General features: G+C 47.0%; 12 protein-coding genes and 1 long non-coding RNA gene across 16 annotated transcripts; 7 read left to right on the forward strand and 6 right to left on the reverse strand.

Moving 5' to 3' along the window:
* Positions 1-5,360: 5,360 nt before the first annotated feature.
* On the forward strand, positions 5,361-9,033 carry LOC120660801 (probable GTP diphosphokinase RSH3, chloroplastic). Its single transcript, XM_039939439.1, has 6 exons — positions 5,361-6,473; positions 6,580-6,765; positions 7,250-7,710; positions 7,814-7,972; positions 8,051-8,402; positions 8,497-9,033. Exons 1-6 carry the CDS (start codon positions 5,796-5,798, stop codon positions 8,791-8,793), a joined length of 2,133 nt encoding a protein of 710 aa, XP_039795373.1. The 5' UTR covers positions 5,361-5,795; the 3' UTR covers positions 8,794-9,033.
* Positions 9,034-15,403: 6,370 nt separating this feature from the next.
* LOC120658861 lies at positions 15,404-15,875 on the forward strand. Its single transcript, XR_005668870.1, has 2 exons — positions 15,404-15,467; positions 15,540-15,875. It is a non-coding gene; the product is annotated as an uncharacterized LOC120658861 (long non-coding RNA).
* Positions 15,876-18,078: 2,203 nt separating this feature from the next.
* Positions 18,079-20,018, forward strand: LOC120660802 (protein transport protein SEC13 homolog B-like). Its single transcript, XM_039939440.1, has 2 exons — positions 18,079-18,257; positions 18,802-20,018. The coding sequence occupies exons 1-2, from the start codon at positions 18,135-18,137 to the stop codon at positions 19,789-19,791; spliced, it is 1,113 nt and encodes a 370-aa protein (XP_039795374.1). The 5' UTR covers positions 18,079-18,134; the 3' UTR covers positions 19,792-20,018.
* A 606-nt stretch (positions 20,019-20,624) lies between these two features.
* LOC120660803 lies at positions 20,625-26,097 on the forward strand. Its single transcript, XM_039939441.1, has 8 exons — positions 20,625-20,960; positions 21,922-21,973; positions 22,059-22,107; positions 22,408-22,503; positions 25,082-25,135; positions 25,216-25,281; positions 25,557-25,635; positions 25,742-26,097. Exons 1-8 carry the CDS (start codon positions 20,718-20,720, stop codon positions 25,817-25,819), a joined length of 717 nt encoding a protein of 238 aa, XP_039795375.1. The 5' UTR covers positions 20,625-20,717; the 3' UTR covers positions 25,820-26,097.
* Positions 26,098-28,128: 2,031 nt separating this feature from the next.
* Positions 28,129-34,514, forward strand: LOC120660804 (O-fucosyltransferase 35-like). Of its 3 annotated transcripts, none has more exons than XM_039939443.1 (9): positions 28,129-28,861; positions 31,065-31,202; positions 31,301-31,370; positions 31,458-31,528; positions 31,615-31,703; positions 31,801-31,933; positions 32,010-32,242; positions 33,135-33,611; positions 33,822-34,514. In XM_039939443.1, exons 1-9 carry the CDS (start codon positions 28,355-28,357, stop codon positions 34,021-34,023), a joined length of 1,920 nt encoding a protein of 639 aa, XP_039795377.1. In that variant the 5' UTR covers positions 28,129-28,354; the 3' UTR covers positions 34,024-34,514. The 3 variants fall into 3 exon arrangements, with proteins under 3 accessions (XP_039795377.1, XP_039795376.1, XP_039795378.1); XM_039939444.1 differs by having other exon boundaries at positions 28,156-28,861; positions 31,065-31,205; positions 31,304-31,370; positions 33,822-34,107; XM_039939442.1 differs by having other exon boundaries at positions 28,145-28,861; positions 31,301-31,528.
* A 10,604-nt stretch (positions 34,515-45,118) lies between these two features.
* On the reverse strand, positions 45,119-46,104 carry LOC120662690 (F-box/FBD/LRR-repeat protein At1g13570-like). The gene is made up of 2 exons (XM_039941785.1): positions 45,301-46,104; positions 45,119-45,145 (listed from the first exon to the last, which is right to left on the reverse strand). Exons 1-2 carry the CDS (start codon positions 46,102-46,104, stop codon positions 45,119-45,121), a joined length of 831 nt encoding a protein of 276 aa, XP_039797719.1.
* A 1,158-nt stretch (positions 46,105-47,262) lies between these two features.
* On the reverse strand, positions 47,263-55,104 carry LOC120660806 (F-box/FBD/LRR-repeat protein At1g13570-like). The gene is made up of 4 exons (XM_039939445.1): positions 54,147-55,104; positions 48,817-48,969; positions 48,431-48,710; positions 47,263-47,685 (listed from the first exon to the last, which is right to left on the reverse strand). Exons 1-4 carry the CDS (start codon positions 54,984-54,986, stop codon positions 47,666-47,668), a joined length of 1,293 nt encoding a protein of 430 aa, XP_039795379.1. The 5' UTR covers positions 54,987-55,104; the 3' UTR covers positions 47,263-47,665.
* A 422-nt stretch (positions 55,105-55,526) lies between these two features.
* Positions 55,527-57,393, reverse strand: LOC120660807 (mediator of RNA polymerase II transcription subunit 20a-like). Of its 2 annotated transcripts, XM_039939446.1 has the most exons (4): positions 57,260-57,393; positions 56,819-57,167; positions 56,429-56,518; positions 55,527-55,985 (listed from the first exon to the last, which is right to left on the reverse strand). In XM_039939446.1, the coding sequence occupies exons 1-4, from the start codon at positions 57,274-57,276 to the stop codon at positions 55,761-55,763; spliced, it is 681 nt and encodes a 226-aa protein (XP_039795380.1). In that variant the 5' UTR covers positions 57,277-57,393; the 3' UTR covers positions 55,527-55,760. The 2 variants fall into 2 exon arrangements, with proteins under 2 accessions (XP_039795380.1, XP_039795381.1); XM_039939447.1 differs by lacking the exon at positions 56,819-57,167 and having other exon boundaries at positions 57,260-57,379.
* Positions 57,394-60,529: 3,136 nt separating this feature from the next.
* On the reverse strand, positions 60,530-64,428 carry LOC120662691. The gene is made up of 4 exons (XM_039941786.1): positions 63,012-64,428; positions 62,683-62,939; positions 62,133-62,603; positions 60,530-60,538 (listed from the first exon to the last, which is right to left on the reverse strand). The coding sequence occupies exons 1-4, from the start codon at positions 63,691-63,693 to the stop codon at positions 60,530-60,532; spliced, it is 1,419 nt and encodes a 472-aa protein (XP_039797720.1). The 5' UTR covers positions 63,694-64,428.
* A 24,941-nt stretch (positions 64,429-89,369) lies between these two features.
* On the forward strand, positions 89,370-92,963 carry LOC120660809 (thermospermine synthase ACAULIS5-like). The gene is made up of 10 exons (XM_039939450.1): positions 89,370-89,711; positions 89,833-89,899; positions 90,074-90,168; positions 90,761-90,863; positions 91,014-91,102; positions 91,792-91,948; positions 92,028-92,103; positions 92,214-92,272; positions 92,406-92,542; positions 92,651-92,963. Exons 1-10 carry the CDS (start codon positions 89,503-89,505, stop codon positions 92,727-92,729), a joined length of 1,071 nt encoding a protein of 356 aa, XP_039795384.1. The 5' UTR covers positions 89,370-89,502; the 3' UTR covers positions 92,730-92,963.
* LOC120660808 (serine/threonine/tyrosine-protein kinase HT1-like) lies at positions 92,929-94,940 on the reverse strand. Its single transcript, XM_039939449.1, has 5 exons — positions 94,634-94,940; positions 94,209-94,529; positions 93,635-94,154; positions 93,383-93,525; positions 92,929-93,195 (listed from the first exon to the last, which is right to left on the reverse strand). Exons 1-5 carry the CDS (start codon positions 94,745-94,747, stop codon positions 92,986-92,988), a joined length of 1,308 nt encoding a protein of 435 aa, XP_039795383.1. The 5' UTR covers positions 94,748-94,940; the 3' UTR covers positions 92,929-92,985.
* Positions 94,941-96,689: 1,749 nt separating this feature from the next.
* LOC120660810 (protein BIG GRAIN 1-like) lies at positions 96,690-98,323 on the forward strand. The gene has a single exon (XM_039939451.1). It carries the CDS (start codon positions 97,001-97,003, stop codon positions 98,024-98,026), a length of 1,026 nt encoding a protein of 341 aa, XP_039795385.1. The 5' UTR covers positions 96,690-97,000; the 3' UTR covers positions 98,027-98,323.
* Positions 98,324-105,484: 7,161 nt separating this feature from the next.
* Positions 105,485-112,525, reverse strand: LOC120660811 (phospholipid:diacylglycerol acyltransferase 1-like). The gene is made up of 6 exons (XM_039939452.1): positions 111,803-112,525; positions 109,428-109,650; positions 109,033-109,316; positions 107,297-107,624; positions 106,405-106,667; positions 105,485-106,301 (listed from the first exon to the last, which is right to left on the reverse strand). Exons 1-6 carry the CDS (start codon positions 112,261-112,263, stop codon positions 105,818-105,820), a joined length of 2,043 nt encoding a protein of 680 aa, XP_039795386.1. The 5' UTR covers positions 112,264-112,525; the 3' UTR covers positions 105,485-105,817.
* Positions 112,526-139,732: the final 27,207 nt, after the last annotated feature.

Consider the following 139,732-nt stretch of genomic DNA (forward strand, 5'->3'; position numbering starts at 1 on the left):
TTAGATTAGCTTGTCGAAGTCCCAACCTCTACCTTCGATATCCAACAACTCTGAAACCCAACGTAGTCTGCATCGAACTTGCTTGGTGGTCACTCGGAGCGACAGTTCCCGCGGGATCCATGGATCCCGCCAAATACGGATTTGGGATCCATTGCCCACTCGCCAAATAATTCCTTGCTTCAGGAGCTCGAGACCATGTATGACAGCTTGCCATGTCGCTGAAGCATTGGAACAAAAGGCTGTGTCCACTAAACTTCCCCTTGGATAGTATTTCGCTTTCAGTAATCTGGCACAGAGGCTCTCTGGGTATTGGATTAGTCGCCAGGCTTGTCTTGCCAGCATAGCTTGGTTGAACAAGCGAAGATCCCTGAATCCCATTCCTCCACAACATTTCTTCATTAACATCTCGTCCCATGCGATCCATGCTGTCTTTCTTTTGCCGTTCTCGACCCCCCACCAGAACTCACGGATGATGCTGGTGAGATCGTCGCACAACCCAAGAGGGAGTTTGAAGATGCTCATAACGTAAGTCGGCAAAGCTTGGGCGACAGCCTTAATAAGGACCTCTTTTGCAGCAATCGACATGTGCTTCTCACTGTAATCCTTTAGGCGCTTGCTTAGTCATTCCTTAATATATTGGAACCGGGGGCCCTTCATCCTACTGAGAGGTATTGGTAGCCCCAAGTACCTAGCCTCGAACACTGTCTTTTCTACCTGCAGGATGAGCTTAACTTGGTCCTGCATATCAGTCTGGCATTTATCAGTGAACAAGATCGAACATTTAGATGGGTTTATCTATTGACCAGTGCATCTGCCATAGATTTCCAGCACATCCTTTACTTCGGTAGCCTGCTCAGCTGTGGCCTTAAAGAACAACAATGTATCATCTGCAAAGAGGAGATGTGATATGCCCGGTGCATTCCTGCAAATCTTGGGTTCTTCCAGAGCACCTGAGTTTGTTTTCCTCTTGATCAAAGCTGACAATCCATCAGCAACAAAAAGGAATAGATATGGCGACAGAGGATCACCTTGTCGTAGACCACGAGTAGGAGTGAAGGGTGCCGACATGACACCATTGAAACGTACAGCATAGCGAACCGAAGTGATGCAGGTCATAATTCGATCCACCCTTGAACTCTGAAAGCCCAGTTTCAACAACACATTGTTCAAGAAACACCACTCTACTCTGTCATACACCTTAGATAAATCCAGTTTGTACGCACAAAAACTACTCCTTTCATCTGTATTAGAATTGATAGCATGTAAGCATTCAAAAGCAATAAGGGCATTATCTGTAATCATACGCCCGGGAATAAAAACACTCTGACTTGGGGATATCAGATCCTGCAGGAGGGGTCGTAATCGATTAACAATGCACTTGGAAACCACTTTGTAAATAACATTACAGAGGCTGATTGGTCTGAAATCCTTTGGTGTTTCAGGATGAGGCACCTTTGGGATCAGCACAATGCAAGTATCATTTACTCCCGGGGGGCATAACCCCTTATCAGAAAAATTCTTTAACTTCCCGGATAACATCTTCTTTCAGCAAATCCCAGTTTCGCTGGAAAAAAACGGCCTGGTAAGCCATCAGGTCCGGGAGCTTTTAATGGCCCGATCTGGAAGAGAGCATTACCAATCTCCTCATCACTATATTCTTTGCAAAGGTCGGAGTTAGTTTGAGCTGTCACAACAGGTTCAATTAAATCAACAATTTCTTGCGGATCTGTGTGGTCATCTCTCATGAATAAATGTTCAAAATAGCTTGTGACCATTCCCTGCATTTCTTTTTGGTCTGTAGACTAGCTTCCATCCTCCCTCTTTAGCTTTTTAATATGGTTCTTCCTAGCACGCCATAGAGCTTTGCGATGAAAATACTTTGTGTTCCTATCACCCTCTTTAAGCCATGCAATTCTAGACCTCTGCAGCCACATCATCTCTTCTCTATATAAGACTTCATCTAGGTCCCTTTTAGTGTGCAGGATAGCTTCTCGGTTGGATAAAGGATCATTGCACTCTAGCTCTTCCAGTTTATTTCTTAGCTGCTCAAGCTGTCGAGTTACATGACCAAATTTTTCTCTGCTCCACACTTTCAGATCTTTGGTGACAGTTTTCAAAGCTATTGACAGAGATCCCAGATCACTCCCGGGATTTCGCTTCTGCCAGGCTGTTTCGACAACAATATTCAAATCTTCTTCTCTTTCCCACATAATCTTGTACCAAAAAATAGAACCCCTGAATCTTTGTTCTACCGGCTGTGCAACAAGGAGCAGGGCCTTATGGTCTGAGCGTGATGATGTAAGGTGCTGCACAGCTGCATCCGGGAAGAGCGCAGACCAATCAGTGTTAGCGACTCCACGGTCCAGCCGGACACGTACATTTCTATTGCCACCTTGGTTATTGTTGTACGTCCAAGGTAAACCCGAGGACCCTAAATCATGCAAGTCACAGTGGCTTATGATCTCTCGAAAATCCATCATCTGTCTCTCGGCCCGTGGAGTTTCAGAGAAATGTTCATACTGCCACATTGCTTCATTGAAATCACCTAAAACCATCCACAGACCAGACCAAGCTCCACACAAAGAACGTAGGAGCTCCCACATATTTCTCCTATTTTCCACACGAGGCTCCCCATACACAAAAATTGCTCTCCAGGGTGCATCCTCAGGATTATCACGCACCAATACATCAATGTAGCGCTCTCCTTGAGAAAGCAAGGAGACAGAAATAGATTCATCCCAAAACAGAACAATACCTCCACTTAGACCATCACTATCTACTGCTAGAGAATGCTTTAGACCGATTTTCCATCGTAGATTCTTACTTCGACTCACACTCATTCTCGTTTCAGAGAGGAAAACGAGTTTGGGGTGATGTAACTTAACATAGTTACACAATTCCTGAACTGTCCGGGAGTTCCCCAACCCCCGGCAGTTCCATGCCAACACATTCATTGCGCCTGACGGGGCTCCTCATGAGCTCCCGTCAGGGGTGTTGCGAGCGAAGGGGATCGTCTGCTGCATTTTGCAGGGGATTCTCTGTCCTTCACCATCGCCTTGCCGTCTGTGTCCTCTGCAAAATCATTTTCATTAGCCTGCATGCCCTCTGAGATTAGTTCAGAGTTCTCTAGCTCCTGGATATACACTGCAATATGTGCAAATTTCTTGTTGCTCTTCGGCTTTTTAACATCCTTTGCTACTCCGTGAAGTCCCAACGGAAACCTCTTGTCTCCGGCTGAACTGGCCTTTGTTACTTTGGCTGCAGCTAAACTTTTCAACATAGTTGGGTTGTCTGTTGCATTCAGCTCCGGCATAACGCACAGTGAAGTGCCGCTCGAATCCATGTAGGAATCCAGGTCTGACACCTTCCTTGCAGCAGGCCTAGGTGGCTGAGCATTCAAAACATAGATCCTCGTATCCTCAACCACGTTTGGCAAACAGCACATCAGATAGACACTCTCATAGTCAAAATGGCGGCTTTCTTTTATTTTGATAGACACTTTCACCATAAAAGAGATGGGAGCGTGATCAGGTGGATAAAACACAAGCTGCGACAAACACATCCATGCAGAGGCCCATAGAGAAGGGGCAGCTGCTTCTGTAGCCAGCCTGGATCCTGTCCTCATCTTCCACGCATCCTGTAGGACTGACAAGACGAGCTCCTTTTTCAGCCAGGAGGCAATGTGTCGAACACCTTGCCTGCAGGTTTAGGTGGTGAAATGGTTGCTGCTGTAAGAACAATGGAATTTGCACTCCTCTTTCTTCTCCTTTTATAGGCTCAAAAAGTATCTTGTAACTAGTCTCTTGAATTCTCAAATAACTGCATGTAAATGACTGCCAATTCTTTCCTGGCGGCACCCTAGGTGCGAGTTCATCACTCCCTTCATAGCCAGGCTTAATCCCATCAAAAGTGAGGAGCAATTGTTGAGTTACAGGGCCCGGATCAGGAGGTACCTTGAAAACATTATGTAGAATGCTTGATGATTTACTCCTCAGGCATCCTAATCGCTTCTTTAAGAGCTGTAGGCGTGAGAGCATGTTCTCTGCTTTTTCCATGGCTGAAACCATTCTGTCATGGAAAGGATCATGGCTCTGGGGACGGGGTTTGCTACTACTGATTTCTGGTTTCGGTTGCTGTGGATTTCGGGTTCCTGGGGTTAGATTTTGTCGATTGCTAGAGAGGATTCTTGAATCGCCTCTGAGGGGACACGGGAGATGAACAGACACAGGCATCTGAACGGTCCTTTGCACGTCCTCCTTGAAGCACGCCCAATTGACAGTGTTCGTCGACAGCCCTACTTTGTAATTGCACCGGTGGTAATCTTCAGGAAAAAAATGCATCAGTGGTAAGATTTTCTATTTTCGCTCCATCGAATTTATTTAATACTATTGCACGTGGTAACATTTTTTTTTGCTAGCCCAGATAAAAATCGTGTCAAGTTGTACTCCCTTTATCCTAGAATTTATGATGTTTTTCGGATAAATTAACGAAGATCGAAGAAAACCTGTGTGTCCTCATTAATCTGGTCTAAACCAGATGAAATCTATGGGATAATCTAGCCCGGCGAGTTTTAGTGGAGTCTCATGAGAATTCTATGATCATTTAATTTTATTGATGTGGCAGGATATTTACGAGAGATGGAGAGCTTCGTGTGATGTGAGAGAAATTTCATCCCATAAAACTCATCTGTCTCGGTTATCTAATTTTTTATTTAAGTAACCGTGAAACCATGCATTCCGACTGGCTTTAGAAAGCAAGAGCTGCCACCAGCACGGAAGAGGAGATTACTGAACTTATCTACAGAAGAGAGTTCTTATTTATAAATAAATTTTGAATGCCATAATCTCTTGTCTTGTATTCTAAAACGGAGGAACTTTTTGATCTATGATTGTTGATTGGCGATACTACCACCACTGTAGGATTTGGCACCATTTGTGAGTGCATACTGACTAGTACGGAGTATTACTAGTGAGCAAAGGTGAGGCCGTGCCTGCATCAAATCTCTCCCAGCTCAATCAGTTTTCTTGAACTCGAACTCACTTGCTCTTGTGAATAAGTTACCGGGCACGCTTTATATATTGAGTTTATAATAAGTTTATTGAGCTAAATTCGTATTGTAATGTCAAATTTAGCGAGCTTGAGTTTATACTGTTCTGTTCTAAAATTTAAACTCTCTAAAAGTTGAGGAAAAACAACAACTAGAATCTTGATCACTCAGGCCGAGCGGAACCAGCAAAATAAAGCGAGTAAACGCCGAAATTGAGGCAACACGATAGAAGATTCCACAGGGAGGGGTAGTTACGGCATTTCAAATACAGCCGCCTTCCAATAATTAGCGAGGAAGGGGCCCCGGATTCTTCCCCTTCACGCACACGCAGACGACGCAGCAGCAGAAGCGACGCAACGCAAACCCAATTTATTAATACGCGAGGAGAAGAGATTTCCCCATTCCTTGCCTTTCTCCTCGCTCTTCCCGCGAGCGCCTGCCCCCAAATTCACCCGCTTGATCGCGCCGAGCTCATTTGCCGGCGTCGAATCCGTATTCTGCAACTTAGATTTGCCCCAATCTCAGCCGATTTCCACCTTCGAATAGTTCAGGTTTTCTTTTTGTTCGATTTATTGTTGTAGCAGCAAGTAGAACACCAAATTCGTCGACTTCATCTCGCCGAGATCAAAATCAGTCTGGTTCCAGCTCGGAATCGCCACTCCGAACCGTTGGACAATTGTGGGAGCTACAAGGAGTTGTGAATTCGCGGGCTTCGAGCTCGTCGGAGGCAAACCGGATTCCGGCGGCCATGTCGCTGTCCGCGATTTCCCTGTACACCAGTCCACCGGGTGCGGTCTACTCTTCCGAGTTCGACCCGAGCTCCCGTGGTTCGTCGCCGTGCACCACCGCTGCGCCCCCACCGCCGGCTGCATCCCACCGCTTGCCTGCCGGCGGCGGTGGCCTCTCTTGCCTCTTCTCGTCGCCCGCCGCGGCTGCTGCGCCGCCCCGCACTCCGGCTCACGACGAGCTCGGTGTGCTGTGGCACGACAGATCCGACGACCTGAGCGTCGGCGGCGGGGGCGGCTGCTCCTACTCCAACTCCCGCTCGTCCTCACCGCTCAAGTGGCGGGACCTTCACCACCACCACAGCCCCGTGTCGGTGTTCCAGGGGCCATCCTCCTCGTCGCCGTCCCGGAGCCCACCGGCTTCTTGGCTCGCTGGCCGCGACCGCGACCGTCTCTTCGCTGGCTTCGTGCGCAACGCGCTCGGCTCCTGCGTTGACTACGCGCCGGCCACTAGCCCTCGGCCGGAGGTCGGGGCCGGCGAGCTCGCGTTCGAGCTCGATGAGAACCTCGCGGAGGCGAGCCCAGCCTGCGAGCCGTACGCCCGAGAGCTGCTCGCCAGTGCCCAGGATCGCCACCGCATCTTCCTCGAGGAGCTCGTCGTTAAGGCCTTCTTGGAGGCGGAGAAGGCTCACCGAGGCCAGGTCAAATCGAAAATTCCAACCTCTAGCTGGAAATTGTCCGTTCGTGAATAATTTTGTGCGTTAGTTACTGAATCTTGTTGCTTTTGTTCTGTACTTCTGTCATTAGACGCGGGCGAGTGGTGATCCATACTTGCAACATTGTGTGGAGACAGCCGTGCTACTGGCCAAGATTGGCGCAAACGCAACGGTTGTATCAGCTGGGCTTCTGCACGACACAATTGATGATTCATTCATTGACTATGATCACATCTTCCACATGTTTGGCGCTGGGGTTGCCGATCTCGTGGAAGGGGTATGTGTCCCTTCTTCCTTGGATCTTCAATCTTGATCATTTGTTTTAGTGGTATTTCTGTGTAATCAAATTGTTGGCTGAATCAATTACAGTTATTTGATCTCAATTATGATGAACTACTCCCTATATGCAAGTCAATGATCATGTGCCAGAGTTCATTTAACTCTATTATCTTATAAGCACATAATGAAAAATTATCCATTTGGATCAACCCAATGTGTGACTTTTTGGTGATATGACGTAAATTATTTAGCTAACTACTATAGCAAATTGTTTAGTTCCTTTCTTAGTTCTTTATTTCTTTCCACAATCACAACTTTCCATATATTTTGTCAGTTTTTGCTGAGTTGCCTGCATTCTTTTGTTGACATGTTTATTTGAGATGTTCACTTTTATCTGGCGCTAAGCATTAGTATGATTTTAAAGTTGCTGTTCCATTCTCTTGCTAGCTCCATTGTCCTAATGGTTTTTGTGATCTGTTCAGGTTTCCAAGTTGAGCCATTTGAGCAAACTTGCTCGGGATAACAACACAGCAAGCAGAACTGTTGAGGCAGACCGCTTGCATACAATGCTTCTTGCAATGGCAGATGCACGAGCTGTCCTAATAAAGCTTGCAGATCGCTTGCATAACATGGAGACCTTAGAAGCTTTGCCATTGACCAAACAACAAAGATTTGCCAAAGAGACCAAGGAGATTTTTGTGCCTTTGGCTAATCGATTAGGGATTGCTAGCTGGAAGGACCAGCTGGAAAATCTTTGTTTCAAGTATTTGAATCCAGAAGATCACAAGGAGTTGTCATCCAAACTTACAGAGTCCTTCAATGAAGAACTAATTACATCTGCTGTGGATAAACTAGATAAAGGTCTGAGTGATGCTGGTGTATCATATCACAATCTTTCTGGGAGGCACAAGAGCCTATGCAGTATTCATTCAAAGATGCAAAAGTATGTCAAAAGCATAATTTTTTCCATTACATATAATTTTAACTGATTGATAATGAAACATTTTTCCTGCACATTTGCTAACTGAATTTGGTTAAATCATCAGGAAGAACTTGACAATGGAGGAGATACATGATATTCATGGCCTGCGCCTCGTGGTTGACAAGGAAGAAGATTGCTATCGAGCACTTACTGTTGTTCATAAATTGTGGCCTCAAGTTCCTGGGAGATTCAAGGACTACATATCACGTCCAAAATTAAATGGGTATGCAAAGACAAAAGTTCAGTGTCTTCATTTGATTTTGCTTGAAAGAGCACCACACTGATTTTTTGCTTGCTATAGGTATCGATCACTGCACACCGTTGTCATGAGTGATGGCATTCACCCATTCGAAGTCCAAATTCGCACAAAGGAGATGCATCTGCAGGCTGAGTATGGATTCGCCGCGCATTGGAGGTACAAGGAAGGTACCTGCAGGCATTCCTTTGTGCTGCAAATGGTGGAATGGGCAAGATGGGTTCTTACATGGCAATGTGAAGCGATGAACAAGGAACGGACTATGTCACTTGACAGTAGTGATACCGTGAGGCCACCTTGCCCGTTTCCATTGCATTCGGAGGACTGCCCTTACTCTTATACCCGCCAATGCAACCATGACGGCCCGATATTTGTCATCCTGCTGGAGCACGACAAGGTCAGCCTAGTCTCTGGTTTATTTCGTACATGCTTCATCACAAATGTTTATGTTTGGACAAGTAATCTGACGAACTTTGCGCCTGCAAATTCAGATGTCTGTCCAAGAATTCCCGGCGAACTCAATGGTGATGGATCTTATGGACCGCGTTGGCACCAACAGCCCAAGGTGGAGCCCCTACAGCATTCCCATGAAGGAAGACCTGCGGCCGAGGGTGAACCATGAGCCCATAAGTGACCTGAGCCGGAAGCTCAGCATGGGGGACGTGGTGGAGCTGACTCCGGCCCTGCCTCACAAGTCCCTCAGCGGGTACCGGGAAGAGATTCAGCGCATGTACGACCGCGGCGGCTTCGCCCTCGCGACCCGGGGTGGGGGCTCGAGATGCTGCTGACAGTAGCAATGCAATGTTAACCTGTTGCTGCATCACCAATTCACCATTGCACCATTCAAATTCGTTGTAAATATGCAATAGACTAGTAGTAGGTCCTGCAGACCGGGTGGGTTCCGAAATTTGTGGCTGGCCTGCGGTGGATTTGCACCCTGCCTGGAACCCCCGGAGTCTGCAGTGTGTAAAAAATGTAATGGTAGAACGCTGTGTAAAAGCTGTTCAAGTTGGTTTCAGCTTCTCCCAGGATCTGTGTAGGGAATGGCGTGGGTTCAGCTGTCCTTGTTGGGTGTTCGTTTCAGCTCCTCCCGAGATCTGTGGAGGGAATGCCGTGGCTTCGGCTGCCCTTGTTGGGTGATCAAGATCCCTGTGATGTGACGCGAGCCCAATGGGCGGGCGGCTTGTGTGAGTGAGGGAAGCCGTGACGTCAGGTATCTTCGGTTCGTGGTGTCTCTCCACGCACGGCGCGTCCAGGCGCGCGCTGTGTGGTCGTGTGGACCAGAATCCCGCGGTGTCTGCTTCCGGTGAGGTGAGTTTCTGAAGAATCTTCCGGCGCGGGAGGAACCGAGGAAGGCCCGGTGCGAGTGCGACTTGGGATCTCCTCATCTCCCTTGTGATGGTTCTGGCCTGAATCTCAAGTCCGCCGGGGGTTTTGTCTCCGTCCGCCACAAGCAGGCAGTTGGTGGCGGCACCCGGCGTTGAATGGAACGGGCGACGGTTTTGGGTGGCGCCGTCGCTCACGGCTCTGCCGAATCCTACCAGCAACGGTGGACTAGTGGCAGCTCGTTCTGGAAGCAGTATAAGGATGCCTAGTGACAGTTTAAGTTCGTTTAGTATTAGTGGTGCTAATCTACTCTCTGTCCTTCACTATCTGCACATCAAGCAGTTCATTAATCAGCGGTCAGGTCAGATCAGATCTCCACTCGGATTCTGCAGAAACCATACGATTCGATCTCGCTTCTCGCGGAACCTGTACGGCTACTCGTCGGCGCCTAACGTCAGCGGACAAGAACGGTAGCGGTCGTCGCCCCCCTGGCCGGCTACTTGCCACCGCAGTTGAGGCGTAAACGTCTCACCTCCACGCCCGGCCACGTCTCCTACTCTCCTCCGATTCTCCAAGTGGAGACGGGCGGGGACGGAGCCAACTGGCGAGTGGCGACCGCCGAGGCCGGGGCGCAGGCCGCGGCCACGGCGGGATCGCGAGCCACTTGCGCTTTGCGGATTCCGCGCGCGATCGCGGCGGCCACGCTCGTCGTGTGGGGCGGGGGGAGGGGGGCCTCGTCGCGAGCCGGCCGAGGAAATCCGCGGGAAAGCCGCGCGCGCGCTCGGGTGCGTGCATGTGCCGTGTGCTGATGTGCCCCGTGCTAGTACTCCTACAGAACGCACGCGGCAAGGCAGGGCGTTGCCGGCCGGTTGGACGAGACGACGACCCCTGCCCGCCTGGCCGCCTAGCGCCAAGCTGCTTGCCGTCTCCATCGGCTCTTGCGTTTGGCAGGTGTATGTGTGCACGGCCCGGCCGCCCGGCTAGAGAGTCTGTACCCCTTTTTGCAAAGATGTGGAATCGTCGAAAGTCTACGGAAGGAAGTTTAGGTCAGCGGAGGCTGGGGGAACGACAGCCACTATACGACAGTACCATCGTATACTTCTTCTTCTTTTGGCGAAACCATCGTACACTGATTTTGTTCTGGAAGCGTGCAGGAGAGGACGCTGGCTGCGCCTGCACCAGCGGCCAGCCACTCTTGAACACAAAACTGTACTCTAGTGCCCCCAAGGTAAGAAAAGGAATTCCGCTGCTGCTTGTATGAAGACTTTTGGGCTAGCAGGAAGTGCAGCGGCGAAAATTAGTTTTTTTTTCCAACGGGCGTGTGACCCCGAGCTGGGCCGTCGCATAAGGCTCGCCCCACAAGTATTCCATATTTTGGGCTTAAAACTGGCCCAATAAACCGGTCCACTTGTGTGATTTAAGCTGGAAAAAAATTGTCTCGCCTTATGTGATGATTTGACTACCAGTTACACGTATGACTTTTAATATTTGCCTGTGAACCTGCTATCAATTGCTTAAGTAAAGTTTATGGCTTTAGGGGGAGGGTTTTTTGAAACTAAAATTGTGTTTAGTACACATAAACATGCATATATAGATTAAAATTAAAAGAAGATGTTGCAACAATTGCCTCGCTATGATACTAAAATAAATTGAGCCTTAACCATTTACCGAAAAATATCAATAGTATATCTTCAAGGAGACATTATGCAATGTACAAGGTAGTATTATTCCGTGTCTTTGTGCTGACGATGTATAGTTTTGTGTAAGTCACAACGCCTTGTCATGCACGTAAAGATGCAGCTCACGGCCACACCGGATCATATTATCGTGCATCAGCCATATATGTCGTGCACTTCTGTTAGAATGTTGAACCATGTGTATTAGAATGTAGACCTAACTTTTGTAAATGGTGGCACTTGATAGATGCTAGGTTAACCGACCTTTTGTTTTGTCATCTCAACAGTCAACATTTGGGATCTACGATGTCAGCATTTAGATATTACTATTTCAACATTTTGAACATTACATGTTAAACATATGTTGTAATTGTTGAATTATCCTCCATAAAGTGTTGAGTTAAGCATTTACATGTTAAACATATGTTGTAATTTATGAAATAATGAACTATTGAAAGTATTAAAAAGAATATGTTCAAAAAAAAGATGGAATAAAAAGAAAGAAATTAAGCTAGGTTGGCCTTTATCGCAGGGGGCCAAATTTGGCCTTTTGTGACTTGAAATACAACTTTCTTTCAAACTATAAATGTGTTTTCGATTCTGTTCTAACCATTGTGTTGTTGAGAATAAATATAAAAAATAAGATCCAACATTTTTACATTTTACTTATTTTTATTTATACGAAAAATCAATATTCATATTTCATATTGTACTATTTCAATATTTTAAGTATAAATGGTCAACATTTTCGATATAAAGCTTTAACATTACCTAAAATGCTTAACCAATTCATCCAAAATGTTACATTAATTTTTTATAGATGCTCAATCTTGTATTTTAGAATGTTAATTATACTAATGTAATATTTTAAATATGCTGGGCAGGTTTGGCTGGGCTGGAGCTGCCGCAGGCCAGCCAGCCAACCAACCGTCGGTGCTAACTGAGGCGGTTTTTTTATTTTTTTATTTTTTATTTCCATTTTTTACAAAAATATATTTTCGATATGGAAATTTATAGAAATATACCCCGGCCGCCCCGCTGCCGGGCGGCCGGGACCTGGCCGCCCGGCTGCCGGGCGGCAGGGGCTTATCTGCAAAAAAAAGAGGAAAAAAAATTGCGGACAGGTCCCTGGGAACCAGCCGCCCGGCAGCCGGGCGGCAGCCGGGCAGCCGGCCTCCCAGGCCGCTCGGTTGGGGGACGGCCGGCCCCCCACCCCTATATAAGGGTGTTGGCTGCCCCTCCCCCCTCATTTGCCTTGCTAAAAATCCAGAAAAAAGAAAAGAAAGGAAGGGTGGGAGAGGAGGGGTGAGGGAGAGGCAAAGCGGCGAAGCCCTGTCGGATTTTCAAGCCGGCGACTTTAGGTAACTAAAATTTTCCACATTTTATAGATAGATTATGTTGTAATTATTTTTTTGAAATAGTAGATTACCAATCAGTTCAATTATTATTAAGAGTGATTAGTGGTACATTTAGGTGCATTTACTTATAGTGATTAGCGTTGATATAGTACATTAAGTGTTAGATTTAGTATTAGAAAATACTAGAAAATTGTTAATGAAGTATTAGAAAATGCAAGATAATATTAGAAAATTGTAGAAAATGTTAAAAAATTGTAGAAAATTGTAGAAAATGTTAGAAAATTATAGAAAATTGTAGAGAATGTTAGAAAATTATAAAAATTATAGAAACTATTTTGTTGAAATAGTAGATTATCAATCATTTTAATTATTATTAGGACTGATTAGTGGTACATTTAGGTGTAGTTAATTGTAGTGATTAGCGTTGATATAGTACATTAGCAATTTAATTAATTAATCTTAAAAATTGCAAGATAATATTAGAAAATTTCTAAAATGTTACAAAATATTAGAAATTATTATTAATCGTTAGAAAATCTTATAAATCTTATAAATTATTTAGGAAATATAAGGAGATATTAGAAATATTTAGATGTGTGTGATTGTATTGTATTGTTTTGATCTTACGTGGTAGGTATGGCCGGGGTTACTCCTGCGTTGCTGGACCCAACAATAGACTCGGGTCACCGGTCCTTCCTTGCGAAGGTTCAGCACCAAGAACTAAACGTGCTGCGTCCACGTCCACTTGCAGAGTTGGTTGCTGTAGATCCACGTTGGGTGCCCAGGTGATATGTCGTATATTTTCTGTTTTTATCCGTTATACATTTCATTATATAATGTATTAACATTTGAGCACTGAATGATGCAGGCTGAGCAAGACAGGTCTTCTCACAGTGGCTCGTCTTGCTGAGAGTGCTTTGGTGAAGCTAGATAGGTCTCTACTTTCAGCTCTCGTTGACAGATGGAGATCTGAGACACACACGTTCCACCTCCCTTGTGGGGAGATGGCACCGACCCTGCAGGACGTTGCGATGCTGCTTGGTCTTCCTATCACCGGAGACGCTGTCGGGCCCCGCGTGGTACCTTCTACGTGGCTGGAGGATCTTGAGGAATGTTTTGCAAGTGTTGCCACCACGATTGATCCTGAAAATTTCAATGAGCACCCATAGTCGAAAGGCCCTTCCAAGTCATGGCTCCTACAGTTTCAGGTACAATTGATCCTACGATGTGTTGATGTATTTTATGGCTTTGAAATAACTCATGTGTTTCTTATTCTCAATGTTCGTACTTCATTGCAGCCGGATCTGTTGGCAGCCCATGCTGATGACTACAGCGTGACTAGATCACTCGAGGCATACCTACTGTGGTTATTTGGGTACATCCTATTCAATAACTCACACGGGCACTGTGTGGATAGGGTGCTTTTGCCATACGCACAGGAGATCACCGATGCAGATGAGGATGCCATACCCTTATATAGTTAGGGTTCAGCAGCTCTTGCATGCACATATGGTGGACTCTGCAAGGCATCACGTTAGAATGATAGGAATGCTGTCCTAACGGGGTGCCCAATTCTGCTACATCTTTGGTCTTACGAGAGGATTGCAATCGGTCGTCCCATGATTGACCAGTCACCGTACACGATGGATATGTACGGTGACATGGAGGACGACAGACCCACCATGGGGACTCTCTGGTACTCTCGACAGGTATGGACCCGATAAAAATTTATATTCTATACGTACTATGGTCATACATTGTTCCATCAATACCTTTCTTATGGACACATAATTTTTATTTTTGCAGAAAACATGGGCACATGTATAGACCCGGCGGTCTTATCTTGAGTTTGTTGCCGAATTTGATCGATTGACCCCAGAAGACATTGTGTGGGAGCCATACAGTCCTTCGGCTATAGCCGCACGTGCACCGCTGGGGATATCTTCGGTGTGCACACAGGACCAGGTCCTATGGATGACTACTGCAGCTTTGGTGTACGACGTTGCAGTTGAGGCCCACTGCCCGGATAGAGTCATGAGGCAGTTCGGTCGACGCAAGTCTTTCCCTGTGTCTTCAGCGTTGGATCGTGTTTAGCGCCACGATCATAGGTAACAAAAATGTATGAGCACCCATGTACTGATAACGTGAAACTAATTTCTATTTAACGTGCAGTTTATCAAGGGCTGGGCATCCTTTCTCGACAATGTGGGTCACTAGATTACAACCATGGGTGGCTGCGTGGGATGATGCAGACGAGCAGTTGGCTGAGGATACCGGTCCACACACTGAGCCTTCGTTTCGGGCGTACCTGACCTGGTACGAACCGAAGACTCGTTCCCGTTTGACGTATGTTGACATGCATCCACAGCCGCATGTTGCGACTTCGCAGGATCGCTATGCACGACACAGGGATGAGGCATTAGCTGGGGCAGTGAGTAAATGTTGACGGCATTTTCGATCTTTTAATATTTGTATACTAAGTTTTTTTGGTTGCAGTTCGAGGCATGCAGGCTGCTTGAATTAGATTGCTCACTGAATGTAAAGAGGATTCATGGCGGGTCTACGATGAGCGTGCCGGCACAACTCGAGGCCTGGACCACTCAACGTGATAGAGCCCGAGGTATGCTTCAGGCTTTTGGTACGCGGACGGAGTACGAGGATTCCTATGGATCGTCGCAAGCGTCGACGTCGGTTCCTTGTGGTCCCGCATGGCAGCAGCCTTCCTTATACCACCGACAGGCAGAAGGTATGGTGTGATATTTACCGATCCGTATGTTTATATACATTATTTAAATACGACTCCACACAGGGTACGGGTACCCCGGTTCTCAGCCCTATGGAGGGCCAGGTGCCTCGCAAGGGACTCCATTTCATGGAACCCAGTTTACCTCTATGCCACATGCTGGAGGGATTTTAGGTAAATATGTGGTGCATAATTTTATTTGCTTATGTTTTATGGTCGAAGGCTCATACGTTATTATTTATACTCAGGATCACAACAGTTCACCGGAGCGGGGCCGTCTTCGTATCACCCTATGCCGTCACCAGGAGGATATGAAGGAGCTTCTTCCTATCCACTACCACCACCTCCTCCAACACAGGGTACGTACAATAATTTGTACGGAATTGCATTCAGCTTTTGAATGTTACTTAAATTTTTTTTTTGATCTGTAGGGTGGTCTGAAGACAACGCCGCGGCCTCCTTGGACGAGTTTACACGGTTGTTTGCTACGCCTGCCCAGGACGATGATCCCAGCTTGCATACACCTCTGGCTCAGTTACGCCGTCCTGCCAGAAACGTGGGGCCATCGGAACGTCATAGCTACCCTATAGATCACGTACACGCACAACGTAAGAGAGGTCGGAATGGTAGGGGTCGTTAGTTGTTTCCACTTGTTTCTCCGGCGGCATTATGGACTGTTTCGACTGTTCGGATTATGATTGTTTATGATTGTGGTAGTTTACTTATCATTTGTTTTTATAGATATTATTGATGTGAACTTGTTATGTTTTTATGGGTTCCATAATGCTCGTGAAATAAGGGAATCTCTTGCGAATTTTTTCCGTGATTTAATGAAGGACAAGTTAGTTGCGGGAGGAGTTAGCGGCCGAGATCCCGCCGACGATGATGACGACTACCGCATACAGAGTAAACTTCGTGACACGCTCGTATAGCTCAAAATAGGGACCATAGTGTATCTATCAGCGAGTACGAGATCATAGATTGCCACTGCTCAGCACGGTAATCACGGGTTTCGCATATGTCGCATTGTTTGCCCAGACAAACGTGACAAAAGACGACAGCCCAATAGTAGTGCCCTTTCACCATTTCAAAAAGATGTGACAACACGACAACCACACCAGCTCACATTCAAAGTAGTCTCTCGGGCGAGGATGACGGAACTGTCATTCTACAGCGAAGGTCTGTGGCGTGTAGTGGGGAAGACGGCATCTAGGCACGATCGACCGAGCGGCAGCGATGCAGTGTTGTGAGTCTGCATGTACTTAGATGCTCTGCATGCACAGAGATGCATCGAGTAGTCAGTTCGATAATTGAATCTAGTCTTTTCAGTGTTCGGTCAGCTAGCCTCTTCACTGTGTTATCATGTAGGCTTTTCAGGTCCATTTACACTCCACACTCCGGGTATCAGATCTTTGTGCGCCTATAAATACTCCAAAGTTTGTGAACTCCCAGCAGCACTCAAACACCAAAGCTCATTGTATACCCAATGTCTGGAGGTGGGTCTAGCGGGAAGAACTACTACGGTTTTGGGAAAGGAAAAGGGGGGAGAAAGGGAGACCCCATAATATGGGAGGGGCCTCTTGGACTTGATTCCTTTCCGGAACCAGTGTTTGAGTTTCCGCCACAGCACAAGAGTGATTTTACCAATGAAACTCCTCTACGACAATATGATAACCGTAGAGAACCGTGACCAAAATGCAGACATGGTGAGGACTGCTTAGTGCAGATGTGCACCGACGGGATGGATGGCGGTCGGCGTTTCTTCAAATGCCCACACGCATGAGTAATACTCGGTTGTTTTATTTCTTTATCTTCGTTGAGATACCTTACATGAAATTTATTTTGCAGTCTTCAGATGCTCCAGAAAAACTGTGGTTTTACCAGATGGGTCGATCCTGCACCAATTGATTCAGTTCAGGAGTTCATCGAGTACCTCCAGATAAAGATCTTTGATCTGGAATGCAAGGTAAACCATTACGAGGAGTTGAGCGAGGGTAACAAAGACGACGAAGATGATGATACCAGCAATGCTGCCGCTTCACAGGATGAACCATGCACTATTCGTTACTGCAACTGCCCTTGTCACAAGAAGAAGGGCCCTGCCCCTCCGGCACCACCGCCTGCACCACCTGCAATGGGTGGATACTGCTGAGAAGGCTCAACGCAGTTTGCTACGTGGGGGTACGGCTACTAGGACTACCTATTGCTAGTCACATGCTGCATCGTTGTGTTTGTTGTGTTTTTCTAAATTACCTAAGGCATGTTAGCTTAGTTCAGAATCTGTTTACCGTAGTTGCAACGGGTTCTGCCATGCCACTGCATGTCTGATGTGTGTTTCATTAACGTTGTATTATGATGTAATTCCTATGGTTTATATTGTGTAATGTAGTTTTTAGTTCTCCATTCTTACCGTTATATTTGATGTGTGGTTCACAGTATTCTAGTCTCCTGAAAATATCCGAAAATATTAAAGGCAAGTTCGAAGATTCACTAGATTGCTTGTGCGTGCGTGGCACCTCGGCGCCGTGATCTGTGACGCCAAGATGTGTTATCTCGGCGCCACATATTACAGCGCTCACCCCAGGGTCTATTTCTGCAAAAAGTTAGAAAAAGAGCACATATGTGAAATTATTTCGCGAAAAGGGCTAAATTGCAAAAAAATTGCCGGCCGCCCTCCAGCCGGCGACCGGTTCCCAGGGACCTGTCTGCAATTTTTTTCCTCTTTTTTTTTTGCAGATAAGCCCCTGCCGCCCGGCTGCCGGGCGGCCAGGTCCCGGCCATCCGGCAGCGGGGCGGCCGGGTTATGTTTCTGTAAATTTTCATATCGAAAATATATTTTTGTAAAAAACAGAAATAAAAAATAAAAAAATAAAAAAACCGCGCTAACTGAGAGAGTGACGAACGGCTGGCTGGGTTAAGCCCAGCCAGAATCACCCATCCGAACAGGGCAAAGGTCAGCACGCCTGTTGCCTCCAGCTGCCTTTGTGGGCTTCTCGTGGGCCTCCCGACGCGCGGCGCAGCGACGCATGCAAGTCCGCCCTCTCTCTTCTCCCCCCTCTTCCCTCTTGCTCGCTCGCTCGCTCGCTCGGCCGCCTTCTTTCCAAGCCGCGACGACAGGGGAGTGGCGCCGCCCTTCGCCGGCCGACGAGGTATGTCCGCCCTTTCCTTTCCCTTCCTTTCCTGCTGTGCGAAATCGAACACCCAAACCCCCAACGTGTGCTATTTTTATTCGGATCTGACCATGGATTTTACCTACTAACCTCGAATTTTTTTTTGCAAAAATTATTGGGTGTACATGTGTACACCCATTTCCTATACTGGGTTCGCCCCTGCCATACGAGATCTGGTTTTGTTTCCCGGGAATTTCTAGACTCGATAGAGACCTACCAGATGCGGATGTTCAGATCTGATATTCAGCACCATCCGATTTTGCCACTTGTTTAATGGTCTATAGCGTGATCTGAAAAGCTCCCTCATTTACGGTTTGAGCAAACTAGCGTTGTTATCCCGCACCATTGTTGGAGCTAAATAGTTTTTATTATCGGTGTTATGGTATTAGGATACTATTTTGTCATTTTTTTCAGTTCTTGTTTAGTGATGGAATCCAGTCATATTTGTTCTCTACTCCTTTCTATTTTTTAAGAAAGCATGGATGGAAAAGTTTACAATGTGTTTGTGGTTTGCTTCAATCAGGCAAGAGCCTGCAGTCGACACAATCCAGAACACGGAGATTTGGGCGTTGCTAGGTTTCGGCCCATTTGCAGGATGCCTCCCCACAAGATTGAAACTGGGCACCAGGATGTGGTGCATGATGTCGCAATGGATTACTATGGTAAGCGCATCGCAACAGCGTCCTCGGACAACACCATAAAGATCGTCGGCGTCAGTGGCACCTCGCACCAGCAGCTGGCCACCCTGAGCGGGCACCAGGGGCCGGTCTGGCAGGTTGCTTGGGCTCACCCCAAGTTTGGCTCATTGCTGGCCTCCTGTGGCTATGACGGCCGTGTGATCATATGGAAGGAAGGGGCCAAACCTGATGAATGGATTCAGGCACATACTTTCACTGAGCACAAGTCTTCTGTCAACTCCATTGCGTGGGCACCTCATGAGCTTGGGCTCTGCTTGGCTTGTGGCTCGTCTGACGGGAACATTTCAGTATTTACAGCTCGTGCTGATGGAGTTTGGGACACCACACGCATTGATCAGGCGCATCCAATTGGCGTAACTTCAGTTTCTTGGGCTCCAGCGATGGCTCCTGGTGCTCTGATCACCGCTGGAGCTTCTGGTCAGTTTGAGTATGTTCAGAAACTTGCATCTGGTGGCTGCGATAACACAGTCAAAGTCTGGAAGCTGCAAAATGGAAATTGGAGGATGGATTGTTTCCCTGCCCTGCAGATGCACAAGGACTGGGTGAGGGATGTGGCCTGGGCTCCAAACCTTGGCCTACCAAAGTCTACCATTGCCAGCGCGTCTCAGGATGGAACTGTTGTGATATGGACCGAGGCGAAGGAAGGTGAGCAATGGGTAGGCAGGATTTTGCATGACTTCAAAACCCCTGTGTGGAGGCTGTCCTGGTCCCTTACCGGGAATATTTTGGCTGCTTCTGATGGCAATAACAATGTGACCTTGTGGAAGGAAGCTGTTGATGGTGAATGGCAGCAAGTGACGACTGTTGAGCCATAGGTGTTTGGAGCTCAGTGTTGCCAGTAATATTTTTTTTGTTAACTCCAGTAATATTGAGATTTGTTATCTAATTTTGCTGTATGATGGTTTCCAAGATTTGGGCATCACTAACATCAGTGCACTCTTTCCTCTCTTCGCAATTGCTGTGCTGCTATTGTGTCTAGTAATCTGTACCTTGGATGGCGAGCACATTTCTGATATGAATGATATGTCCAGCAATTGTTAAATCTTATGTGACTCCATTCTTAGATTCCTAATAGGTTCTAATAGGTTGTAACTATTGTCTGAAGTTACTAAAAGATCGAATGAAACTTATCATACCAAATTTTCAAAGCGGGCGAGGAATTGAAATTGGGGCACAGTACATGATGACTCATCTTTATGTACCAAATTTGTGAATCAGTCTTGATTTAGAATCTATATGAATTAACCTGAAATTGGTTTTGATATATTCATACTTTCATAGTTACATCAAGTCATGTAGCGTTATGCTGTGTCGTTTCCAGCCCCCCTTTCTGGCGTTACACTAGCCTGTATGTGTGGATGGATGATTTGTATGCTTGCAATGGCAGCACATACCAATTGTTCTGTTTACAGTTTTACCCATTTGTGTGGGATTCTCAGTTTCTCACTGCGAAGTTCTTCTAATTCTACTGTCTCTCGAATTACCAAATCATCTGAAGAAACTCATTGACCTGCCGTAAAATCTCTCGATTGCCGAAATTATCAAGCTAAAATACACCGTGATATGGAGGAAACTGGGAACGAGATGCCAACACCGAATTGGTTTGAGGAGATTCCGAAGTCCAGACAATTTTCCAGTTTCCACTATCCCCCTATCTATCCATGGGCTTGGGCGGGGCGCGCCACCTGACAGGACACTAGTAACCTTCTTCTCTAAACCGCGGAGAGACCCGGCGCACAACATGTCATCGCCGTCGCCTCCGTCGTCGGCGCACTTCGCCACTGGGCTCCGGCCAGCACCGGCCGGCGCGCGCTCCTACCCCATTGGCTCGGCCGCCTACTTTTCAGCTGTCTCCCTGCGGGGTCTCCTCTTGCACCCCAGCGCCTCTAGGGTTCCCTCTGTCTCCTTCCGGCAATGGCCGTCGCCCCTCGCTGGAAGGTCGCGACTGCCGAGCGCTGCGCGGAGCTCCGGCGACCCTGGAGAGGTAATTTCCTCTTAACTTACTCGATTTTGATCAGTGGTGATGTACGAATTTTGGTTTCGGCTCGTTGGTTCGGGACAGTGCTCGTTAGTTCTTAACTGAATTTCCAATAAACTGAAGATATACGTGCTTTCCCGTTGGTATCTGTATTTAGAACAAAGTTGATTGCATGTGGAGGATTCATCTAGGCTCTAAATTTTATTGTGTCGATATGGTCGATCCATCAATGTGAAAATGTGAATTCATGTTGGACAATATGATTTCTCTAGCTTGTGAAGTCAGGAGTCAATTGCTAATTCTTGTGAGTCGAGACAGCATGTGCAATGTAGACTGGTAATAATATGAAGTGTTAAATTTCCCTTTACAAAAGAGATTTAGCAGTTTGCTCTGTTATTTCAGTTGTGCTCATATGATGTGAAAATGTGGGGACACTAACTGGGTTTTTTGCTACTATAAATGTTGTAGCTAATGATTAGTGTGGCATATTGTTAACAAAGACAAAGAGGTTTGAGTGGTTTTCCAGTCACCATATAATAATAATTTGGAAATGCATGTAGCAAGGTTAAAATATGATTTTTTACAGTGTGATGGGTGTAGAGTCACTTATTGTGCTTCTTGGATTACCAAGGTTACTTCAACTCTTCAAGTTACATTCTGTGTAACGAAAAGCATCTTGCAACCTTCAGATATGCCATTGCTCTAAACATATGCAGCACTTCTGCAATGCGGTTTTATCTTTTGTTCTATATACATTTATGGTGTTCTTGGTAAACAGAAAAGCCCTGAGATGCATGCTAATGTTTGTGTTAATCCTGCATACTAGTTTAAGTAAACTGTGAACCACTTCCACCAGTAAAACCTCGACGAGGGACTTTTCATAAGAAACTTTGATGATAAGATATTTTAGTTTGAGTACATTGGGTGATGTTATTTAGAAAATAATTGGCTTGCATTTCATTGTTAGATCAATGTGGATGATGTTGAAGGAACTGGGGAGCCACTAGGAAGTTCCACTGGTATGATATTTGTGACACGTACGAACTTAGCTTTATCAATTCATTTCTTCATAGGCCTGATTTGATCTATTTTTTCCCTGTACAGGTTCAGGAAAGAATGGGAAGGAGTCAACCAAAAGTTTCTCATCTAAAGAGTATTCACAGCTAACTGTAAATCCAAAAACCAGTGATGACAAAACTATTATTGTTTACGTTATCTAGGCCTCATGATAATTTATGTCATTTAGAATCTGGAAGAGTGGAAATAATAATAGTTGATTATGTAAGAAATTTTTATGGATCCATCTTGTTGAAGGCTGATCAATATGAAACTTCAAAAGACACCCTCATGAACAGTAAAACCTGTCCAGGCAGTGACATAGTATTTGATTCACTCTTTCAGTCTTATATTTCAAGTGGCATTATTGATCGTTTATTTCTGCCTGTGTTGCCAGGTTGCTAGAAAAACTGAAGAGATATGGCGCTGCTGGTGTTCTGTCATATGGGTTACTTAACACTGTCTACTATGTCACTGCATTTTTATTAGTTTGGTAAGGCATACATGGATATGTGACATCTTACTGCTACTATATGTGGACGTTTATTTTCACTGGGTACAATATTTTTACTACTTGAAACTAGCTAAATGCTTTGCTAGTGAGTAATGACGGGAATTGTTGATGTATTCCTCCAACCCTAGATGGGTGGGTATATATAGAACTTATACATGGGCCTCTAGATGGGCCACTATACACATGGCCTCAATATACTCCAACACCCCCCCACAGTCTGAACTACCGGCGCAGCGGTGTTCAAGACTGGACAACAAGAAAGCTAACACCCCCCCACAGTCTGAACAACCGACGCAGCGGTGTTCAAGACTGGACAACATGAGAGAACAAGTAGAGCACAAAAGGGCTAAGACCCCCCCCCCCCCCCCCCCCGCAACCACAACTAGCCACCGGCTACGTTGAGGCTGGATCGAAACTCCGAGAAGGTCGACGAGGGCAGCCCCTTCGTGAAGATGTCAGCAAACTGGGAGGTAGTCGGGACATGGAGTACCCGAACATCGCCGATGGCGACTCTGTCGCGCACGAAGTGTAGGTCGATCTCCACATGCTTCGTCCGCTGATGCTGGACAGGGTTGGTGGAGAGATACACGGCGCTGACGTTGTCGCAGTAGACGAGCGTGCTCTTGGCGAGCGGGCTGTGGAGCTCCGCCAAGAGCTGTCGCAGCCAGGACGCCTCTGCCACGCCGTTAGCGACAGCCCGGTACTCCGCCTCGGCACTGGAGCGGGAGACAACCGGCTGCCGCTTGGACGACCAGGAGATCAGGTTGCCGCCCAGGAAGACGGCGTAGCCAGAGGTGGAACGACGAGTGTCCGGGCAGCCAGCCCAGTCAGCGTCGGTGTAGACCACCAGCTCAGCAGTGGACGAGTGGTGAAGTACCAGGCCGAGGTCCACAGTGCCACGGACGTACCGGAGGAGACGCTTCAGCGCAGCAAGGTGTGACTCCCGGGGATCATGCATGTGGAGACAGATCTGCTGAAACAGCGTAGGTGAGGTCCGGCCTGGTGAAGGTGAGGTACTGCAAAGCGCCGGCCAGACTCCGGTAGGCTGTAGGGTCAGCCACCGGATCGCCCAGATCAGCAGACAGCTTCGCCTGAGTGTCGACTGGAGTGGAGCAGGGCTTGCAATCAGTCATCCCAGCCCGCTCCAGAATATCGAGGGCGTACTGCCGCTGGTGCAGAAGAAGACCAGACGGGCGAGGCTCAACAGTGACGCCAAGAAGTGGTGGAGCTGACCAAGATCCTTCATAGCGAACTCCTGCTGCAAAGAGGAAATGACACTCTGAAGCAACTGCTGACTGGAAGCTGTGAGCACAATGTCATCGACATATAGCAGCAGATATGCCGTCTCATCCCCACGGCGGTAGATGAAGAGAGACGTGTCAGACTTGGCCTCGGTGAATCCCAGTGTCATCAAGAACGTGGCGAACCGAGAGTACCAAGCCCGAGGAGCCTGCTTCAGTCCATAGAGAGACTTGTTGAGCCGGCAGACCATATCCGGACGACTCGAGTCCACAAATCCCGCTGGCTGAGAGCAGTAAACAGTCTCTGACAAGGTGCCGTGAAGAAATGCATTCTTCACGTCCAGCTGGTGCACAGGCCAAGTGCGCGAGAGCGCAAGTGAGAGGACTGTGCGCACCGTAGCGGGCTTCACGACCGGGCTGAAAGTCTCATCATAGTCCACACCAGGCCGCTGAGTGAACCCCCGGAGAACCCAGCGAGCCTTGTAGCGCTCCAGTGTGCCGTCAGCCCGACGCTTATGCGTCCAGATCCACTTGCCAGTCACCACATTGCAACCAGACGGACGCGGCACGAGATCCCACGTCTGGTTGGCAAGAAGAGCCGCATACTCCTCTTCCATCGCGCGACGCCAGTGAGGATCCGCCAAGGCGTCGCGGACAGAGGAGGGTACCGGAGAGACCCGCGGCTCTCCCTCGGTGGCGGAGAGAGTCGCGGCCTGGGACGCCATCCGCCGAGTCACCATGGGATGGATATGTCGAGGATCCCGATGGATGACCGGCGGGTGGTACACTTCCGGCTCGGCTCGAGAGGAAGCCGGAGCTGGCGGCGGCGGCGACGGCTCTGGTGTCGGCGTCGCAGGAGCCTCCGGAGCAGGAGGCGGCGCCGGTGTCGACGCTGAACGACGCCGGTACACCTGCATCGGCTCAGCGTACCGCTGTGGCGCCGGGTTCGGCGCCGAACGACGCCGGTACACCTGCACCGGCTGAGCGTACCGCTCAGGTGTAGTGGAAGGCACCGGGGCCGCGCGTGGCGCAGCGGGAGACACCGGGTCCGTGCGCGGCACGACCGGAGGTCCGGGGGCCGTGCGTGGCGCGACCGCGGGCACCGGGAGAGCATAATGACGGGAATTGTTGATGTATTCCTCCAACCCTAGATGGGTGGGTATATATAGAACTTATACATGGGCCTCTAGATGGGCCACTATACACATGGGCTCAATATACTCCAACAGTGAGAACAGTCTACAGAACTCAATGAAACAGTTGCAACTGCATTAGCATTGGGCAGAAAATTAATATCAGAATGATTTGCGTTTCAGGTTTTATTTTGCTCCTGCTCCTGGTAGGATGGGTTATGGAGCAGCAGTGGAGAGGTAATGATTGCAAATTATCTTTTCCTTTTTATTCTGCTTTCCCTGTTCCTACTGTAATGTCTTTTGACCTACGGAAGCAGATTTGTTAAACTAATGGCAATGGTGTGGGCTGGCAGTCAAGTTACAAAGATTCTTCGTGCTGGAGGGTGAGTCAAATACCCAACTTACAAACTTACATCGTTGGTTTAAAATTTGTTTCTCGTATCGGTTTATTAAGTCTATACGGAAACGGAGTTTCTTTTGCTGGTACCTTGAGGAGCATCTTGAAGCATATCTGTTTAAAATTTGTTTCTCGTATCGGTTTAGTAAGTCTATATGGAAACAGAGTTTCTTTTGCTGGTACCTTGAGGAGCATCTTGAAGCATATCTATTCACATTTGAAAGAATTTAGATTACATGTCCTTTTTGTTGTGTGTGCCAGGGCTCTTGCACTGGCTCCTTTTGTTGACAGAGGGTTGAGATGGTTCACAGTCAAGTTCAATTTCAAGTCAGAAGGGAGGGTAAAATACTAGAGCTTTGCTTGATTTTCCTAGTGGGTACCCGTTCATATTTCGTGCAATCTTCTAACGTGTGACGTGTCTTTGCATTACTCTCGCTGCAACGCAGGCTTTTGCGACAGTCGTAGGGTTCTGTTTTGCAATTGCTGCTGCACTGTTCTTTGGATTAACAGTACTTTGGGCATAGCGCACCTGCTTTTCTGACAAGTAATGAGGAACCATGAAGAGATGCTGTCCAGTAGAACCTGATTCAAATCAGTGCCGCGGTGGTCACACTACTAATAACCTTACATTGTCAGCTATGGTTGCTCACATCTTGTACGATTACCTGTTTTTGTGACTCGTCAGTGACCGCAAACACCTTGATCATACTAAGTGCATATTCATGTAAGGTCACTCCACAATTTGGAGGAAACGGAACAAGTCAAACAGCAATTTGATAAGCTGGCATCAGGTTTCGCACAATTGCTGTAAGCCTGAAATCTGGCGTTCTACACGCATGGCTATGACCCATGGGTAATGCGAGGCGCTGTCCTCGCGCGCGTATCGTTCAGAGCCCCGTAGAAGGCGTGGAGCTCCTCGAACTGCTTCAATGCCGCGGCACGGAGCGGAGAAGAAGTTGACAGGCAGCAGCAACAGCACCGCGGAGACTCCCGAGTACAGCGTGCGTCGTTACCAAAATCGGATTTGCAGGCAGTGCGAGGTCATTCAGAATCCGTAGTGTCCAATGTGTGTTTCAGTTGAGATTTGATGCTGCTCATGTCATGCGCGGAGAATGCCCCGGACAGCCCAGTGTCCGTTGGGCCGATTCCGATCCTTACCTGGTCTACCGCCGCTGCTGATGCCAACTAGTTCACCAGCCCTGGATGACTGGGCACGTTCCGGTCGGGTGTTAAAATAGTTCTTGCCGGAACCGGTTTGCTATTTGCAAATAGCGAACTACTTTAGGATTTCAGACCTGGGCAATTTTCCTAGAGCGAGCTTTGCTGCCAAGAACAGATGGATGGCGGTTTGGTGGCGCTGATCAGGGCGTTGTGGAGAGTGGAGAAAAGGTCGTGCAGGTTGGGAACATGCTCCACAGATCCTACATGGCTTGCAGGTTTGATACACGCGGACAGCGACGGATTTGTTTTTAGCGTTATTGAGGAGAACGGGTTAGATCAAAAGTAGTCGGTGCCATCGGAAATCAGATGTGATGGATTTGCGCGTTGTTGGCATGGTCGATACGAAGAGGACCTAAAAAAAGAGACATGGCGCTGCAATCTGCAACCATGATAAAACGCCCGTTGTCCCACCAACCATGATCCGCTACGTACGAGCATCTTCCTCCCGGTCCCGGTGCGAAGAGCCTTGAACCCGTTCTCCTCAATAACGCTAAAGACAGCGTGCGAGCATCTTCCTCCCGGTCCCGGTTGCCAAGCACAGTGAGGGTTGCAGTTCCAGACCGGCGACCCCCGAGACAGCGCGCCGCCCGCCCCCCGTCTCCTTCAGGACGGCGGCCCTGATGCGCGGCGCAGCTAAACCCGTGCTGGAGGATTGGTGGTGGGAGGGCCGCAGGCCAACCGCGTGCGGCGTGCCGCTTGAGCCGGGCGGGCGCCCGCCGCCAACGCTGACTTTGCCCAGCGCGCGCACACCTCTCTCTCCCCCGTGGAGCCCAGTCGGCAGTCGACCACACACTTCTCTCTCCAGCCTACCACTACCAGTATTCCTTTCCTTCCGGTACATTCCATTGGGGCGAACGGCGACTTGATTAGAATATAAAATATCTTTTCTAATACGCGCTCAAGGATGTTTGCGATTTTTTTAAGAAAAATATCCCGTAGATCAATCATTGACCTCCATAACCGGCAGCGCCGGATTCTCGATCGATCACAGTTCGATCGATCTCGTCCAGAAGAGCTAGATCCACGTGACCCCCACCCTGCATCCATCATTCCATCCCGGGTTCACAGGCACGGCCAGCACAAACAGCGGCAGCCCGCGCGTTCGTCTCGTGCAGCCGTTGCAACCCAGGGTTCCGTTGGTTGATTCACGCGGCGACGCCAGCCGAACCACCTTTCACAGACGCTCGGACAAACGGTTGGTGACGGCTCCTGCCTTTCGCTGACATAGTGACAAGGGGAAAAAAGGAGCAAAAAATCAGCTGAGGCTGCCTTTAGATCGCGAAATTTTTTGGGTTATGACACTGTAGCATGTTTCGTTTTTATTTGATAATTAATGTCCAATCATAGATTAATTAACGTCGTTAGATTCATCTCGTGGTAATCAGTCAGACTGTGTAGTTAGTTATTTTTTTAACTACATTTAATACTTCATGCATGTGTTGAAAAATTCGATGTGACGGAAAAATTTGGAACTTTTTGGGAACTAAACGCGGCCTGAGCCTGGCTGCGCGATCTCAGTACGCATCGCGCGGCAGGAAAGGGAAATCTGCATCTGCGTTCGTACGAGCGCGCGCCGACGCGTCCAAATGGCAGGACCGTAATTACCGCGACCGTTTCCGAGGCGAGCGTCTCCCTCCCCGTCCCGGTCTCCCACTACGCGCCCGCCTTCCCGTCGCCACACTCGCTAGCGGTTCGCTCCTCCTCACTTCCCCACCGAGCTCCATTAATGGCGCCTCCCCTAATCACGCTATAATAGCCCAGGCGCGGGAGACCACGTGAGAGCCGGGGAGGAAAAAAGCTAGCGCCGCGTCCTGGAGGCTGGGCCGGCGCTTCCCCGCATGGGGTACCAGCCCATGCCCGGCGGCGCCGCCGGTGCCGGGACCTCGGGCGGCGGCGGGGGCGCGGACCACCTGCACAGCCACCACCACCACCACCAGCGCCTGCACAGCCCCCGCGTGGCCGCCGGGGGCTCCTCGATGACGCGCCGGGCAAACTCGTTCAAGCGCGGCGGCGGCGGCGAGATCGAGCTCCAGATCGGCTCCCCGCGCTCTCCGAGGTGCGACGGCCTCGGGAGCCCGCCCGGGGACGCCGCCGAGCCGTCCGCCGCCGGCCTCCACCACCACCAGAACAGCAACCTCCGGTTCCGGCTCTTCAAGCGCCCGGGCTCCGGCGCCGGCGCGGTCGACGCCGGCCTCGGCCTCGGGCTGGGGATCCGGGAGAGGAGGAAGCTCGGGAACGTGCTGTTCCTCGCCTTCTGCGGCGTGTGCTTGCTCCTTGGCGTCGGCAAGATCTGGGCGGGCGGGTGGTTCGCGCTCCCTGCCGACGACAAGCACGCGGATTTGCAGGTATGGGAACCGGAAAATTTTCCTGCGCATTCAGCTGCTATCTGCCGAATTTTCTTCATCAACTGCTCGTTGTGTTTCGTTCAGAGAAGAGCGCCTCCTTCCTTGTGTCCGGGGAGAGTTCCAAATTTTTAGTTAAACATCCTTATCCGAACTTGAAACTTGAATAAATGATGCTCCCAGCCTACGAGTTACTAGTTCAGTTACTTGCAAGCTCTGGGGTCTCTTAGCGGAAAGCATCACTATTTCTGAATTCATTTTACAGTTGCCACTTTGCACACAATTTATGATCTTGGCATTCCCAATTGTAACATTGCATTTGGCGAGCCTAGTAATTTCCAACTATAATTTCACGAGATGGGATTTGGAGAAATATGATGGGACCTGCACTCGTAGTTTTGATACTAGAAATCAGTGTGATGAGCCTCCTGAGAGATACAAGACACTGCCACACTGGTCCATCAAACTTCTCAGATAGGTATGGCCGTATGGGTGAGTAAACGTTTGCACTTTGGGACGGTTTCACTGTTATTCACTGGCATGGCTATTTACAGTTGGTTGCTGTGGGTTGTTTGTGCACCTTTGTTTTCTTCTCTCAAGACACCCCTAATGTCTCATGTACACATTTTTTTCCTTGGCCATTGTCTTTACATGCCCTAGGTACGCATATGATAATACAAAATATGTGAACTGATTGTTTAGGCTTATAAAGTGAGAATTCCTTACTGAATACTGCCCATAGCAAGATGCAACCATCTTATTCCTTCTCATCATTAACTGGAGCAGTGCCCTTATCTCGCTATTTAATCAATTGATCTAATCTAACCGTCTATTTCTAAGGGTACTTTTATTATTAGCTTGTCAATTTCTCATGAGTGCCCATGTTGAGGATAATTACATATATCTAGTTAACAATCCATCCCCGTGCTGAGCAGTCTCCTATGCCATCAATCCCACCCTTCTCATGAGTCCGCCTTTCTCTCCCGCCATGCAAACCATAAATGTCGCAAAACCCTATTCCATTGTGCCATTGCACGGGCTCAGTCCTGCCGTAACCCATGTGATGTCATGGCCAATGGGTCACGGTCGTTTTGGATGTTCCGCTTTTGTTGATCTTGGACCCACAGCTTCTTGTTCAGTCATTGACCGTGCACGCCTGCACAGTGCACAATAGAGCAACATTGCCTCTATCCACTTCAAGAGGAAGACAGACTCTGTCACCGTTTTGGCTTCTTATTAGCTACCTAGACTATTCAGCTGATTGATGGGCCCATGCACTAGGATTCCATTCAAGTTCAATTCTACTTGTTACATAGATCATCATGTTTGGCTCACCTGAACCAAAACAATGTTTATCTGAAAACAGTGTTTGATTGAGCCTACTTGCAAGGTGGTCTCATGCCCCTGCCTCGATCCAGTGCGCCGCCATCTGCCAGCATTAGGAGGAAGAGGAACTCCAGCATGAAGAGGAATAATGGAACCAAAGAGGCTCCATGGAAATAGGAAGACAATGAGCGTGTGAATAGAAATGAGTGGAAAGAACCAAGTGGATTAGAAAGCGGAAAAAGCTGAATTTGACCTTTTAGGTCCACAGGTTTACTAGTATGTCATGTTATTTTTTGACTCCCATGATACTCAGAAGGGGAAGAGTATCATATAATCAATCCAAACCATCAGAAGAGAGGGATTGGATAGCCCGTATCAATTTGACGGCACTGTAAATGTCCTCAGTTTGATTTGATTAATTACCAATTTCAGAAATTTTCCTGTAAGGTTCTGTAGTGTTACCTTAACTCTAGCTAAATCATAAGTTAAGATTGTTCGGGCATGGCTATAGTTTCTTTTCAATCATGTTATATTGTTATGTATGCTCTGAGCTTATCACCATTGTGTGAACATTTCATGAAGTCTTCTGTAGCCTGACATTACTAGGGGTGTTAATTGGTGACCCTTAGGTGCACCTCCAATTATCTTTAGTTCAAAGTTTTGTACTACTTTTTCAAAATGAGATCTCAATTTGAAAAAGTAGTGCAAAATTTTGAACTAAAGAGGGTTGGAGGTGCACCTAAGGATTACCAATTAACACCCCTAGGCATTACTACAGTTAATCCGAAATTATTGTATGATCTGGATAGTACATTTAGAATTAGGAAATATAATGTTCAGTATTATAATGTAAAATGTCTGCATTTGTACATGTTTCTAGGATCTCTCTATCTCCTTCTCCAGTGATGAAGGGCATCAAGTTGATTATCACTCAGGATACATGGGTGCAAAAGAAAGTGACAGGACTTTGATGACAGTTGAATCTAACATTGGTGGAAGAGGAGACAGCATCGCTGAGGCTAGTAGTATATCTCTGCCTAAGTGCCTAGACATGTCCTTTAATTGGCAATGATTTGTGGAAAGTAACTATCTTTTTTTTTTGGGTGCTTCATGCAGGACTTTGATGTCTGGTCTCAGCCAAGCAGTGTAAATTTTAGACAATGCATTGTTTCAAACTCTCATAAAAGTAAGTTTGTTTGTGTGGCAGTAATATGTCTAACCTTTCTTCTGGCGTCTGTCAACATGATTTGGTCTCTTGTTCTTAATTTTGTAGAGCAAGATTCTCATACAAATGGTTACATTCTCATAAATGCAAATGGAGGTTTGAATCAAATGAGATTTGGGGTGCGATTACTATCCTATATATCAGTTTTAGGTTACTATCCGTATTTGATGGCTGATATCTGATGACATTGTCCTGTGCGTTGCAGATATGCGATATGGTTGCTGTTGCTAAGATCCTGAAGGCAACACTGGTTTTACCTTCGCTTGATCATACATCCTACTGGGCAGATGATAGGTTGGGATCTTCAACCACAAGCTTCTTATCTCTAATCAACTCTAGACTTGTTAATCAATGCTATCATTGTACTCATTCGCATTTCTTCATTCACTAGTGAATTTAAGGACCTTTTCAACTGGAGGTATTTCATCGAGTCACTGAAAGAAGACATTGATATTGTTGAGACGCTGCCCCCTGAATATAGTAACATTGAACCTTTGGCTAAAGCTCCGATATCTTGGTCAAAGGTTGAAACTAGATATCTGCTTATAGTTTATATTGATATATGATGAAAGCACTGACTCAGTGATGTATTCTGGGCAGGTGAATTATTACAGAGATGAAATACTCCCTCTTTTGAAGAAACACAAAGTCATTTACTTTACACATACAGATTCTCGCCTGGCTAACAATGGTCTTCCTAGTTATATTCAGAAATTAAGATGCCGAGTTAACTATGTATCTTTGAAGTATTCTCATACAATTGAAGATCTTGGTACTACCTTGGTTTCAAGGATGCGTCAAGATGGAAGCCCATATCTTGCACTCCATCTAAGGCAAGATACTTGATCTCAGGATGCTTTTGTGTTGAACTTATTAACTGTTGTTTTCTGTGCCTAATTAGTGCTTTCAGTTGTTTTTCTTAATTACAACTATTTTCCTTGTACTGTTGTTTTGACATCTGCAACAATAGGTGGATTGAAATCTTTGTTTGTCTATCCCCAAAATATTCAATGGTAAAGCTTGGAATTATTATGTTGTCTCTTTAAAGAAATATAATCGAGCTTGGAAAACTGCAACTACTGTGGGTCACTCTGTAATGTTTTTATAGATAAAGTGTTATTGCATATGAGTATATGATGGGTGATCTTAAACTGGCATGCTGCTTGACAGGCTTTTTCATGGAACCATCTTATCGAGCAAAGCTTTCGATTGCGTCAATCATTAATCAGTATAAAAATTTGAAGTGAAATTTTAGCCATAAGTTCTTGGAACCGCAGAAGGAACCATTCTGCAAAATTATGGTGCCAGATTTCCAAAGCCTTTTAAGCTATTCAATCGAAGCAGAAATTTCACTTGAAGTCCTTTTATAATCATACTAAATGCAGCTTATTACTGAACTCTCTAGCTGCACCTTCTAGCACAATGATGTTAAATCATGTATTAACATACTGTATAGGGGTGTCAATTGGTGACCCTTAGGTGCACCTCCAACCCTCTTTAGTTCAAAATTTTGTACTACTTCTCCAAAATGAGATCTCATTTTGAAAAATGAAAAATTAGTACAAAATTTTGAACTAAAGAGGATTAGAGGGGCACTTAAGGATCATCAATTGACACCCCTAATACTGTAGTACTTATGCACAAAAGATGCACTGCTATTTATTAAATGATACATTTCAGGCTTTGCTCAGTTGGTTAACGTGTGTCAATTTTGATGTTTTGTAGGTATGAGAAAGACATGCTAGCTTTTACTGGTTGCAGCCATAGCTTGACACCATTAGAAGACAAGGAATTGCGTAAGATGCGTTATGAGGTAAGTCACTGGAAAGAGAAAGAAATCAATGCTACTGAGCGAAGAAGCCTTGGTGGCTGTCCTTTGACTCCAAGTGAAACTTCACTTTTACTCAAAGGATTGGGTTTCTCACAAAGCACTAGAATTTACTTGGTTGCTGGTGAAGCTTTTGGCAATGGAAGCATGAAGGCTCTGGTGGATGATTTTCCCAATATTTATTCTCATTCTACATTGGCGACAGAAAAGGAACTTGCACCCTTTAAAAACCATCAGAATATGCTTGCTGGTCTTGACTACATTGTGGCTCTCCAGAGTGATGCCTTTATTTACACTTACGATGGAAATATGGCAAAAGCTGTACAGGGCCATCGACGTTTTGAGAACTTCAGAAAGACTATTAACCCAGACAGGTAACACATATTCCTTAGTGTAGCATGCTACAGTGATTTTTTTTTTGCACCAAATGAGCCTATAGCCTAGTGATATGTGTTGCAAACCACAGCTCTCCTGCGTGGTTCGAGAAAAATATTGTCGCAAACAAGTGGTCGTAAAATTCCTCAAATGTGCTTTATTCTGAGTTCCACCTTTTTTTCCTGAATATCTTATTATCTGCCCGGCAGGATGAGTTTTGTGAACCTGGTAGATGAATTTGATGAAGGAAGAGTGCCCTGGGATATGTTCAGCTCAGAAGTGAAAAGATTACACAAAGATAGAATAGGTGTTCCATATTTTAGGGAGCCTGGAGAATTCCCAAAGCTAGAAGAGTCTTTCTTTGCAAACCCCTTGCCTGGCTGTATATGTGAGAAACATAGTGAAGAATGAAACGATTCTTTCCGGGCATCTCTTAAGCCAGAAGATATCGACCTCTGCCTCTTGCCAGATATTATGGGCACCGTTGTTGAGTCATGATCTGCGAATCCATTCTAAACAACAGTTGAGATACAGTGCACTGGGATGTCTTTTTCAGCTTCAGCCCTTACTGGAGTTCAAAGCATTAAGGACAGTGATGTTTTGCAGATTGCAGGTCCGTCAATCATTTTCACACGACTATAGTATGTGAGTGGTTATGCCTATCACATTTGCTGCAAGCGGTACATAAATGGTACATATAGCTGAGATTATCCTTGTGGCTTTCTTGTAATTTTCCACTTCTGCTTTATTTGATTATTTGGGGGAACTGCGCAGCCAGATTTGCAGATATAATGTTATATACAGATCCAATGGAGTCATTCAGAAATGTAGCTACAAATTTTGATTGTGTCTACAGCCATACTTTCTATGCTCAGGAAAGCAATCTGACTTACCGTGCAAACTGTATCTGCTTCCATATCCAACTCCCCGTGCTCCCATTTTGAATTTGCAATATGCATTGTTAAACTTTTTTACTTGATACATAAATATTGTGGTTCGGTTTTGATATCCTGTATATAGTAACCTGCATCTTTTTCATCTAAAAGAATTAATAAAGAATTATGTCATCGTTACAGTTTGGGTTTGCTGCAATTTTATCCAATAATGATGTTTTAGTATGATATCTGCCCTACCTAGACCCAGTGGAAACTTCACTGATACCACAAAAGTCTGGTAACCACGTCTGCCTCGCCTCCATCATCCCCGTCTTCATTCTAATCTTCATTGCCTCTAGCCTCTAGGGTTCAAAATGGATAGGTATCTTAAGTTTTTTTCTTTATCCAAAATTTTTACAGCAGTTTATGAAAACTAAATAAATCCAACAAACCCATTCATGACCTTGTCACCCAATCTCCATACCAAATAAACCTATGTCCAAATTTTCTACTTCCTATTCATCGGAAAACCAATTCCATGTAAAAAATTGCCCTATCATTTTTTACTCCACAAAATTCATAAAAAAAAGTAAAATCCCGTAAACCATGTTTAGCCTTACCCATTCTACTCCGAGCCCGAATAAATTCATATTCATCCAAACTTTAGGTTTTTCCATCCGAGTCTTCCATTTCAAACCTCGAACATCCTTCTTTTTCTAGAAACACTATCATATCCAAACCTCGCTAGCTTCCACCTATCCTTCTAATAGGGCATTCTTTGTTAAATATGTTCACTTGCATGCTCATTAGTTTATTTTAATGTTGCGAGGAAGTTGATGGGAAGTCAAAAGCTTGGATCTTGACTGTTGCGAAGCTCCCTTATTAGAAGTGAAGCAAAGCAAACAACAAGGCAGGTCCTAGTTCCCCTTGATCCATTGATAGAGAGAGTTACAAGTTTTGGCAAGTAATTATTTGACACGTATTATTGCATTATATTTCCAACGTATTTTAAAAATTTAGAGGTGAATCTGTAAATTGGGTCCCCTCTACGGTGCAGAGGTGCCGCCCCCCTGTCTTTCACACGTCCACTTCGTCGTTGTTACCACTCCAGATCGCGTACACACCCTGGGTAGTGACAACACCAAATTGCCGCGCGGGGGGGTGGGGGGGAGGCCGGGATGGATTCCCACCAAATATATTCTAGGGAGCTTCTAGCTGCTCAGAAAAATCATGGGTTCACCAGTTTTACAAAGCGAGAAATGTACCAAAAGGTAGTGAAGATTACATACTTCCACACATACCTTCTACTATGCTCGTGGCAGATTTGGAAACCTCGCAATGAGGTGATCTTCAGAGGAGCAGAGCCGCCTCTCCTCGACTCCTGCTGGCGTGCAAGAAGTATGACTTTGGCGCTGCCGACTGCCGCGCCCAGATCAAAGAATAGTAGAAGCCTGGTGCCACAATGCCAGTTCATTAAACTACTCAGTAGCCTGGACAAGTTTTTGCTGCTTATTCTATTGGATAGAAGCAACTAACTATGATCAGCTGATGGCTTTTTGATATCAATCTAATCACCACAACTAGCCCTAGAAAAAAAGACTTAGGATGAAGTGCAACATACAACACAAAGCACAATTTAGAGGTGATATGATCACATGAATAAATAATGCTGGAAACTAGTAATAAGGTACATGTAGTTTGCCATGTAAAGGTTATACCTGGTGACAAGCTAGATGATGCCTTAGAGCTCCCAAGGATCAACATCATAGGGACATCAACCAGCAGGATATGAACCCTTAGTTGCGGTTCTTGATCTGCAATCTTGGTGTGCCGAGTATCATCCTAGCTTCAGGATTCCTCAAGAGTCCCTAGATGTGTTTGTCTTTGACTGATGGCCAAAAGTTGCAGGGCATGCATGTCTTGTACTTAAGCTGCAGGGCATGCATGTCTTGTAGAAACCCTAGGTCAGTGTGCCTGACGGCGTGCGACATGACGACGTGTGGTGGGGATTAGTGCTGCGTTGTCCCTTTTGGCTTCGTGGTGCAAACCCTCCTTGTTCTGGAATCTTCCCTACAAATTTACTATATTCTTGTGGTTTGCTTGGGTGGGAAAATGAGGCCATCAGGAAGCCGACGTCGTGATGGTTCATTGGGTGCCTTGACTGCCTTCCCTGTTTTGGCCTGGTGACTCCATTATTCTGGGTGAGGATCTTGTCCAGAACCCCTTGAATTTCTGGCTCCAAGATTGTCTGACTGTATTTTTTACCTGATTTGCAACATGTTTTGAGAAAAGCACAAGTTGTCGAAATCTCTAGTTCATAGACAATAATAAATAAATATGCATTCAGCTAAGCGTAGAAGGTTAAAATAACGAGCATCAACACATCCCCATGATTTGTTTTACTTGGTCATCCCTAGAAATATAAAGTGATAAGACAAAGCTACTCCTGGTGTAAACAACTCAAGAAACAAAAAAGCAAGCTAATAAATATATAACTAGACCAAATCATCTCAATAGTAAAAATTAAGTAAATTAAAGGGTAGCCCAATTCATTGCCTGGTCCTATTGTCTCAAGCCTTGAGGCGCGCCAAGATTTTCAGGCTAGCACTTTATAATTGTTTTTATTTTTACAAAAGAAAAATGAAACCATAAGAACCTATCTTAGGATTAAGGTCTGGCAAAAAGCACTTCTCACAGGCACAATCTCAAATATTTGAGATTGCTAAAGTTTTGTTAAAAAGGATAAAGGCTATATCTAGAGCTTGAGAAGATACTATAGTGAATCATTCTAAGTGAGAAGATGTTGTGGCTTAAAATCTAGTTCCTCATGGAATTATTAAGGACTATGAAAGAGGCCTAGAAAAAGAGATATGATGTTTGGGGGAAAACACAAGGGGAGAAAAATTAGAGAAAAATAGAAAAAGTGGACATGTGCAAACGAAAGAACAATTCTTTGTTACCAGATTGCATATGGTAGGAGATACTACTAATAATATATGCTATTCTTGATTCTTTTCCGCCTTTAACTGATGAGTAGCTATTACTTCTCTCCTCCCCAAGCTTGAGCCTATGAACTTCTTCTATGCTCCTATTTCTGAATAAAGTTCTCCAATAGGTGTCTTGCTGTCTTCTAGCTCCACATGGCGCTGAAGTTGTTAGTTCCTCTCCTTCGGAGTTTGAGTTGTTGCCTGAATTCAGGATGATAAATATCTGTAGAACGGGTTGTGGACAAAGGCAGACATGTAATATACAACTTTTTAATTTGGGAGGACACAAGCAAACTTTTGCACGTACTCGACATGATATACAACAATGCACGGGTAGAAAAGACTAGAAACTATAGATGAGACAAGGAATGGCCAAATATTCACGAATTTCTTAGTTTAAGAAAGCAAATAAGGGGTTTAAAAAGATTTAATATTTTTCAGAAAAGAAAATAAAAGGAACTATCCTGAATTTCCTAGTTTATCTTAGCTCAAAAGCATCGGTTGAATTATAAAGTCAATCCATGTTAATTAGCAAGCACCTTCCACATCTATCAAATCAAGATCCATCCAAGAAGATAAAATTATTGTGAGTTGAGTTTGCTGGGTCAAGACTATAGATTTAACTTAACTCAAATAAAGCAAGCATAAAAACATAACATTTATAGCAATCCTAAAGGAAGCCAGCATAAAAATCATACCATTAATAGAAATCCTTAAGGATGACAACTAACTCGACCTAATCATGTGAAAATAAAAGATAGATATAGATCAAACCCATATTCCTGGACTCACACACTACAAGGTAACAAATAAACAAAAAGAAGAATTAAAGAGAGAAATTTCCTAGGAATACTATGGCATGGCGCTATTCCTATGTCTAGTGTCGTGCGGTGCTAGGCCATCTCTTCCTCAACTGTTGTGGAGGAGGAGGGGGCAGAGAGGGCACTAGCTAGCGAATTGGTGCTACAGATAAAGCCATCTCACCCTCAAATGCCAAGTGTTACTCCTATAGCTTCTCCAAATCTTGTCCCACCTGGGCAAGTGCGCACAAATGTTGCCGAGGTGCTTGATGTCTGACTGACAGAGGTAGTGGACACTGTTGAAATCGAGTGGTGCCCGGTATGCTAACCCTTGGGTGAATGGTAGAGGTCCGGCCAGTAGTTGGTGCCGCGACACCATCGTTGTATGGGCCTCGTGACATGACTTCAGAGCTTCTTATTGTGAAGATCCACCGTCTCACAAGTCCCGATTATCGTTAGAGCTAGGGATGTGGCCAAACATGGTGCTCAATTATTCTCGAAATCCTCATGCACTCTCTCAAGAGCAGCTCCTCAAGCTAGTTCTCTTTTCCTTCCACAAAGAACCCAAGGCCCTCTCATGGAAGCTGGAGCTAGTTCCCGTCAAGGTAGAAGCTCATTGCCCAATAATGAGCTCTAGGTTGGGCTCGAAGAGCAACAAGGTCTTATGTGCCTTCATATGGTAGAACCAAGCAGCCACCATGGTGAATGTCAAGTTCACCCTTGTTAGCACAACAGGTGCAGCAGAGCTAGCGCAACCCACTAAATCAGCACTCAGAAGTTCGAGGAGTCGATGCATGATACGTCGGTAAATAACCTTGATGATGGGGTGGATGATGATCCGATGCCTGAGCATGCCATTGGGGAAGATCCTTGCCAAAAGTAGTGAAGCTCCTAAGTGTTCACAGGAGGGTTGTCATTGCGGGATGCAATGCCGAGGTAGCCCATGATTTGGGTGAAGGTGAGACAAAAGTTGGCTTCGCTGATGTGGAAGGCGACACCGACCATGTGCCCTTACTCACCATCCACCAATGAGAATGATGTTGCTACCCCCATGATAATCTCATTGGTATAGGTCATGAACAAGTTGGTAAAGTCTCTACAAGTGCTTGGCCGAAGTCGGCAAGGAAGACAACACAATGTAGGAATATGCATTCGACATTGTAGTTGTGAACAAGCGGTCACCGATGATGCGTTAACGTTTCTCCTCAACCAAGCTGTTGTAGAAGCCACGATAGGATGAAAATTGGAAGGCATTCAGCTATGTATCAAAGGTTTTCTACAAGGACAATAATGTCTTTTCAAGTAGCACTTAACGTAAAAATAGATAGTAGTGTCATAGAAGGTATAAAAGTTAGACTTAGTACCAAATAAGGAAGAATTTGTTCAGGTCCACAGAGGGAATGAATTCTCTTATGCAAAATCGAGAATAAAACAGCGAATATGTAGCATTGCTTAGGAAACCATCCAAGAAAGAGTAAATATAGAGCATTTACTACCCCTCAGCCATCATAGTTGCTTTCCCCAACCTATCTAGTCAACTAACCCTGTGCTATCCATTGCCTTGTAGCCACTAGGAACCCATATCTATATCAAGGTTTCAAAACAAAGAAGAATATTATAAATCAGACTTTTCCCCATTTATTATATAATGGTGAAGGACCACCCAGGCCACCTCCAAGGCTTCCTCGACCGAATCCAGTGTGCCACGAGCAAGTGGACCTGGACCAGATCCACCCCTACCACCATCCCACAAGATGCACTAGGTTTGAGGAGATGAGAGAACAAGGGAGGGCCAGTTCGGATGAGAGGAGTCTTTGTTCGTGCCGATTGAATTGAGGCCAAGGGCATCGTTTTTCCATCCATGACTAGTGTGACATGGACCTAAAAGTTCTCATGGATCGAATTGACGAGCGTGGCATGAAACATAGACATAATGTCATATAGGGAAGGAAATTTTTTCGAGTTTGGAAGGAGCCATGTTATCTTCAGTCTCGAATAAGGTATTTTCTCCATAATTAAACCCGAAATTAAAAAGAAAACTCTTATTGACCATGCACTCATAGTTGACTTGTGCGTCAATTTCTTCAAGTTGCATGTTCACTACCCGCTCATGGGGGTTTCATCTTGACCTACCCCGACTTGCTCAAGATTAAGAGGCATTGTTCCTTGTTGTTGTTGTTGTTGCATGTCCATTATCCTCCAGAAGTAGCATGTCAAAAGAAAATTTGATAACACCTTCCTAGTGATGCTAATTATACTATCCTTACCCAATCAATTAGTTCATTTATACCTGCAGGACGAGTAAATCGTTATACAAAAATAGACCATACAAAAATCATATGAAACAAAATTTGAGAATCGCTGCAGAAGCCTAGATTGGAGCACTAAGGAAACCATAATCCATAATAGTTATATGGCCCTACTCTTCGTTTCTTATGGGGGAAAAAGATTGTAGATCACTACCAAGAAAAGACAATTTAGAGTTACACAGTAGTATTTGTTGGGAATGCAACTCAGATCAATTGCTATGCCCAAAGGGGCATGTATAGAGATGTACAAAGTGCAGAAGTTTGTGTATCTACATCTAATGCCCTATCGACTCATGGTGGATCTACAACACGTGATCTTGTGTAGGAAGCATCAAATCCAACGTGCTTGTGAGTTATTGCTTCACGACATCTCGAGAAATATTGATCGCATTAGTGCAGTTAGAGTAGATGGGTTGATGCAGTAAACTGGCACACAAAATATAATCTTCAAATTACCACTTGGAGCTAGTTGTGGTTGGAGAAGAAACTGACACTATCATTGGTAGGCTAAGGCGAAGATTGCTAGGGTTTAGACAGTCAGGATATACGCTATCTATCGTGTTTTGTACACCGGCTAGTACAATATGCTGCGCTTCTCCGTAGCTTGATGGCCAACACTTCAAGGTAAGGGTTTATACTAGTTCAGGTAATTGTTGTACATCTAGTGCAGGTGTGCACTCTTCTTCTTATGTTTGAGTGCTGGGTGCTTGCAAGCGTGCAAATATGGGTGTGTGCATATGAGCGTCGAGACAAAAGAAACCCTAGCTCTACTTTTTTTATAGTTATGTGCACTGGGCTACAATGAGAGAAAGGGGCGTCTCACCCCCTGATTGACAACCCAGGCGAGAAGGACGGCAACTCTACATGTGTCCTAGCAAGAGTCTCCAAAGTCATTGTGTTACGTCAAGCGATGCTGGGTCTCGCTAGTTCGATCAGCCGCGGTGTTCCGCGTCGCTTCAGTCCTATTCACCATCCCCTTGGCAAGACATGGTGTGGGCGTGGTTGCTATACGGCCGCCATAGTCAACTAGGGCTCGCCCCGTGGCTCCACTGGCCGGGTCAACGCTTCACCCTAGGGTCGAGGGTTGGATCGCCTCTCCTAGAGCCACAAAAGTGTGTGTTGGGTACGGCTAACTCGGCGGGCCTCCGTCACCGAGGGCCATGAGTTACGCCCTGTCCTGTTGCTCTAATGGGGCGAGGGTAGACGGCTTGGGTGCCGGTCTGCGGCGTTATGATGGCCTAGCCGATAAGGAGTGCGCGTGTCGGACCCTCGGTCCGTAAATGGTGTCCCAATCTTGGTTGCCAGACTAGGCGCATGAGCATGTGTGCGTGTCACATCATCCTAGGCGTATTTGTTGCCTTCTTCTGGTCCGTCCTCGTATGCCTGTGTGGGCCTAGCAATCGGGTCGCCATCTACCGCACGGGCCCCAGTTGCAAATACCGTTCATTCCTTGGGCTCGTTGTCCTATGCCAGCCATTCTATGTTTGCCTGGCCCGGGAAGGCCTTTTTTTGGGTACCTATGGTATGTGAACCTGTCACCGACCGCTAAGTCTGGCCCACATTCCTTGCATGATGAAACCTTTCCTCAGCCCACATCTCAAGTGTTGCAACCTTAGGTATGAGTGGCATGTAAGCAAATGTGCCCTAATTGTCCCAAACTCTTCTGGTAACTTTGATGCTAGTCACAACACTTGCAACAACCATAATAGTAGAACTCTATAGCCAAGCTGTCCAAGTGGTGCCAGGCCATGGACTGTGGAAGTCCAACGTAGATGCAACTAAGCCACCTCTATGACAGCATGGTAAATGACCTCGTTATGAATCTCATAACTACACTAGAGGTGAGCCCACATGGTCAGATCAGATGTGTAGTGGCAAGATGATAAAGAGACATTGAGATATGAATCTTAATGCCCACAAGCAGGATCTACTCAGCAAAAGCCTCCTTCACATAGCTAGGTCTCGTAGACAAGGACATCGGACTAGTGGACCTCCATCTGAGCCTCAAACACTTGAAGTAGCGCGGTCCTGGCATCATAGACTACCTTGGGCCATGACGCTGGACCGTGAGAGGGCATAGACTTTGTGGATGACTCATGCATGGAGACAGTGGTGAGTCTACGACGTGATGCAAGCATGACATGGAGGTGCACATTCAAAGAGGTTTGTCATGATGCAGTACCGCAGGGATGGGCTGGTGGCTAGGCTGTCGTGTGACTATAGGGTCTAGGCATGGCTGCATGGGAGTGGCACAGAGTCATGACACAACACAGAGGGCACATAGTCAGCAAAGACCCTAACCTCGTACGAATCCATGTTGAGAGGTCCGTAGGGTGCATATTGAGCGAAGGTAAGGGAGGGAAAAGGAGAGAATAGAGTTGCTTGGAGGCTTGGCGGTGGCTAAGCCAACAACAACGAAGGCTGGAGACCTTGGTGGATTAGTGGAAACCCAAAAGCTCTAGTAACATGTTAGGAGGGTTGCCTGGATCTTTTGCTCTGCACAAAAGGAACATATATCTAGATTTACAAGTGCACAAAGCACCCTGGAGTAGCTACTAAACACATAGAGTTATATACGTATAATAATAGTAATAATATGAAAACTGCAATACAAAGGATGAACATTATCTCAAGAACTAGTAAGAAACACAAAAACATAATATGATCTAACATTGCAACTTAATAGCAGATAGGAAGATAGACCAATGTGACTCTTTAAAACATGATCATTAATTCTTCTTTTTTAAAAAGTAAGTTTTCCTTGTTCCTAAAGTGCCAAGGCTATGACCAGTTGAGCACCAGTATTAGTAAAAACAACACATGTAAAATGATTTTGATATATATTGCACAAAGCATTAATTTGTTTTCCACTATTTCCCATCTTTTTCCCTATTTATATAGACACATCATCTCAAATTGCCCTCCTACTTGGTTGTATTGTACATTGCCAAATAAACTAACCAATCCAAGAAAGCTGGAGTTCTTTCAAACTAGCGTGTGGCAGCTAGTCATGATGATGACCAACTAGCAAGACGACTAATTGCAGTACCAACCTAGCTCAGATACAATTATCATCAGTCATGGCTCTGCCGACCATCCATTCTATCAACATTGTTTCACCAAATCAGGCAATGGTGCAGCAGCTCTGATACATACTGGACTCTTCATTCCATTTGGTTGGACATTTAGGACCAAGGGACTAATTAATCGCTGCCTCGCCGTTGGATCATAGTGTGGTCTTGGCCGCCCATTTTTCTTTGCCAAAACAGCGATGTAAAATCACTTTTGGAGGGGGGGGGGGGGTAGGAAAATAGACGGGAATTGTGGAAAATAAAAAAAGGCATGTGTAAAAAAAAGACAATTCTGTGTGGTGTACTGTTATTTTGGATTCTAAGTGGCACTATTTGAAATCATTTAACTGAAGCATTTTTGAAGTGGAACAGATAATATGTAGCCCAGCTAGCATATAACATAAGGTATACAGTGGAGCTTTTAGAAGGCCCAGCATATCATGGACTTATGCATATCCTTAAAGAACAAATTCTAGAGGTACGAAGCATAGGAAATTCGAGCATTTGCTAATTGAAGTAAAGATAATTACCTTTAAAAAAGACTTGGGCAGAAGGTGAAGCTCTTCTATATGTATATAACTTGCTTTGCACATTCTCTTCAGACATTGAGCATTCATCACCAAGACTAATAGTCATTTTGCGAAGAGCTGCTGCTTTAGATAAAACCAATTCTATAAAGCACATCTCATTTGATAAACAGGAAATGTCATTAATCTTCACAACCTGAAGGCTGGCACACATCCCATCGGTCCATTGTGTATTCTGAAATTCTGCATTTGCTTCAGTTTCCTGCTCTTGATTATTGATAATCTTGAAAAAAGAAAACCCCAGAAAGTCAATCAAAGGAGACAAAAAGACTACCTCCAAACAAGAAGAAAATATGATCATTTTTATGTCAGCATTCATACCGCGATTTCGAGATCTTCAAGGTTAGGAGCATTCCTTAGCAAGCAAAACGTTGATAAAATGGCATACATTTCAAAGTGGGTAGAGAGAAACAAACTCCTTAAATTGGCAAAGGTGCATGGAAGTGTTTCCAATAAAATATCCCCGAAGTACTGAAAAAGAAAAATATTGACAGCATTGAAACTTGATGCAGATGTCACCTACTTCAAAAATCCTATTTTCTTTGATATTGGAACTTGCCCAGACCATGCTACAATTACATAAATATATAACTTTAGGCATCTGTACCCAAGTTTCTGAACAAATAACCATACTTCCACGATCAGAAGAGCAGGTTAAAATGAGAGAAATATTGCAGTGCCATCAATCATAAAGAAAGTATTTTGAGGCTAAAAGAAACTGCACAACATTCGATTTCCAACTGGATGCATTGCTTAAGACATGAATATCAATTGCTTTAGGCAACATATGAAACAACTACAATTAATTGAAGGAAAAAAAAGGAAAGTCGCGGCATATACTATTAGTTATCGTTAAAGAAGAAAGATCATTAAATTTTCATCCCAACTCCACATGATGCAGCACCTAAACAGCAAAACGACTTATGAGACAACCGCAGTAGCCAGATTTACAAATTTTACTCCATTCTGCTTAATATAATGCATTTCCATCATTTTTCTACCATGATTGATCAAACTTAAGTTAACAAACTAGGAAGATAAGATATAAATGAAATGTACCGGTTGGTAGAACGTTGAGAGAGTGAGCCTCCTAGCATGAGCAACGCCGGCAACGAATGCTCCAAAATCATCCCCGTTCACATAGGTATCAAAATCAATGGTGGCGTTGTCGAGACGCGGCAGCTCCCCAAATTCCCAGGCGTAGTAATCACACACCAAAACGATTGTTAGGCTACGGAGATTGGGTGCCGCAATCATACACGGCTCGTCGCTAGGGTTGCACACTTCGCATAGCTCGAGGACAGCAAGCAAGGGCGACCGGCTGATGATAGCCTCCAATGCCTCCTTCACCGAGAACTGGACGTCGACGAGTTTGAGCTCCTGGAGCACGGGGAAGCCGGCGAATCCCACAGGCGTGGGGCAGACGTAGCCGCCGTGCAGCTTCAGGGTCACGAGCTGGCTAAAAGAGTAGATGGAGGAGTTGATGGTCAAGCCGCAGTGGAGTCGGAGGTCCATGGACCGGACGCCCCGACGGGACAAAGCAATCAGCCAGTCGTCGATGCGGCACGAGGAGGATGAGTGCGCGTCGATGCGGATCGAGAAGTCCCGGATGCTGCCGGCGTAACGGATGAGGACGCTGTCGACAGTCGTCGGAAGCGTGCTGAGGCGGCCGTCGAGGAGGGAGAGGGACAGCGTGGGGAGCGACTCCCAGCGGCGCCGCCAGGCACGGGAGAGCGCGGAGGTGCGGACAGCGTCGCAGAAGCCGACCCGGCTTAGGATGCCTTCGATCAGGTGCTCCGGGAGGGAGGTCAGCCGATCCGGCGCCGGCGCGGCCCGGCGGCGCCGCCGGCGCGGGGGCTCCATTCGCCCCAACCCCAACTCTCGCCCCTCTCTCTTTCCCTCTTTCAGTGGCTAGGATTTTGCCTAGAGAACCTGAAACGGCAGTCCACTCTCTAGGGTTTTTAGGGCAGTGTCAGATCAGGTGACGGCTCTGCTTACGTAATCGTTTGTCGGGCGCCTTCTGTTACACGCCTGTCTTCTCTCTTCAAATGCAAGGGCGCTAAGCCCAGACCACTCCCTGTTCAGGTACACTGCTAAGCCGGTTTATAACCAGTCAGCAATGTTCTTCTCTCACATCAAATCATCACTAGCTATCCGCCACTAATCAGCAATAATTTTGGGGCCGATTGGTTTGCGGATGGCCACAGCTTGGCTCGCATGCCGTGTACAGACCTGTTGTGGCCAGGCTCGCCAGATGCCAGAGCTGTTTTATTGGTTCATGTACGCATGCGTACAGGCCCAATTCAGATGCTGTTTGGTTGCCTGCACCTCAAGCGCAAAAGCAATTTTTTGTGGCCGCATGTTCTCCCATGCGAAAAAACTTGACCTGCGGGGGATAAGACCGCCCCCACGGCATTGTTTGAGAGGTAGAATGACCTTTTCACAGGAGGCCAAGAAAACCCCCGAACCCCTGTCCACCCGTACACGGGGCCCGTCGCCTTGTGAGTTAAGCCGGGCTCCACAGTGTTTTGGACATGAGGCATGCGAGGGGTTTTTTTTAACCAGAGGCAGAAATTCGCCCCTTCCGGGGATCGAACTCACGACCTCCGAAGTGCCGCTGCCGATTTTCTTTTATCTCTGGAGCGTGGCCGGGAGGATCCTTTTGCATGAGCGCAGCCTGGCCGAGTAGGTGGACCGAGAAACCAAACACGTGGAGCGTGCATCCCACGGGCCCAGTTGAGCTGCATGCAGCAAATCAATCAGGCCTTTTCTTTCGCAACAAATCAACACAAACTACCAGCCATAGCTAGCCGAACAGAATGAATATTTCCTTAACAATGATGATTGCAAAGTGTACTACTCTGTCAGTTCCAAATTAAAATTTGTTTTGACTTTTCTAAATTTATAACTTGTACTACGCACCTGCATTGCATCTGAATGTACACTGTATTCTGAATACATAGTAAAAAAATATATATTTAGAAAAATTAAAACAACCTACAATTTAAAATAGAAGGAATGTACTGTACTAACTATTTCAGGATTAAGAAATGGTAATGTGCTCGCATACAGACTACCCCACACGCGGCTGGCAAAAACATTCTGGCGCTCAACTAAACAACAGGATAACCATACCTCGCCTACTTAGGCCAAGTCTGTAAGATTATATTACTGCTTCCAATGCAGAAAACTGTCTGCAATCTCACACAAAACATGTGTAAATCCGTAGCAAACTACTGATAGAGCGTCAACTCCTTTCTGAAATAGAAGACAAAAACTACTACTTGGATAAGCCATCTTTTGTCTTTCCTATCCGAAATTCTGGCCTCAAAACACCCATTTAAACAAAATATAGGACCACCGGCACCTCATTCAAGTGAACCAATTTCACACATAGTATGCTCAGAAGATGCTCCCTATATATCTAATAGCTTCCTGCCGCACCTGCATGAGGAAAGCAAACTGTTCAATCGTACAATTCATCACAGCAACATGAAGCAGACGAAATGAAGTGTACTACAGAGCACCACTGCGTTTCTGCATACTGATTATCATCTAGCAGCAGCTGTTAAGAAACTCAGCAAAAGCATATGCATAGTTCTGACTGCTTAGCAATTATCGGATGATTCTGTTGTGTACCAAACACTGAATGTGATTTCCATTTCTACGAGCTCCCGAGATGAATTGTTTCATCAACCTAAAATGGAAAGATAAATATATAGAACTAAAGTACGCAAAATGTTCCTTTCTCCTCCCAGTATTGTTCCTATTCCTGATAGCAGCAATGGCTGCTTGAATACATAGCAAAAAGTAATAGAGGAAAAAGTAATAATCAAAAGCTCAATCTCTCTAGGGCAAACGAACAACAAAACAGCAGTAATCACTTCGGCAGGAATACATTAATCTTCAATAGAAGCAATGGCTGCTTGAATACATAGCAGGTGCCATTCTTCATGGAGGCACAGAAAACTTCAGTACAGTGTGACAGCTGAAGTTCTATATTTCTCACTTACATCAACAGGTCAAACATTCAGATGTAACTAATCACTCTTGCTGGTATTATAGACAAAATTATATAATGTCAAAATACACCACAAACTTTCAGAAAACGGAATATGGTATGCATAGAAATGTATTAGGATCAAACAGAACACAATTGATACCTGAAATCGAGTTTATAATTTCTTACCTTGAAACAGAATCTGAGCTTGAGCTGAGGCTCTTCCGCATGTTACTAACTCATTCAGTGGATCCACATGAGATAGTGAGCAATCATCGTCATGACTAATGGATAATTTGTGAAGAAGCTTAGCTTTAGAGAGAATAAGCTTCATAAAATACATTTCATTTGGAAGCCAATTGATACCGGTCATCTCCAGAATCTGAAGATTGGCACACATGCCATCAGTCCACTGTGCATTTAGTAACTCCCCATTTGCCTCTATTTTCTGCTCTTTGCCATCATAAATCTGCACAGATGAATGTAGAAAACAGAAATAAGATAAAAGCAGCAAGATGACCTTCAAAGTCCAAAAATGTAGGTAAGAATATCTGAAAGGCAACATTCAAAATTACCCGTATTTTAAGTTTTTCAAGGTTCCGAGCGCTCCTTAGGAAGCAAAACACTAACAAAATGGGGGGCAGTTCACAGAAGTGCATGAACAGTTTCAAGCTCTTCAACTTGTCAAAGGTGCATGGAAGTGTGTCCAGTATCTTAATCCCATTTACCTGAAAAATGGAAAGAACAAAGAAATAATACCAGAATATTGAAACTTGAATACTGGATGAGAATCTAAAATCGTGGATAGGTTTTTCTTTTATTTTACAGCAAGGGGGCACAAGCTCATATATTAATGGATATCGTCAAGCATGGTTCGCCTTCCAAAGCAACCTTTCACATTATTCAAGATTTCAAGGAGACTCATTTTACTACACCTGAACAACAAGATGACTCTGAGCCACAGCCCACATGTGCAAACAAGGAGGCAAACCTCAAGTATACACAAATGTAATACAACTAACCCATCAACATAATTAGGCTTTAGGCAATAAATTATTGCAATCACGCTCATATGACCCATCAGTGTCCTCATATACTGTCCCATCCTTTCCCATTGTCAGGTCTGAGCCATTTTAGTTAGCTTCTATTTCAATCCAACCACACAAGAGACTCGGAAGAGATAAAATTGTTGGAGAGAATAATTGTGTATATTCCTCCAAACCCTAGAAAGGTGGGATATATAGTTTCTGTACATGGGCCTCTATACATGGGCTCACATATACACCAACCCCCCCCCCCCCCCCCCCCCCCCCCCCCGCAGTCTGAACTACCGGTGCAGCGGTGTTCAAGACTGGACAACAAAAAAGCCAACACCCCCCGCAGTCTGAACAACCGGCGCAGCGGTGTTCAATACTGGACAGGAAGAAAGTACAAAGGGCAAATACCCCCCCCCCCCCCCCCGCCAGCCACAACTAGCCACCGGCTATGTTGAGGCTGTAGCGAAACTCCGAGAACGTCGAGGAGGGAAGACCCTTGGTGAAGATGTCGGCAAACTGGGAGGTGGTCGGGACACGGAGAACCCGAACATCGCCGGCGGCGACCCTGTCACGCACGAAGTGCAAGTCGATCTCCACATGCTTCGTCCGCTGATGCTGGACGACTGGAGTCCACAAATCCCGCTGGCTGATAGCAGTATACTGTCTCTGACAGAGTGTCATGAAGAAATGCATTCTTCACATTCACCTGGTGCACATGCCAAGAGCGAGAGAGCGCAAGCGAGAGGACCGTGCGCACAGTAGCAGGCTTCACCACTGGATTGAAGGTCTCATCATAGTCCACACCAGGCCGCTGGGTGAAACCCCGGAGAACCCAACGAGCCTTGTAGCGCTCCAGGGTGCCGTCTGCCCGACGTTTATGCGTCCAAATCCACTTGCATGTGACCACATTGCCACCAGACGGACGCGGTACGAGATCCCACGTCTGGTTAGCAAGAAAAGCCGCGTACTCCTCTTCCATCGCGCGACGCCAGTGAGGATCCGTCAAGGCGTCGCGGACAGAGGAGGGTACCGGAGAGACCCGCGGCTCTCCCTCGGTGGCGGAGAGAGTCGCGGTCTGAGACGCCATCCGCCGAGTCACCATGGGATGGATATACCGAGGATCCCGATGGATTACTGGCGGGTGGTACACCGCCGGCTCGACACGAGAGCGAGGCGGCGGAGGCGGCGGCGGCGACGGCGACGGCTCCGGTGAAGGCGTCGCAGGAGCCTCCGGAGCCGGAGGCGGCGCCAGTGTCGGCGCCGGTACACCTGCACCGCCTGTGCGTACCGCGGCGGTGCCGATGCCGGCACCGAACGACACTGGTACACCTGCACCGGATGAGCATACCGCGCAGGTGCAGTTGGAGGCAGTGAATCCAGCTCGGGGTCAGGAGAAGGTGTGGAGGAGGTGGAGTAGGGGAAATCCGACTCGTCAAACACGACGTGTCAGGAGATCAGGACTCGACGAGAGGTGAGGTCAAAGCATCGGTACCCCTTGTGGTCAGGGGAGTACCCAAGAAACACACAACGAGTCGAGCGGGGCGCCAGCTTGTGAGAAATGGTGGCGGAGGTGTTAGGGTAACACGCACACCCGAAGACACGAAGGTGGTCGTAGCGAGGAGTACCGAAAAGAGCGTGATGTGGAGTGGGAGCAGGAGAAGTAGTGGACAGAAGACGGTTAAGCAAGTAGGTTGCGGTGTGGAGGCTCTCAGCCCAGAAGCGCGGGGGCAGAGAGGCCTGGATCAGAAGGGTGCGCACGACGTCGTTCGTCGTGCGAATCATCCGCTCAGCCTTGCCGTTCTGAGGAGAGGAATACGGACAAGACATACGCAGCTGAACACCCCGAGAGAGGAAGAAGGAACGGGAGGTGGAGTTATCGAACTCACGCCCGTTGTCGCACTGGACGGCATTAATGGTGAGGCATAACTGAGTGGACACCCAGGCAAAGAAGTGGAGGAGGGTGGGAAAGGTCTCAGACTTGGCGCGTAAAGGAAAAGTCCAAGAGTAATGAGAAAAATCAACCACCACCAGATAGTATTTATAGCCAGACATGCTGAGTACAGGAGATGTCCACAGGTCACAATGAACAAGATCAAAAGCATGCGCAGCATGCGAAGAAGAAGAAAAAGAAAGTCTAACATGACAACCTAACTGGCACGTATGACAGAGGTGCTCAGCAAGAGCCCTAGTACATGGAACATCGGTACTACGACTCAGTTGAGCCAAAACGTCGTGCCCGGGGTGACCAAACCGGCGGTGCCAGGTGGTGGAAGACGGCATCACGACAAAAGCAGTAGACGAAGGAGAAGTCGAAGGCGAAGCAGCGGAAGTAGGAAGATGAAGAGTGTAAAGGGGTCCCGAGCTGTCACATCGGAGGAGCGGACGCCGGGAAGCCGAATCATTCATAGTAAGACCAGAAGAGTCAAATTCAATGGAACAAGAATTGTCAGCAGTAAACTGGCGAATGGAAATAAGGTTGTGAACCATCTGAGGAGCAACAAGGACATTGGGAAGACGAAAAGAACCAGGAGCAAAACCCACGGCAGTGACAGAAAGACAAGACCCATCACCAACTATGATGGACGAAGGACAAGAGGGGTCGGGGGGTCGGATAGAAGAGAGGATACCGGCATCTGGGGTGGTGTGCAAGGAGGCACCCGAGTCAGCGATCCACTCGGTGCTGACCGGCGGCATCAGCCCCATGGTGCTAAAGGACTGCGCCAGAGCGGCCTGGTCCCAACCCCATGCCAGGTCGGCTGCTGGCTGGGCTGAGGCGCTGAGCGGGCGGGGTCCAGGACGGCGCGAAGAGGGGGGCAGCACCGGTGAACATGGCTGCCGGCTGGAGCTGAGGACGAGGCCCCCCCTCCCGGACCCTGGAAGGGCCACATCGAGATGCGCCCTGACCATGAGTTGCTGAAGGATGGCCAGAGCGTACCTCCAGGAGCAGGGGCAGGAGCGGGAGCCGGAGCCAGAGTCGGCGCGCCCCGACGGCACCCACTGGTACCAGTACCCCCAGAAGCAGGGCCACCAGTACCACCACCACCTCCCCCCCCCCACACACCTCCGGCCTGCCCGGTGGGAGCAGCACCAAGGAGGGAGGTGGCAGGAGCGGCGGAGGAAGCTGGTGGAGTAGCAACGAGCGCGGTGGGGGTGGACGAGGACGATCCGAGCGCAAGACCCCTGGTGATCTCCTCGAGGGCGAGGTCGTCCCGGACCTGCAAGAAGGAGGGGAAGGGCCGCTGGCGGGTGATCCATGTCTTCAGGTGATCATAGGGGCTGCTCAGGCCGCGCACGACATTGAGCACCAAGACCCGATCAGACACCGGACACCCAAAGTCGTGAAGAGCATCAGCCATGCCCTTCATCCGCCGGCAGAACTCACCGACAGAGAGGTCCTCCTGCTTGAAGGTGCGGAAGCTGGCGTCGAGCTGGAGAGCGCGGAACTCGGCGTTGCCGAGGAACTGCCCCTTGAGCGCCACCCAGGCCTGTCGCGCTGTGCCGCCGTGGGTCCTGACGGGGTCCTGAAGATCTAGGGAGATGGTCCCAAAGATCCAGGACATGGCGACGCTGTCGAGGCGCATCCACACCACATCCCGCACCTCGATCGGCGTGTCGAGGAGGACGTGGTCGTCGAGAGCGTAGCGGCAGAGGGCGAGGAAGACCTGGTCCCGCCAGTGTCCGTAGAAGGAGGACGTGGGGTCGAGGAGGACGGTGACCAGGGCCCTGATGTTCTGGACGCCGACGGCCTGAAGGTGGAGCTGTACGACCATGAAGTCGGTCGGGTCGTGCCGGGGTCCAGATCCAGAGGGCGGGGCCTAGTGGGAAAAGGAGGTGGCGTGCTCGACGAAGGGGACGGAGGGCCGCGGGCCGGGAAGGAGGATGTAGTGCTCCGCCTCAGCGACCCGTCGAGCGAGAGCATCGGCCGTGGCGCGCTCGCGCTCCCAAGCGAGGGCGGCCACGCGGGCCTGCTTCTGGACCGCCGCGGCCTCCGACTTGGCGGCGAGGAGAGCCGCGGCGAGAGCGGCGTCGGCCTGCTGCCCACGGAGTGCGGCGGCGGCGAGTGGTGCATCCTCGGGCGGCATCCCGGGCCCAGGCCACGCGGGAGAAGCCTCAGGAAGGGCGGCGTCGGCAGCGGGCTGCTTGCCGGCCGCGACAGCGGCGCGATGGGCGGCGGCGGCGGCTGCGGCCCCTGCGCCCGCGGCCCGCGTGCCGGCGGCGGGCGCCAGCGGCCCAGGCGGCGCCTGAGGCGGGGGCCCAGGCAGCAGCACGCCTCCCGCGCCCTCCGCGTCCGCGGCCCCTGTACCTGCGGCCCCCGCGCCCGCACCACAAGCAGCAGTGGCGGCGAGGTCGGACAGGGGCGCAAGGGCCACCAGGGCGGCGGCGGCCGTGGCAGGGGTCCCTCTGGCGGCGGATCCGGGCCACCCGGCCAGAACAGGGGTCCAGGCGGCAACGGAAGCGACGGATCGGGGCCAAGCGGCCGGAGTAGGGGACGCGGCGGCGCCAGGGCGCCAGGCGGCGGCGCCTGCAGAGGACGCAGCGGCCGGCCAGGCGCTTGGCGCAGAGGGAGCGCCAGCAGTAGAGGAAGAGGAGGGGAGGGGAGGGGAGGGAAGGAGGAGAGAGGAGGAGGCGCCGGCGGCCGGCCATGGCTGCCGGCGCCGGCGGCGGCTGGGTAGGAGAGGGAGGAGAGGGAGAGAGGAACCCGAACCGTAGGCTAATGATACCATGTTGGAGAGAATAATTGTGTCTATTCCTCCAAATACTAGAAAGATGTGATATATAATTTATGTACATGGGCATCTAGATGGACCTCTATACATAAGCTCACATATACACCAACAAAAATGAACATTTGGAAGAGCAGAATATACCGGTGCATAAAACGAGCAGAGCCTAAGCTTCCTAACTTGAACAAGCCCAGCAAGAAACTTGGCGAAATCTCGTTCACCAACATACTCCCACAAATCAATGACAGCGGAGTTCAGGCATTGCAGCTCTGCAAAATTCCAGCCATAATCGATATTTGAGCAAATTGTTATGTGGCGCAGATTGGTTGCCCGGATTTCCCATTCTATGAAGTCGCCCCCAACTATGCAGACTTCGCATAGTATCAGCTGCTCGAGTAATGGGGATGTCTCAATGATCTCCTCCAGTTGGTACTCCCCGTTCTGATGTAACCTCACAATGGCAAGGCTTAGCACTTTAAGGTTCGGAAACCCCTCGAAGTCCGGTGGTAGCGGCGGTATGTCGCATGCGAAGAGGTCGATGGAGACGAGGCGGCGCCAAGAGAAGACGGTGGAATGAACGGTGAAGAAGTTATAGGGGAACGGAGGACTGAGTTCGAGATCCTCTACGCCGCCGCGGCGGGAGAGGACGAGGAGCCAATCGTCTAGGCGGCGGGCAGAGAGCTCGTCGAGGGAGACGTCGAAGCGCCGAACACGGCCGGAGCAGCGGGGGAGGACGCAGTCGACGGTCCAGAGCGACTGCTGGCCGATGCGGGTGTAGATGTCGATGAAGGGGAGCGACTCCCAGCGGCGACGCCAGGCGCGGCAGAGCGCGCAGGTGCGGACGGCGTCGCGGAGGTCAAGGCGGGTGAGGATCTCGTCGAGTACCTCCGGGGGCAGAGAGAGCAGGGCGTCGGACGCCGCCGCCGCCGGCACGGCCGTGGCATCACGAATCCGGCGCTTCTTGAGAGGGCGACGCGGCGCCATTTCATCAGCGATCGGGCGTTGCCGCCATTCGGTGGGGAGGATTTGGTGGAGATCAATTTCGGTGTGGTTTTCCTCTCCGTGCGGACTGCGGATTGCGGGGCAGCGGCCAGCGGGGCTATGGTATGGCGGGAGAAAATGGCGCCAAATGTACCCTCCGCGGCTCCGCCCCGCCCGTGCGAAAACACTCGCGCTCGGAGCTCTGACGTTCCGTCGGCTTACATGTGGGAACCACACCTGATGTGCCCGAATGTCAGCAACCACGTCACTATGGCCCTATATTAGAGCAAGCAGAAAACCCAAGTCGAAAGAAATAATTGAAGTGATGTCTACATCGACACATTAAAATAATACACTTTGATTTAGCGTGCATTAGTGATTAGTGTCATCGGATCATTTAATCTAGGCCGATCATACTGTAGAACATCGTCAATCATGGTGAGCTCATGAGTCAAGAACATTGGGGATCTGGTGGAGTTTCTACTCCAATAATACTGAAAATTGTATTAGAGCTCCTAAGCTAGACTCATGGATACCCACCTCTGAATAATTGACGATATTCATCTGCCCAGTTATTCCTCAAATATAAGAAAAAAATGTAAAGTTTCTAATTTGAGTCTCAATAAAGACATCAAGGTGGTGTGGCAGCTTAATCAGAAGAGAATGAAAGTACAAACCATTTGCATGTCAGTACATAAGATACATCCAGTCCGTGCAAATGCTACGCAGATCAACAAGTTATACAGGGCATTTTTCTCCAAAGCTTGATCTTTAGAGCTAGCCCCTGACTGTAGCCATGAGCTGCTGCAAGCAAGTTGCATACTGAACTGCAGTATGCTGGAAAGAATATTGATCTGAAAGCCCATATTCTGAAAAGTTCGATTCTACATGAATGAAATGACCAGGTAATGACTTCTTCGCAACTGTTTCCTGCCATATGTCAAAGAAGTCTTCCATGATTGCCCTGGATTTTTCGATGGAAGATAGGGGATAATACTCTACCTGCATACAGAGTAAGAACAAAATTAAAGCTCGCTGGCAAACTTGGGCAACAGAAGCAAAAGTAAGTGTGCATGGCAGGCAAGTTTTCTGCTATTGTTTTTTGCTCAATTGTTTCTATTATTGCCAGTGCTAGAGAAGATATAGATGCACTATTGCACTTTCAAACTGCAGTCCTAGTAGTGAAGCAAGTGAACCTTGGATCACACGTTTTTCAAGTAAGAAAAGACACTATGTGACACAAAGTTCGTCGAGCTTAACAATAAACTCTACTAATTATCAGCAGAGGATGTTCTATAGGAGTAGTAGTTTAGACTAGAATACTTTCATACAGTATTTTACCAAATATCAATTTTACATTGTTACTTCACAGCATTTGGTTTGATTTTTATCACAGGACTCCAATGAATACAAGAGACATTCAAGACAAGAAAAAAGAATGATACCTCCATCATGATTCCTCTCAGTGATTCAGAATTATTAGGAGCACATTTTCCTATCCTCAGGCAGAAATCACCCAGTTGATACTGAAATCCCTGGAGAAAAAGGGTTTATAAGTATCTGAAACAATTGAAATTGTATACAAGACTATGAAAGCAAAGAGGTTAACATAGGGAAACAGAAAGGAACCCCAAATCCAATATAATCAGGAATCGCAGATTTGTTTCGCTTGGTAGAAGCAAAGACAGGATGAGTGCGTTGAGTTTGATTGAAAAAATTAGTTCGGATTCAAGCACATTTGCACGCTATCGCTCGGACTAAACGAAAACAAGACGTATACGCGCAAATCCCTAGATTTGGGCGTCAAATCTGAAACCAGAAGGGCAGGAGGCGACCTCGAAGTTGAGGGCGACGCGGGCCTTGTAGGACTGGAGCTTCTCCATGACCTGGGGGAACGCGGCGTCGGCCTGGAGGACGAGGCGCGCCGCGCGGACGATGGAGAAGTAGAGCCCCGGGCGCTCGTGGAGCGCGACGCCGAGGAGCTCCCTGGGCAGGTCGGGGTGCTGCTGCCCCTGCTGGCCCGCGGGCACCGCCGCGCCGTCCCGGGTCATGGCGCGGTAGAAGAAGATGGAGGTCTTCCAGCGCCCGTCCTTGACTCCGCCGAGGGACTCCGCGCAGCCGCACGCCTCCAGGAGGATCTGGCTGTTGAGCGTCACCCCGGGGCTCGGGTGCCAGTGCATCAGCCTGCGCCGCCGAAAACCCGCGGGGGTGAGGGAGAGCGCGAGGAGAAAGAAAGAGAGAGAGAGGAAAGATTACGTGATGGGAGAGCACGGTACCACTTGACGGCGGGCATGGCGTCGGCTCGGAGGGGCGCCGGCGCCGGCGACGACGAGGGTTGCAGTCGGAACAGCTTCGCCGGGGGGCACTCGTGGGCCTCCTGGCAGTGGTAACGAAGGGGATCGATGCTATTACGAGGCGGCCCGAAGTACAAAACTGGGCCTGCAGAAGGGATCCGCCAAATATGGAGGCCCAACGATGTGGCCTGCTACTCGATCGACCATTGGGCTGCCGCGGTGGTGTTTATGCAGCGAATTGCTGTACTCAAATTTCTACTACCTTTTCTTTTTTTTCTCTGCAGGAAATCGGTGTATTCGCATTTTCACACCGTGCATCTTGTTGTTGGGATCAGCCGTCTCGAGGGTCGGAGGTTGCCCGAGGTTACGAGGAGGAGCAGCCAAGATGGCCGAAGGTTTGCTCGAGCACCCGAAGGTCGACTTCGAACCCGAAGGTCTCCTAAAGCACCTGAAGGCCGACTTCGAACCCGAAGATCTCCCTGAAGCGCTCGAAGGTCCCCCAAGAGCTTCGGGGTAGCGTTCCGCTCACGAATCGGATAGAGTAGACAATTTGTACACTCCAACCTGTATGAAATGACCTCCGGCCCGAAATATTTTGAGAATATCCCGGGCAGGTAGGGGTATTATAGTCACTATGTAACAAAAGTTAGGGGTATAAATACCCCTCAACCAATCTGTACTGGACACATGCTAATACGAAGGTGAAATTCTGTCATTTTGTCTTGTCCAACCTTCGTGTATGCTCCTTGATTGGGTGATAAGGAAGCCGAGAACCCAACACATCTAATTTTCGTTGCCTAATCTTTAAAAAACTCTAATTTTCCTTTCCATCCTAAAAAAAAAATCTGGTTTTCGTTGCACGTGGAACAGGGCCTCGTCCTTTTTTTTTTGTGAAGCGAAAATGCAGGATCCGAGGACCAGCTTGGCAGCTTCCGTGATCCTCCAATCCAATCCATTCCAGGGTCGTCTCAAGCAGAGGACGAGGAGGCACGATGATAGATGCTGCAGTAGCTAGTACAGGCAGCACGAATGGGCGTGGCTCGGTGTCGCTTCGGGGTGATGGTTTGCGAAACCATCACCAGAAGGAACCACGAGCGTTTCTATTTTCTTCCTCATTCTTTCTTCATCACCCAAAAGAATCACGAGCATTTCTATTTTCTTCCTCGTCATTTATTCTACCTCTGACTCCCTCCGTCCACCACTCGCCGCTCAGCACCTCCCCCACCCCCACCGGTGCGGGTGGGCGCCAGCTGGTGCGAAGCTTCAGCGGGACCCTAGACCGCCCGCCGGTCACCCTCCCACCGGCGCCGCCACCACCTCCCGCCACCGCCGCCTCCGTCCGTTGCCATCTCCTCCTCCACTCTGGCGCCTGTCCAACCGCCATCTCCCACCGGCCGGTCGGCGATAGGGACGCCCCTGCGCCCACCTCCTCTGTCAGGCCAGCCTGCTGCCGTCGGCCCTCTCTCTATGGCCGGTAGGGAGTAGCAGCCCTCGGCAGCCCAAAAACTCGAACCCAAAACCCTAACCTAGCATGGCAACGGCGAGCGGCGGTGTGAGCTGAAGGAAGGAGCAATGGCGGGATTAAGTGGGGTGAAACAGTAATTGAGCCAAAATTATCTAAATGTCTGCTTTCAAACGATGGCATCGTGTGTGCGATGTATAGCTTCTACGAGCACGAATCTGCCGGCGAGCAGAGCGTCCGAGGCACGCGGCGGCGGTGGCCGGCACCCGAGCTTTGGATGCGGCACTGCTCTCTAGGACTCTAGCTCCAGCGTGTATCTACTTGGGAGTAGACATGATCATGTATCGGGTCGAGTCGGGTCAAAAAAACCGACATTTTTTTTCCTTCGGCCCGTACCCGGCCCGATCCGACCATCAGGCTGAATTTTTTGGCCCAAACCCAACCCGTCACATGGTCGGCCTAGGTCGGATTCGGGTCGGATCGGGTCAAACCCGATTTTTTATGGACAAAATTTGGGTCAGGTCGAGTTGGGTCAGATTTTGGGTCAAAAAATTCGGCTCAAGCCCGGCCCGTTTTTTGTCGAATCAAAACAAATTTGGCCCAAGCCCGGCCTGCACATTAATCAGGTTAGGTCGGGTCGGATTTTTTTCGAACAAATCGAGTCGGGTTCATCGGGTCGGATAACCCATGACCGGGTATACTTGGGAGCACGCGTTCAGGAACTCGAGCAGCTGTCTTAGCTTTCTGTCATACTTTTCGATCAGGCCAGGATCTTCGGGCTGGATGACTACTGTTTTTTCCCTGACAAAACAGTGAATGATGCAGTTTCCGAGCAGTTCCCCGACAATATCATCCACCCCACAAGGATGAAGAAAGCACGCGTGATTATTTCAACTCGAGTCGTGCGGCACTGGCACGGCCGGCGAATGATCGATGCAGGCCTCGCGCGCAGGGCACGGTGGCTGTGCGCCTATGCCGGAGCTCCCATTGCCGGCCGGCGGACAGGATCATGGCCTGCCTTTTCCGACCAGGCGCCGTGAGTAGTGGGCCTCTCGAGTCGTCTCAAGTCCAATCCACAAATGTGATCCTGCGGAGTGCAGGAGCGCGCGGTGCATGCACATAACTGAACAAGTGCTGCGTGCTAATGCAGAGATCGATCAGTGTTCGGCACTGAGCTGACACTCAGCAGTAATCAAAACGTACATGCCGCTCGCATTGCAGATTTGCAGTAGTAGTGCTGCGTGATTGCAGTCGCAGAGCTGTGGATCAACCCAATGCGACACCCAAAGCTTCCAGGTGATGCGTGGTCGTTGACGATGCAATGGCAGCCCCGAGTGTGGTGGTTGAATCCACGTCACAGTGCTGGTGCTCAACTACGTTTGTTCCCTGCCACTAAGGGCGTCCGCAGTGCGCCAGCAATTTGCGCCGGCGATTTGAAGGAGAGAGAGAGGGACGGCAGGCGCTCGGGACTCACGCACGTGAGAGGCGAGCGTGCGAGCTAGCGACTACTGTGCAGCCACTATTCATCGATTAGAAAAATGAAATCGCCGGCAATCTCGTCATCTGCGACGGTTCGAGGGAGCGACAATAATGGGCCATTTCGGGGTTGTGGTTTGGCATCATGCATGCGGAGAAAAAAGCAGCACTACATGCATGCTAAGATCTGCAGACGGCGACAGATCTACCGGCCGGATGCATGCATCAATGCATGCACGCGGCAGTGGGTTGGTTGCCCCGTTGAGCTCTTTGAGGTCAGTCTAAGAAAAAGTGTTATGAAATTATTATGAACATTAAATTTGCTGACATAACATAAGAGAGAAAGATGAGTGTCATAGAATATGAAAGGAGTGTTATTATTATGACACCCCTCCGAATCGATTATCTAATTTACGGTCTTAATAACTGTACTACGATAACATTTCTCGCCGAGATTGGCCGCCCGTGGGAGTGTCGCATGCGTGGTGAAGCTTCTTCCGCGCAAGGCGGGCGCAGCTTCCGAGATCGAGCCCGGCCGGGGCCAGCACCGCATGACCGCAATTGGCGAGTGATGATTGGTTGTTTTTTTATATTTTTGGGCGCACTGCGAAGGAGTAGGGATAGGAATAATGGTGGCCGTGCAAGGATAAACTTACCGGCGGTAAGTCATTTACCGGACCGCACCGGTAACGGAAAAATACCGAAAACCGGAGGTTTACCGGATTTACCGGTCGGTAAACCAATTCAAATTTGAAACCACCGAATTTCGTATTTTTCGACCGGTTTCCGTTGTAATTTCGGTGGAATAGGCTGCATAATTACCGAAAAATGTTGACCACGGTAGAAAACAACAAATTGTGTTAAGAGAAGTGTAATATTTTCAGAGAATTATATCTAATTCTTATATATAATAGTTCAATATGCATAATGATTTTCTTACAAAGCAAATATTAATAGAATTGACGTAAAACATATGTATATCAATACAAACCACAATCCAAATGCAATAAAATATAGGTTCAACTTGTTAACACAATTTATAGGTTCAAATAAAATATAGGTTCAAATAATACAAGTCTCAAATAGTTAACACATAATATACTCTAAAATTTTTATTTCGGTGTTTTCCCATAGGAAAACCTTACGACCGACCGGAAATTGTTGATGACTCCCATTGTAACGTCGAATCCTATAAAAAGGAATAAATAAAATGGGTGAGAAGATGTAAAAGAAATGAATGCAAGTGAGAAAATAAGATGTGTTACCTACATATTTAGGTACTCATTCGGAGGGATCTTGCTCTGGGGGATATTCCTGATAGTACATGTGAGGATTTCCATATGGGAGATATCCTTGATAGTACATATGGGGATATCCATATAGAGGACGCGGAGGGACAGCCATCGGATGTGGTTGTGGTGGCCACACAAAGGAGGGTGCCGACGGGTAGCTGTAGGTGGAACTGACAGAGGTAGAGCTACCATCATCCTCACCGTCGTACGGGCCTAATGGACGAGTATTGCTTCTTGTGCGACGTTGAGAGCTGGGTGCTCCATGATCTTGATCTTGTGTGGCATGAGTGAAGGCAGTCTCTCCCGTAAATCTCATAGCACCAGTTGGAGCACCACTAGTAGAAGCACCACCACGATCATCCCCATCATCATCGTCATTGTCATCACCACCCTCATTGCCATCACCATCATCGTCATCGTCGTCGTCGTCATCATCATCACCACCACTACCACCATGTCCATCATCACTAGGCTCTGGTGTGGTATCGTCAGTGCCAATGCTTTCCTCCTCAACGTCACCCTTTCTTTGTTTTTTTCGTTTAGACTGATTTGGAGGAATTTTGGTCTTTCTTTTCCCTAGGTGGGTGTCACCAATATTCTCTCTGGCCCAATCATCAACATTTACTGGCTCACCCACCCTACGTGCGAGGTCAGTCAAGATCTGAGCAGGCACAGTCTTGTCTGCTTCAGTCTTGTAGTGGCGTGATGATCTATATTCAGTTGACATCATCCATATCATAAATTGATCTTTCTTCTTCATAAAACTCTCCAGAAACATATAGTTAGTGCCAAATCTTGTTGCATTCCATTTAACTAGCTCCCCACCAGTGGCACTCTTAAACATGGAGTGCACACTATTAGAATTGTATAACCATTGACAAATATATTGGGCACTCTGAATCATGGCCTTGTGATCATCCCACTTTCCAATATCTTTAAGAATGAGGTTGATCGTGTGGGCAAGACATGGCTGCCACACAATGTGAGGGTACTCCTCTGCCAACAGCTTGCAAGCCTTCTTAAAGTTGCTGCCATTATCAGTGACTATCTGAATCACATCTTCTGGCCCTATATCGTTCAGAACAATTGTTATCTCCTGCAAGTTGTTGGAATCCATTAGAAAACTACAAATTCTTACAAATGTCATGATCCATTAGAAAAATACAAATGATTACCTTAAGTATGAGATGATGATCTTGTATTTTTCCAGTTACATCAATAGACTTCCAGAAGTACATCATTCCATTGCAATATACCAAGAAGTTGATTACGCTATTGCGAGAAATACCGGTCCATGAATCACATATGATAGTGGCACCATACTCAGGGAACTCTTGCTTCCACTTGTTGATCTCCTTCTTTATCTCCTCCACGTTCTCTGAAAGATATTTTCCATCAATGTCCCTCCCAGTTGGGATCGTGACCCCAGTACCTGCATGCAATAATCACATATGATCCGGGATGTACAATACAAATTGGCATGCAATAATAAATGATTATTTACCTTGTTTCTGTGTCTCTATGATGGCCGCCCTAAAGTAAGGGTCATCTACCTTCCGTCCAGGAATACCAACGGAGTGGCAAGCCTTTGACCACGCCCTACCCAGCAACTCTCTCGCAGTCCTCCCCTTAGACGTCCAAGGCCCCGTATCAATCCTCTGCTGCCTCGGTCCGGAAGCAGTAGCAAGGTTATAGTCCCTTGCCCGCTCGGGGATATGTGACCGACTCCTAGAAAACATCCTCCCAATTGGTCTAGAGCCACCACCTGGATCCCGTGCCTGGCCTGATCCAGAACCACCACCCCTCTCATACCTTGGACCAGCCCTTTGCCTAAACTCATACTCTTCCCGTGAATGTCTCAAAGCTTGCTGCAACTCATCATCCTGCTCTTCTTCTTCTTCTTCCTCACCTTCAAAGTCAACATATTGAGTACTTCGAGCTGCAGCATCTCTCCTACGTCTATCTTGCTGTCTTTCATACTTCTTCGCCTTTATCTTGTCCAACTCACTAATGAAAAAGTTCTTCACCGCGGGGGGAACCGAAGGGCAATCAATAACATCATGACCTCTATGTGCCAAGTGGTCCTTGAACCGTGTTGCCCCTCCACCGCTCTTTGATGTGCCACAATACTTGCACTTGAAACCCGATCCCCTTTTTTCTCCATGCTCCCAAACAGGGTCAACCATTTACCTGCAACGGTGCAACATTCATACACATGCACATGCATATTCACATACCAAAAAAACATGCACATTCTCAATTTGTCATAACACATGCATATTAATTTTCACATTTGTACTCATACACATACATAACAAAACATGAATAACAAATACATGCACATTCTCGTTTTCTAATCCATAAAAACATTGTATACTTCTACTAATACTTATATTACACTACTTGCTACCATAAAAAAATTCAAACAAAAAAAACCTTACCCACAGCAGCCGGATCCGGTCGGTAGGGAGAAAAACCGGTCGGAATCAAAGATTTACCGGCCGGAACTTCCGAAAACCGCAAAACCCGGAGCAAGCGGAAGCTACGCGCGACCGGCGACGAAATCCGGCCGAAACACCCCGATTTCCGCTCGGGAAATGACGGGAGCGGCCGGCAGCGGCACCGGCGCCCGCGCCCGCCCGGAAACCTCTTCTTGCCGGTCGGAAACCGCCTCCACGAGCGCGGAAACCGGTGGGATCCGGTCGGAAATCGCCGGGAGCCAAGGAGGGAGCAGCTCGGGTGTCGGAGGACTGGAGGAGGAGAAATGGGGAGGGTGGACGGCTGCTCGGGGCGTGCGAATGGATAAGGTGAGTCGTTCAACAGTAAAAGCTCATTTTCTTTTTTTTTTACACAACATATGAGGTTACATTTCAACAAAAAATATTAGTCCAAAATGCTCATAAAAATGTCTAGTTTTTTATCAGATTTTTACCCTATTTTATATAATTTTTTTGAAATTTTCAAATTTGAAAACGGTAAATGCGAAATATCACCGAAATCCATTTCTCGGACACTACCGGTAACGGTAAATTTTCCGGTAAACCGGATTTACCGGTCGAAATTTTTTTCCATGTGGCCGTGGGTGTGGCCGCAGTTGGCCGAGCAGAAAAATCGCCGGCCGGTGTGCGACCAAACTATAGTAGTAACCTAACAGGTGACGCATCATCGATCAGGATAACCATGGTGTGGTGAGCCGTGAGCGCCTGCGCCCTCTTTCCGCACGCCGAGTAAAACTCAGCACAGCACCACCACCACCACCATGCGTCCATGCCACTCCACTCGTGCTGCCCGGCCACCTTGCCTACCAACTTATTACCGAGTGCTCCACAAACAAATCGCGGGAGCGACGTCGATATCGTAGCAGCGCCGTGAAAAGAAAACCGGCTGCCGCGGAATAACCCAGGCGATTCGTGCGGCCGTGCAAGTCTCGCGCCGCGCCGTGCCGTGGGAGAACCACCGGCGGCGCCCGCCTGCCGCCAACGCGCCGGAGCGAGTCCCGGCCGGCTTCCGCTCGTTTCTTCTGGTCGTGGGTGAGTGGGTGCTCCACGAACCTCGACGATCGATCGCGTGCGCGCGCGCCACATCGCCGGCTGCCTGGTGCGCCGTTCGCACGCTCGAACGAGATTGGCTCGCGCATCGGTGGCTCCGATCCACCGTGCGGAGGATGGAGCCGCGCGGTCACGTCCCGTTCGTTGGCTGCTGGCATGCTAGCTGCTCACGCGTTGGGCCACTCGGCACTCCATCCAGGGACTCAATTATTCTTCCCACCGAGCCTGCGGTGGACGTATCCGGACACTCCTCCAGGCGCTGACGGACGTCCGGGTGCTAGCATCGGACACTATAATCACCATCTGATCAAATAAGCCATGGAATATCACTATCATCCGATCAAAAAAAGAAATCCCACCGAAACATGCCATGTTACATGCAATATCGATCCAGCGCACTCTTAATTGAGAAACCGAACTCAATCACCTTGGAGATCAATGTGAAGCCCCAATGCTGGTTTTCCGATCGCCCGGACGGAACCAAACACACGGTCGACCCGACCACCCGCAAAAGAGGCCAACGTGGTGGGCCCAACCCACGTGATTCTCCTCCCACGAACCTTCCTTCCCCCTTCGTCTTTCTTTTTTACCTGCTCTCGATCTGAATCTGGCTGGGGAACCTCCCGCGAGCTTCGGTCCCAGGGGCGGCGGCAGCGGGCGAGCGGCGCCGCTGCTCGGCGCGGCGCGGCAGCCTGGCGGCGGCTCGGCGGTTGGGAGGTGCGGCGAGGTTTGGACCTCAGGGCGAGCGAGGCAGCGGAGAGGTACCGCAGCCCGACGGCTGGAGGTGCGGCGAGCTTCGGGCTCTCGCCGCCGCCGGCGGGAGGGCCCTCCCCCGGGCTCTCGCCTCCGGCGGTGAGCTCCCCGGGTACCGGCGTCCTTTTTTTCTTTTTTTTCTTTGGATGCAAAATTTTTCACAAATACTTTTGTCTCTTTTTTGGTTTTGGATGTAAAAAAATTTTCTTCAATTTTTCTTAAAACTTTCTTTTCCAAATTTTTTCTCATTAAAACTTTTCCTTTTTTCTCGTCGAAATATTTTTCTTGAAAAAGTTTCTCATTAAAGTTTTTCCTTTTTTTCTCTCCAAATTTTTTCCTGAAAATTTTTTTATCAGAAAATGATAAAAAATTACTAAAAAAAGAAATATTAACTTGGTCGGAAATCGACGGTACGGTTGCCCGCAAATTAGATAGCCCGATGTGAAGCTCCACTTTTTAACCAAAAGTATAAGAACCATTTTCACAATCAAATCGAGTTTCTGCATAGATCCGTATCTTGACCTCTAGATTTTTTTTCCATGAACCACTGATGCAACATTTGAAAACACCAGCCTCAACATTGAGAAATAGTGATTTGAACGTAAGAAACGTAATGCAAAATAGCGAATATATATCAACGGATGCAACATATTTACTCTATTGCAATATTGATGGATGCATATTGCAACAATGAAATTAAAATCAAGGACTTGAAAAAAAACAAACCCCGTCCTCGTCGCCCCTATGGGCGGCTCGGGCGGAACCTACCCTCCGCTCGAGCGCCACCATGCCCAAGATTATTCCCCATCTCGCTGCCGCCCGAGCGGCCGCCAGAAACCCGTGCGACAATAAGGAAGGCGGCTGTCGGTGTTTACCGCCAAGCCTGCTCAGGGATACTGAAAGGATCTTAAGATGCCTAGAGGGGGGGTGAATAGGCAATCTGCAATTTAAAACACTTAACAAAAATGTGAGACACAGACTAGACCGGATACTCCGGGTATAGGCCCGGATACTCCGGGTTATGTGATCCGGAGTATCCGGAGTCTCCGGGTATGAATGACCTGAAAGGAAACTGCAAGAATCTGTGTATGAAAAGTAGATCGAGTTAAAGTAAGAGTACCAGGGGTTCTTTAAGGTTGATATCCAACAAACAAAACTTACTAGAAACTTGTGAGTGAGTAGATCGAGCTCAAACCCTAGAAATGAAGTCTCACAAGCAAAAGCAATGAAATCAAGTAAACTAACACGAAGGAGACAATGATTTGTTTCCCGAAGTTCACACCCGAAGGTGCTACGCCTCCGTTGAGGAAGGATTCGAGAGACGGTGCTCAAGAACCCCTATGCTCCTCTTCCAAGGGCGAGATCACCTCTCAAGCCCAAGGTTACTTACTATGGATTCCTCGGCGAGGAATGAAGCTTACAAACTTCTTGTGCAGCTCACAATCTTGATTGAGCAATCACAAGCACGCCTAGCCGTCTAGAAGCACAAGGCTCCAAGAGTAACAAACTTGAATCCGCGGGCTTGACCAAAACCAAGTGCTCAAGAGATGGGAATGAGGCTCACTTGCTTGAATCCTTGCTCTTGCTTGCTTCTCACTCAAATCCCTCAAGGGAATCACTCAAGAATGGAGAAAGGGGAGTAAGAGAGCTATTTTTGGCTTAGGTTTGAGTTTAGCTCGTCAAAGTGGCAAGAGAGGAGGCTGAAAGGGTATGGAGGGGGTATATATAGTCTTCAGCCCAAAAATAGCCGTTGGGCGAAAGGGTACACGGAGACTCCGGGTATATGACCGGAGACTCCGGGCAACCCTGACTTTTCAGCCCGAAAACAGCACCCGGACACTCCGGGCAATGGGGTCCAGAGTATCCGGCCCTATACCCGGAGTATCCGGGTAAGGCAGGGAAAAACTTCGGTTTATGGCTCCTTTGAGGTATTTTGTGGCTCACAAGTGTTTGTATAGGTTCTCTTGAGCACAAGATCTAAATCGAAATCCTTGAACCAAGTCCCTCTTGATAGTACGGCGTTCCTATACTCAAATTTCAAATTCAAAAACTAATTTCTTGAGTAAACTTTAACCCCGCTTTTTCATTTCCTTTTTGAGGGTCGTATATCGTCACTTGATTCACCTATACATGTTCACCACCTGCACACATGCTCAATTACACGATTAAATGCACATGTGTTTTGTCATTAACCATCAAAACCCACTTAGGGGCCTAGATCACTTTCAGATACCCTTAGCAGTAAGATTTGTAGGTAGGGATCGATTGCTCTGGAACTCGATGGTGCAAGGAACACAAAGATTTAGACAGGTTCGGGCCGCGAGTTGCGTAATACCCTACGTCCTGTGTGGTGATTTGTATTGCCCTAGGTGTTGATGATGATTTGAGGGGGTCCCTGCTCGCCCTTATATATCCGGGGGGACAGAGTTACATGGAAAGTCCTAGCCGAGTATAGTTGGAGTTCTACTACAACATAATCGGGTAGTTTCCTTTGTACTGTAGCTAGTTCTATGCCTATTTGGGTAGTTACAAGAGAGGTAAGGTACACCCATAAGCTATCCCTTACTTTAGAATATTATATGCCTATAAGCAGTCCCGCTGCTCCGGGTCTAACAAGCTCCCGAGCTCTTCGTAGCCGAGTCCTGCAGGTGTCGAGTACTTGGTTGGGCATTTTCGCGTACTTCAAGTATTCAGAACGCCCTTCTGGTTGCTTCTGGGTCCTCCTTCAGATACGTCGAGTAGTCCTCCAAGTACTTCCGGTTGCTTCGAGGCTGTGAGGTGCTCAAACCCCGAAATCTTGATCATATATGGTGCGCGAAGTACTCGCGCTCCATATGGAGTAGCCCCCGAGCCTTAGTTTGAATCGCAGAATCAGGCTGAGGGTCACTTCAGTCTTTTTCCTTCATTATTTTTCAAAAAATTTGAAACATAATTCTCTGATACATGTATCCCGCAGCCCCGAGTCTTGAATTTAAATCTGTCAATTTGGATTTAAGAATCAAAAACTCGTGACAAAATATTGACAAAAACCTTTCCAGAAGAGAAAACTATCCGTTGCTCTTCCAGGTATTCATAGAATTGCCATCAGAAACCATATAAACCCGTTCAGTAACTTCTAGAGTTTTTATCCTCTTGACTCCTGGCCGCCGTCAAATTCAGATTTACAGTTCCCAACTGCCCGTACCATCCATTAACCCCTCTCATAGCCCCCGAGCCTAAACTCGTGACATTGAGATGGTTCCCAAGAAGAACAAGTCCAAGATTGAAGATGAAACAGTTGCAAATCTTTCGACGGGCTGGCGTAAGAGCAAAATGTCCCAAGTAGCTGTGCAAGAACATGAGAATATGGGCCTTCTCCAAAATCAAGCTATGATCCAATGGCGCGCAGGCAAAGGAGAAGATTACCCTTTTGAAGGTACTCTTGAAACCGTTGTGTTCCGTGATTTTGTGGAACGCGGACTTGCACTTCCTGTGTCTGAGTTTTTCTATGCTCTTCTGCAATTCTGGGGAATCCAATTGCAACATCTGACTCCCCAATCCATCTTGCATCTTTCTATATTTACTCATTTCTGCAAAGCATTTTTTGGTATCCTTCCCCACTTTTATCTTTTCCAACATTTCTTTACCCTCATACCCGTTCCAAATGCTGTCAAACCCGCCGTTGTTGGCGGATGTGAATTAGTACTTCATCCGGAGACACGAGACGAGTACTTAGTTTATGATCCAGCGGGTAAATGAGCCGAGTGGAAAAGTTTTTGGTTTCATGTCGGGAACTTCGAATCTCCACTTCCAGAAAGAGTTGCTGGTGCCCCCCAAGTCCAACCAAACTGGTCAAGTGCAGGACCCGGTGGCAAACAAGTCGAGTACATTCTTCGCGCCATTGCCAATTTCAAAAACAAAGGAGTCACTGGTGATCATATGGTCTTCTCCTTTGTGACTCGTCGGATCCAACATCGAAAACATTCTGCCTTCAGATATGAAGGTAGCATTGTGAAGCGTCCCCTCATAAGAGAAGACTTAAAAGTGCTACAATATCAGTCCCAAAAGTCTGATAACACTTTTATTACATCAGATGGTACATCACCGTACAACTCTACGCGGAAGTGGGCAGTGAAGCGCCACTATCGCGAGGATAACAACCAACACCCACACAATGATATTAACTACGAAAAGGGGGTCATCAGAGTCTTGCGCCATATGGAACTTCCTGCGGGTGACCCTATCCACAGGCATGGTTGGGTGCAGGATGGAACCTCTACTCAACATCTTCGGGAACGAAGTCTGGATCTTCCTCTGTAAAAATTAAAAATGGGGTGAGTACAAACGTACTCAGCAAGTCCAACCATACCCACAGAGCGGGTATAATAGAATATCATGCACAAGGTAAATCAAGGATAAGGCCATGATTTAATTTGCGGAAAGCTAATTTTTATGCAGGGGTTTATTTGAAAGAAAGGAGTTTTCAAAAGCCATTATCTTGCACTAAGTAACACGTCAGGTTGATCCACACAGGATCCCAGTTTTAAGTTGCTACCGAACTCCTCATCCGCCGTAGCACACGGCACAACTGCCGGACACTTTTCCAAAACAACTCACGCCAACCCATCCAATCCCAGAAGAAACACTAGTTATGTGACCACACCGTAACTCACCCAGTACTGTGGGCACGGCTATTCGAATAGATTCTTAACTCCGCAGAGGTGTGCAACTTTACCCACAAGCGAGGTACCATAGTTCGATCACCGTAGTGTCGGTGCAGATCCCAACAAAGCCATTACCCACCTTAGCTAGACCTGACTAGCCATCACGGGATCCACCAAGGGGTCATTGACCTATCACAGAGGTTTTAACCGGGGCATAAGTCACACAGAGCTAATCCCTTGTCCTTGATTACCCGTTGCTCTCAGCTCTCCTGATGGCTATCAGACTAACTAGTGGGGTTTATGCTAAGCCGTTGCCCATACAACGGTCGAGTGGTTTGCACGATAGTGGAGTTAGGTGAGATGACACACTAACTCGGTCCTTAATTGTGACAAGATGGATATCTCCCTTCCTTGCTCAACCACACAGGCACGAGCACACCATTTGGCAAATCACACAGAAGTGCCATCCATCCTGTCTAAATTTATCTTTCAAAAATTTCACATTTTCCCCTTCCCACACACTCACGCATTTTCCTTTCATAAAACAAGTTGTATTGTGTTTAAGGTCCTAAGCGCTCTAGCAGCGATTAACGTCCAAACAAATCACATTCAGACATTAATCTAGGTGGTCAAGGAATGGTTATAACAAATCAAGGGGTGGCTATCCAACCATGTTTTCAGTAGGCAAAATATATGCAATTTTACAAAATAGGCCAATAGGTTATGTTTATAAAACTAGGACAAAATATGCATCAAAGGGCGGGATTGAACTTGCCGTCTTCAAAGCCTTCCGGAAGTCCTGATCGAGGTGCTGTCCTTCGGGTTCGGGATTGTGAAACTGGTCCTCATTCACTTGCTCGCAGTACTGCTCGTCGACGGGTTCTCCCTCGTTCACACTGTGATCTACGATGTATACAAACAAACACACAATTAAGACAAAGAAAAAAAGGTTTTATCGTTGAGCTCGAATCGGAAACAATTAAGATATAGAGATAGGAGTAATATTTTTGGGCGGTTTCCTAATGGCACGGCCAAAACTATGTTAGAAATGGCGTGGTAAAGTTTCAGGTCGATCGGAGATTGTTTGGCGCATGAAATGATAGGTTACAAGGAGGTTTAGGGGTCGAACGAGGGTTCAAGGGCCTTTTTGTAAATATTTCTGAGGGCAAGGGCTTGATTGTAATTTTTGAAAACATCGGGGCCACTCTGGAAAAGTGTAGGGGTATAATTGAAATTGTTTTTATATAGTGGAGGGCTAGTTCCCTAAATAAATAAAAGTGGAAGGGCCTTTTTGGAAAATGGGTTATAAAGTGTGGGGATTCTTAATTAAAATGGGAGAAGGGGAGGGGCTTAAAGGCAAAATAGCCCTTTTCTTCCTCCCCCCGACGCATAGCAAAGGAGGAGGGGTGCTGGGCGCTGGCGGCGGCCCTCGCCGGCGGCACAGGGCACGGCGGCGGCCGGGGTCAGGGGGAAAGAGGGAGGGGGCCATGGGGAGTCGATCCCCCCCATTTCAGAGGAGGGACCCGCAGGGAGGGCGCAACGGCCATGGCCGCGGCGGCCGGGGTCAGCGCGAGCAGGGGCGGCCAGGGCGAGTGCTCGTGGAAAAAGGGAGAGGGAGGTCCCGGGCACCTACCTCGGCCCTTGGCTCGAGCAGGGAGGCGGCGGAGCGGGCCGGCCACGGGAAGCAGGCGCGGCGGCGGAGCAAGCTTGCGGCGGTGGCGCTGCTGCGCAGGGGAGGGCGTGTGGCGGTGGAGGTGGTTGTAGAGCTGGGGAAGCGGTGTGGGGGCCTCTTTATAGGCCGAGTAAGGTGGTGGGGAGAGCCGTGGGGCGGTGGCCGCGGTGTGGTCGGCCGGCGAGCTTCGCGGGCGCCATTAATGGCGTTTGGCCGCTTGTGAGCGTCGCGGAGCGGCGCACGGGCGGCGAGGCCGGCTCAGGACGACAAGATGGCTTGGGTAGGCGCACGTGGGGAAGGGCCGGCCGCTGTGCGCGAGCAGTACGGCTCGGCGGCGAGGCGGGGCGCCGTACTCGGCTCTTCAGTGCGGCGGCGCGAGCGGCGAGGCGGCCATAGGGAGGCGGTGCTGAGCGATGGGCGGCGCGGCGAGGCTCGGGGGCGCGTGGAACGCGTGCTGCGCGTGTGCGGCGCGTGGGCAGGGCTTGCGTCACGGCAGCGAGGGGCTCGGTGTGCAGGGGCGCGCACACACGCGCGTGGACGGGAGCGGGGGCACGCGCGGTAGCGCGTGGGGCAAGGGCGGCTGCGAGCTGAGCGGCGCTCGGTGGCGCGCGGTAGAGGAGAGGGAGAAAGGAGAGAGGGAGAAAGGAGAGAGAGATCGCGCCTGCGCCGATCGCGGCGATGACCGTGACTGCATGCGCACGCGCGCTGGTCGGGTGTGACGCGCGGGACAAGGGCGAACAGGGAGACGGGACAACAATGGATTCGGATGTCGGGACCGGGTTTTTCGGAAGATCGGGAGATCGGGCGGGAAAAATGATTTGAGCTCAACGACGAAAAACTTTTGAAAACAAATTTAGCGCGTGATTTAATTTGGTGAATTTTTGGGATGTTACAAAATGATCCCACCAGACTCTCGCCAGAAGCAATGACTCACTCTGAAGCAATCAAGAGATGTTGTAAAGTACTCGACAACTTCGACAAGAACTTAAAACCGCCAGCGCTCTTCTCGGCAGTCAATCCTCCCGAAAAGGCCTGGGTAAGTATCGAGAAACATTGTCGACTTCTTGTAAATAAGCATTTTCTGATCTTCTGACAAATCCTTGCTTTCTTTGTAGAAGAATTATAAAATAGGGTATTGCATGCCTCTGTCTTCGGAAGATGCTGCTCCTTCTAATGATATCAATAAACGGAAGGCAACTCCTGGAGCTTTTTTGCAAAGGAAAATACATCGTCTTGACAGTGGCCAGTAAGAATCTGACTCTCTTTAATTAGATCCTGTTTGCCTCAGCTTTTTTATTTGGAATCTTGCTTGGCTATGATCCAATATCTTCCAGTGCATGAGAAGGATCAGATCCAGAATTTTCGTAACTAGATACAGAGTGATCCAACTACTCGATCAGCCCCGGAATCACCAGTAATTGGGTTGATTGAGAACGCAATTGCCAATTCTCCGAATATAGATATGCCTGGGACATCAAATCAGTCAAATCTTGAAGCACCCAAACTTACTCCTTCTGCAGCTACTGAAAGTACCTCAAATGTTGATGGAACTGGTAGTAGTGGAGCTGAAGGGTCAAAGACTCCTGCTGTTAGATTGATGGGTCAGTTGGATCCATGCCACTCCAATTTGTGGCATGATTTTCAACATGACACCCAATTTCACGGAGTTGTGGTGGCATGAATCGAATTTTCCCTAGATTTGATACCCTTCCAGTCTTTGCCGCAGTCTACACAGGAGGAGTTGGGAAAGGAGCTTTTTGATGATCCATTACTATCTGTAGACAATGTAAAGAAGCTCGCAGATTACATGCAGTGGAGCTTTAAATATACCAAGGTAAACCCTCTTCTGCTGCTGCTTGCCTATGTCGAGTAGTTGGCGACATCTGACCAATCTTGCTTTGTATTTATAGGAAGTTGCCAATCGGTCTTTCTTGAAGTCACATGCCTTGTATAAGACTGTTGACAATCGAAAAACCTTGGAGCAGCAAAATGAACTAATTGCCAAGCGCCTTGACAAATCCCTTGCCGCACGGAACAAGCTGTATGAAGCTAACTGAAAGCATCATCTAGAACTTTGTGAAATGAAGCAGCAGATCAAGAGCCTTGAGGAAGAGAAGGCCAAACTTCAAGAACAATTGAAGACTGCTCAAGCTTGTGAGTATTTTGACCCTTATCTTGATATTGCTTTACCAATGATTTGAACAATCATTAAGATATCATTCCATTAGGCTCTTTAAGTGATCATACTCGACTAGTAGCAGCAGCTCAAGTTATAGTAGATATGGTTGATTCTGAAGAGGGGTCGTCGGGTAGTAAGTCTTTGGTAGAGCGTTTAGAAGAAGCTCCCAAGAAATTCTTCGACGTCATGATAGCCACCTCCAAGAATTATCTGACCCATATGATTGGAGTTGTCAAGTCTTACTGGCCTCAGCATAACTTAGCCCCCATAGCCAAAGGAATAGTTGTTGATTGCTCTGATGAGAAATTCTAGAGCTATTGTAAAGAGTCGGAGGTAATTGCTGAGGAGATTTTGAAGAACTTGGCAGAGTAATTTGCCTGTAACTGCTCTTATCTTCTTCTGTAAGATCTTGTCTTTGTATATATCGCTTTTATCCTGTTGGTGTTGTTGACGCGAGATGATCACACACCAAGCCCAAGAGCCCCGACGCCAAGTCCGGACTGCACTTGATTTGAACCAAGGCGTGCCAGTCAATTTGACCTGTAAATTGGCAAGGAAACAACAAACCGTCAAATTCAAAAGTGTATCGGCTGGATTTCCGAATCACTCTTACGCTGGGTATCGGCAAGGCCCTGCCGATACAGAAGACGACAATAGATCGGGCATAATAAACGTGTAATAAAAGCGATCTACAAGGGATCGGCAATGAGCTGCCGATGCCGATAAGCAACTAGACGGCTAGATCTACAGCCGACACGTGTCAGGTAACAGTGTACAAACCCACGAATGTATGGATCTGGACAAAGCTAAGCTTATGATCAAATCTAATCGGCTTTATGAGGTTTATCGTGATAAACAAGGAGCTTACAGTCGATTAAACAGATCACTAAGCCGGGTAGTTTATGAATGAATCTAAACAAGAAAACAACGATGCGTCTGAGATCAAAGCTTAGATAAATTCGGTAAATTTTGAATAGATCTGAACGAAGCCACATCGATGCGCCCGGAAGCTAAAGCTCAAATTTACTCGGTAAACGAAGACTTACTAGCAAACCAAGTCGCTCGAATGTGAGGTGTCCTTGATCAGCTTGAAAGAACTTGCGGAAAAGAAAAAAGATGGCGAAGTCGTCGACGAGAAAGTAAATTGCAAGTAGAGTAAATTTGTGTTTGTTGGATGTGTATCAATCTTTTACAATAGCCGGGGGGGGGCTCATATTTATACCCCACGCTAACACAATCCTAGCCGATTATGGCAAAGCACAATTCTATCTTAAGAAACCTACTTTAATAAACAAAAAACACCACCTTTCAAGCCGAGACCGTCTCGTATCAAAACTTGCCCAAAAACGCTGAGACGCCTGATCGGTACCAAACCGTGACCGATCCCTTTCCTCCGTGCACCATCACCATTTTCTACCTGGCATTCCTTCCTTCCTTTATTCTCTTGACACGTGCCAAAAAACGGTGTCAACACATTCCCCTCAGTTTCGTAGTGAAATATCCTTTTACTCCGAAATTACTTTTCAATCATAATTATTTCCTTCAAATGGTTGCCTCGAAAGCACTCCATGCCATTCTAATATAAACGGCTCATCAATCCGGAATCCCGATTCTTGAGGTGGGGTCACCCTATAAATACGTCAGCATACTTTCCCCCTCCTTCTCCACAGTTCCTTGCACTCAGGCCATTCTTCTCCCTGCTCAAGAACTCATTTGTTCCGCCGCCGCCGGATTTCAGCGCATCCTCTTCAACCGTCAAAGACTTCTCCCTGGTCTTGCCAGTGGCTTCCATCTCCGAGATCCCCCAGGTACGCTAATCTTACATCTCCCTTCTGCGCCGCTATTTTAATCTTCGATTTGCGACTGTTCTTGATTTCCCCCCTTTTCCGCCATTATTTCTAGGCCCTTAGGAACTCAATCTTTATCCCCCTGTCCGAGCAACCCAGCATGGTCTGTTTAGGCCCCATGGGCAATACAGATCCAACTGATATAATCAATCTGGAAACCGGCAGAATCCCCCTCAAAGCTTCAAATATGACCTCAAATTGGTCCCTTGCTTTTAGATCTTGGCCGAGTGTCACCCCAGGGTGGAGGAATTGGTTCCGCAGAGTAGCGAGAGTTTATCGGGCTGACTGGGAGCAATATGATATTAGTCAATGCCTGAACCTTTCTTTATCTGAGATGGTCAAGAATGAGCCGATGCTCGCATCGGCTTCCTATTTCTGGTCTGATGCCATCAATGCCTTCTTGTTTGGCTATGGTCCAATGACTCCAACCTTGATAGATGTCATGATGTTGACTGGTCTGAATATCACTGCTCCCGACCGATCCTTTAATTTCTTAGACCAAGCTTCTTTTAAGATAAATACTAGAACCATCGGTGGTTGGAGCGGATATGTCACCGAGAACATGAAAGCTGGCTCTGTGTCAATCAGGGAACACACTGCTTTCCTCAACTTGTGGCTGGAAAAATTCATCTTCTGCGGCAAAATAGCAGGCCCAACCAACAACACTCTGAAGATGGCCGAAACCTTGGCTAGTGAAAACCCAGTACCCCTTGGCAAACATCTTCTTGGATCAGTTTACCACCTACTCCATCAAGTATCGGCTAAACTAAGGGCCGATCAACCAATCTCCAACTTAGGAGGCCTCTGGTGGTTCATTCAGCTATGGTTGAACATGTATATGCATAAAACCATGGGCATTAAGCTGTCAGAAATGTCTTTCCCATCAGAAGAATTTGATGAAGAGGAAGACCCAATCACTCGCCGTTGCACTTCATTCGGCGAAGTAGCTATTATGATTGCCAACGACTCCAATGTTTTCGGCAAAACTGATTTCTTCAAATGTTTTTATAATGGTTTTACTAAGAATTCCACCATCTGGTTTGCGTACCATGATGACAACAAGGAATATGAAAACCCCTTCAAATTCAGTCTTGATTCCTGGAGAGATGACGAAGGAGCCACAAACATCATGAGAGAGGCCATATCCCCAAGAATTTTGCCTGCCAACTTCACCTCTGGAAAAATTGCCATCGGCTATTAATTCTGTTATCCATCAGTGGTAGCCAGGCAATTGGGATTTTTTCAAGTGCCGCCTCTTCTTTACTTTGCCGACAAGGTGCAGGCGAGGAACCCAATTGGCAATGCCCTTACATACAATCGGCTGAAGAGTTTAGAGCCTGTCATTGACATAACACAACTAGCCGATTGGCAAATAGCACCACATACCACCATACCCTTTGTGCAATGGTAGTCAGAATGGCAAGAACATCTCTTCTGCGGATCACTAAAGATTTATTGCATTGCCCTGGATGAAAATTACCAAAGTGCCAATGATGAGGTAAACACAGAAACTTCTCTTGCTGTATTTTTATCTTACACTGCTTTTCTGTATCCTAACAAACCCTCTCAATAGGTTGATGGCACTTCACCCCCAACAATCAGCAGAAGTGGGCAGATGATCACATACTCTCCACCAACTAACTATCCTCTCATCGGCTACAACGCACCAACCCTTGCTGACGTCTCTACTGGCAAAAAACGCAAGATGACCAGCACTAAGAGAACAGTTCAGAAGACCCCAGGCTCTTCCAGTCAGATTCTGACCATTGCATTGGCACCAGACGCCGATGCTTCAACAGATGCTACTCCTCCTCGCTCAGAACGTAATAAACAACTTTAATTTCCTCTACAGACTATAATGCACCCCTTACTGATCACATTGTTCGGCATTTTAGGATATAGCTGCTGAAGATACAGATGAGGAAAACATCCAAGAAATTGCTTCTCAAACATCTCCAATAGTTCAGGTATTTTACTCGTCCATCCACCATTCTCTAGTATTCATCTGACATTTGTATTTTCAAACCAGATTCAACGCCTGCCTTCCAAAAGAGCCATAACAACTGCCTCACCAGTTCAGGTAACATAACCATTTTCTTCTTTTGATTCAATCTTACATCTGACATTGGTTTCTCTATCCAGCAAATATCAACTGTCGTGCAAGAACCATCAGTCATCCCACAAGATGCTCTCCCTGATTCTGGTGTCCCAGCATTGCTACTTGCATCCTCTTCTGCACTGATTACTGATGAAGTTCCTCGAATACAAGTAAGATATTTTATTTTTTAGAAATTCAGAAAGGGAACATCCAATTAACATTCCTTCCTCCTTAACCAGGCACAAGACAGTCCAGACAATAGTCTGTTTTCTTTTCAACTTGGGACCATCAGTGCAGAAGATGAGGCCACATCATCAGCAGAATTGGCTCCACTATCTGAAGAAACCAAGGCCAAACTCCAGGAAATTCTGCAGCTGCTGAACCAAAATATTGGCCAACTGGTTCAAGATGCTGAGCCGATTCGCATTATTCTGAAGTCTCTGAAGGGCTCTCTCTCTCTGAATCTCTTGAGGAAGTGCTACATCCTGCTGCTTATATCGAAAGCCACCAGATCTCTGTTCTCAAAGCCCAGAAGCATCTCTCTGATCGGCTTCACCAAGAGCAAACGATCAATCAAAGAGATGACTTGAAGAATCTTGTGGAAACAACCCGCGGGAAGATTGTCTCTCTGACTCAGTCCAAGGTAGATATGGAACAGTCTAAAAGAGACTTGGAAGCCAAACGGGAGCACCTCATCAAAGAACTGGAACAAGTAAATCAAGAAATTGCCGATGTGGATAACAAACTATCCCAGCTTCCAACGGCTCTTCAGCAACTTGAGGCAGAGAAAGAAGAACAAGCTCGACATACTTATCAACTCCACAAAAGTATCAAAACAGTACCAGGTTCTGCCAAGGCTGATATCAAAGAGATCCAGAATGCTGATGATATTCTCCTGCATGCGATTTCTGTGATCCAAAATGCCCTTGGATCCTTGTAAACTGCTACTTATTCTTGCTGTGGTGGAAAAACTCCAATCTGATGTATTATAAACAATGTTTAACTGACAATCCTTGCCTCTAGCCAATACATCCTTATCCTTTTGGATTTTATTGCCCTAAGGTCGATACAAAATTATATCAGCCATCCATAGTGTAACATCCTGAAAATTCGCCCAAATAAATCAGCCGCTAAAAATATTATTTTCAAAACCTTTTTCAACGCTGAGCTCAAATCACTCCAAAATTCTTTTCCACCCGAGCTCCCAATCTCCCGAAATCATGTCCCGGCAATCTGCCATTCCGACACCAGTACCAATCGCTGTCCTATCCCTTTTTCCCTTTCTCTCATTCTACGTGCTCATTGCTGACCGGACGAACACCGCAGTGCGCGCGTGGACGACCGCCGCCGCGAATCCCGCCGACAGCTCTCTCTCTCTCTCTCTCTTTCTCTATCTCTCTCTATTTTTCTTTTTCCCTTTTTCGTTTTTCTTTTTGTCCTTTTCTTTCCCCCCTCCTTCCCTTTCTTCCTTCTCCCTCCTTCTCCTTTCCCCCGCGCAACGCACAGAGCAGAGCTCGGCAGTGTCGAGCCCCACCAGCCGCCACCAGCCCGCCCACTTGCGCTGCCCTACTCACCCCGTCCTCTCCTCTGCGTCACCGTACCCCCTTGCCTACCTCGTCGTACGCGCGCTCCCCCACCGTGGCTCTCGCGCTCGCCCGAGGAGCAGAGCTGGCCACGCACGGCGCCACCTCCATTGGCCGCCGCCCCTCCCACTTACACCGCCCCTCTGCACGGCCATCACCTCCACGCCGCTACGCGCCACCGTCCAACGTCGCTTCATGCGCCAACGTCGGTCCCGCTGCCATTAATGAGCTACAGAGCTCGCAGTCCGCCGGCCACCGGCGCCCCCCTTCTCCCTCGCCCTCCCGGCCTATAAATAGGCCCCTGAGCCTCTCCCCAGCACCACAAACCCCACCACCGCCGCGTGCCCCCTCTCACCGGCCTGCAGCACCGCTGTGCCGAGCTCCAGAGCCAGCCGCCGCCCGCCACAGTCGTGCCGCCTCCTCGCGCCGTCTCCGCCCAAGGTGAGGGCACCAATAGGATCCACTCGGCCCCCACAACCCCTCCGACCACCGCGAGTTTCCTCCCCCGCCACAGCAGCACCGCCACCACAGCGCCGCCGCTCGCCGCCCGCCGGCCCTCGTGGCAAGGCCGCCTCGCTCTACCTCCGCACGAGCTGCGGCCGGGAATCGAACCCTCGCACCCGCCCTGCCCCTTTTCCCCTTCCCCCCGGCCGCCGCCGTGGCCCAGGACGCCGGCCATAAGGCCGCCGGCGCCCCTACCCCCCCTCCTCTATTCCTGATGAGAGGAAGAAGAAAGGGGTCATTTTTGCCTTTAGCCCCCTGCCTTTCCTCCTTTTCTTTTAAGAACCCTTTCCTCTCTTGACCTTTTGCAATAAAAACCCTCTCTTTTATTATTTTTGAAACCAACCCTCCCACCATATGAAGACATTTATAAATAAACCCCTGCCCTTTCTGGTATGCCCCGGATATTTCTAGAAATTACAACCAAGCCCTTTCTCTCCCGAGAATAATTACAAAGAGTCCCCTAAACCCCGGTTTAGCCCTAATCACTCTTTTAATCTATCATTTCATGCGCCAAACATTCTCCGATTGACCTAAAACTTTACCACGCCATTTCTAACATAATTTTGGCCATGCCATTAGAAAACCACCCAAAAATATTACTCCAACCTCCATATTTTAATTTCTTCTAATTCGAGCTCAACGATAAAAACTTTATTTCTTTTTCTTTATTGTGTGCCTGCTTGTGTGCGCCGTAGATCACGGTGCGAACGAGGGAGAACCCGTCGACGAGCAGTACCGTGAGCAAGAGTCCGAGGACCAGTACCGCGACCCAAACCCGAAGGACAGTACCTCGATCGGGACTTCCTGGAAGGCTTTGTGAACGGCAAGTTCAATCTCATCCTTTGATGCATATTTTGTCCCAGTTTTATAAACACAACCTATTGACTTGTTTTATAAAATTGCATATGTTTTTACTGCTGAAACATGGTTGGATAGCCACCTCTTGACTTGTTATAACCATTCCTTGACCACCTAGATTGATGTCTACATGCGATTCGTTCTATGTGGATGTTAATCACGCTAGAATTGCTTAGGACCTTATACTTGTTCTACTACACATCAAATATTATTATTTATAAAGGAAAATGTGTGCGTGTGTGGGAAGGAAAAAGGTGGATTTATGGAAAACAAATGAAAGTTGTGTCTCGATGAGATGGTCACACACCAAGCCCAGGAGCCCCGTACGCCAAGCCCGGACTGCACTTGATTTGAACCAAGGCGTGCCAGTCAATTTGACATGTAAATTGATAAGGAAACAGCAACCGTCAAATTCAAGAGTGTATCGGCTAGATTTCCGAATCACTCTTACGTAGGGTATCGGCAAGGCCCTGCCGATACAGAAGACGATAATAGGTCGGGTATAATAAACGTGTAATAAAAGCGATCTACAAGGGATCGGCAAGGAGCTGCCGATGCTGATAAGCAACTAGATGGCTAGATCTACAGCCGACACGTGCCAGGTAACAGTGTACAAACCCACAAATGTATGGATCTGGACAAAGCTAAGCTTATGATCAAATCTAATCGGCTTTACGAGGTTTATCGTGGTAAACAAGGAGCTTACATCCGATTAAATAGATCACTAAGCCAGGTAGTTTGTGAATGAATCTAAACGAGAAAACAGCGATGCGCCCGAGATCAAAGCTTAGATAAATTCGGTAAATTTTGAATAGATCTGAACGAAGCCACAGTGATGCGCTCGGAAGCTAAAGCTCAGATTTACTCGGTAAACGAAGACTTACCAGCAAACCAAGTCGCTCGAATGTGAGGCGTCCTTGATCAACTTGAAAGAACTCGCGAAAAAAGAAAAAAGATGGCGAAGTCGCCGACGAGAATGTAAATTGCAAGTAGAGTAAATTTGTGTTTGTTGGATGTGTATCAATCTTTTATAATAGCAGGAGGGTTCATATTTATACCCCACGCTAACACAATCCTAGCCGATTACGGCAAAGCACAATTCTATCTTAAGAAACCTACTTTAATAAAAAAAACACCACCTTCCAAACCGAGACCGTCTCATATCAAAACTTGCCAAAAAACGCTGAGACGCCTGATCGGTACCAAACCATGACCGATCCCTTTCCTCCGTGCACCATCACCATTTTCAACCTGGCATTCCTTCCTTCCTTTATTCTCTTGACACGTGCCAAAAAACGGTGTCAACAGGTGTATTTTCAGAAGCATGATATGATACCATAGGACAAATACAAACTACTCGAGTAGTTGAGTAGAATGCTCACATGGTGTAATCTCTATAGTTGACCAGTTAGGATGAATTCCGTCGAATTGCCCAGATTGAAAAACTGTAAAGATAACCATAAACTACTCGAGCAGGCGAGTAGGGTGTCCTGGCCAAGGACTGGAGTAATTTCTAAGATAGATCTGTTAGAATGAACCCGTCGAGTTATCCAAGACGAAACCATCTTGAAAGTATCCAATACCTACTCGAGCCAGCGAGTAGGGTGTCTATCATGTAGACTGGAGTAACTATTAAGATTGTTCGGTTAGGATGAACCCCGTCGAGTTACCCCAGAGGGATAGAATTTAATAGTATCCATAACATACTCGAGCAAGTGAGTAGTTTTGCCTTTAACACAAGGCTGGAGTTCCTTATAGTTGACCTGTTAGAATGAACTCCGTCGAGTTACCCAAGTTGGACAAACTATTAAAGGTATCCATATTCCTTCTCGAGCCAGCGAGTAGGTTGTGTCCTTATTTTGAGGACAAGGATGTGGCTTGTATAGTTATCTCAATAAAAAAACCGTGTAAGCTATCCTAAATAGGTTATCAAGGTCGGTATGAATCTGTGGAGATTATCCTGGTTGGAAAACCCTTTTTGGAGAGTAATCCAAGATGATGCTGTCAGGTTGAAAACTGCCTCTAATGTAGTCGAACAATTGATAGAAACCCTTGCTCTATTAAAGAGATCAAATGACATCACCATGTTACTTGGATCAAGGATAAAATCTATGCAAGTGCTTAATGTTCCAGGAATTGGGTACCTCATTACCATCTGCATCAGTGATTCTGTATGATCTGGGTCTTGTGACCTTAGACACGATGAAAGGTCCCTCCCATCTAGAATTTAACTTGTGCAGTCCTGTCTCGTCTTAAATCCTTCGTAGAACTAGATCTCCTATATTGAAAGATCTTTGCTGGACATTGCGATCATGGTAGCGTCTGACTCCTTGAAGGTATCTAACCGATTGGGTCAAGGCATTGTTCCTGACTTCTTCGACTGAATCTAGCTTAAGTTGTTGAGCTTCGTCTGCCTCTCCTTCTTGTTAGGCTTCTACTCTTGGGGATTTCCACATGATATCCGTAGGTAGTATAGCCTCTGACCCATAGGTGAGGAAGAAGGGAGACTGTCCAGTTGCTTTGCTAGGATGCGCTCGCAGCCCCCAGACCACATGGGGTAGTTCTTGAATCCACTTGCCACCTTTTTTAGAATTGGTGTCGTAGAGTCTTTTCTTCAAGCCGTCGAGTACCAAGCCATTGATATGCTCTACTTGACCATTTGCTCGAGGGTGAGCCACTGAAGCATACTTGACCTTAATGCAAGAATTATCGTAGAAATCCCAGAAAGACTGCGATGTGAAGTTAGAGCCAAGATCTGTGATGATGGTGTGAGGAAATCCAAATTGGTGTATGATGTCGGAGATAAAATCCACTGCTCTATCTGAAGAGATCTTGACAATGGGCTTGTACTCGATCCACTTGGTAAATTTGTCGACTGCTACCAGCACAAGATTAAATCCTCCTGGAGCTATGGTTAGAGGTCCGATCATGTCCAGACTCCAACAGGCGAAGGGCCATGATTGAGGGATTGTTATCAGATTGTGTGCTGGGACGTGAGTCTTCTTGCCAAAGAATTGGCAGCCAGGGCATCGTTTGACAAGGTCTTCTGCATCCGATACAGCTGTTGGCCAGAAGAACCCTGATCTATAAGCCTTTCCGACTAGTGTCCTTGATGCGGCATGGTTGTCATAGACTCCTTTATGTATCTCTCTGAGGATGTCTTTGCCTTCTTCAAGGGTAACACATTTCATAAGGATGCCTGAAGCAGAACGCTTATATAGGTTGTCGCCGACGAGGACGAAACCCTTGCTTCGCCTGATAATGTGAGCAGCTTCCGCGCTCTTGGCATCAACATGTGGAGGAAGCTTGAACTCCTTGATGAAGTCGATGAACTGAATCTGCCAGTCTTCTTCGATCATTAGCACTTCTCTAACTGTGGCCGGGGCCTCCTCGTCAGTGACTTGTTGGTTTTGTACCTTGACTGATGGATGATGAAGTTCATGAACAAAGACTCCAGGTGGAACAGCTGCTCAAGTAGATCCAAGTTTGGAGAGGACATCGGCTCCCACGTTAATGTTGCGGTCTACGTGATGGTGGATTTCCAATCCTGAGAAGTTGTTTTCGAGCTTTCTGATTTCTTCAACGTATGCATCCATCATGTCCTTGTTGATGTCCCATTCTTTATTTACAAGTAGTCGCTTGATGCCAAGAGAAACTGCTAGGCGAAGCCCGTGTAGCAGTGTCTTGTTTTCTGCTTCATTGTTGGAGACTTTAAACAGGATTTGGAACACATACTTCAATTGTTCTCCCTTGGGGGAGATGAAAAGAACTCCCGCACCGCCTCCATCGAGTTTGAGTGAGCCATCAAAGTACATTACCCAATGCTCTGGAGTATTGTGAGGTGCTGGGATTTGATTTTCCCGCCATTCAGCTAAGAAGTCCACTAATGCTTGTGACTTGATTGCTGTTCTTGGCTTGAAGTTAATTTCCAAGGCTCCCAGTTCAACTGCCCACTTTGAGATTCGTCCAGTGGAATCCTGATTGTGGAGTATGTCCGCCAACAGGAAGTCAGTAATTACTGAGATCTTGTACTCGTTGAAATAGTGTCGATGCTTAACTTTCTGGATTGATGGATATCTAACCTTTGATTCAGAGAGTACTTCACTGATGAAGTAGACTGGTCTCTGGACGCCGTAAGCATGGCATTCCTCTGGACATTCAACTACTATCGCCATACTAACTACATGAGTAGTTGTAGCGATGTAGATGAGTAGTTCCTTGCCTGGTAGTGGAGCTGTAAGAATTGGCGGTGACTGGAGATGATGCTTGAGGTTCTCGAGCGCTTCCGCGGCTTCTGTAGTCCACTTAAATTTGTTTTGTCGCTTGAGGAGCTTGAAGAAGGGTAAGCCCCGTTCACCAAGCCTGGGCAAAAACTGGTTCAAGGCCGCTATGTAGCCAATGAGTTTCTGGACGTCCTTGATGGTAGCCGGAGCATCCATAGCCATGATAGTATTGATTTTCTCTGGATTAGTCTCAGATTCCTCGATTGCTGACGATGAATCCGAGTAGTTTTCCAGAGGGTACGCCGAAGACACACTTGGTCGGGTTGAGTTTCCAACAGAATTTTCGGAGGCTATTGAAGGTTTCTTCCAGGTCAATAATGAATTGATCCTGGGTCTTGGTTTTGACGACAACATCGTCGACATAGGCTTCAACATTGCGATGTAGCTGATCAGCAAAGCACAGCTGAATCGTGCGCTGGTAGGTGGCACCAGCGTTCTTCAACCCAAAAGACATGGTCTTGTAGGCGTATGCCCCGTAAGGGGGTGATGAATAGCAGTCGAGGAAGAATAACAGGACGCATCCTGCCGTGGAGTCGATTACTTGATCAATGCGGGGTAGCCCGAAAGGATCCTTTGGGCAATGCTTGTTTAGATCAGTGTAGTCGACGCACATCCTCCACTCATTGTTGTTCTTCTTCTGGACGAGTACAGGATTAGCCAACCATTCGGGATGGTAGACTTCTTTGATGAACACTGTCGTGAGTAGTTTCGCCAGCTCCTTTTTGATGGCTTCTCGTTTGTCCGGGGAGAAATGCCGTAGTCGTTGCTTCTTTGGTGTGGCTTTGTAGTCGACTTTCAGGGCATGCTCAATCAACTCCTTGGGACTGCCCCGGGTCTGACAGTGGCGGTGGAGCTCCACATCCCCTCGTTCTCTCCTTTCCTCCACCTCGCTCTCTCTTGGTTGCTATGGCGGCCCATCAATGGGGGTGGCGGGCGTCCCGCGGCTGGATCTGTGCCCTCGGATCTTCTCCGCTATCCTTGGCACGACGGGAAGCTGCGGCGGCGGCGGCGGCAACGGCCTGGGCGTGGCTGGGCACGACACCTTCTGTGGCGACCCATGTCGGGGAGCGGCGGCGGTGGCTCCCGAGGCATAGGGATGGCAACGGGTACCCGAAACCCGATGGGTTTTTACTCCATTAGGGTGCAGGCATAGACTAAATTCTATACCCGCGGGTTTCTTAATAGGATAAACTTCGTACCCGTCGGGTTTGCGGGTGCGGGTTTGTTCTTCAAGTACCCAAACCCGCAAACCCGTGGGTACAATAAACCCGACAACATATAACCTAAAATACTAATGTCACAAGGTCTTGTATCAAAATAAGGTCCAATCACATGCTAAGAGAGACTTAGGCTCATGTACTTCTATTCCCATCGATGATTACCTATTCATAGACTCATTTGGCTATAATGCATTGTGTATTTGTTTATGTTTTCTATTAAATTTTGTTGCTTCTTCTATCGGGTACGGGAAACCCGCGGGTACAAAAAACCCGCACGAGTATGGGTACGGGCATGAAATCATACCCGCGACGGGTATGGGTTTTTTAACGGGTACGATTTTATCCTGGCGGGTGCGGGTTTGGGTTAGTGATACCCGACGGGTTTGTACCCGTTGCCATCCCTACCGAGGCAGCGCCGTGTCCACGGCCTGGGGGCCGGGCTGGCGCAGCTTGGTGGTGGCACTGGTATCGTAGCTGACTCGGTCTCGTTTCACGTCGGCAGCTGGCGTGGGCTCGCATCTCGGTGGCGACATGCGCGGTTCATCCCGGCCGCATCGTCGTTCGCGGTTGTCGCTGCCTGCTAGCTGCAAGCTGCGATGACGATGTGGTTGACACGACAACGACCCTAGCTTTGACTTCTGACGGTGTCTGGTCATTCTATGTTGTGGTATGTTGGCGGTGCCGTGGTGGCGTGTGCCGAGGATGGTTTGCTCGGCGTATGCCAGCGTCGCCGTGGTGGCGTCCTTGGTTGCGCCCGTGCGGAGGTTCACCGGCAACACCATGGTGGTTGGACTGGTGATGCTGGCCATCATTTTTCACTGCGGTGAAGATGCGGATGAAAACCCATCCCTCCTTGGGACGGTGTTGATGGCGCCACTGGCACCATTTCCTTCAGGCGACATTGAGCATCTCTAGCACGGACCTTGGATTCGGTCTAAGGCCAAAGTTTTGGGCGGCAGTCTTCCTTATCGGTTGTGGCGGGCTATTCCGGCATGGAGGCTTCCTTCGGCAATGGCTGCTTTCGAAAGGGTGCTTTTCTCTTCTTCTTCTTTTTTGCCTTTTTTCAAAAAAGGAAAAAAGTTCCAGTTCGTGGTGTGGGTTTGGGTGGCTCGTGTCGATGTTCCAATCAGATTGGGTGGGGTTTTTTTTATTGAGGCTTGTGTCGATGTCCCAATCCGACCAGCTAATGTGGAGAGAGTCCCGGTTGATGTCTCAATCCAACCGCCTATTGTTGTGTGCGAGTTAGCGTGGTACGATAAAGTTGATGTCCCAATCCAACCGGCCGGTGTTGCTAGCGGTATGTTTGTAGTAGTTGTTGTAGTTTGTACGGTTTTCGGATCCGATTTACCTATAAACAAGGTCAACTCTTTTCTTCTTATTAATCTACGCCGAAACTAACACTTGCAACAGATACGTTGCAGCCTAAGAAATATCAAGACCTACTACAACATCCGACAACATTAAGAAAATGGCAACATCTATAATCGCCTGCTGAAACATCCAAAATAGCCAATTTCAATATTTTCCTAACCATAAAGAGCAGACCAACTCATCGAGAACATGAATATTCCTTCGGAGAGGAGTCCCCGGTTGTTGCAAGTACAAGCAAGGGAGAAGAGCTCGTCGCATGCCGGCTTCACTTCTTACCACCCACTTCAAGACCTCAGCCGCGTATGCTGGAGCTCATCGGGCACCACCGTGTGGTGCCTGCCTCATGGGGGCTGGCTCCGTCACAGGGAGACGCAGACGCTTGCTTGCCGAGCTCGTTGCGCCGATCACCAGGCCGGTTGATTATGAGGAAGAGTAGTACATAAGTAGGAGGAACTGTGGAGACGAAGAACTAGGAGAACAGATAACAGATAAGGATCCCGTATGGGATATAAGAAGCTGCAGTTAAAAAATCAACAGAGAGGGAGGTGTCGGTGGAGGGCTGGAGATGGGCATAGTTGATTCAATGACTCGAACTTACGTGGGTAGGTTTCATCAAATGAACCTACTTTTAGTTTGGAAAAAGAAAAGAAAAACTAAAATAAGTAACAGATAGGTTGATTAGGTTCGTTTTCTTATGTTTCTAAGACTCAGCTACTCTTAGTTTGAAATTATAATTTGTTTGGTTTTTTTACGTCAAATTTGACCAGTAGTCTTATTGAAAAGTTCTACAAAATATCACTTTTTTTGTTGTGATTTGCTTTATTAAAAAAAGCTTTCAAAAATAGCCCGGTTATTTCTTTTTTCCTTTGTAGTTAATTATTTTATATTTCCTAATATTTAAGGGTCCAAATTTATTTGAAGTCTTACCTCTTAGGAGATAACTGCCGTAGTAAAGCTCATTGAGGGAGTAGTTTTCGATACCAAATATACCCTTCTAGACAAGAAAAACCAAACCGAATATATGTAGCCGCTTTAACTGAATGAACTTGCCCATATGGCCATATCCCAGTTGCTGTCATTCCATGCCATGAATAAAATCAATAGTTTATTTTTGGGACGAAATATTTTTGTTCAAATGAAATACTATGATCGTGGGACCTTAACATGTGGACCCTCCCTTGTCTCTGCATTTCACGCATGAAAAGACGTGGTGCGATATGATCTCTATTTGGGACCCACTCAGCTCGTTCCAAATGTCCAATGCTCCAATATAAGATCACCACACCGCCAGCGGACTCATCACTCGCGTCGTCGCACGCAACGCTCCTAGCTACTCAGTACTCACACACACGAGCCCGGCACCGCCTCGATCACCTCCCTGTTTCATCCACTCCTAGTTTTGTCTCGCGTTCTGCCGATACTAGACGACGAACGACATGGTAGGCGCCTTGCCGGCCGCCGAGGCTCTGCCCCGCCCCCGCGAGGTGACCGGCAACGGCTACGGCGGCGGCGCCAAGCACCTGCACCTGCAGCTGCAGCTGCCGGCGCCGCCGCCGAAGCAGCAGCAGCAGCCTGCTGAACCGGAGTGCGAGTGGTACGAGGAGGAGATCGACGACGACCTCAAGCTCTGCTACGCTCTCAACAGGTGAACGCTGGCGCTGACGCATTCGCACGCACCCACGCGACCGATGATTCGATTCCTTTTCCTGGAGAAGAAGAGGTGGTTATGTATGGTGACTGATTTTGATGTGCTCCGTCCGATCCAGCGTGCTGCACCGGGGGGCGAGCAAGTACCAGGAGATCGCGCTCCTTGACACCAAGCATTTTGGCAAGGTACGGTGCGCTCACATCAACTCGATCCATCAATGTGACAATGTGTGGTGCCTGATGTGTGTTTCTGCAGATTTCTTCTCTCTGTTTGTTCGCTAGTACTTGTGTAGCATGTGATCCTGTAGACGTCTGCATATATGTATGATCTCTGAACATTGTCAGTGACGGCTTGTTCAGGCTTTGATAATCGACGGCAAGATGCAGAGCACGGAGATGGACGAGTTCATCTACCACGAGTCCTTGATACACCCGCCGTTGCTGTTCCACCCAAAGTAACCATGGCCACTGAGAAAAAGCGCTTCTGTTTCTTTTTGCTAATTGCCTCAAATAATTCTCACAGTTCGAATAAGACCCTGTTTAGTTTCCAAAAAAATTCCTATAGGACCCATCACATCGAATCTTCAAACATGAGCATTAAATACAATTTAAAAAATAATTAATTACACAGTTTAACTGTAAATGACGAGGAGAATCTTTTAAGTCTAATTAGTCTATAATTAGATATTAATTGTTAAATAACAACAAAAAATCTACAGTTCCATAACCTAAAAATTTTCGCGAGCTAAACAGGGCCTTAAGGAACTGAGCAGATTTCCATACTGATAGTTCATCGTCGTTCTGTGTTCTCTTAATGAAACATGTGCACCCTCACGTTCTTGAATCGTTCCTGATCGTCCTAGTTTCTATTTTAAAAAATAAATAAATAAAACTTGTCTGGACACGCATTTCATTAAAAGGAAGTTGATAATTCAGTTTTTTTTGCGGAACCAATGCACTATTTTCTACTCCTAGCCAACAACATTTCCACACATTGATAATTGACTAACAGCACGCGCTGATCCTTTGCTGGTGGCTCGGCTCCAGCCCGAAGACCGTGTTCGTCATGGGAGGTGGCGAGGGCTCCGCAGCGAGGGAGGCCCTGAGGCACAAGACGGTCCAAAGGGTGGTCATGTGCGACATAGACCAGGTACACAGTAGGGCAGCACAAGTTCAACAATAGCCAAATTACGAGTATTCTCATGGAGAAAACACACTTACATACACGCATGCACGCACACATGCACTTTGTTGTGCAACCGCCTCGTGTCCTCATGCTCTGTTGTGCATGCACGATCAGGAGGTGGTTGACTTCTGCCGAACGTACCTGACGGCGAACCACGAGGCATTCAGCAGCGACAAGCTCTGCCTCATCATCAACGATGCCAGGTGCTTATATTACATATGCATCCCTCTTTTCGTTTGCACTTGGGTGACAGATTTTATCTGAATGATGTGATCATTTCTCTATGTTTGCTTGTAATGCGATTTTCAGATCAATCACCGAATGAGTTTCCCCCTCTGCTCTAGCAGCACATAGATTTAAGAGTTAGTCAGCTGGAGTATAAATTTGCGGCTTAGTCACTAAAAATTTCAAGATCTGATAAGTTTACCCGGACTCGCTACCAGATATCTACATGGGCATGTCTTAGTGCTAAGTGCCTGAAGATATGCATGGCCCCACTGGAATCCTGCTAAGCAGACACTGGGCCCACATTATCCACGATGCATGAACAGATTCGAGAACAGGGACTCCTTTGGCCTGCCTTTTTGTTTGGCAAAGTATCCTAGCACATCAGGCAGCTAGCAGATCTCTTTATAAAGTGAAAAAGGGCAATATATAGTACCATCATTTTTCCCTGAACAGGATGCAAGTATCATCACTTACAAGTGGGACCAATAAAAAGCATAGCTCCCTCACCCTAATCTGCACATATAACTCGAGAAATCGTCACAATTAGTTCTCTCCCTAAAACTAATTTTCACAAATACTGAAGTAGTAGCTGCGTTCCTGTTGGGCAAGCCTGTTCTGGTTTATACATGCTTACTAACATAACCCATTCGTATTGTGGGTGCAGGGTTGAGTTGGAGAAGAGCAGGGAGAGGTTTGACGTGATAGTTGGAGACCTGGCAGATCCAGTGGAAGGAGGCCCCTGCTATCAGCTGTACACCAAGTCATTCTACGAGCACATCGTCAAGCCCAAGCTTAATGACCATGGCATCTTCGTCACTCAGGTGCCGTACTCCATACCACAGAATCACTTTGGTTTCCAAATTCAAGTCTCAACTGTGGATCATTTGCTCGAACCCATAGGCTGGACCTGCAGGTGTTCTCACTCACAAAGAGGTCTTCTCGTCTATCTACAATACCCTTAGACATGTCTTCAAATGTGAGTTTTGTTACTTGTCCGTCTTACTATTTTTTCTCCAGGCACCAATGTGTTCATTTGTAAGAACATATGGTATCCGGTCTCTGTCTGAACCTGCACTTGTGCTGCAGATGTCCAAGCTTACACTGCTCATGTTCCATCATTTGCAGACACCTGGGGCTGGGTCATGGTACTTGCACTGTCATGAATTTATCCCACGTTCAGTTTCGTTCAGTGGTGACCTAGTGGTGTGCCCAAATGGGGCAGGGCCTTGTTGCCTGTCTTTCTAAAAAAACAAACCCAGTAATGTGTTCGCATTTCAGGCTTCAGATCATCCATTCGATCTCAATGCCCAGCAGCTCAACGAAAGAATCAAAGGAAGGATTGTGGGAGAGCTCGTCTACTTGAGTGGGGAGTGCCTAATTTCCTCTACCACGCTGAACAAAAGTGTTCATCAGTCGTAAGTAGCGCCTTTTGTACACTTCATCAGGCACTTAGTTGGTTATGACAGTGCATATTTAGCATGCTAGTTCCTCCACTGATTTGCCTTCTGAAAAAAAAATTACAGGCTGTTGAATGAGACTCATGTGTACACCGAAGACGATGCCAGGTTCATTTACGGGCATGGAAGAGCATGCTGCGCTTGAAGCCTCGCACCTGTTCTTCCGGATCAGCGCCTCCGTGCACGCAAGAAATGTTGTCACCTAGTTGTAAATTAGCTACTCTGGATGCAAAATAATAGCAAGGAGATTACTGCTTTGTACAACTTGGCAAGAAATTTTATGTGCTACCAGAGTCAGAAATTCAGAACTATGAAAGTAGTGAGTGCAACCAACAGGTGAAAGCCCAGGGGAATTGACTGCAGTTTCCATTTCTTTCCATTTCCCTCTCTTGCAAGTAAGCCTATGCATGACTATAGTTTTGGTACTGTTCTCCGTGTTGCACAATGTGCTGTCTGATTTCTCGAAGCTCGGAAGTTATGGCGGCAAACGAAGGCCGACTTGAAGGTTCTGCATCCCAGGTTCGGCAGATGAGATCAACCAGGCCAGTAGGATATCCATCACTCTCTGGGAGTTGAGGCCTTAATTTTCCGTCTGCTACTCCCAGCGCAATCTGCAAAACGTCACAGCTTGTTAGCATAGCCAACTAGGAACGAAATTTCATCTGAGATGGTGCAGATTTTGTCAAGACAGTTCTGAATCAAGGCTGCCCTAGGTGAAAATTACATGTCATTTCAGGGAGTTTGAGCATCTTATCCATGTTCAAGAGATTAGCACATCGAGAAGCAGTTTGAGTTTACCTTACTCGGCCCGTAGCTTGTATCAATGTACGGATGCTCTGCAGTGATCAGTTCATTCAGTATGATGCCGAAGCTGTAGACGTCGCATTTCTCAGTGTAGGGTTCACAGCGAATCACTTCAGGAGCCATGTACACATAAGTCCCTGAAATAAATGTCTCAAAGTTTTTAAAAAACAGTTAGAAATCAAATAAAAAGTTTCATCGGTTACAACTGGGGTCACGCACTTAAATTGAACACTGTGATCTTCTTACCCGTTTCGCCGGTGAGCGCCTCCTTGCCGTCCGGCAAGAACCTGGCGTGGCCAAAGCCCGTAACCCGCGCGCGCAGCTCAGCATCCAGGAGAACGTTGCTGGGCTTCAGGTCGCGGTGCACGACCCTGGGCGTCTGCTCGTGGATGTGCCGCATGGCCAGCGCGACCTCCAGCGCCCTGCTCACCCTGTCCACCAGCGGCGGCGGCGGCGGCGAGGACGGCGCCCGCGGGCGCCGCTCCCTGCCCCCGTGCAGCCACTCCCCGAGCGTCGCCCCGCTCAGCAGCTCGGTCACCAGGAAGCAGCTCCCCGGGGGGCGCAGGCACGCGCCCATCAGGCGCAGCACGTGCGGGTGCCGCTGCCGCGACAGCAGGTCGGCCTCCTGCGCGAAGAAGGCCTCGGCGCCCGGGTTGGAGACGAAGAGCTCCGGCCGCACCCACTTCACCGCCACCTCGAGCCCGCGCCACGTCGCCCTGTGGATGTCCGCCGTCGAGCCCCGGCCTATCACCTCGTGCAGCTCGATCTGTTCCGTGTCAGGTCAGAGCATCTGGGGTGAGTTCTTGATTGATCTTCTTACCTCTTCCGGGGCGACGGACCAGCCGTGCTCCACGGCGAGGCCGCGCGTGGCGGCCAGGTACGGGTCGCACCGCGGCGGCGTCTCCGCTGGCTCGTCCTTGTCGTCCGCGTCGTCGTCACTGGCGGCGGTCGGTGCTGTCTCGAAGTCGGCGCCGCGGTGCGTCGAGTGCTGCTGCGCGCTGTCGGATATCAGGTGCAGGAAGCCGCGCTCCTGGGCGACCTCGAGGCAGAACCGGAGGTACCCCTGCGTGCTCTCGAGCCGCGCCTTGTACGTCTCCGTGAGATCCCTCTGCCTCCCGAGCTCCTCCACCAGCTTCGCGACCTTGGCAACGCATCGCGCGGCGCGCCATGTGCAGAACAGAGCATAAAACAACTGCGAAACTGCTTAACTGCAGATCGTGATGCGGGCCGGGACGCGTGCCGTACCTGTTCGTTGGACTGGGGGTTCGGTGGCTGTGGCGGCGGCGAGGAGAAGAGGCCGGCGAGCCGGCCACGGAGGCCGCGGTGCTGGTCGTGCCGCGGCTGCGCGTGGTCGCTCATCGGCGTTGCGTGACTTGCGTCCACGGCGGTTCGTCCGGTTGTGCGCTCACAGCACTGCAAAGCCGTGAAGAACAAACAAGAGGGGGGGCGATTCTTTACTGGAACTCTTCCTGCAGGGACGAAGCAACTCGCGTAGCACGTCGAGCCGGCCGGCCGGCCGATCGGTCGGTCGGCGAACAGACAAGAGCAGCGGCGATTCGTCCAATGCGGTTTGGGGTGAAACGTTTGGAGTTTCGTTCTTGTTGCACAGCACCATCAGTGGGCCGTGGCTCACCGGCTGTATGACGTGCAATGCATCTTGGCTGGACGTACTCGTTCCAAGCCTAATTACTTCTGCAGACACTGGGCCGAATTCTTGATTTGGGCCGGACCATTAGATCAAACATTTTTTTGAAGGAAAAAGTTTTTTTACCTCCCTCAACTTACATAAAATATATAATATATTCTAGAAAAGCATATATTTAAAACTACATAAAAAATTTATACTCAAGTATATTATATAATATGTTCAAGGCGTAGATCTACTTACGTGGAGTTCAACAAAATTGAATTTTTTCTTTTATAATTTTTTTGTGATTTACTGTGATTTTTCAAAAAATTTAGTCAGAATAAAAAATAAAAGAAAAATAGAAAAAACACTGTCACCTCACCCTCAAACCGCTTAAAGAGGTTATGTGAACGGTTTTGTGAGTCTGAGGAGGCTGGACGGACGGTTTTGCGGTTCAGAAAGGAAAAACAGATTCGGCTCAAAGTTGAGGGAGTCAAAAAGTATTTTTTTCCTTTCCCGAATGACCTAGTCTGCAGAAACTCAAGTTCCCCTGTTCCTTTTTTTCCCCCCTTGAGAACACAAAGAATGAAAGAATTTGTGCGCATTTCATTCAAGTCAAGTTCGTTTTAAAAATGGTGAAAAACATTGGTACTTGCAGGATGAGGGAATATATTCTACAGAGAGAATATCTAGGTATAGTACCAGATTGCAAGTTGAAACAAAAAAGTTGGACGAATAGAATTTGCAACCATCTAGTTACATGCAAAATTCAAGAATAAACAAAAAAAATGTGCAGAAAATCATCGTGTGAACTACTGGGTTGTGAATTCAAATACGAATTGTTGCGCCATCAACTCTTCGTATGTTTTTGGTTTCGTCGTGCTTTAACTTGTGTTTTTTTTTTTGAAACATCTACTTTAACTTGTGTTGAACCCCAAAATTTGCATGTAGTAACTGGTCCCGTTTGGTTTGTTCCTAGACGATCCTAGAATACACTTTGACCACTAATTAGGGGTATTAAATAAAGTCAATCTACAAAACCAACTCCACAGCCCATGTGCTAGGAATCCTCAAGAATCTAATGATGTCTTTAATCGTGTGATTAGAGAATGGTTATTATAGCATCACTGTAGCAAAATCATAAATTAATTACTATCATTAGATTCGTCGCGAAAAATTACACCCATCTGTGAAAAGAACCAAACAGGCCTTGATACGTGGCTCAGCATACCATATCAACTCTAGTTTGATAATATTGTACATACTGCAAGACAACATTGGAGAACCAACCCCAATTTCACAAAGTTGGTGTGCCTGGCTCCGACGCCGTCAGGCCATGCCTGGTCCCGCGCAATTTGTCCGCCGCACAAGGCATGATCACTTGATCAGGCAACGGCAAGGCTGAGCTGTTCAGGGTCGCCGGTCGCCGGGCGCTTCACCGTGTCTCCAATAATTTAGCTAACCTAGCCTGATTACCTTGGAAGCTCCCTGACAAACTTAGCTCCAGAGCAAGTGTACTACACCAGGGCCGGGCGCCCATGCCATTTCAGCTGTGCGCCCGTCGTCGGCGTCCGCGCGCGGTGACTTGACGCCCCGGCCCCGGCGGGCGGGCAATGATACAGCGGCCGGCCACCACGTACGTGATGGCCGGGCAAATAATTCCCTGCCGCGCCCGTCCCGAGCCCGCCGGTTGGTGGCGGCGAGCCGGCGAGCGGCGAGCTCGCAAGGACACAAGCTGACACGCCAGCGCAGCGGATTCCCTTCCACCACTCCGCGGCACGCACCACCACCAACTTATAAAACCCTTCCCGCGCACGTCTCGCCCTCTTCCCCCTCCGGTCCTCACCGTCGACCGGTCGCGCCCACCTTCCTCGCCTCTTCCGATCCACTGACTTCACACCGAGCTCCATCCCTCGCCTTATTTGGCGCCGCCGCACGCTGCTGGTGGTGCGGGCGCGGTCACTGTGTGAGGTGCTGAATTTGGCATGGAGCGGCGCGGCCACTGCCGCGGCGGCAAGCACCCGCCCCCGCTCCCGCCGCCGCGCCGGGGGCGCGGGGAGCGCAGGCAGGCGTCGGCGTCCAGCGGGTCCTTCTCGGCCTCGCTCCTCGACGCCATCTACCGCTCCCTCGACGAGGGCGGCGGCGGCGCCGGTGCCGGTGCGGACGTCGCTGACGCCGCGCCCGCGCGTGGGAGCGTGGAGGAGAAGGCGGCCGCGCAGTTCTGGTGGGCGAAGGACGCGGCCAGGCCGAGGCACTCTTCGAGCTCGGACAGAGACAGGCGCCGGCGGGAGGCGGCTGTAGTAGTTGCGCGCCCGCGCCACTCCGGGTACGCGTCGTCAACCACGTCCTCGTCGGACTCCTCGGCCAGCTACAGCAGCTTCTCCTGCTCCTCGGCGTCGACGACCGACACCGAGTCCACGCACCGCCGCCACAGCCCGCCGCCGCCGCGGATGCCAGAGGAACCGGTCGCCGCGGACGCCGAGGAGGCAACCCCGCCACCTACGAGCAAAGGGAAGAAGAAGAGCAGGCCATGTTTCCCCGTCGCCAGAATCCGACCAAGGGCCTCAGTGCCGCCATCTTCGGGGCCGCAGCCGCCGTCGCCGGCCACGTTCGCGTGCGCCCTCAAGGCTCTGTTCTCCTCGGCGCGCCTCCAAAGGAAGCCCAAGACTCCGGCAGCCACACCGCAGCCTCCAGCAGTCTCGCCTCCGCCACCCCAGCCACCGTGCAAGTCGGTGACGAGCACCGTGAAAGCGGCTGACGCGCCGGCGCAACCGTCGGAGCCGAGGACTGTGAGGTTCCGCCCGGACGCCGAGGCGTCGGTGGTGCGGCGCAGGGTGGAAGAGCTGGTGCGGGGCCTCGAGGAGCTGGAGGCGGACGAGGAGGGCAGCGACGCCAGCTCCGACCTCTTCGAGCTGGAAAGCCTTCGCGGCGCTGGCGCCGATGAGCTGCCCGTGTACGGCACGACCAGCCTCGTGGCCAACCGCGCGATCGCCCAGGGGGCAGCTTGCTAAGATCCGTAAAAACACTGTCATTACTCTCCGCTCATTTCTTGCATTTTAATAATGCTGCAGTATTTCGTTTCAAAAAATATATAATGCTGCAGCATGGTCTGTCCTCTGTCTATATATTTGAAGTTTGTACGCTCCCTGAAATATGTTTTTCCATGTAAAATGTAAAAAATTCAAAAATCGTGATTAGAAAGGAATTGAAGCAGGATCAAATTCCAAGCCAAATAAATTGAGGCAGTTGTGAAATGACCGAGCTGCAGCAGTCAATAAATAAAAGTTTGCACGTAGTGAGTGTGCGTATGTGTGTGTATGATGATAATTTCTAAAAACAATGCTCTATGTAGCATGTCGCATATACTTAAATATATAATTTTTCCCTTGCCCTACATGTGTGATGTGTAAAATCGTCGACAATTTGAAATCAACTGTATTTTTGCCTAGATTGCTTGAAACCTTTGTTTCCCTTCTCTGGGGATTCCACAACGTTGTTTCAGGAGTGTACACATATGAAATATAAAAGTGTCCACTACCTGCCATCTTGAAAAAAAAATAAGTGTACACATATTACCTCTAGTGTTTCAGGAGTTGGGAACTATGTCCATCAGCAGAAATGCTAGAGGTTGTTAATACTTTTCATTCCGTCGGGGGCGTCATGCACGTTGCTCCAACATTGCCCTAGTCCAATTTGTGAGGAACCGCCCAAATTATCTCGAATAAACCGAGTCATCATCCATTGATCAACCCAGCTTAACCGAAATAATCCCGGTAGTCCCTAGTCAGCGTCTTGAGCAACGCCTAGGATCAACTCGCATACCGTTTGTTCACTTCATAGCAACCATCACAGAGACAAGTTTTAATTATCATATAAAAATTCATGAAGTTAACTATAACATAAGCAACTAAATATGAAGATTTTCAGCATTAAAGGTTCTTTACAAACTAAGATGTATTCTAGGCCTAAGTGGATAACCTACCATATTTTTTTAGATTCAGAGCCTAAACGCAGCAGATATTTAGAGAGTATTAAGTAGCAATAATGATGTCCTTGCCCAAGACACCACTTGCATAAGTTTTGAGCGAATTCCACCGTCCATCCACTTTGCCGACTCCGGCGGGATGAACATGGTCATCACTCCTTAGAAGAGAACCTGCAAAACAACTTAACGGCAACACCATAGGTACATTTGTAATTGCAGGACTTATCCATAATACTATACATTTGGTGGGTGCATGAGGCTAGTCAAATTTTAACATTAATATATAAAAATGCGAGCATAGTTGTCAAGTGAATAAGCAAAAGACATGGCATCTAATATTTCTATATCAAGCACCAATACAATTGCATATGTAAAGTGATCATGTAATTATGAGCTCAGTCTTCCATGAACTCCATCACGAGACTCTACATTGTAGCAAACCTCTGAGAGTGTGCTCCATGACCGAGAGTGTGGGTATGCAATAGATTAATATCCTACATGGGTGTACAACTTTTCCCACACGACACGAGACCATAGGCCATACTACTCGTCGGTCCGTAAGCAATGATTCACGTGTCAACCGTTCGCATACCAATTCCCAACGCTGAGACGAACGGCCGGGATGGACAAGTGTAACTGAACCGCCGACTACACCCCATCACAAACTGCACCGAATCCACTCAGTGAAGGGTGCGTGGATGGTGGTACTGAGCTTGCCATCCTATTATAAAGCATGTGGTTTGTACAAAAAAGTGCTCAAGAAACCAGCATCCAAAGAGACGGTCCTTAACCAACTCAAACAAGTCTAAGACATTTGATTTCCACTTCCAACATGGCCCTACCAGTCTACCACACTTGCTCAAGTCTCGATCCATCATTCATATCTTGCTCATGTTTTAATCTTTCTCATCTACTCAAATATATTTAAGCAAACACCCTATAGCTCGCGAGTGATGGTGACCTTGCCATCTCTCGACTTCTACCGTAAGCTAAGCATGGCTAAGCAAATTAATTCGAGAAGTCTAAGCATACATACTTTATCTAGTATAAGTTGTTCTAGAGCTAAAAGGGAAAATATGCCAAGTGGGTACTACACAAATCACATGAACTAGATAGGGTTAAGCCCATGCACAAGCAATAATTTATAATAGCAAATTAAGATTCAAAAGTAAAATTTGAGATACATATGTGTTTGTCTGGGTACTCCGCAATCACGACACTCTGGAACGTCATTCTCTAAGAAAGTAGACAAATGCATGAATTAGAGAAGATGCTATGCCTATGAATGCATATGGTTATGAGATGCAATGACTTATGAGGTAAAGGCTAACATGATTCAAGGTCATAAAGTGATCAATTAAAAGAAGAAAATCCGGATACATGATTTAAGGTTATAAAACAAGCAATTAGAAGAGGGAAAATTAGAATAAACAAACATTACATAGGTTAGAGATGCAAAATAATTACTCATACGAGCACACACTCTACAAGACAAGTTGTAACACGAGGATGCTATAAAAATAGTTGTGCTATTACTAGTTGTCACATAAATTAAGAATAAGTACCTCACACAACATCAAGCATCAACCATGGAAGCTAGTTCATGATTGCTATCAACATAGAGTGCTAGAGTCTAGAGTATACTCATACAAATTGATAATATTATTATAGCTAAATTTAGACAATTCAAGTTAATGGGCAGCTGCTAGCAACATCACATTTTAGTTAAGACAAGATCATCATTGTACAAAAGAGAAACTAGTAGATCATGTTCTACTTAATTAGGACAAGCATCATCATTATAAGTTGTTTCATGGAGGTTCCTAACCATAACAGCATATCACATTTATTTAATCAACAAGAGGAAGTTGATAGCTCGCATGAGCACAATGGATTCACTAGGCATTTTACAAGAAATTAGTTTTAGAACAAACATATCTAAATTAACATCCTTCTACCACCACATCATGAAGGTTAATATTTAATTATATCATATCATGGCTAAAGGAAACTAACAAGAGTGTTTCATGATTTTAGGAGCATCATAAAATAATTGACCATGCATCCAACTAGGTAGCCATTTCATAGGTGTTATCAATCTTAGACAGAAGATAAAGGTTGACAAAAGTAAACAAAACTGGATTCACAATTTTAGAGGTACATATGTATTTATTGTGCAATATACTATTTAACTAGTGTTAAGCAAACATAGATTAAACTTTACTAATATACAAACAATTCACATAAAACAATATGTCTAATGGATAGTGCGCATCATAAGGAATCTAGCAAAATTGGTTTCATAATTTTTGGACTACCAGAGAATTAATTATGCAATTAACAAGATAAACATATATTTAATAAATTGGAAAATAATATAATTATCTTTGGATAAAACATATTTTTAACAGGTAGAGAATATCAAGACAAAACCAACAAAATTTGTTTCACATCAATCGGGGCTATATTTAATTTTATATGAATTTTACAAGAACATGTAGACTTATGCACTAAAATCAGTCAAATAGTACTATTTACTACAGTAACACAGATACTCCGGGCTTCGCTGATCCGGAAACTCCGGAAATGACCTGGAAACTCCGGGTTTAGGCCCAGAAACTCCAACCGGTGAATAGTGAGCCCGCTGCCAGTGATCCCAGCCACGGTTTGGGGTGGGGTTTGTTCCTAAAAGTTCCTAAGAGTGTGGGAAGTCTATTTTGGTAGCTAAAACCGACATGCACTAGAGTTTTGGAGCTATAGGTCATCAGTGGTGAAAGGTCATGAATAGGCTAGAGAGCTTGAATGAGGGCATGAGAAAGAAGGTGAACGGCGAGGGGAGCTCACCGGTGACAAGTAGGGTACGAGTAAGGGGCCACTTGTTGGAGTACAGCGATGTCGGTGTAGATCGGGTCGAGTTCATCATTGTAGGCTTGGGGAAGATGAAGGAGAAGCTTTGGGGAGCCTTTAGCTCCAAGGAAGGAGATAAAGTCGAGATGGAGCAGCTCGCCGGCGTCGATCTCCAGCGTCCTCCGGCGATGCTCCGGCGAAGTAGAGGGCTTCAAGGGTTGGAGGGATGGTGGAGCTCCTCCATGGATTGGAGTTAGAGAGAGAGAGAGAGAGTGAGGGAAGGGAATGAGGGAGTGAGGGAAAGAGGGCAGGGGGTGTCTTGGTGTTGGGGAGCTCGGACTGACACGTGGGCCTGAGGGGGTACGTGGCATATAAGGGCTTGACACGTGTTCAGCTATGCAAATCTGGATACTCCAGGTTCAGGCCCGGATACTCCAGACTAAACCAACCCGGAAACTCCGGAACAAAATCCGGATATTCCGGAATTTCGCTATACCCACCCAACATAAGTCATATAATGAAATGCAAGTGGCTTCACAGAGCATGGGTTCCACATGTATAAATAATTCAAAATTAAATTTAGATGTATTCAAATCAAGCACAAATTCTTTATGAATGCTTAACAAAAGCTCATGATGCAATGCTTAATATGATAATTACATTCGTGTCATTACACAATTCTTATGCATAGTTCACCCAACAGACATCGTTAGCGCGCATGGTTTAGGCTGAATGTGCTGATGCACCCTACCAAAACCGCAGCTAATTGGTCAACACACATCGACGAATTAGGCCACAGGTTCAACAACCGACTAATATTCCATGAAGCCGCCATCTTTCTCGCAATGGTTTCATGAGCTTTTGATCTGAAAATGTAGTACGTGCGGACGTGCCTAGCCTACATCTCTATTCTCTAGATAGATTTCTGTAACTTGTACCTGAAGCAGCATTTGTTTTCTTTTTGCAACCCGATCAGCAGAACGTTCGTTCGAAGCTAAATAGCTAATCATGATCTGCTGCATGGACCATCTCGGCAGTCGGGTTAAAAATAGTACTCGCCATGTAGTGTGGATGTGGATGTGAGAGTTCTTGGAATAGCTTGGGACATGGCATGCGTTGTCAGCAAGCGATCCGTTCCATCATGCCGCATGGCCCCTCGTGCTGCTGGAGCATCAAGCAGCTCACTGGTTTAGCTTGCAATAATTTCCCCCAATATCTTTGCAGATACATAATTGTCAGCGATCGAGTGATACGAAGTGTTTGCAGCATGAGCATTCGGCATGTAGTAGAATATTTCCAGATCGGTTTCGAGGAAGACGGCGAGGAGCATCAAGCAGTTGGAGCAATGTGACCTTAAACAAAAGATACTGCAATGGATAACCTCATCAGAGATGGAATCTTCGGTCTGCACTCTGCACAGTACGGCATGCCACGTAAATGTACGACACTCTGGCTAGGAGTAGGAGGGCTGAAGATGCCAATTGCCATGGCCTGCCCTCGAGATCGGTGCCCCCCAGCCGCGATCTGATGAGCACGAGCACCGGCATGGGCGGAGCAGTCCGTGTCCGCTCGCCGGCACACAGGCCCTAGCAGCCCAGCTGTGGCGAACGATCCTAGAGACCTTTCGAAAAGCTCAGGATCGAGCACGACGATTCAGCTTTGGAACTCGCTGGGCAGAGGATCGGAGCGCGCATGATTAAGCATCGCAGCGCTGTCCAATTAGCTGTGGCTGCTGAATTATTTCGCGCCTTTTGTTCGCTTTTGGTGTGATGGTGTCGAGCTCGATCGATCATTCATGGATTCATGGCCGCTGCTGCTGCTGCTAGTGCTAGCTTGGTGTGCCGCGGCAGCGCCGCATGGGATCGCGGAGGAAGGATCCGATGCGGCGCGAGTACGCGCCACGCACCGGGCGAGCGGCGACAGGGACGGCCGATCTGTATGCCGGGGCGCGATCTGGACAGGATGGCCGCGCGCGAGAGGGACGCCACATACAGGCAGCCGGTTACACCTACCTGAAAATCTGTGACTGTGCGAGCCCCGCGCGCGTGTCGGGAAGACGACAAGCGTCGCCAGGTCAGGGACCTTCCCTTCCCCTGGAACACCGCCCCTGGCGGTGGCGGCGGGCGCACCGGTCGGAGTGTCGTGTTGCGCGCGCCGCGCGACATGGCATGTAGAGGCGCCGTGGCCGTGGGCTCGTGGCGTGTCGCGAAGAGTAGCTCGGGGCGCCACCGATCTGGGGACAGGACGGAGCTTCGATGCTCCGGCCGGTCTCTCAGGTCGAACGGCAACGCGGGCAAGGTACCGATGGCTACACGCTCTTCAATTCAGGGTGGCAGTATCAGCAATGAACTGGGCGAGCAGGCCGCGCCGGGCGAGGCGCGGACCGGCAGGCAGATAGGCGGCAGGAACGTTTATTGCGACGCGGACGCCGGGCCGGCCGGTGCGCCCTCGGCCGGCGAAGGGCGGAGGCCTGTGCTGCTGTGCATGGCCATGAACGCGAGGTCCCCAGTGGCAGACGGGCCACTTGCCGCGACACGCCCCGCCTGGCCGGTCGGTCGGTCAGTCGATCCTACCCTCCCCTCCCGGTGGTTGCGTGCGCTCGGGCCGGGCGGAGGCGAGACAGACGCGGACGTCGCGGCCAAACAGAGCCAGTCAGCCAGCAGAGAGCAGAGAGCGTACGTGCCTTTCCCCGTCGCGGGCGACGCAGCAGTCCGTTCGTTCCGTCACGGTCGCGGTCACGGGCCCGGCCCCCCGGAGACCGTACGGGCGGAGGTCGGGCGCGCGCTGTTGCTGCGGGTGCTCGGCGGCGGCGCGCGCCGGCAGCCGCTTGAATGCGCCCGCGCCCGGCGCCCGGCGGTGCCCTGTTGGGTCGCGCGCCGCTTTCACGCGCACATGCTTGTGGATTGCGGTCGCCCGCGCCGCTTCGGCGTTGGCCTCTTCTCTCTCGTAGTCGTAGCGACGGAACCCCCCGTGCGGCTGCCGCACACCGTGCATGTGAGCCCGCCCGTTGCAGGCTCGATCTTGATACTACAGTGTACAGTCACTATGGAGTACTACACTAGTGCTGCCGCTTGCTAGCAGGAGTGGTCTGCCTCATTCCTTGACGGATGACGATTCAACAGCCGCGTTGCGTCTTGGTGCGGGCCGAGACCACTGGACGGGTCAGGGGCGGATCTAGCGTGGGGCTGGGGTGCGCCAGCCCCCCCTACGTGCTTGCACATCAAAGAAAAATAGAGGAGGAATGAGGGGAAGAAGAAGAGAAGAAAGGAGAGGGGGTGCTGGAGGAGGAAGAAGTACGTCAGCCCCCTGTCCATGAATTTTGGATCCGCCACTGTGGGTCACCCGCAATGCTCCATGTTTGCTGAGCCCGAAAGGATTTCTTTTTTGAGCTACTTTCTCCTTCACAAATATAAGTAGTTTAAGTTATCTTCACATTGCTACAAATAAACGTTTTAAATGCTAGAAAAGAGACGCAAAATAAAAGTCCAGCTCCTTAATTCGTATGCACACGACTTGAGAGTTGAGACTACTTGTATCTGTGATCGAGGAGAGTACTTTGTTCAGCCACAGAACAGAACCGGAGAAGCGCGGCTACAAAATCACGAGAGCCACGAACGCAATGGCAGACAAGATAAAATGAACATAGACAAACATGATCGTTAAATAAACAATTTATCTCCTACATAGTTTGTATCTTTTTTTCTAGAAAGAAGGGAAAATTACCTCGCAAATACTTAAAAAGACAATACATAGATAAAAGCTACCGTACTTCTGCTAGCGAATGTAACTTACACCTGTACATTTTAATATACAATGCTGTATGATTCCCAAAATAGTGGTACAACATCGCATCAGCTTCCTGTCAATGAATTTGCAAATGAGTGGAAAATTACAATAGCAAAGCAAAATCCACAGAATTGCACTCTAGCAATCACTTTGGCACGCAATCCACTAATAGGCTTCCCAAGCACTACAATTTCAATTTGATTTTCTCTGACCATTTGAATATATCAGAATAAACCTGATCGCCACCGATTTCCTCACCGGTTGCCCCAGCAGCAATCCTGATGATGTCCTCAATCAAAGCGAAGTTCCCCATGATATCAACATGGGCACCGCTCTGAGTGCCCCTGCCTTCCAGGAGATTTGAGGGTGGAGAATGATTGTATTCTCTTACGTAGGTCTTGCTGCCAGCAGGATTAAACCGAGTTTTTCCACGCCATCCTTTTGCACACATGTAGCCAGCACTAAGAACTGGAACAGTTTCATCACCGTCAGCTAAGTAAACACCCCCTTTCAAGCAGCTATTTTCATCCCCACCCTCAGCCGTGGTGTCAATCCGAAAAGGTATATAACACTCAGCTTGTGGGGCCAACTTATATACATAAGCTCTTTCAGTAGGAATGCCTACTCCATACATTGAAAATATTTCCATGTCAGGTGCATTCGGCAACCTGGAAATGAAATGATAAGTTAAAATACTAGAATAATGGCCAGCCACGAAAATAGGCGGAAGAAAGAAAATGTAACATATAAAATACAGAATAGGACACATACTTTGTTTCCAATGGATTCGACCAATATTTATAATGTTGATACTTTGGGTCATCCAAGTTATCAGCTATTCCATATGAAAAATGAACACTTCCACGCTGCATCATCCTTGGAGCAACAAAGTGAAGGTCTATAATGGAATTAGCTGTGTAAGCTTTGTAATCTGCAACTGCTTTTATTCCTCCCCACCCTAGTTCGTGATACTCTGTCCAGATATCCCGGCATGATGTATTTGAATGGGCAATATTATTGCCTTTAACAGCATCCTGAAATGGTCAAAGCAAAAATTCGTTCGAATGTTAAAAATACACCATATGCAGCTCATAGATCCATTTTTATAAAACTAAAGTCCAAAATATATACACCTTAATGCAATGAAGTCAATTTATATACCAACATATTATTAACATTTTTAAAAGCACTAGGTCCTTGGCTTTTAACAAATCATTTTATCGCCACTAAAAAGGCTCTTTCAAGATTTTCTTAACATCAGATAATCAATGATAAATCAAAAGCTTCATCTGGGCCAAACCTTTCATGGTGTAGCCTCAAAGGTTCAAAGCAGCATAGTGATAGCTTAACACAAAATTTATACATAATATGGAAACTGTGTACAACAGAAAAAGAATATCTGAAACAGAACGAAAATGAAAAAAAGCAAAAGGCACTGACAAATAGCACAAGAAAACACCAGCATAGTTCTAAAGGCAACAAGGCGACCCAAGGCAAGCTGCGTACGCCTGGACACCAAGGCGGTGCTTAGGCGACGAGGCGTGGCTGTCGCCCAAGGCGAGCTAGGTCTGCCTGGACGCCTAGGTGACGCCACCTTTAGAACTATGAACACCAGAAACAGAAAAATAAGTAAAGTGGTGTCAACACGCTGCTGAATACTCACACGAAACTCAATCCGCTCGATCTTAGAAGAAGGAGCTTCTGCTACATCTTTACCAAAAGATACCAATCTTCCATAGTTAATAGGCTCCGGTGGAACTTCAACACTTTCCCCATTAATGCCATCAGAAACCTCAGTGTCGTTGCCTTTTTGCTTCTTAGCTTTGCATTCAAACCCGTCTTCTGGAGACCAATCCAGACCTCCCCAAATTGTATCACCACCTTTAGGAATCATTGACATTGTTGAATCCCATGTACGGGTCATACGCATCAAATGGCGTAAAGTCTGAAGTCCAAGAAAGTCAGAGTCCAGAACATCAGGTGCAATAGCTCTGTATGTAAAGAACAAAAATTAGCAACAGACCTAATTTCCTTTCTTTCACCAAGAGCGATTTCTTAGAACAAATAAATATAAACAAATCAGAATAAAAAGGTACCCAGCAGCTCCAAGTTCATGTTTGAAATAAAATTAGAAAAAAAAATACATACTCAAATGCATTCACATTGCAACACCTGAGCAACACAAATGCTGAACAATATTTGGATTCAGTTAAGCTAACAATGAATTTATTTGCCATATCTATGAACTCTAGATACTGGTCTATATATGAGTGTAAAGCACATGGGGAGAATACTGCACCATTTTAGGATTGATGACACTACTAATTGATCTCAGATTTAAACCTGTGATTAATTACTGCTCAATTTAGGGGGTCATGGTAGCTAGCAGAGAAATACTTAGACTTGCACCAACGATTACTTTATTGCAGTGATACATTGATTTTAGGAGTTACTCCTTTCGTGCATATATGATGTTTTAGGTCTGTTTTCTTCTTCAAGAATATATAAAGTTTTACTACCCTGAGGAGAATGTTTCATGGCATTTTGTATTGTTCCTTAGGTCAATAAATGAGTTGTTCACCTTACCTAACTGAACAGAATAATTACATACATCGAAAGGTGGACAATATGCATTTCTTGAATTTCCTCAGAGCATCAAGAAAGCAACAAGTATTATAAGCTAAAATAGAATGATTTTGTGCAATGACCCTTTTAAGCTAGATCATGTGCCATTCAATCCCCAAAACCTCATCACAGAACATAGATTAATAATTATGGTCAATTTATACAAAAATATTGAATAGATTACATCACCATGGACATGGTTACTCCCTCCGTCCCAAATTATAGGTTGCTTTAGCTTTTCTAGATACATGACATTCGCTATACACCTAGATACACAATACAGAACTCTAGATACATAGAAAAGACTATGAATCAAGAAAAACCAAAACGACCTATAATTTGGAACGTTGGGAGTATATGCTAACTTTATGTGTGTAATACATGACCAGAAATTAGCATGGCATCATGGCATAGCAATTTACCATTTAAAGATAATTATGAAAAAAAAAGATCACCAGCAAAGACCCCTAGGTGCCAGGGCTGTGGATTAAATAAGAAACGGCAAATCTCATCAAGAAAATAGCATAATTTAGAATAGTCTGAAATAAGCATATATACAACTAATTTTAACATAAAATTGTAATCTATAGTCTGATGTACGCTAACAGCTAGTGTAGATAAAGAGTGAATTAATCAGATACGATCTCATAACGAACTGCATTAAGAAACAATACGGTCTCAGTAGGCACAGTCTAGTAAACTTCAGCAACCCTGATAAAGTACTAATTTGCCTACTAGAACTACCAAACTCTTAAGTTGAATAACTTGAATTACCTGGCAACAGCAACATCTTTGGCTTCAGATGAGAAAAGCCCAGCAACAGCCTTGGGAACTCCCAAGAAAGGTCCACCAATATTCAGTACAGCTTTAATATGCTTTTCACACCAGTTTGGACCACCGCCACCTCCCATGGGAGGAGGTGCCTCGACCCACTTCATAAAATGCAGAAAATAGAGGACCCCCATAGAGTGTGGGATCACCACAACTCTATTTCCACCATTTGTCGCTACCATGAGTTCAATGTTACTCTTTATTCTGCTCAAAGTTTGATCACGAACCTGCAAATGGTAATCTATGTTAGAAATGGAACAGTCCATTCTATACCAGTACCATTTTTACAGAGGAAATACAACCAAAGAATCAGAATTGAAGTCATCAAAGAAGGGTACCTCGGTGTTCTGGAAAGATAACCTCCAATCATATGCAGCCATATACATGGTCTTTTCTTCATATCCAATACGAGCTAAGTTGGCAATTAACACAGCCCAAACAAAATATCCAGGTACAAAATAGTCTGCTGCAACAAGACCTGTGACCGGCCTAACCCTTATTCCTGGCTTGTCTAATCCAGTTTCATTGTCCAATGACATATGTTCAACCCAGCATAAAGGTCTGGAAAAGTTACAGGTGAGATAGTAAGACTCTGCAGCCAAAGTAAAAGTGCACAACTCACTGGAATGCTGTATTTGCATAGCAGAAGAAAGGGCTGAGAATATGCTAACTTACTAGATTAATGACAAAACCGCAAGCTTTATGGAATATAAAGAACACCAATTAATTGAACACAAACAACTTGTATGGTAGCCAAAACATTTTTCCAGTACAACAAGTTAGAGAAAACATAATGCTGGCTTTGGCTGGTGCTGATTTGTTGTGAGAGAAAAGTACTGGCTGCCTGGTGGCTGGTGCCTAATGCTGATTTAGTGTGAGAGAAAAGCACTGCTGGCTGGTTGGCTGTGATAACTTGATAAGCCAGCCGAACAGAGTGAATGTGAAGTCCAAGTGACAACATTCACTCCAAGTAAATCTTAGTAACAGTAACTATCAAATTAGGTAAAACATCATGAAGGTTCTTGTATTCACATCACAGTTGCTTTTTGCAATCCTGCTTGACCATAACATAGGTTTCAGTTGTGAAAATTAAAGAAGATCTCTGATACGGTTTCAAGCAACCTCTGGAAGTTTTCAAGGTAAGGCTACAGCACACGATGCCAGTTGTTTTTCATCTAAGTACTGTCATTCCTATTGCTAGGGGAACATCTTGTGAACTATTATTATAAAGATTACATAATGTCCTGATATGAATAACAAGCACATTTATTCACCGCAGCTAACTTGATAAGATAATGTAAAAAATATGTCCTCAAAATGCAACATAGAAACTGTCACCATATTGTAAAGTAGGTGACTCATAAACTTTATGGCATTCATAAGTGGTGGAACAAGGCCGCCTGAGTTCAAATTGAGCAAAGAAATGGCATTTCACATGGCAGGAAGTAAAAAAATGAACTCACCATCCCTAACTTTCTAGTAAAATTTCTGGGTCCAAATGGGCTTACTTCATTTCAGAAGCAAAAAATTTTGCAAGAAAATTACCACCCAGCTGAAATGCTAGTGAAATAAAGAAATAGTTTCAGCAAAAGTGCAATACCTTTGTTCTCCCTATAGTTAACAGAATAAGGCTCAAAGGAACAACTGGCAGGTGTGTTGTTCAGAGTTATGGTCAGTACTCTCCATCAGAAAGTAGGCAAACATAGATCTTTATAGAAAGCAATATCTAGTATGACACAACTGCTAGAGGGGACCGAATCCCCTGTCAACCTTTACAATGAATCCTGAGGAGAGTTCCTGCTTTTCAGAAACTGCATGATTTACTGAAAATATTTCTCTTTTTTAAGACACTAAGACAGTTCCCATATCCCCACCACCCAAATCCAGGTAAAGATGATGCAGAAGTGCGAATACAAGAAGCTAGTCACATGTGGTAATTTGATAGTGATAGTAACAAGAAGCCAAGAAATAGCAGATAAATGATACATCTACAATAAAAATAATTGTGAGAGATAAATAGCAAAGCAAGGACAAGCAAATAGTACAAGAATAGTGGGGACACTTTGTAGTATCACAAGACACCGGATCCATGGCAGGTCCAAAATGCACATGCTGCATACCCAAATTCCGTTTCTGGTACTAACGAAAAAAATCGCAACATATCAAGACAAAAGAAAGCTGTTCTTGCTGTTATATTTCACATCTTGTGAAGCCACACAACTAAACAGGGAATTGGGACAAAACAGGCCACTGACCTACTCATCAAGCACATTACAAACTGAAAGTGTCAGGAAAATATGAACCACTGCTCAAGAATCAGAAATAAAACCATGGAACAATCATTGTTGTAAAGATCCCAGATGAACACCCTGCCATTGAGGCAACACAATACATAACTCCTAACAGCTGTCAGAAGAGCAGAAGTCACCTAAAAGACATCTCAAAGGCACATGCATCATTGCTGTTTTGACACAAAGGTAGAAAATATCGTGGCAGGGATCTTCATGTCCTAAAACAACACTAACGACCAAACAAAGTAAAGCTTAAAGCACAAGCGATGTAGACAACAAGCATTCAATCGATGGTTCAACCAAACGAAACATAAAGATAGTTCTCCTATAACCCAGACAAAACTGTTGAGCTTATAACAAAATTTGCGCAACACAACGATTCTAGAAAATAAGAACTGACAAAAGGAGGAAACTGAAGCAACCTCTTGTATACGTCGCCAAATGTGCCGCCCCATAGCCGCTTGCGGAAGAGCCCCTCGGCGCAGTGGTGGCCCTCCCAGAGCTCGAGCCCGCCGGTGACGATGCCGGGGACGAAGACGACGGGGTGCTTGACGCGGAGCCCCTCCTTGTGCAGCTTGACCCCTGGCGGGTCCGGGAGCGGGCCCGTGATGGCCTCCGTGACGTACTGCGGGAACGACGCCGGCATCGCGTTGTAGAGGAAGAGCAGGAGCCACCAGGCGGAGCACACGCACCCGACCAGCCAGCAGCAGCTGTCCACGCACGACCACCTGGCCTTGGTCCGCCTGGTCGCCTCCTTGGACGCCGGCGCGGAGGAGGACGGCCTCTTCCCCTTGTCGTCGTCGTCGTGGTCGGACCCGTTGCCATCCGAGGGCGGCGGCGGCTGCTCCCGCTGCGGCTGCTTCCGCCGCCGCAGGAGCGACATGGCGGGCGCGCGGCGCGGCGGTGGTGGGTCCGAGGGCTACCTGCGCGGGCCCGCCCGCATCCCGGGCCGCCGCTGCGGCGGCGCCCGGTGGAAAACCCTAGGCGGCGGAGGGAGCGAGGCGGGGATGGGAGGTCGAGGGGGAGCCGTGCGCTCGTGGCCTGGCGGCTTCGCGGGGTTCGCCGTTCGCGCTGGTGAGGTCGCGCGAGAGGAAGAGGCTGGGGCTGGGCACCGCCGCACCAAAGGTCCACAGCGACCGCTCCCGTGCGCCCGGCGCACGAACGCGGGGTGTAACTCTCGCGTGGGCCGGGGGACGTTTCACTGACATTCGGGGCCTAGCGGAAGAAGCAAGGGTCGATGCAGGAGGGCTCCCTTCACGGAAGGCGGAGCGCTGAGGTGGGGCTGCGAGGTCGCTGGCTCGTCTGACGGCCGCGATGGATGGGGCCAGACTGGCAGTCAGAGGGCGGCCATGTGGGACCCACGTCGGTTACTGGCTTGCTGGCACAAATATAATAATGACGAATCGATCAGGGACCTTCAGTTCTTCAGAAAAAAAGAAAAAGAAGCACAACGACCTTCTAAAACGTTTCCGCCTTTCTAACTCAAGCGTTTTTCTCTCTGCACTATTTCTGCTAAGCACAACTCGGATTTTCATATCCCATTTTTTATGTTCCATCTCATTCGCTTTCACAATGGTGGAACACTCTGGCAATGATACTGCATCCGGCAAAGAAGAAAGCAATGACGCTACATGCTGGATTGCTGGAGTGCAGTGGAGACGAGGATGATGATGATGCTGGCAACGGGGAGCATTGCTGTTTTCCATTACGCTATCCGTCGTGGAATTTAAGGTTTCAAGTCGTGAAAAGCAAGGTATTTAAAAGATTAAAATTTGTACCTAGATATAAGGCATCCTAAGATTATTTGCACTAAAACATCTATCCCACCCGCTGTGTCGTCCTCCAGTATGGGCTTAGAGGAAATCACGCTGCACCGGAGCATCCTACGACTTCCACTAAAATAGCGGTAGGAGCGCGTCCACCGTTCTTAGCGGAGGTAGGGGGCATGCTAAAGCAGCGGGACCTGCGTACCCATGCCTTCGCGCCATCCCCAACCTCTCGCCGTCGCCAGAGCCCCGACGTCAAGGCCGCACCGCCGCGAGCCCTGCGCCTTTGAGTTGCCCGCCGCGCGTTGAGGCACCGCCATGATGGAAGGAGGTCCGCCCGCCACGGAGGGAGCTCCACTATTATCTCCGCCTCCGTGCCTCCGTCCCGCCGCGCTTCGCCCCCGCCACGCCACGCACCGCCGCGACTCGGCCATGCCTCCGCAGCCGCCGTGCCGTGCCTCCGCCTCGCTGCGCGCTGTCCACGCCCCAGCTAATCCACTGCCGCGCCACAAGAGGGGAAGAGAGAGAGAGGACGACTCGCACTTCGCTGAGCGTCGAACAGGCCTCCGCCTCCCCGCTCCGCGCCCGCCGCGTAGGGCTCCGCGCCTCGCCGAGCGCCGCACTTGGAGGAGGGAGGATCCACCCCTGCTCCTCCATCTTGCGGCCGTGCGCGACACTTTGCTCGCCAGCAGGCTTGCGCTTCGCCCGCGATGCTTCGCGCGGGGCCGGAGATGAGAGGAAGGGTCTGGCCCATGCTCACCGGAGAGAGGGAGGCGGAGGAGCAGAGGAGGCACCAGAGGGAGGGAGGGTGATGGGGTAGTAAAAAAAGAGCTGAGGCTGACATGTGGGCCTCACTAGAGTAGTTGGTATAGAAGATGAAATATAGAGTATGATTGGTGTGGGAGAACTGGGTATAGAGAAGAGAATCTAGATGATCAGAACAGAATATTTCTTTTAGAGGATGGAAATAGAGTACGACGAGTGTGGATAGCCTAAAGTCTTTTGGACAAAAATGCATGCTAATCTCCTTGATTGTGGTGTTAGTTTTGTATAAAAAAATCCAATTATGGTGGGCTAAGGGAGTAAAAAAGACATGCTAATATCATTGGTTTTGGTGCGGCATTAAAAATTAAGCAATTAATTAACTAAACAATATACTAATGATGGGTACAAGTATCTTTTATCTACCTCTATAATTGCTCTGCAAAAACCTAGAACACCCTACATTTCATGATAGAGTAGTTATCAAGACCAGAAATTCGATACTCTTAGGGCACCTGCAATTAGAGGGCAATTCTCTACTGCATGTTCCATGCCATTAATAAGGAATATTATAGTAAACCGTCTCAACGGAGTATCTATATAGATGTCTATAGCTGCTTTTAATACTTGTAGGCTTTCTGACTGGCCCACCTCGTTTTTTGCTATAGGATCTCGCCAGATTTGTAGATAGTCCGGTTCCTATCCTCGTTTAATGCCTTACACGTAGGATAGATGCTGGCATGAATTCTCTTGTAGAGAGCATCTACTGGCATAATTAACATGCCCTTATTTTATAAAACTTTCTGTTCTTTCATGACTTCTCTTGTAGAGAGCATCTAACGGCATAATTGACATGCCCTTATTTTATAAAACTTTCTGTTCTTTCTGTTACGAAGGAAAATAGAATTAGTGATCAGTTTATTATTAGATTTATTACATCACTAGGCAGTTACAAATCACACCAAGGGATCATTCACGAAGGGGTCTGTCCCTTCATGAATATACACTCTTACCCTCTTATACATGTAAATATTATGGTCCAAACCATCAATCAATACAATAATTCATTCTCTCGATCCTTTCTCTCATTCACTCTACAACACGTTATCAGTCACCTTTAGACTCGACGCTGAGCACAAGATGCCGCTGTAGAAGAACTCGCCGAGTTCCTACGACAAGAAAGAAAGTGAACAGGGACCGGATGGGCCTCTCGTCCCTGAGAAAACGAAGGCATTGAAGGGAGAACTCACCGGCGTTGCTCATCGGATTTCCTCGCCGGAGAACTCACCGAACTCCACGCCCCCAAACAAACTCGCCGAGAATTCTCGCAAGAAAGAAACAGAGACACGATGGCCTCTGTACTGTTAGTATTGATCTCCACCGGGCCAGTCCAACGATTGGGCCAATCTTGACTCGCGTCCTGATCGGGGACGCCCAGCCCAAGATGAGGCTGGTGGGCCCCCGTCGCGCAACCCTATAAAGTGGAGGTGGGATTAGAGGCTTAGGGCACGAGGTTCGCCGTGGCTACAGTTCCCACCGTCCTAAACCCTAACCCGATCTAGAGGGAAGCGCTGCTGCGGCGGGAAGCACCGCCAGCGACGCACCATCGCCGTCGACCATGCCACTGTCCTCGCAGAACGTCACCGGCACCGGCACTGCAACTTCTACATCGCCCGCCGTTGCCTGTGCACAGCCTCCATCGACGAACGTTGCTCCACCATGGAGGTCACAGAGGCTAAAGCAAGGTACTTCCTCACAATAAAAGTCTTTTCCTCCACTCGATCTACTCCTAGCGATCCAAAATGTCCTAACAATGGTACCAGAGCCGATCTAATGAGTAGATCGATATGGGGAAAGAAGATTCGGTCACGAATCAAAAAAACAGAGACAAAGTAAGAATCACATTGATCTCGAATCAAAGAACAGCAAACCCTAACCCTAGCCAAGAAAGAGGGGGCGCGGGTTCCGTACCTACACTGACCTCCAGGGGCGCCGGACCTCCGGTCAGCCACCGCCTTCGTGCGGAAAAGAACGGGCCGACGCCGCGCATGCCGCCCTGAGCGCACGCGCACGGCCCCCAAAGGGCACCACCGAGGTGCCGCTCGACAGCGCCGCGCGAGGCTCAGGCCGCACGCGTGCACCGGCGAGGGGTGCCACGGCGGCGCCGCCATCTCTGCGTGCCCGCCGGCGAGGCTTCCCCGACCAGAACGGCTCGGCGCGGGAGGAGAAGAAAGAAAGGCCCCAGCTTGTGTCCAGCCATGGCGCGGTCGGATAGGCGCGGCGTGGCGGCGTGAAGGCCAGCGGCGGCGCCAGCCGTTCCCCTCCGGCGAGCCGAACTGGCCGCCGCCGCTCGGGTCCGAAAAAGAAGGGGAGGAAAGGAGGAATGGAGCTAGGGTTACGGGAAGGAGCCGGCGACGGGTTTTGCTTCCGCGAGGACGACGGGCGGCCGTCCGATGCCCATCCGACGGCCAGGGGCGCTCGGACCTAGACGAGCTGGGCTACCGCCGAGCTGGGCCGAGCCAGGCTAAGAGCGGGCGGACTGGGCCGCGCGATCGCGCGTCTGGGCCGCACGAGGAAGCGCAGCGCGCGCATGGGCCGCAGGCCGTATTTGCTGCTGGGCCTCGGTTTTTTGGCGTACACAGTAAAGTTTGTCAATTGTTTTACTCATTTTCAGAAGCATTTCCTATAATTTTGATTCTCTATTCAAATTTGAACCAACGAAATAATTTGTCTTAGAGAATGGCAAAGTTTTAAAGTGATTTTGCTTCTGAATATGAGTATGTTTATTTGTTTCCGCTGCAAAGTAAAAGTCTCATTCTCTATTTAAATTCGAACCAACGGGAAAATTTAAATAGAGGAATATAAAGGTATTGATTTAAAGTTAAATTATGATATTGTTATTTTCTGACCAACGTTGATGATAACAATATTATAATTCATTGTGATTTTAAGTTCAATGTTAATTCTCTGACATTTTTTGCATCAATTTTCAGAGAATAGAGAAAAACAAAGATAAACTTAATGAAAGAAAGAAAAAGTTTTCCGCTGCAATAAAAAAAAGATAAACTCAGATGAGTTTTTCCCTGTGGGAAAAAGGAGCCTTTAAGTTTAAGGTTAAGAAAAGCTTCCGTTGTTGTATGTCAAAGAAAGGATGTTTTGGCACCTTTTTGCCATTGTAAGTGTCAAGTTGAGCATTAGTTTGCTATTAAAAGAAAAGAAATTTAAAGTTTAATATGATGTTGTTATTTTCTGACCAAAGTTGATGATGACAATATTATAATTTTTATTCTAGTCATATGTTCTATTTCTGCCCAACGGTGATATAGAATTGAAATTAAAGGAAAGTTGTATGTTTTAATTTTGACCAATGTTAAATTAAGACATACAATTCTTCCCAAGTAGAGAGAAATTAATAGACAAAAGTTGATTCCGATTACCGCTACAGATAAAGCTTTGAGGTTGCTCAGCTTGAGGTTAAAAAAGAAAAGTGTTTGTTCCATTATGACTTTTAGTTGATATGGAAAAGAGATGCAACTGTTTTCGAAAAGTTTTTGGTTTCTCTCACTAAAGTTTTGCGAATATTGTAATTCGTTAAATTTTCTGATTAAATTGGAACCAACAAGAAGATTTAATCAGAAAAGAAAGTATATGTGCATGTTTTAGTCATTGTGACCAAAATTTTATCTCTATAAAGTGTTATCTTGTCCTTAAACAGTAAAGATAATGGTTGAAATGAGTTTGATGCACGTTCAATTTGACCAATGTTGAATTAAACATGCATTGCAAATGCTTTTGAAGTTTTATACCGCATATCGGAAAAGTTGTGATGGCTCATGTGCTATTTGAGTATCACATAAAAGTAAAGAAGTCTGGGGGGGAGCTTTTAAAGTTATCCCAACAATTCTCATGCACTACTATAGTGGCATGTTGGATAGTGACTTGAAAAGAATCGAAGGACAAAAAGAAAGTTGTATGCGAACCAAGATTGCAAGCATGACTTGCAAAAGTATAGCAAAATGAAGAACTTGATGAGTTCTTGAAAGTGCAACAAATCAAGAACTCTGAGGAGCTCTTGAAAAGGAACGAGGAAATGGTACTCCCATTATTTTGTATGACTTGGTCATATGAATAAAGTTCTAGTAATGAAATGCTCCTCGTTCACAAGTGTTAAAAATAGTTTCGAAATTATGGCAGCAAAGTTTGTGCCATATTTCGAGGGGGAGAAAGATTAGAAAGACAAGAAAGATTAAAATTTAGAGAGAATTTCGCCGCAAAGTTAAATGTGATGCATTTTTAAAAGCAAAGATGATCTATTAAAGTGAATATGACCGACCAAAAAGGGAGTACAACAGTCATAATGTTGATATCCCAACCATAAAAATAAGCAAGATTCTTAGAGTTTTTCAGCTCTAAATAGGAAGAAAAGAAAGTTGAGCCTCAAAACATCCGAAAGAAAAGGTGGTGCTTAAAGCAAGGTGGTGCTTAAAGCACCATTTGAGGCTTGTAAAGAACAAACCCAAACAAAAGCTCGAAGATATTCCATCTTTACAATAGATGGGATAATCTGGGGGAGTAAGTATGCAAAGAACTAAGGCTTGAAGAGAAGTGAGACTGTATGTGCACTCCTATGATTCAAGCACTGAAATTGTCTCAACATATGTTTTCACGTTGTATGAATGTCATAAATTGAGTTGTCTCATTAATCGACGTGGCGAGAAGCAATGGAAGATATAATGAGACCTAAAAGTTCCAAATTTATTTTGGAACATGGAATAAGTTTCTAATGGAGCCAAGACAGTAGGCTATAATGGGTCTACAAGATTGAAACGTGACTCCGGAGGGATCATGAAAAGTTGCTAAGCACGACTTATGGCAAAAAGTTTTGTGCAAAGAAAAGAATAAGTTATAATAAGACATTTTATTCAGTCTCATAAAAAGATTCTTTTAGAATCATAATGCAATTAATGGCATACTGCTTTTAAATTGCATCAGATGGATGTTAGAGCAATATCTCCCGACAGAGATTTGCACAAGAAAGTATATACATGACATAACCAAATGGTTTTGTTGTGAAAAGAAAAGAATATTTCGATACCACTTGATGATATTAGATCATAGAATAGTAGTATCTAAAGTTTTATGAGAACAAAGAAAAGTTGGGTTTTAAGTAAAGGCCAATTCAAAATGACAATTTGCAAATATGCAAAATTCAAAAGATGGGAAATTCTTTTCCTGAAAAGATTCAAAGAAGGTTATTTTGACCTCTAGTTTTGATAAGAATAATCTCGGTAAAGAGTCATTCGCTCTAGGAAAGGAAATTCACCGGAATAAAAGAAAAAGGGGTATCAGGACTATCGCAGAAAGCATATTAAGAAAAGAGTTCTAAAGATATATAATATGCATGCGAGTAAGCCTACGCCTGTCCTATTGTCAAGGGTAATAGTTTTGGAATTTTAGAATTCCAGGAACCGTTATATGGTCGATCAAAAGAAAAAGGTTCCATGTGCTTCAGCTGTTGGAAGCAAAATTAGTGCTCAAAATAATTTACCCTGACATAGTGCAAGTATCCGGGACATTTTGGCAGAAGTCCAGTCCAGCAATAGATCACTGGAATGGAGTTATAGAATGTTTTGCAATTTTGCAAAATATTGTCAGCCTCATGCTAAGTAAGAAAGGAACATGTACTCTCAAAAGGATGTGAGTAAAAGGAATTAAGTTTCGGCGAGATGTTTAGTGAACCCCACAGTAGTAGCTAACACTCGCGCTTGGAGTTTTATTGTGGAAAAGCTCCAAAGCAAAATAGTTGTGATTCATGGGTTGTGTACCCAAAGTTTGGCATTATATGAGGCTACAGGACAGGCAAAATGGTTAAGAAAACCATTACCCGGAATTGATAATGGTAGACAACAGCAATATACCATTCGAATGTTTTCACTCCAAACACATTAACAATGGCTTATATGTTGCAAAGGAGAAAATCCAGAATCATATGAAATCATGGAGCACCAAAGTATCAAACTAGTGTTTGCGAATCCGCTTACCAAAAGGCCTACCGCCCAAGTCGACATGGGTTTTACGGGAGGCCTATGATTTCTGGATTACTAAAGGGCCCAAAAAAAGGTTAAGGTCTTGTTTCAATACAGAAAGGTGCATTGTGGCTGTTAAGTCTGACGGTAACTAATAACCGTCATGATGAGGCACACCCTACATACTGATCTGCAATGAGATGAGACCAATAGCAAAGCGACTAAAGAGAAAGTAAAGAGTTAAGTTCAAATTGAGAAATTTTAAGGTACAAAGGTGAGATCAAGGGGAAGAATGTTAGTATTGATCTCCACCGAGCCATTCCAACGACTGGGCCAACCTTGACTCGCGTCCTGATCGGGGACGCCCAGCCCAAGATGAGGCTGGTGGGCCCCTGTCGCGCAGCCCTATAAAGTGGAGGTGGGATTAGAGGCTCAGGGCACGAGGTTCGCCGTGGCTATAGTTCCCACCGTCCTAAACCCTAACCCGATCTAGAGGGAAGCGCTGCTGCGGCGGGAAGCACCGCCAGCGACGCACCATCGCCGTTGACCATGCCACTGTCCTCGCAGAACGTCACCGGCACCGGCACTGCAACTTCTACATCGCCCGCTGCTGCCTGTGCGCAGCCTCCATCGACGAACGTTGCTCCACCATGGAGGTCACAGAGGCTAAAGCAAGGTACTTCCTCACAATAAAAGTCTTTTCCTCCACTCGATCTACTCCTAGCGATCCAAAATGTCCTAACATGTACCACCACGGCAAGAGCATCAGAAGCAACGACATGAGGCTTCAACGAGGCTTCAACGAGGCTTCAACGAGTAAGAATGGAATCCAGTCACTTACGTTTCTTTGTACGACGATGGTTTCCTCGCTTTTCCGCTCATCAGCGCCACTGGCTTCCTCGCCGTCAAACAACACTACCACGGTCGCCCTCGGCGTCAGTGGGCATCCTCCCACCCTCGATGTTTCCCGCACGGCGGCGCATCGGGCAGGCGGCCCTCGGCCAAGCCGCCCTGGCAGGGCCGGCGGCCGAGCCACAGCATCGCACAGCGCCGCTCCATGGCGCTGCCCTCGGCGGCGCGCAGCAAGGGCGCACAGGCCGGCTGCCGACCGGATCGGCGGCGGTGTCAGCCCACAAGGGGCGGCGACGCACCCCCCCTCCCCGAGGCCAAGTGGCGGCAGCCCTCTGCGGCGCATGGCGCCGGCGGCCGACCAACGGCTGGCGCATAGGGGCGGGCTGCAGAACAAGAAGAGCTGGGCCATTTTTTTTTCTTTTTCTTTTTCCCCTCATATGCAAATCTTGCATTTTAGGCCCTATATTTCTAAATATTTACATGCTTAAGAATATTTAGTGATGCATGTTTATATTTAAGTCCTAGATTGTTCTATTTTTGTCCTCAGACTTCTGAATTTGCATAATTATTATCACTAGTTATCTAGACTATCAAGTTTAGAAATTAGCGCCAATATAATGTGAAAATTACAATTACTACAATTACCATAGTAATTGTACGTATGGGATCCGCAGATCTCACATTGGTTATGTAAATATTATTTTAAAACAATTTTTACATGTGGTATTTGTTTTATTTGTATCATTACAAATATGGCACTTCATATTTATTATACATCAAGAATTAGTATGCAAAATCAAAATTAAGGTATATAAATATGGATTTTGGAAAAACACAAGGTAATGGAGACCTAGGCATACTTTTAGCCACAAGGTATGCAAAATCAAAATTAAGGTACATCAAGAATTAGTATGCAAAATCAAAATTAAGGTATATAAATAAGTTCTTTAAGAATTTATTTACCCAGAGACCATACTTTTAGCCAGCAAGTTACTTGCCCGTTACTAAAGGTCTACATCTTATGATGATTACCTATAATGTATATCCAAAATATTCTATACAATTAAATTTTATATAAATATGACCATCAAGTTATTTATTCTCGCAGGAATATTATAAAAAATAGTTACATTATTCAAAACAAAATACCTTAAATTATGATTCAAGAATCATCTTGATTTTATTATTTTGCATAAAATTACACACAATATATTTTAAATTTACCACAGTAAATTAATTCTATACATAATCTTTCATGTAGAAAAATGGCCTTTAGTCATCTAAGATTTCGTTGAAATTGCGACAGATAGTCACGACGATATGTCTTGGGCTATAAATATTAAAATATTGCTAACAGCAAAGGGTTTTATTGATGACATCCATGAACCTAATCCACAAGCCCATATTTCAGACATAACCAAATATAGCACATTATTTCTTGAGATATCTATATATCAAGATCTCAAAATATTGGCAAAGGATCCACGTAAATTTGAGTTACACTCAAAATAAACATAGAGCAATTATTTTGCCAGAAGCACGGCGCGAGTAGTCACTACTCTGATTTATGAATTTCAAATCTGTCGCAGAATACAATTTTGCAGTACCAAAGATTTGTTGCAAGCTTCAGTTTTGTGATCAGATTATAGATGATGCATAAATGATCGAAAAGACATTATCTATATTTTCCCTTTCAAAATGTTTATTGCAACAGCAATACCGTCGGTACAACTATGCCAAATATTCTGATCTCATACGTAATCTACCCCAAGCCGAAACTATGATGAGCTCTTAACCAAGAACCATCAAATCTCAACAATGATCAGAATACCAAAACAAATTTGGTGGCATGAAATTCAAATTGAATTTCAAAGGAAAACTAAGCATCATCACAAAATAAGGATTCTAACAAAGGCAAAATCACTTTTAAAAAAAAAATCAACATGACAGCTTTCAAGTTTTGTCGAACATATGATTGTAACAATCACATCACTAAAAGTGCAACAATACCAAATATTTGATTGATTTATATCTAAATCCATTGGAAGACAAGTTCAAGGGGACAAGTTTGAAGCTCACTTCAACAATTGACATAATAATATCAGTTGCTCCAAAGATATTCCTACGGAACACAATAAAGATGTTCTACAGAACATGATAATGAGGAGATCTCACCACATCGAACAACATATTGAATACTGACAACATGGTCATGGAATTTCAATTCAATGATATATTTTGGAGACACAACTAATCTCTATTATCCCCAGAAACTTGATTATCTAGCCATATTTATATTGTGTTGTAAATATTTGTTGTCAAGGATTATCCTACAGGAACAATCCAAATAAAGGAAGGAGTCCATTTAGTGGACATAAAATCACAAATACTCAGGAAGATTAAAATACTTTTAAACTCTCACAAAAGAGTAAAGGAAACTTCACAAAAATCGCATGCTGCTATATTGTGATTATTGTTTTGGTCAAACAATATTAATTCTTCCTATGGGTACCAAATTAGTGATTGAGGATATAATTCTATATCCCAAATCAACTTTTACCCTACTGAGTTACAAAGATATCCGTCACAAAGATTTTCATGTGTAAAACACATAATGACAACAATAATGAATATCAATTCATCATAAAAATCACGAATATATCAAGCAAATGCTTGAAAGAATTTTCCTTCAAGATAAATGGGATTGTATATCACATACATCAAACCCGTAGAAATGTTGCGTACAAGATAATTTTTCAAAATCTTGATATACTCAAGACATGGCATCATCGCCTTAATCATCCTTTGGGTATGGATGACACAATAATTATCAGCAATTCAATTGGTCACCAAATAAATATTTCAAAAATTTCCCAAATCTTTAGATTTGTGTGCACAACATGTGCCATGGGAAAATTAATCTTAAGAACCTCTTATCTTAAGATCAAGGCTGAACCACTACAGTTCCTTAAACACATTCAAGAAGACATTTGTGGTCTATTCATCCATTAGTCGGACCAAATTGGTACTTCATGGTACTTATTGATGCATCAACTGGATGGTCCCGTATGTATTGTTATCCACAAGAAATCATGCTAAGCATGATTATTTGCTCAAATTATCAAATTAAAGAGCATATTATCCAAAACACGCAATCAAATCCATCAGGATTAACAATGCCGCTAAATTCTCCACAAAAACCTTCAATTATTATTGTATGGCTCTAGGCATTAATGTGGAATATTTTTGTACATATACAAAATGGATTAGCCGAATCTCTTACCAAGAGAGTAACTTACTTGATAGACCATTATCATAGAATTGAAGTTAACATCATGTTGGCATCAAACGGTCTTACACACCGTAAACTTAATTCAAATTCATATAACTGCAATCAAAACGGTACCCCTCGTTGCAGTAAGTACGTGGAATCTTGGCCTCAGCCAAATATTTTCCATCTGCGTGTCGATTACATTTCACTTATACTGATATCACCACCGCAGCATACATCCATGGGCATTGAGGATCCATATAAGATATTTATACGTTATTCATAAAATATCTTGGACCACTCATAAGGGATTAATTCATTTATTCATAAGCACATATGCTGATTACATTTTGAGGATAATTCCAGGCATTAGGGGGAGATAAATAACACACATATAGAATGCCAGGAATTATAAATTATAAAAAAATCACATTCAATCCTTGTCGGTGTCCTGACCCAGCGGTCTGGCACCAACTAGTACGATGCTGCGCGATCCCTCACTCCGGATGGTTGATGCAAGAGGTAATACAGGGACGCACGGGTTTATCCTGGTTCCGGCCGCGAGGCTGTACATCCAGCAAAGGGGTGTGCGAATGCACTATACTATCTTGCACCAGGGGTGCCTGTAGTAGGGGGTACAAGCGAGGCGAGAGAGGGAGGAAAGCTCCCAAGTCTCTGCTAGGTGATTGAGGCAAGTGCCAATATCGTGCTCCGGGGAGCGGGCGTGTGTGTGCGTGGAGGAAGAGGGCTAGGGAGTAGAAGATGATGAAGATAGAGTCTGCCCCTCCTTCTATAGACACAAGGAGGGGCAGAGTACATGCACAGGAGGGGGAAGTAGTCGCCGTTCCTCCCCGAATCGGGGGCGCACAGTGAACAACTACTATAGAAAGTACACTATGGGGATCCAGAGATCATGGCTCCAGGTGTGCGGTTCTCCTGGGCGGTGTCCTGGCCTGGCGGAGATCGCGCCGGCGCTGCTGTGGCCCCTACGGGCGTCGTGGTGTCTCCTGTAGAGGGTACCGTCCTCTGTGCGCGATGTGGCAGTGTCTCGAGGGTCCTGCAGGCGGGAGTCTTGCCCCGGTCAAGGCCCGGGCTGCGTTCGAGGGTTACGCCCATGCTGTTCGAGGGTTCCCTGGTGGGGAAAGTACGAGGGATGTCCGGGGAGTTGGCAGCACAGTGGTAATAATAGTGCTGAGCACGTCGGGACTGGGCGCCGCAGGTTCCTACAGTGTCGCCACAGTGCTGGGGATGGCTGAGCAGTGACCGGAGTTGGCGGATGAGGATCCCGGTCACCGCCGCTGTACGGAATGGTGGTCTGACGCCGTCTGACCCGGGTGTTGCGGTGGAGTTGTTGGCATTTAATGCCTCCGTACAGCAGGCGGGTGAGCAGACGGGTCGCTAGTTCCTTCTGCCGAGGGGTAGTCTCGAGCGAGACGGAGTCGGTCCTCTCTCCCGAGGGTAGGTTCACTACCCTCGAGCGAGGCGGAGTTGGTTTGCTACCCCGAGGGCAGGTTCGCTACCCTCGGGCGAAGCGGAGGTGCGGAGCGTTGTCGAGAGCTCTGGCGGGGAGGCCTCGAGCGAGGCGGAGATTGCTCCACGGGTTCGAGGGGGTTCGGACGGGCCACACTGTTTGAGCTGGGCCGTGGGCCAAGTGTGAAGCGGGCCTCTTTGAGTCCTTTCCTTTCCTTTGGATCGGAAGGAGACCGCAGGCCTTTGTGGGTGTGGGCAGTCGATTTCGATGATTTTTACCACCAACATTCCTTCGGATTTCATTCAATTGGAGCTATATTACTATGATTTCTACTAACATTAACAATTTCCACAAGTTTTGATGCTTATTTGAAGTCAGGAGCAACTGGTGCAAATTTGGGCCAAAATGGGGCAAACCCCAGGCCGGCCAGCCTAGGCCAGGCCGGCCGGCCTGCCCCTATCACATCTAGCCCTGAAACTTCGTGGAGAGTTCCTTGAGCCCGAGGGTAAGTCACACCAGGATGGGTTTTGCACAATTCATCAATTAAGACCGAAAGGCCTGGACCAAGATGAGTGGAGGCCAAAACCTGTGACAACTCGAAGAATCAGAGCCCAATTCAACCTGAGAAGCAACATGGGCCAAGTGATCAATGTGTCGGTGCAAAACGAGCCTGAGCCGAAGTCAGAGCCAGGCCGGCCGGCCTAGGAGAGGCCGGCCGGCCTCTAACTGCCGCTTGGAGCCACACAACCGCTACCGACTTCCTGAGAGGATCAAGAGCGTCCCTGCAAAGGCAGTGAGCATGTGGCCACATCCCCAGGCCGGCCAGCCGGCCTAGGGGAGGCCGGCCGGCCCCACCTAGCAGCCTCCGCTGCTCTCCGTTGGCGTGGAAGACAAGCTCAACGACCTTACCTGCATGCAACCGACGCTCAGTCCAGTACCGACCTCAGAGTAGTATAAATAGAGCACCATACCCCCTCTTGTAACACACACCATTCCATAGAGAAGAGAGCCTCTTGTATACTTGTGTTGAGTTGGAAGAGAGTGAGGTGAGTGCTCTGGTGAAAGCCGAGCTGAACGGAGCGGACTCGAGTTCTCTCGGTCTTACTCCACTTTGTATCCTCCTCGGAGGAATTTAATGAGTAAGTTCCTTGTCTCAACTTCAGTTTCTCGCTAGCTTTACTTTCTGTCTTAGTTACTAGTTAAGTAATTACTTTGATCTGCGGGATCCTGAGTCTGCGTAAGTAGCAAGTTCTACTTATTTGAGGTTGTTTTCTATCTAAGTACACGGTAGGAGCAAGTAGTTCGAGAGTTGTGGGCATGGTGCCTAGGCTTGGTAGCTACCTTAGGTTGTGTTCCACCCCACGAAACTGTTGTGGTAGTCGGTAGGTGGTGACAGCCCTATCCGTCCTTTGTAGTCCACCACGTACGGGTGTTTTCATAGTAGTAGTGCAGGTTGCCGTTGGACTCCCCTCTCATCCCTTTCTAAAGTCCTTCCTCTTCTAGCCGCCGAAGCAGATCAAGTTAGTAGTTAGCTCGTTAGCTAGTCAGAGTAGTAGGTTATCTGGAGTTAGGCCCTCTTCCCATATTTTCTTCTCGCTGGTTGTGTCCAGTTGACGATCTTTAAGTTTGGTCAAAGCTTTACCGTTCCTTGGATTTGATATCCCAGGTATACTCCCTGGTGAAAGTTACAATCAGTCTCTGTGTGCTTGCGGAGTAATTCGTTAGGCTAAGGAGTGCCAACAAGCTTTCTGGCGCCGTTGCCGGGGAACGGTAGCAACACTAGGCTTAGAGCTAATCAGCCGTACGACTTTCCTTCCATCCACATGGAGTTTTCTCCTAGTTATCCGGCAGTTCCATCTCGCGGGTATTTGGAACCACCACCATCTTGCCACCCCATACTAACTGATGGTTACGAGACCCATCCCAGTCTCGTAGCCATGGTTCATGCACAGTCTTTCTCTGGAAAGAAAGACGAGTGTTCCTATGCTCACTTGCAAATCTTTGAAGAGAACTGCTCTCTTCTGATTATACCCGGTATGTCCCAAAACACATTACGGTGGAAGCTATTCCTGTTCTCTCTGACGGGGGAAGCCAAGTTCTGGTACAACCGGATGGCAAGGAGAGTCGGAGGAGATTGGATACAACTGAAGGATGAATTTTGCTTGTTCTTCTACCCCATCTCCAAAGTGATTCCCCATCGAAAACAGCTCCTATCATTCAACCAAGGCGATGAATCACTTGGAGTAGCCTAGGCTAGATTCATGCATTTAGTAGACTCCGGCCCACCACATCAGATGCCGGAGGAAATACTTATGCAACACTTTTTCTATGGCCTTAAACCAGAAAGTGCACACTTTATGAATGTGGCTTCCGAGGGATCCATCATGTACAGGATAGTGGCTGAGGTCAGAACTCTCCTAGAGAAGGTTCTGAACAGTACTGAGTACACCGGTATTTATGACGATCCACCTGAGCCCTTAGAACAGCCCAGTGAGACACAGCAACTCAAAATCCTCTCAGCCACATCCTCTCAACCTCCACCATACATAGAGGAAATAACCGAACCACCCAAGTCCCTAGATCATGAGCCCTTCATCGAGGATATACCTATGTTCGTGCCCGACCTCTTCACAGAGGAAGAGTATTTGGAACTCGGCAATGCTGCGAGCATGCCGAAGGAACATAAATGCATTTGCTCAGGATCTGAGGCGTTCATTCCTGAAGTTTCATCGCAGATAGAGGGTATGTCTGCGATTATAAGTAAGGAATGGACAGAGGAAGCCAAGGCTAGCAGTAGCATCATTCAGATCTACTGTGATCCTAGAGTGCTCCTCTATACTATTGGGGACGCTGAACCACAAGAAACTTTTTACGACCCGAAAGTCGGGGTGAACGTGATGTCCAAAACCTTGGCAGATCACATTTCATCTGAGCCCCTTACCTTCTCTCGTAAGCACCTAAAGTGGATCGACGGCCAGATCGTGGAAAGTAAGGGAATTCTCCATGCTATGTCCCTCAAGATGGGACGTAACAAAGTTTTCCTAGACTTCCACATCTTCGATATCCCAGAAGGTGAGGAGTTCGTCTTGATTGGTCAGCCAATAAAGCCCCTTGTCAACCCGAATGGAGACCGAGCTACACTCGAGGTTAAGGTTGGCAAAGAGAAAGTCCCGGTCAGTCTAGTTCGCTCATGCAACACCATTGCTGAGGCTAGGCCGGAGCAAGACCCATTGGAGGATGCAGTGAACATCAGCCAAGAAGAGCTAACTCAGCCCATTCCTGAGGAAGATGTCTCACACTTCATCCAGGAAACAGATCCGGCCAGCAAAAGTAAGCTTGACAGAGAGGAGGTACCGCAACCTCCTCTACCCGAGCTGAAGCCGCTGCCTCATGGTCTGAAGTATGCATTCCTCCACAACAACAGAGCCACGCCAGTTGTCATCAGTGACAAGCTGACAAAGAGTGAAACTCGGCGGCTCGTTGCAGTCTTAGAGAAGTATTGGTCCGTCATAGGATACTCTCTCCAAGACTTGAAGGAGATCAGCCCCAATCTTTGCACCCATCACATTCCAATGGAGCCGGAACATAGGCCGTCACGAGAACATCAACGATGGCTTAATGATGCAATGAGGGAGGTAGTCAAGAAAGAGGTACTCAAGTTGCTGCATGCGGGCATCATTTACCCCGTGCAAGATAGCGAGTGGGTCAGCCCAGTCCAAGTAGTCCCAAAGAAGGGAGGCATGACGGTAGTCCGTAATGAGAGGAACGAGCTCATACCGGACAGTAACCGGATGGAGAATGTGTATCGATTACCGGATGCTCAACAAGGCAACCCGGAAAGATCACTTCCCTCTTCCCTTCATCGACGAGATGCTTGATCGGTTGGCAAAGCACTCATACTTTTGCTACCTCGATGGATATTCCGGTTATCATCAGATTCCTATCCATCCCGATGACCAGAGCAAGACTACCTTCACCTGCCCCTACGGTACGTTCGGCTATCAGCGAATGTCTTTTGGTCTATACAACGCACCAGTGTCATTTCAAAGGTGCACGATGGCAATCTTCTCGGACCTAATTGAGCACATCATGGAAGTATTCATGGCCGACTTTTCCATCTATGACAAAGACTTCGCTCAATGCCTTGAGTACTTGGAAAAGGTTCTCAAGAGGTGCCAAGAGATACACCTAGTTCTTAACTGGGAAAAGTGTCACTTTATGGTCAGAGAAGGAATTGTTCTCGGACATAGAGTGTCTGAGCGAGGGATAGAAGTGGATAGGGCGAAAATCGATGTTATCGAACAGTTGCCACCCCCGACTAATGTCAAGGGAGTTAGGAGTTTCCTAGGTCACACTAGTTTCTACAGGAGGTTCATTAAGGACTTCTCTCGTATAGCCAGACCCTTGACCAACCTGCTGGCAAAGGACGCCCCGTTCAACTTTGACGAGGAATGCCTCGTAGCCTTCTATACCCTCAAGAAGGCACTCGTATCTGCACCCATCATTCAGCCTCCCGATTGGAAACTTCCTTTCGAGATTATGTGCGATGCAAGCGACTACGCAGTAGGCGCAGTGCTCGATCAATGTTGAGATAAGCAACACTATGCTATATCCTACGCAAGTAAGACATTGACCGGACCTCAATTCAACTATGCCACAACGGAAAAGGAACTCCTGGCGGTAGTATTCGCCATGGACAAGTTCAGGTCCTACTTGGTCGGTGCTAAGGTGATTGTGTACACGGATCACGCAGCACTAAAGTACCTTCTAACCAAGAAGGACGCCAAGCCACGACTTATCCGTTGGATTCTACTCCTACAAGAATTTGATCTGGAAATAAGAGACAAGAAAGGAGCAGGTAATTGTGTGGCAGACCATCTCTCAAGGATGCAAATACAAGGATCGGACCTCCCAATCAATGATTACTTGAGAGATAACACTCTCCTGAAGGTCACCTCATCCAGTCCATGGTATGAAAACTTAGTGAACTTTATGGTGACTGGATACATACCTCCAGGAGAAGACAAGAAGAAATTGATTCACCTCAGCAGATTCCATTTATGGGATGACCCATATCTGTTTAAAGTCTGCACAGACGGCCTACTCCACCGCTGTATCCCATTATGTGAGACCCACAAGATCCTAGAGCGTTGTCACTCCTCACCCTATGGAGGACTTTATGGAGCTTTCCGGACCCATGCAAAAGTTTGGCAAAGTGGATTCTTTTGGCCAAACATGTATGGAGATGCAAAAGAATTTGTGCTGCGTTGCCCAAGATGCCATAAACACGGGAATATCAATTCCCGAGATGCAATGCCCCTGAAGAGCAATCTTCAGGTGGATATCTTCGATGTTTGGGGAGTTGACTTCATGGGTCCGTTCCCAATGTCGGAGCAATGCGAATACATCTTGGTGGCTGTGGACAACGTGTCCAAATGGGTCGAAGCACTTCCTTGTGTTGCGGCCGACTCAAGGAGCTCCAGGAAAATGTTTCAAGAAATTATATTTCCTCGTTTTGGAGTTCCAAGAGTCGTGATAAGCGATGGAGGCTCACACTTCATCGACAGAACCTTCAGGAAGTGCCTCAGCGAGTTAGGAGTAGACCACCCGGTTGCAACACCATACCATCCCCAAACAAGTGGTCAGGCAGAGATGTCTAATAAGCAAATCAAGAATATTTTGCCGAAGACGGTCAATGCCATGGGGAAGGGTTGGAAAAGCAAACTACCCGAGGCACTATGGGCTTATAGAACGGCTTACAAAACACCGATTGGTATGACACCATATCAACTAGTCTATGGCAAGACTTGCCATTTGCCAGTTGAACTCGAGTATAAGTCCCATTTGGCCATAAAGAGGTGGAACATGGATCTCCAATCAGCCGGAATCAAGAGACAAATCCAGTTGGCTGAGTTGGATGAATGGAGGGAGAAGGCCTACCATAGATCGAAACTCTACAAAGAGCGAACAAAAAGATGGCATGACAAGCGTATCAAGATCAAACAGTTCAAGACGGGAGACAAGGTACTCCTTTTCAATTCCCGTGTTCGCCTATTCGGTCATGGTAAACTTAGGAGCAAATAGGAAGGACCCTTCTTAGTTTGGAACGCCGCTGACCACGGCGCCATAACCCTCCAGGACGATGACGTGAATGTTTTCAAGGCTAATGGCCAGAGATTGAAAATATTCCTCGAGCCCGAAATTCCCGAGCTCAAAGAAGTAGATGTCTACGAGCTTACCGAGATTGAATAATCATCTACGGTCATCGCCGTACCCAAAACGTGCCTTATCTTAGGATAGATTTCTCTTTCTATTTCTTCCTTTCCATTTCTGGACAAACCCACCTACATACCCGAGAAGGGAAAGGAATTAGAGAAGCCTCCAGAAGCCCGAGGCCCACACCTGACAGGGTGGGGCCGGCCGGCCTATCCCAGGCCGGCCGGCCTAGCCCCGCGGCCGATCGGCCTCATCCTTTCGTGCAACGTTCCCTCAGGATTCAAACTCTTTGATCCTAAGTGTTCGGAGCCCGATGAGGTGATTTAAACTAGAAGGCACCCCTCTCTTCCTCAGTTCAGAGCTATTCCCCAGTTTCATCCCGAACTTCATTCCCTTCTCCAAGATCACCATCATGGCCTCGCAAACTTCACCCAAAACCCCAAGATCCGAGGCCATGGACACACCTACTCCCAAAGCACCCTCCAAATCAAACCAGACAAGGGCTTCATCCAACAGTGTCCGGATCTTAGAGCCGGTGGAGATCGCCAAGTTCTCGCCATCGCTGCCGGCTGGCCAGTAGGCCGGCCGGCCTCACCCCGAGGCCGTTCGTCCCCCGGTTCGATGGAGAGCTCGATCCAGGGCCCGATGTCAAGGGCCCTCGTGCGCTCCCGCACGCGCAGTCCGACACGACCTACCACGGGGGTTCTTTCCCCTAGGAAGGTCGTGACGAAGCACGCGGGGACGTCGTCGAGTGGGGCACATGTTGCACAGGTCGCTGCACTACAAATGGTGTAGCAGGACCTGTCCACGTACTCCCCGGAGTACACTCCCGCTAGCCCTAGCCCGCCATGCCACCGTGTGACCGGGGCAAAGGTTGGCAGGGGGAAGGTGATCACTCCCCCGTTGGACCGTACCGATATGGATCTACCGCCGAGTTCGGTGCGCCGCCACATCCGGCCGCCACTGATTCGTGGACCGATCGAGGTCCACACCTACACCGACTCCGACGACGACGAGGAGGAGGAGGAGGAGCCCAATGACGTCGCCTCTCTCCGTGAGCAGCTCGCTGCTCTCCGCTATGCTTCAACAACATGGATGAGCGCGTAGCCAAAACGGAGATAGATAGGACGGAGTTGGGGGATAGGGTAGACACCCTTCGCAAGGCGGTCTGTTCCAAGATCAAGCGCCTTGCGAAGGCGACCGGGAACGAGGATCTCTATAGATCCCCGGATCCCAAGTAGGTGTAGGTTTAGATTAGGATTAGTCTTGGGTGCTTTCATTTCTTTATTTCCTTCATTACTTTAATTTTGTAATCAGCAGCACCCCTATTTCCCTTTTTAATAAAATAAAGTCTCAAGTTGTTTCTCCTTGTGTTTATGTGGTTGGTGCACATGTGTGTGCCAACCACAACCCCCTGCTCTCACATTTCATCATTGCGCAGAAAAATCAAACAAGGAAGATGAACACAAGATGTCATAGAAATTTGAATAAATTCCGGAGAAAACGTAAGACGGGCGGCTCAAACTAGGCCGGCCGGCCTGGGGTTTTCAGAGAAACTACAAAACCACCCTCACTGGAGCAGTATGGACCGAGTCTGAGCTTGTGCTAAAAGGGCCACTGAGAGTGGCCACAGGCCCAGGCCGGCCGGCCTCTCCTAGACCGGCCGGCCCCACCTGTCGGCCATCCTCTGGCCCCCTTTCGCGTACTCACGGTTTGCCACTTCTACTCCCTGCCCTTTCTTGGTTTCGTTCAAATTCATGCTAATTAAAATCAAATCAAATACTTGAATGAAATGACTAATAAGAGTTGAAATCTTTTCACAACCATGATGTGCTAGGATTTATTTCTTATGCAAGTACCAAAATGCCTCCGGAACTCATGTTAAGGATCACTTGATTGCTTGCTTATTGCTCTCTACGATATAAGGACATGGAGTTATGCTAGTTCTTGCCTCAAGGTCTTGGAAGTTTTCAATTTAAAAATACAAAACTAGGCAAAACTCTTTTGCTCAACTTTACCATACCCATTCCAAAGCCATACTCATGAAATCCAGACACATAGCGATCCTTTTCATTGTGAGCTTGCTCAAGTTTAGTGCCTCCAAGGAAGTTTAGATTGATTCATCTCAATGGTATCATTCACGTACACGTCCATCAACTCGAGTCCATGAAGTGTGGTAACAAAACAGTTCTACGCCCCCCTAAAAAGAAAGAAAAGGGTGAACAACGTTCATACCTTGTCTCAAAAAAAAAGAGAGAGAGAAAAGGGGAGATGTGTAGTGCTATATACAAAACCACCATGTATCTCTTTTCATCCATCACTTGCACTTGACCCAAGAGATGAACATCTAGATTCCTAAGAGACACCAGGTTTGATCTTGCAATACAAATGTTATGGATATGCAACATCCTTATCTCCACATATTCTGTTACAAAGTAAATTTTGGAAGGATTAGTGAGGTGTGAACAAAATTGAGTGAATGAGTGACTCGAGCAAAAAGAATATGCCTTGGGTTTATTTAAAAACAAAATCACTCCAAGTACTACGAGGCAAGGCTAGTCATTATCTTCATCGATTTATTCTGGAAATCAATAGGTGAACATGAAAGTGTTAGCCACCCAGAATCCGAGGTATGGAAGGAAAGCTCTGAAATAATTCTTATGCATATTAGCGTTTGCGAACCCTAGACTTTGCTTGATCCTCAGGAATCTTTATCGACCCCTTTTGCTCGGGACGAGCAAAGTCTAGGTGTGGGGGTATGTTGGCAGTCGATTTCGATGATTTTTACAGCCAACATTCCTTCGGATTTCATTCAATTGGAGCTATATTACTATGATTTCTACTAACATTAACAAGTTCCACAAGTTTTGATGCTTATTTGAAGTCAGGAGCAACTGGTGCAAATTTGGGCCAAAATGGGGCAAACCCAGGCCGGCCGGCCTGCCCCTGTCACATCTGGCCTTGAAACTTTGTGGAGAGTACCCTGAGCTCGAGGGTAAGTCACACCAAGATGGGTTTTGCACAATTCATGAGTTAAGACCGAAAGGCTTGGACCAAGATGAGTGGAGGCCAAAACCTATGACAACTCGAAGAATCAGAGCCCAATTCAACCTGAGAAGCAACATGGGCCAAGTGATCAATGTGTCAGTGCAAAACGAGCCTGAGCCGAAGTCAGAGCCAGGCCGGCCGGCCTAGGAGAGGCCGGCCGGCCTCTAACTGCCGCTTGGAGCCACACAACCGCTACCGACTTCCTGAGAGGATCAAGAGCGTCCCTGCAAAGGCAGTGAGCATGTGGCCACATCCCCAGGCCGGCCAGCCGGCCTAGGGGAGGCCGGCCGGCCCCACCTAGCAGCCTCCGCTGCTCTCCGTTGGCGTGGAAGACAAGCTCAACGACCTTACCTGCATGCAACCGACGCTCAGTCCAGTACCGACCTCAGAGTAGTATAAATAGAGCACCATACCCCCTCTTGTAACACACACCATTCCATAGAGAAGAGAGCCTCTTGTATACTTGTGTTGAGTTGGAAGAGAGTGAGGTGAGTGCTCTGGTGAAAGCCGAGCTGAACGGAGCGGACTCGAGTTCTCTCGGTCTTACTCCACTTTGTATCCTCCTCGGAGGAATTTAATGAGTAAGTTCCTTGTCTCAACTTCAGTTTCTCGCTAGCTTTACTTTCTGTCTTAGTTACTAGTTAAGTAATTACTTTGATCTGCGGGATCCTGAGTTTGCGTAAGTAGCAAGTTCTACTTATTTGAGGTTGTTTTCTATCTAAGTACACGGTAGGAGCAAGTAGTTCGAGAGTTGTGGGCATGGTGCCCAGGCTTGGTAGCTACCTTAGGTTGTGTTCCACCCCACGAAACTGTTGTGGTAGTCGGTAGGTGGTGACAGCCCTATCCGTCCTTTGTAGTCCACCACGTACGGGTGTTTTCATAGTAGTAGTGCAGGTTGCCGTTGGACTCCCCTCTCATCCCTTTCTAAAGTCCTTCCTCTTCTAGCCGCCGAAGCAGATCAAGTTAGTAGTTAGCTCGTTAGCTAGTCAGAGTAGTAGGTTATCTGGAGTTAGGCCCTCTTCCCATATTTTCTTCTCGCTGGTTGTGTCCAGTTGACAATCTTTAAGTTTGGTCAAAGCTTTACCGTTCCTTGGATTTGATATCCCAGGTATACTCCCTGGTGAAAGTTACAATCAGTCTCTGTGTGCTTGCGGAGTAATTCGTTAGGCTAAGGAGTACCAACAGTGGTCCCGATTGCTTAACATGTGTTTTCGTTTTAAGGGTAATTTAATTCCCTGGTTAGGGTGCCCCTAATCATGGTACCCGACAATCCTCATATCCACGTATATACAAATAATATCTGAACCAATAGTTCAGAATATCTTTATTTGCAACACATTGCAAATAGTCTGCCAAATACATTCACTAATCAAAAGTGTCATCAAACAAAATTCCTACAATTATTGTACCCGAAAGAGTTTAGCACTTAAAATTATCACTCAACTCCCATATCAAAATAAGAGGGGGAGAAGTATGGTCACAAGCTAGGAATTCAGCTTAATAAAAGCATCCGCGGAAATAGGGGAAGACATCCTCCTAGAAAGTAAATGCAAATCAACATCACAAATGTTGCTAGACACTTTATGGATTTATTTGAATCCAAAGCCTATGAATGCTTTGCATAATCCAAAGCCTATGAAGCCCAGTATATGTGCACGTCAATAAGGCACAGGGTCGTGGAATGCCCTAATTCTATGGTCGTGGGAAATGACATATGATTAAAAAGGGTTAATCTCTCACAAGATATATAAATTGATTATGATCAATCATATGAAGACTACAAATTTGTCGACATATACTCCTATTGAATATTGCTATACACCTTTAACTGGATCCAGACCAAAAAGTCCTAGGCAGAGTGTTAACAAACACTCAAATTGAGTCAAATCAAAAGGTGGCAATTAAGGAGAAGTGCTCTCATTTTCAAATAAGAAAGTCTTATCTACATATCATAATGCTTTCCTTCAAGAAAGCAAGGTGGTGAGACAACGAGAGCTTGTAGCACATGGTTTCACGCAGAGACCGAGGAACATACCATCAAAGTATATGTGAGAATTAAGTTCCCATATTCTATTATTGACAGATCAATTGAATTTGATAAATTTGGATTTATATATCCCTAGAGGATTTTGTATACTAAATCCAAAACAAAAATCGCAACATATACAAGTCACTCTATGACTTGTGATAGTCAAGTTGATTGTGGTACAACTGACTAGAAGAGTATCTCCCGTAAAAGCATTACTCTAATTACTATGAATGCATATGTGTCTCCACAAATAAATTCCAAATGGAATATTTATCATCTCAACACACAAACAACAAGCATTCATTTATGATGGAATTCGAGATGATAATTGGTTAAAACCAAAGGATGTTTAAGTTTTCAACTTAAACACGCATCTCAGTTTGCCAATATTCAATTAGTATTGGACAATCATATCAATCAACACTTGTGTTCATCCCATCCCTAAAAATGGATCATACCCATAACCCTGGGATTGAAACTGAGTGCCAAAAGCGCTATTGCATCATACAAATTGCAACAGACCTGATATTGCTTTTGTTGATACCTTGCTAGCTCAAATTAGCGCAACTCCAACAATATCATACAAGTCGGAGTCAAATAAGATATCCATAGATATCTAAACGGCATAAAATATCTTGATTTGTTATTATCAAATCAAAACACGACAAAAGTGGGATATTGAGATACCGGCTAACTAATCCCTATTTTGCTAGAATATAAACTGATATCAAAGTACTAAAGTTTCATATGAATCATCAAAATAGATTCTAAACGAAAAACTTTGGTCTATCATTCTGAAGCATCGCATCAATATGTGACTTCTATGAATGATTAAATTATGATTCATCAAATCATTGAATATTATCTATAAATGATAATTAAGCTTGCACATTTACTTGCTCAGACATAGCACAGCTCCAACAAAATGCCATTGGAAGTGAATTAAGAATATCTCCAGATATTTCCAAGGCACATTTAATCTTAGCTTTAGCTAAGACAAGATCATTTGTTGATTACACTAACACTGGCTAGATGTCCAATTCCCATAATACTAGACCTTAAACAAGTTTTAGTAATTTTACACGGTGGAACAACTACATTTTAGAAGTCATCAAAGCTGACTCTTGTAGCTATATCCACTAATCATTCCGAAATAATTACATTATATGAAGCTCCACGTGAATCATATGGCTTCACAGAATGATCAACCACATACAATTTTCCCCTCCGGGATTTTTAAAGGGATATTCGAGACATGTTAGATATATCATATCTTCTGTTTTCTCATTAGAGTTTTTAAAAAGATATTCAAGATATAATTTCTCCTCATATTTTTTCCATCGGGTTTTAGGGGAGAATTAATTCAGATATGATCCACATATCATAATACATTCAAACTTACTTATGAGTTTTTCCTTTCGAGGCATATAAGTTTGCAATCAATGATATTCCATATCATTTTCTTCTTATATTTTTCCACTGGGTTTTAAAGGAGTTTTAATGGAATACCAACACATATATGTCATATCAATATTTTCTCCTATTTGCCCAAAGGGTTTAAGGAGTTTTTCCATGACATATATGTATACAAATTGGTTTTTCCTCAAATTTTTCCCACAGGGTTTTTAGAGGAGTTTTTCCATACAAACAACGATTGATTACATGACCACAAGAAGAACACATTGATTACAAGACCTCAAGAAGAACAAATTGATCAAAGAGGAGTGTTACGAAGAAAAAATAGAATTAGTGATCAATTTATTATTAGATTTATTACATCACTAAGCAGTTACAAATCACACCAAGGGGTCATTCACCAAGAGGCATGTTCCTTCATGAATAGACACACTTTCTTTCTTGTACATATAAATACTGTGGTCCAAACCATTAATCAATACAATAATTCATTCCCTCAATCCTTTCTCTCATTCACTCTACAACACTTTCTTATACATAATTTTGTCATATCAATAAATTTGCTGATGTGATATGATATTTAATACTCATACTACTTCTATGATATTTTTTCATTGAGATTGGTCTAATTCGAAGCTCGCTGCTGCCCCGGAAAACCATCGGAGCTGCCCTTTTTGTTCGACGGGGAAAGCCGTTAGATGTTCACATCCGAAAAAAGGAGTCGTTAGATGTCGCGCTTAGAAAGGCACGGTGTGTTGGCAGCGGGCCTCGATCGATCCGGGGGTCACTGGCACGAGCACGATCAGGCGACACAAACATTTTGTAATGGGCAACGCTGACACACCTGTATGGAATAACTCGCCCAATTGGTGAGCGGCCGGGTGAGATCGCGGTGGACTGGAAGGATAGGAATATAGGATCCGGCAGGCCCCTCAAGTTCTGCTCATGTGCATGTGCTGCTGCACATCGCCACATCGACGCCATGATTATTTTCTGGGAGAGACCGAGAGAACCAGAGAACGTCGGAGAGATTTTTTTTTTTTTTTGAAAGCAAACGTCGGAGAGATTTGGGATCCGCCCGGCCCGCCCCCATCCCATTTCCCCAACTCGAGTTTAAAATTCTTGCAGATCAGCAGATGTTAGGCTGTCCTGTTTTCCCCTGTTTTGAGATGGACAGCGGCGCATGCCCTTCGTAGTCATAGCTTCTACCGCAAAAGTCACCCTCCAAACTGCTGAAATCGTCCCTTCCAAGTTCCAATCCAGCCAAACGACCTCTTTCTTCAGTCTTAACTTGTGTGCCAAGGGGTGGAAATGGAAAAGCAGTAGAAAATAAAAGGCAGTGGAAAATAGAAGCAGTCTCTGCACCGGTCCACGATGCGCCATTTCCCTTTGCACTGCTCACGTTTGATTGATCCCCTTATCCCTGGCTCACGTCTCCAGATTTTGATCCCTGCCCATGCTCGTCAATGGTCACACCAGAAGAGACTCCAGAAGT

This window comes from Panicum virgatum, chromosome 2N (assembly GCF_016808335.1).
Source record: "Panicum virgatum strain AP13 chromosome 2N, P.virgatum_v5, whole genome shotgun sequence".
NCBI classification, from domain to species: domain Eukaryota; kingdom Viridiplantae; phylum Streptophyta; class Magnoliopsida; order Poales; family Poaceae; genus Panicum; species Panicum virgatum.

Bases quoted from the DNA above. Each gene is read 5' to 3' on its own strand.
- LOC120660807 (XM_039939446.1), bottom strand. The intron at 56,519-56,818 runs GTCGCCTCCTGC...CTTTTTCTCCAG, and splicing joins GCGTCGCCCTCAACTTCGAG to GGATTTCAGTATCAACTGGG. The intron at 55,986-56,428 runs GTATCATTCTTT...CTCTGTATGCAG, and splicing joins TGAGAGGAATCATGATGGAG to GTAGAGTATTATCCCCTATC.
- LOC120662691 (XM_039941786.1), bottom strand. From the start codon at position 63,693: ATGGTTGACCCTGTTTGGGAGCATGGAGAAAAAAGGGGATCGGGTTTC. The intron at 62,940-63,011 runs GTAAATAATCAT...TATTGCATGCAG, and splicing joins CATAGAGACACAGAAACAAG to GTACTGGGGTCACGATCCCA. The intron at 62,604-62,682 runs GTAATCATTTGT...AACAACTTGCAG, and splicing joins ATCATCATCTCATACTTAAG to GAGATAACAATTGTTCTGAA.
- LOC120660809 (XM_039939450.1), top strand. From the start codon at position 89,503: ATGGTAGGCGCCTTGCCGGCCGCCGAGGCTCTGCCCCGCCCCCGCGAG. The intron at 92,104-92,213 runs GTGAGTTTTGTT...CTTGTGCTGCAG, and splicing joins CCTTAGACATGTCTTCAAAT to ATGTCCAAGCTTACACTGCT. The intron at 92,273-92,405 runs GTACTTGCACTG...TTCGCATTTCAG, and splicing joins ACACCTGGGGCTGGGTCATG to GCTTCAGATCATCCATTCGA.
- LOC120660802 (XM_039939440.1), top strand. From the start codon at position 18,135: ATGCAAGTCCGCCCTCTCTCTTCTCCCCCCTCTTCCCTCTTGCTCGCT. The intron at 18,258-18,801 runs GTATGTCCGCCC...TGCTTCAATCAG, and splicing joins GCCCTTCGCCGGCCGACGAG to GCAAGAGCCTGCAGTCGACA.
- LOC120660806 (XM_039939445.1), bottom strand. From the start codon at position 54,986: ATGGCGCCGCGTCGCCCTCTCAAGAAGCGCCGGATTCGTGATGCCACG. The intron at 48,970-54,146 runs GTATATTCTGCT...TCCATTTTTCAG, and splicing joins TCTGCTCGTTTTATGCACCG to GTAAATGGGATTAAGATACT. The intron at 48,711-48,816 runs GTAATTTTGAAT...TCATCTGTGCAG, and splicing joins TTGAAAAACTTAAAATACGG to ATTTATGATGGCAAAGAGCA.
- LOC120660810 (XM_039939451.1), top strand. From the start codon at position 97,001: ATGGAGCGGCGCGGCCACTGCCGCGGCGGCAAGCACCCGCCCCCGCTC.
- LOC120660811 (XM_039939452.1), bottom strand. From the start codon at position 112,263: ATGTCGCTCCTGCGGCGGCGGAAGCAGCCGCAGCGGGAGCAGCCGCCG. The intron at 106,668-107,296 runs GTGAGTATTCAG...TGACCATTTCAG, and splicing joins TCGAGCGGATTGAGTTTCGT to GATGCTGTTAAAGGCAATAA. The intron at 106,302-106,404 runs GTATGTGTCCTA...TTTCATTTCCAG, and splicing joins TCGAATCCATTGGAAACAAA to GTTGCCGAATGCACCTGACA.
- LOC120662690 (XM_039941785.1), bottom strand. From the start codon at position 46,104: ATGGAGCCCCCGCGCCGGCGGCGCCGCCGGGCCGCGCCGGCGCCGGAT. The intron at 45,146-45,300 runs GTACATTTCATT...TTTGCTGTTTAG, and splicing joins TCTCAACGTTCTACCAACCG to GTGCTGCATCATGTGGAGTT.
- LOC120660801 (XM_039939439.1), top strand. From the start codon at position 5,796: ATGTCGCTGTCCGCGATTTCCCTGTACACCAGTCCACCGGGTGCGGTC. The intron at 6,474-6,579 runs GTCAAATCGAAA...TTCTGTCATTAG, and splicing joins AGAAGGCTCACCGAGGCCAG to ACGCGGGCGAGTGGTGATCC. The intron at 8,403-8,496 runs GTCAGCCTAGTC...CTGCAAATTCAG, and splicing joins TCCTGCTGGAGCACGACAAG to ATGTCTGTCCAAGAATTCCC.
- LOC120660804 (XM_039939442.1), top strand. From the start codon at position 28,355: ATGGGGTACCAGCCCATGCCCGGCGGCGCCGCCGGTGCCGGGACCTCG. The intron at 31,529-31,614 runs GTGCGATTACTA...TGTGCGTTGCAG, and splicing joins TGAATCAAATGAGATTTGGG to ATATGCGATATGGTTGCTGT. The intron at 31,704-31,800 runs GTTGGGATCTTC...TTCATTCACTAG, and splicing joins TCCTACTGGGCAGATGATAG to TGAATTTAAGGACCTTTTCA.
- LOC120660803 (XM_039939441.1), top strand. From the start codon at position 20,718: ATGTCATCGCCGTCGCCTCCGTCGTCGGCGCACTTCGCCACTGGGCTC. The intron at 22,108-22,407 runs GTATTCACAGCT...CTGTGTTGCCAG, and splicing joins AAAAGTTTCTCATCTAAAGA to GTTGCTAGAAAAACTGAAGA. The intron at 22,504-25,081 runs GTAAGGCATACA...TTTGCGTTTCAG, and splicing joins ACTGCATTTTTATTAGTTTG to GTTTTATTTTGCTCCTGCTC.
- LOC120660808 (XM_039939449.1), bottom strand. From the start codon at position 94,747: ATGAGCGACCACGCGCAGCCGCGGCACGACCAGCACCGCGGCCTCCGT. The intron at 94,530-94,633 runs GTACGGCACGCG...TGCGTTGCCAAG, and splicing joins ACCCCCAGTCCAACGAACAG to GTCGCGAAGCTGGTGGAGGA. The intron at 93,196-93,382 runs GTAAACTCAAAC...GACGTTTTGCAG, and splicing joins CAAGCTACGGGCCGAGTAAG to ATTGCGCTGGGAGTAGCAGA.